Below are 144,179 nucleotides of genomic sequence, written 5' to 3'. Positions count from 1 at the left end.
CATAGACAAGGAGACCGCACATGATGAACAGGAAGAGGCTCATGCAGGCCGAGACGCTGATGAAACATAAACTAGAATAACACTTTGAACCATCAGATTTGGATAAATAGGTTCAATGCTTAGTTATTAGGCAAAATTAAACTACATGTACCATGAACGGTGCAGATACAATAGCTACATATCCGCTAATTAGTGCTAAGCAACAGAGACGTTTTACTGCAAAACAGTACTGATGAGGTGGTGAGGCATTTCTCCAAAGACAGCACTGTCACTGTGAACACGACCTGATGTTAAAAGTGTGTGAAATTTTCACTGCTAGATGTCAGTAATGTAGTTAACTCAGTTCTGTTTTCTTATCCTTCCCAATTAAAGTGTGTGTAATCCTAGCTATGGTGGCTGCTAAGGGACAAATATGTTTCAGTCAACCTGGAGAGATCAAAAACACTAAATTTACCTCATAACGTCATCGTAGCTGGCCAGCGTGTTTGTATTACTGCTCGAGTTTGTTCCTGTCAGTCGAAGGCTCTCGGTGTCAGGTGAGAAGCATCCGTGTCTATTTACTCTGTAAAACCTGGTGAACGGAGCCCAGAACAGGCTGAATCAGAGAAGCTCACTGATGGCAGCCATGCTGAGGTGAGTTGTTGAGGATGAATACGTCAGAACTCGGAAATTTAGTTCCCAGTCAGAAATGTTTTTGTGGGATGCCCCCTCGACTTGGTTTTCCCACTTGGAAAGTCAGCGCAGCCCTGCATACCCAGAGTTCACGATCCAAGATGGCGGCACAGAACGTAAACAGCAGTAAAACTGTAAATGATCTGTATCGCTGCTGTTGTGTGTTTGTGACTCGTTAAATAAGCTATACAGAGAGCTCCGAGCAGGCTGTCCATGAATGTGCTGCAGGAGTGTTTGTATAAAGAAGAATTGCTCAGCTTTGCCAGTGACACCTGAATGACTCTACCTTGCTAAGATCCAAAACAAATCCTGTTTCATTCATTTTCTGTTGATTCCAGGGTCTCTGGAACACAACAGAAAGTGTCGGTAAGCGCTGCTGTATTTGAGCATGAACCTTAAAAAGGCGGTTAATGCTATAAAATCCTCCAGTGTGGCTGAATTACAGCAACTCTGCAGAGACGAATGCGCCAAAATTCCTCCACAGCCAAAGACAAAACGCTTGACTGCAGTTGTTGCTGCTAAGGACGGCCCAACCAGTTATTAGGATTAGAGGGAATCACTTTTTCACACGGGGCCCTGTAGGTTTGAATATTTCCCCCCTCATAATAAACACCTTCATTTAGGAACTGCATTTTGTGTTTACTTGTGTCATCATTATGATCATCTGAAACATTTACGTGTCACAAACATACAAAACAAATAGTAACTCAGGACTTTTTTACCCCACTGTATGTGGTTAGAGAGCGGCCACATACACAGCACGTGATTAGTCTGAAGGGAGATGTCCTTCCACTGTATTAAATATGTTGGAGGGAACGTGGTGGCTTTCACAAACCACAAACTCACTCCTGTATATAATTATTAGATATAATTAGTTTGTTGGAAGATGTAACTACATACTATTTTATGTACAGCATCCTTTTTTCTATTAACTGACCTCAAAAACTACTCAAGTGAACCTTAAAGTTGTTACATTGTATTTATATATATTTGTGATGTCAGATATGAATGGGAGACAGAGTTGTCTTCAGGTCTGATCAAACATTTCCAAGTCTCTGCTTGAGCTCTGCTACAACATAATGAAATCATTAATCAATCCGTTGTGTTTCACCGACATTCGTTTCATTGGTCAGCCGCGTGCACACCTGTGCAGTTGTTACTCTTTGTACCTCATTTGACTCAGACTTTAATCTAACAGCTACTCGTTCAAGACGCATCTAAAGAAGTAGTGCCTGTCTTTTAATCTGTTTGTGTATTAGTCGTGCTCATACTTGAGCTCTCATTGTCTCCTCATCATTTCAAATGTTGTTTTGTCTCCTTTACCATGTAAAAAAAACCTGTTTCTAAAATGTTGACTTTTCACGAGCTAAAAATAGCCTCGCTCGCTTTCAGCTTGACTGCCAGCCTTTTCTTCAAAAGAAATAAAGATGAGGATGTTGGGACTCATGTGTAATTTCAAATTAAACTTGTCACATAAATATGCAGAGATGCCATAATGAGAGCTCTCACTCTGTTCCAGGGCAGCGCAGTTGATATGAATGATAAGCAGAAGAAAAAAATCAATCCCTGTGGTCTGGCTCTGATTGTGTTTCCCACAATCAGTTTGTTTTGTGTAAACTGGGAGTTTGGTGTGAAGGGAAGAGCAGAGAGCTCAGGTCTCCATCTATCTGCAGAGCCCAGCCTTAATTACACACACCAGTACAACTGCCGCTGAGCTGTCTCGTTAACAAAGAATATCTCCTTTCCGGAAAACACCTCAAATGGAGATCTGAGGAGGAGGAGGAGGAGAGGAAGGAAAAAAGGAAAATGAGATGACATAAGAGCATCGCGTCAGAGCTAATCTCTATTTATCTCGCTATCACACATCAGTATGTCTTCCCAGCGCTGGTTTTTGATTGGTCATCAGATGGCATACCAGCCGGCTCTTGCAGTGAAAAACGATCAGGGTCGGGTCGAGTGTTAACTCCAGTCGTGACTCATCACTAATTGCTGCATCTTACAAGTCATCTGTGTGAAATAAGAGCGTGATTAATGAGCATCATTACTCGAGCGGTGTCAAACAAATGTGATATAAAGTCAGTTTTTATGACATAAAACCAGCAGCTTGAGTTTGACTCCACTGTTGCTTCTAATTTCATGAGCGAGTGAGTCATCGGTGTGTCTAACTGCCATTTGTGGGGCTTCAGGTGCAGGAATATGAAGAAGTATCAGATACAACATAAACATTTAAACACCAAAAGAAGTTTTAAGTAACCACAGTACCATTGATCTACCTGCAGACTGATTTAGACTGCATGTCAGTGCATTAAGGGCATATTGTGTATATAAATGAAACACGAGTTCATAATCGACTTCACTTTGAAATATACAGACACCTTTATTTTGTTCTTGGATTCTGAGTCATGTTCATGCATCCAACATGTGGGCTCCAGGTATCGCGGGTGAAAGTCTGTAACATATGTGAAATGAAATATATGTACATGCTTTTGAAAAACATTAACTTCAAAGTTTCTTTGAAGTTTTCTTGATTTGTGTGTGTAACCTCAGTGTGCACTCATACTGTGGGTTTTAAGCACTTTAAAACATCATGTAAAGTGGCTCCAGGATACTTTACAATCAACAATAGTTTGTTTTTTCTGGCAGATTTTCACTGATTTCAGCATTTAGAGTAAAACACAGTGTAGCACAGCTGTGTGGAAACCTTTTTTGTTTTTTGAAGTTAGCTACCATCAGATGAACCCACATTTGATGCTGTGCAAACGCCTGAAGTCGTCACTCATTTAGCTGCAGCAATTTACTGAAAAATGTTCACACACGGAAACATAGCATAGATGACAAAAACACAAGTTTTTTAAGTCAGTATTTGGTGTGACAACCTATATTCTTCTTTTCTCTGGATCTCTGTCTCCAGGCTTCCTGTAGGACACTCAAAGCTCCTCTCTGAAGGCCTTTCATGCTCTGTCACGATGATCCCACACTGCTTCAGTAATGCTGAAGTCTAAGCTGTGGGGAGGCCAGTCCATGACTGATAGTCTTCTCTGATGTGTTTTTCTAATCAGGTATGCACAATGGCAATGTGTTTGGTTGCAGGGTGGAGATCCCCGACACTTTACAGATCTGAGCATACGTGTCTGCTGTCATAATTCATTTTCATCTTCAACAAACCCCCAAATGACAGAGCCTCCGTGTTAACAGGTGGTTGAAGATACTCACTCCTGCTTTGAACTTTGGTTCATCATAGAGACCATTTCTGATACAACTCATCTCATGAGTTAGGTGCACGTCTTATGCTTATAGATCAGCGATCAGATTAAGTGACCACTGTAAATGATCAGTTACAAAGACTGCGCTGAAAATGATTGTAAAATTAGTCAAATAAAAACTTTAAAATACCTGAAGCAAAAATAAAAAGTGCCCAGTCACTCAAGACTTTTGCACAGATCTGGTGATGGTTGGGACCAAAGCACGCACAAAGTTAATAGTGGACTTACACTTACCAGAACACAAATCACTGACAAAGGATTGCTAAGCTTATTTGTTGGATGAGAAAATATCTGAGTGTAGAATTTAAGGGAGGTTCTCAGTTAAGCACTCAGTGAGCCATAAAAATGCTCAGACACATTTAACATGTTCAGTTCAGTGACTTGAATCAGCTGAGGTGAAGCCCAGCAGACAGCTACTCTACGCGGACTGACTCATTTTTAGAATAACCCTCGAATGACCGTTAGAGGAGCCGTTTCTGTTGCTTCCACAGGCTGCTGTGACATAACACTTTAATAAAAGTCTGCAGCTTGTTTTTACTTCTCCAAACATGCTATAAAATCCCATCTTGAAGGTTTTCTTCAACAATCATGTCACCTGGTAAACAACCATCCTAAAGCTGGAATCAGGCTTTAACAAATGCTGCGTAGGTTTGGGTGATGTTAATAGCAACACTTCACTGAGTTCTTTTGATTCCTCAGAGGCATCCGATGGAAGACCAAACACTGCTCAGCAGACCATTTAACACTTTATTACTTCTAGAAGGGAGATGCGCCCTGCATGACACGCTGCGGCGGATCTCAAAATGGTGATGTGCCCCTGATAGTTTTATTACAGAAGCTCTCTCATTCTAGTCTAAACAACAGTGTCTCAGTAACTTTCCACTAGAGATGGTCCCCTCTTATCTACTTTTTCCCAGGCAAGCGTGAGCGAGAGTCTGCAGCTTTCTACTCCCCAAGGACACGTAGTCTCATGCCTTTATTTTTCAGGGCTGTGTCCACTTAATACTACTCTATATGACTTTATAACACTTATTAATAAAAAAGCATAGCATTATTGAAGCACTGGAAATCATTTAATCCCAACCGTGATTAGATCAGAACAAAATAATAAGCCGTCCTTGCTCTGTCGATACAGACACGTCTCGGAGACACTTACAGGTCAACTGGAGCATCCTACAGCTGACTCCAAGAGTCAATCATCTTTGCACCAAGTGTGACAAGAGTGTGTTTAACACAGCAGGAGGCAGCTCTGGTGTTCACACCATGGTCATAATTATCTGACAGATGGTTTTCTGTAGCAGTAACCTTGAACAGTAACAACACCGGCCCAATTAGACATGACTCAAAGAACACGCCACTTTTCCTGTGTCCTGGAGCAAGACGTGCAGGTCAGCCTTAAATAAAATCTTAGAGATTCGAAAGCGAGCGCCAGCAAATGTCCTCGCCTCTTTTTGTTATCATTTGCTATTAAACAGCTTTGACTGCCTCCTGTCACAATGAATCTCCTCACTCGATCTGTCACATTGGTATTTTTGCATTTCACACAATGTCTGTAAAATGTCCTTATTTGACATAATCTGTATCATTAACATAGGGAGTATCTGTTGCAAAGCTGTGTGGGTGGAGGAGATGATTAATGCAAAGCCTGTCAGTTCCCACCATGAAATCATAATGCTTGGTCCCTTAAAGGCTGCCCGGTACACTACAGACACAGGATGTTTCGAGCGTGGGCAGCAGAGTCTGTTTTAAACTGTCTGTCATGTTGCAGAACATTTCAAGCGTGTTAAAGGGATGATGAAGCAGCTTTGATCTTCCCTCACTGGGATTAATATTTCAACTTTTATGAAGTGCAAAAAAATGTTAAAGAGCAAAATATCAAAGGAGAGAGATAATAATGACATTGCATGAATAATAAAGTATTCATAAGGGAAAAGCGTCGTACTCCACCTTTTTCTTTGGAACCGAGAGGACAAAAGGCACAGCTCTGAGTTCACTGGATCAGTAAATAACATATACTTGGACAAGTTCAGTCTGTCAGCCCAGCATCCTTCAGATTCGCTCTCGTGCGTCACTGTGAGGTAATTAAGGGTGTGGGTTCGGGACCTTTCTGCTTCTGTCTGCCTACACGGCGTACATTTGTCCTTAAATAATGCACTATTCTCTCTGCTGTAATTGCAGTGTAGAGAAACAGTGACGGCTTTTTTGTTTGGCTTTTTTGCAGCAATGATTTCCCCTCATCTCTGCAGCTTCTCTGCATGTGTGTGTTTTCACAGACACACGCAGATAGACTCATGCATACAGCTGCAACGCGTCTATAAAATCTCATCATTAACTGCACTTTAAAGCGTTTCTGTCCTTTGGAGTTCACGGCTCGTAACATTTACGCTGTGTCTTGTTACGACTTTTAGAACCTTTTAATCTGAGCTGATTAATTATTAGCCTGTTAATCAATTAGTCCACAATTAACCAGAGTAATTAGAAAATGAGTCAGCAACAAGCCTATTGCTCAAAAGTTTGTGATTACTTTGAAATGTCCTAATTTGTGAACGATTTTTTAAAATAATATTCAACTGACAGAAACATTTATGATTTCTAATGAAATACCTACAGTGCAACTGCAGCAGCACATTATGTTCCATCATTAGAGAAACCCTGTGAGACACACCTGAATACTGCAGTAAATATTAAAGCAGCAATAAAACGGTGTTACTGAGAGTGTGAAGAATCAGCCTTTGTTGGTTTCACAGCACTTTTGCACGTTTGTTAATGAACCAAAGTGTTGAACAATACTGTCACATTTTTGGACTTGATGATGTTATTAGAGGAAAAGTTAAGAAATGTTCAACAGTGTCTTGATTCTGAGAGCTACAAGGATATCTCAGACAGATTTCACTGGACTTCACAAACTTGTGACATATTAAAACCTCAGCTCTCCGTGGGTCTAGACAAAATGTCAGCGGGGCAGCAGAGTCAGACCGTGCTCCTGTACTAAGGTTGCTTATGCAAACAGCTGATTATGAACCATGCTCTGGTGAAAACATCTTCTAGTAGCTCCTTTTAACAATTCCCCTACCATAACCTCAACCCATCGATTAAGTAAAAGATGGACAGTGAAGCCAACGTGGAAGTGACTGAAACCTGCAGTGTTTTTATTCGTCAGCAGAAGCAGCTCCTAGCTGCTGTAGACGTCCACAGGAAACAACCCTCAGCTCCCTCGCTCTGTGACGCTGTTAAACGTTTTCCTGATGTCAGGTCAGGTGGCTTTACTGTCTTTTAAACCATGAGCAGTGGTACAGTGCACACTGAAGTCAGACAGCGTTCCTCCAAGACCACAGCGCTACATGTAACAGACAATCAATGCAGTGCAACACCAGACAGAACAGAGCAGGCACAAGTGCAATAGAAAAGTGCAACAATGACAGCGGGTTGTGCAAAAGGTGTGTTTATGGACTCAATCCATAGTTTCATAACATTAGTAAAACATGCAGTATATATCACGAGTACACTCATTCAAAACACAATGATGGTGACGGCTAAAAAGCTCCAGGCTTCCCAACAGGATTTCACTAACCTGTGGGTGACGTCGTGGCAGCCCATCCTTTAACTACAGTCTATGCCTTGAGACCATATCCTGTTTTTATCCAAATCCGATCTTTTCTCTAAACCTAGCTAAGTTGTTTTTGTGTCTAAACATAGGAAGCATGTCCCATCAGATGGGATTTGTTGGGATCCGCGTTCTGGATACTTATGAAGGTCTCTAAACAATTTTTGTGGATCCAGTCGGGCCAAAAGACTAAAACTAACATTGAGAGACGATTGAGCGACAACATGTAAGCATTTAGACTCACAGTTTCTAAAGAGTTGATGCCATCAGGAAGAAAAAGGTAGAGGATACCAAACAGGTGTAAATTTTCTTTAGTGCCATTCTCAGTTAAACTACTGATGGCAAAAGGTGAATTGTGACATCATATGTGTGTGGGAATTTAGTTTTCAGTTTTAATTTTATCCCATTTGTCCAAAACAAATGTCTCTTTTCAAACTAATCTAATCTGCTAATACAGTTCTGACCACTGTAATATTAACTCTAACTCTTAAAAATATCATATGTGGCCTCTTAAAGTATAAAATTCAGCCACTGAAGATGAGTCAGAGTCAGTCTCTGCCTACATAGATGGTTATTTGTTCAACATTCATCATTAGTGTCATATTATGTAACAAACTGATAAATCATTAAATCTTTGCAGTGTCTTAAATGCACCTGGGCTCCCCGGGGACTTAAATCAATTCCAATCTGAAGTTTCTGTCATTGTGGAAAGTGGATACAAAGTCACTGCTTGCCAGTCAAGATGGGAAAAGAAGAAAAATCGATAAAGTCTGAACTGTTGCAGGCTTTTCACAGCCATAACGTGGCAACTGGAAGTGACAAGGGAGGTCAGATGGAAGAAGAGAGCAGGCTGCACAGTGTTGTACAGACTGACTGTCTGCACCACCATTCATCTTATTAATGTTTAACACAGAGCAGCATGAAGAAGCAGGCTGTGCTTTTCAACAGCTTTCCAAATAAATACCAAACAACGGTCTTCTTTTAAAAGGAATCCTGTTGTGTTGTCCTTCAACACAAACAATATGCTGTCTGATACAGTGGCAGCAAAACCCCCTATAAAATATTTTTGGCAACACTTCCATGACTTCAGTCGGGATCATGTGTTATGAAAAATTTGTTCATCAAATGTTTTAAAAAAGCATTTTGCATAAGAATGTGAAGAATTGCATTTTGTTTTGCTTATTTTTAACTGACATTATCCATAAAAAAACAAGCTAATTATGGCTTTTATGGCTTCTGTGTAACAAACTGGAACAAGAGCATATACGTTTCTTCTGACACATTTTGTGTTTTTCCATCACCATGAGTTCCAGTACTTCTGTCTGCTCACCATACATTTTCTCCTTTGCCTTCCTGAATAATAACGTGAACATTTTCTTCATGATCAGAACAAGCCGCCCAATTTATCCTGTGTAAGCCATTCTGCTTGTAATCTGAATTTCAAATTCTGTGTTCATTTTACGGTTTTTAAGACTCTGTTTGATCTTCAAGAAACACCAATCCAGCCAAACCTCTCAGCAGGAGAGCTGCTGGTGCGTCAGGTCGGACAGAAAAAAGTGGAGTGGTTAACCGCGACCACTGGAAGTTTTTTAAAGATAGATTCAAATTTCTTAGTTGAGAAGACAACGAGGAGTGAGGTCAGAAACAGAATAAATCGGTATTAAAAACATTAGGAGGGGAAATGGCACTCAAAGAAACATTAACTGAAATATATCGCCTGTCCCTAAAAAATCAAACAACACCACCCATCCATCCTCTTCCACTTATCCTTGTCAGGGTCGCAAGGGGGGTGGAGCCCGTCCCAGCAGTCTGGACGAGGGGGGGGGGGGGGGGGGGGGGGGGTACACCCTTGACGGGCCGCCAGTCTGTCGCAGGGCTAACACATGGAGACAGACAACCATTCGCACCTATGGGCAATTCAGAGTTTACCTAACCCCACTGACTGCACGCCTGACTGTGGGAGGAAGCCGGAGTATCCGGGGAGAACATGCCAGACCAGGTGGTGGAACGGCACTCAGGACCTTCTTGCTGTGAGCCAACAGTGCTAACCACCATGCCAAACAATACCAAATCACAGCAACATATCCTTTGTTCAGCATGTGAACCATTGTCCTGAAACCTCTGTGACTCTCTGTGTTTATTGGGTGTATCACTTTCTCGACTGCATTGGTGATTTCAGTTTGTGAGCGGGATGGAAATGCCAACACGCTGTAAGGCACGTTTACGGACATCTGATCTGATTCTGGAAGATTCACGTTAGCAGTCTCCAAACTGGTTTCCTTGGCCTTCATTAGACTGCAGTTAGTGGTGTGTTGTAATGTGGTTGCATAAGTTAGTTGTGTTGCTTTGTGATGCATACACACAAGCTCTTTGGCTTCTGGTTTGCCAGTCTGTTGTTGTGCATGTGTCTGTTAACATAGACTGATTTAAGGAACATCTGATTTGCTTTTGTTGTGTTCTACTGGTGGAGCACATGTTTTAACCGTGTCCATTCAATCCCTGAAAGCTGAGATTGTAATTGAGATTAAAATTTGATTAATTGTAATTTGCTAGAGTTAATGATTGAGCCATCAGCAGTAATGTTGTGCATTGCATAGGTAAGAAATATGTTGGTTAAAAGTTGCTGAACTTTTCAAACTTTTGGAGCATTTGATTGGTCCGTACATGGAAACAGGTTACAAGCTATTTTTAACCATTCATTGTAAGCACTTTATCTGCTTCTCATCTATGGATAATTTGAAATCATCATTTATCCTAACTTTCATGTCTTTGGATTGTGGGAGGAAGCGTACCCACAGGGAGAACATGAAACCTCCACACAGAGAAGGCCCCGGCTGGCCCACACACCTGAAACCAGACCTTCATGCTGTGAGGAAACAGTGTTAACCACTGCACCATGTTTATGTTCCAGTGACGATGGGAATCTCTCCCTATTTATTTAGAATGTAATTTCCAAATAGCCTGAAGGCATTTCACATCTGGTTGTCACGCTGCAAGAAGGGCTTTGACTAAAATCAAAAGATTGTGAGTAACTGAAACACACTCTGGCTCTGTTTTTGAAGGAACAACTTCATCAGCTGTTCCAAAGACCGCCCTGTATTCCCTTCATTTGGCATAAAGATCTTCAAAGACCAAATCTAGCCTTAAAAATTTAGAGCAAATGAGCAACGTGTAGTAAAATAATTACAGTTCTTGTGCTAAGTTTCCGTGGGAAAGGGAACAAAAAGCTCTGAAAACTATTTGGCCTGTGCTCGGGCTTTATAGTATCTACTGGAGGGCAGGTGAAGGTAGGACAAACAGTCTTATCCACTAATTGCTTCCTGTCATATCCTGTGCAGTGTGATGCTTACCTCGTGATGCAGCTGGATTCTCATGAGAGAGAGAGCGTCTTCTAGGATTCACACCAAGTGTTTCTATTCAAACAACAACTCTTCTGTTAGGAGTGATTGGGGTTATATTTCCTCCCTCTCTTTCTTTTCCTCAAATATCGACTGTTTTTTAATGAGAACTGATGTGTGATTAAATGTATTGAGGGTCAGCCGTACCTGAAGTCTCAAACAGACTCTCTGTGAGGTGCATAAGCAGCAGAACTTTAATCAACAGAATCGGTCTCAAGCATGAAAAGCATCACAGCTGAAGGAATTGAAAGTCATCGTAGCGATGTCAGCTGGCTTTAGCATACACAACTTTATACTCAGGAACTTTTAAACAACATCTCTTTTACTTCATTTTTGGAGGGAACTGGACATGCTGGTTAGGGGAGGAAAATTACTGGGACGCACTTTTACTCCTAAGCTTGCTAGCATCCCTGCCAGCAACTTTACACACTATAGGGCAGTTTCCCAACCACTGTGGTGCGGCACATAGGTGTGCTGTGAGAAATGATCAGGTGTGCCGTGGAAGATTATCTGCTTCCACCTGATTAATACTCTAAGCAACCGGCGTGAGTAACAGGCAGAACAATTACATTCTCTTCCACTAGAGGGCAGTACAACTACCTGCTCTAATTCAATGAGTTGCCAACTGCCAGGAAAACAGAAGAAGACAAGAAGCAATTACATAATAGTCATGCTGTAAGATGAGGCAGTGCTAATAGCAATAGATAAATATTTGAAAAGAAAAAGTGTTTGGTCTGAGCTGGTCCTGGCCCTAGCATGAGTAGTGGTCAGAAGAAAGCAACAAAGGTATACAGGGGACAAACCGAGCCAATTCTAAATTATCCAAAACTAGTTCATGCATTTATTACTTCCAGGCTGGACTACTGTAATTCATTATTATCAGGAAGTCCTAAAAACTCCCTGAAAAGCCTTCAGTTAATCCAAAATGCTGCAGCAAGAGTCCTGACAGGGACTAGAAAGAGAGAGCAGATTTCTCCTGTTTTGGCTTCCCTTCATTGGCTTCCTGTTAAATCCAGAATTCAAAATCCTGCTCCTCACATACAAGGTCTTAAATAATCAGGCCCCATCTTATCTTAATGACCTTGTAGTACCATATCACCCTATTAGAGCACTTCGCTCTCGCACTGCAGGCTTACTTGTTGTTTCTAGAGTATTTAAAAGTAGAATGGGAGGCAGAGCCTTCAGTTTTCAGGCCCCTCTTCTGTGGAACCAGCTTCCAGTTTGGATTCAGGAGACAGACACTATCTCTACTTTTAAGATTGGGCTTCAAACTTTCCTTTTTGCTAAAGCATATAGTTAGGGCTGGACCAGGTGACCCTGAATCCTCCCTTAGTTATGCTGCAATAGGTGTAGGCTGCTGGGGGATTCCCATGATGCACTGGGTGTTTCTTCTTCAGTCACTATGTGTTAATAGACCTCTCTGCTGAATCACACGTGTTATTAATCTCTGTCTCTCTTCCACAGCATGTCTTTATCCTGTCTTCCTTCTCTCACCCCAACCAATCACAGCAGATGGCCCCGCCCCTCCCTGAGCCTGGTTCTGCTGGAGGTTTCTTCCTGTTAAAAGGGAGTTTTTCCTTCCCACTGTCGCCAAAGTGCTTGCTCATAGGGGGTCATATGATTGTTGGGTTTTTCTCTGTTTGTATTATTGTAGGGTCGACCTTACAATATAAAGCGCCTTGAGGCGACTGTTGTTGTGATTTGGCGCTTTATAAATAACATTGAATTGAGTTGTGCTATACCTGGTGTTCTTGGGTAAATGATCAATATGCTTTTTGTGACATTTTTGTTTGATGGTGTGCCGTGGGATTTTTCTAGTGTGAAATATGTGCCGTGGCTCCAAGAGGTTGGGAGACACTGCTATAGGTTTATCTACTTAGACTTAACTAGTGTATAACAGGTTTGGATGACTTCTATAAGAAACTGCTTGCAAAAGGACATTTGTGTAGCATGAGTGTGACAACAGATAAAAGGTGATTAAATGAATAATTTAAATATTTTCCAAACAGTGACAGCCCCAGGTGGCTCCAGGTAAACCATGTGATACATCAGAGTCATGTCAATGATTTTCATAGCATTTAGGATAAAGTGAGATTTTAACTGTGGACCAAACTTGCCAAACCAGGCTACAATACCATATCCAAAGATTTTCCTCTACTGCACGGTAAAGCATTTTTGGATTGGACAGAATTGAAGCTGTTGGTTCTGTAGAACCTTGTGTTCAGCATTTCTCAGGTTAACAATCAATGTCCAGTCTGTGGAGAAAGCACAATGCCCGGTGAACCAGAACAGACCGTGCCGACCTGAGAAGTCCACACCATAACTTTTAACAACCAAATTCAGCCATTATGTTTGCCTGAGTGGATGCTTTGGTTTTCTGATGTCCTACTGAACTGAGCAAGCGCCTCTCGGCCTAGTGCAGGTTTAACAGGTGCTGTGCTGTCCTGCATTGATAGACAAGCTGAATACACTCTATAATCTTATCTTCCACCTGTTCACACACAGTATTATCAGTGGTAAATATTGGCAGTGGATGCATGCAGCATGAGGAATCATAATCCATTAGGTTGGGCCCATTTTACAGAAAAAACTACACTAGATAAAGTTGCTTAACGTATGCATTACTATTGCTTGTAGGCAGAGATCTGATCAGATTTATCCCTGACATTTATGCAAATAGTGGGATATTTTTACATTTTCGTGACCACAATCAGTGTGGACAGATAAAGGAAGGCACAGGTGTACCTAATCCTTTGTGTCTAGAATGATGAGCAGCAGATGTTTCCTTGGAAGATATGTCAGATGTTTCCTATATACAGAATCTCATAGTCAGCTGTTTCCCTACAGCTGTGAAAAGGTAAAAGATCTAAAGTCCCCTGAGTATAGAGCTGAAGTTATATTTGAGCAGAGCAGATATACTTTGATTGGACAAAAGTGCTCCTCATTGTTCAGTAATGTCAGGAAACTTGTAAAATGTGCTGACATTCACTTCTGGAGTCACTTAATAAAAACACTTCCTCAGCACAGACTTAGCTAAGCTCAGTTTTCTCCTCATGCTTTCAGCTTGTTCCTCCTCCTGAGTGGTTCAATGGCAGCTGTTTCATTCATCACGTTACGCCAGAGAGGGCAAAGTTGGGCCTGTGCTCACTCAGTCACTGCCATTTAAAGCTGTAACCAACCACACAGTGACATCAATGTGGCAAAGCTCAGTGATTTCTGTCTTTGTGCAGACAATGAAAACATAATTGGTTTAAGGAACTCAGTAATCCTGGAATGGGTCAAAATTAATATATTATCACCTGCTGTGCCCGCCATCAGCTACAGGAGGGATGTGGCATATGTTTCCATGGTTTATGATACTACTTGCAAGAAACATATAACTTTCACTCATGGTCACTTTGCTGACTTGCAAAATATGGTATCTCCCAGATCTGGACAATGACACAATGATTGAGGTGCAGACCTTCAAAAACAAGAACAAAACAAAAGTATTACATTAACTGTTTAAGAAAAGCCATTTTTATACATGGTGCTCATTTTTGAAGCTTAACAGTAACTGGGAAACCGATTGGCCCGGCCTGTTACCTCATTAATCTAGAGTTCATTCGAAATTTGAAACTTGCACTTGGGAGATGTTTAACTCTCAATATGAACTCCAAAGAGATGCTGACGTAACATTAGATTAGATTGAAAACCCAAAAATAAATCACCGGAGAGATGGCACACACTTCTGTTCAGTTTTATTTATACAACAACATTCAGCTCTTTATACTATAAGGTAGACCCTACAATAATACAGCTAGGGGTGGGTTTAAAAAATCTATTTCCCAATTCAAATCGATTTTAGTTTGAGTAAAGTGATATCAATTCATTAATCCTGAATCGATTTGTTTTGCCAGAAACGCCAGAGTATCAGGTAACAGCTCACAAAACTATTTCAACAAGCGTCAAACAGCTAAAACAGCAACAATTAAAGAGCAGGTCAACGGAAAAAGACGTAAACACAAAGCGCAGATACCCCGTTCACCCGGCAGCACCTACACAGACACGCCATCGAGGCCGATTGCCGACAGCTCACAGATCCTGATGCTGCAGGTTTCGTCACTCTCTGACCAAAATTCACTGAACCAGCAGCAAAACAAGATCCAAACTTCACGCTTGATAAACATTGTCATGAATTTACCACTTTACCATCTCAAATCTCTGTATTATTCACTTGTTTATTACGCAGCAGTCTACTGTTGCTTACAGGGCTGTCGGCCACTGGTTTGTTTTCTTCAAAAAAGCCAAGAAAGCCTCATTTCTGCTGTTCAATACAGAAGAAATGTCAATGCAGCATCAGGTAAGGTTCATATGTTGATTCATGGTTTTATTCAGCTTTTTAATTACTGCAGAATGTTTTTAATGTTATCTGCTATACGAAGCCAGGAGAGGAAAATCTGCTTCAAGTTTTTCTGTTTTATATCTTTAGTTACTTTGACACACCTGCTGTGATGCTAAGAGAGAAATGAGAAATCAGTGACGATACCCAGCCCTAAATACAAAAGAGGAAACCTCAACAATCATATGACCCCCTATGAGCAAGCACTTTGGCAACAGTGGGAAGGAAAAACTCCCTTTTAACAGGAAGAAACCTCCGGCAGAACCAGGCTCAGGGAGGGGCGGGGCCATCTGCTGTGATTGGTTGGGGTGAGAGAAGGAAGACAGGATAAAGACATGCTGTGGAAGAGAGACAGAGATTAATAACAGATATGATTCAATGCAGAGAGGTCTGTTAACACATAGTGAGTGAAGAAGAAACACCCAGTGCATCATGGGAATCCCCCAGCAGCCTACACCTATTGCAGCATAACTAAGGGAGGATCCAGGGTCACCTGGTCCAGCCCTAACTATATGCTTTAGCAAAAAGGAAAGTTTGAAGCCCAATCTTAAAAGTAGAGATAGTGTCTGTCGCCTGAATCCAAACTGGAAGCTGGTTCCACAGAAGAGGGGCCTGAAAACTGAAGGCTCTGCCTCCCATTCTACCTTTACTACTGTGAGTACAAGAAAACAATTATTAGAATATAATGTGTTAAATTTGCATAGATGAGAGGGTCCAGCAGTAGATCAGAGGAATAGGGAAGGATTTGTCTGTGTGTTTCAGTTTGGTTTAGCTGTAGGCCTGAGAGTGTGTGTAATTGTGTAGCGGGAGAGGAATTTATGGACACTGGGGGTCTGCCTGTCTAAAAGGAGACAGGAAGCTACAGTTGGGGGATGCTGATGCTGATGCTTGTCCCTGAATGTAATAAAAGCTCATAATTGTCATAACTTAGAAGTAGGTTTGCGGGAGACTCTCCACATGCTTAGCTGTAAGAGTAAGACAACAAGAGGCCAGTGGATGTAGAGTGGGGGTCTCAGTGCTTGCAATCTGTTAACTATGTTTTGTAGAGGAATTTGGTGTAGCTTGGGTGAGGGGAGGTGGACTTTTATGACCAGCAGGAAGTCACATACACAGAGATACACACACACTCACGTGCACACACATACACACAGGTACGCGCACACACAGGCACTCACGTGCTCGCGCATACATACACAAACTCAGAGTTTATAACACACCATGTGGGTTTTACGATGGGGTCGCATCTATAAAACTGGTGGAAACAAACAAAGAGGTGGAGATCTGCAGAGGGACACCGGCCTTCCACGTCTCCCCTTCTAGAAGGTGCATGCGTAACTGAAGATGAATAAAGGTTTTTGTGAAATGACCACTGAGCCCGGTGTTGTCTTTGGAGGCCTGAGGAATAAAAAAGAACCGGGGTGAAACTGCTTTACGTAACACTACTCTCTGAGGATACTCTAGGAGGAGAATATTCTAGGACTTTTGAAAACTTTAGGAGCGGGCAAATCAACAGTCTGTTAAATGCTTAAAGAAAATACACTGACCAGCTCAGAAAGACCCAAAGGCCTGAAAGGTCAGAGACAAAGTGGATAATTACAGAATTCCTTCTGTGCTAAAGCATATAGTTACGCCAGGGAGCCAGGTGTATCGCTGTCTACAACCCAGAGACGCCTTCATGAAGTCCAGTACAGAAGGTTTAAAACAAGGTGCACATCACTGATTATACTGACGAACAAGAAGGAAAGATTAGACTGCACAAAACATCCAAAATAACACACAGTTCTGGAAAAATTCTCTGCACAGATGAAACTAAGATTGACTTGCACCACAATAATAGGAAGAGAAAAGTATATATACCACATATGGTGTTAAATATGGTGGATGCAAAGTTATGGACAAATATGGCTGCCAGTGGAACCAAGTTATCAGTATTTATTAATGATGTGATCAATTCTGCTATATTCTATGTTCAGATTCAGCCAAGTGCTCAGACAGCACGGAGCAAACGGATAACGACCCAAAGTATACTCCCAAAGCAACTAAGAGTCTCAAGGCAAAGAAATGAGATATTCTTCAGGGAAAGTTACCTGATCTCAACCCCAACAGAGCTTCTCAGTTACTGAGAACAAAACTAAATGCAGAGAGACGCATAAGCAGCCCTTACAGATCAGCACTTTCATCTCCCAGAGAGCATTTGGTAATGTCCATGGATCGTAGACTTCAGGCAGCGCAAAGTATTTTCATCCAAGTATTAAAACTAATTCGTATATTTATAATCAGGTCAGTTTGTCTAATTACTTTTGCGCAGGAAGACGGTTTTAATTCCTAAACAGTTAGCGAATATTTTTGTTAAATGTCTTGAATTAAAGCTGAAAGTCTGCACTTTATTCACATATTGATTGCCTAATTCAAAATCCACTGTTGTGGTGCATGAAGCAAATTAGAAAAACTGTCCAAAAACGTTTGGATGTGTGTTTATGCAGTTCTTTACACTCACACTACACCCATTGTACACTTAGTGTTACTTTTCTCATGATGTGCTGTTCCACTGAAGGTGATAATGGTAGCAGTGTTCACTGTGGTGAAAAACAATATAATCACTATACATGACTGTAATGCATTGTACATATAATATATTATATTAAACAAAATTCTACATAAAGGATAGGACTAAGCTAAATGAAAGGGCTGCAGCCTGTAACTGTGAGAGCATGGTCAGGCTCCAAAATGAGACCAAAGTTAGACAAATGGTAAAACAGAGAGTGTAAGATAAACAGGGATGAGTTAATGTTACAATTACAAGGGCAACAAGTTCAACTGTGGCAGGTAAGTGTCATGTAATGAGCGAGTATAGATGTTAATCTAATACAAGTGGGCAGAATTTAAACTGTGCATGCAGCTTAAGTAATGCAAAGCAGAACAGAATGAAAATATTAAAGTGGGATTAAGGTAAATTTAGACTTTGCACAGCCTGTGGTTAAAAAGACAGCAAAGAAAGCTTCTCCTCGTCTCAGTTCTGCCTGCAGAGGCGTTTGCCTGAATGCAGCCAGTAGAAAAGTATATGGCTCGGGTGAAACGTGTCAGCAGTGATCTGTTTCGCCCCAGGCCTGCATCATTGGGTGTAGATGACCTGCAGGTCTGTCTGATGAGCTGTTATATGCAACTCCAACAAGTACAGTAGCATTAAAGAATGTTTACTGTATGGCATTAAAGAGTGAATTTCCTCAGTTGCTGAGGTGGTTGCTTTCTGCAGTGGAGGTGTGAATAGTTCAGGTCAGGGCCTCAAAAATATACACATGAAGATATTTGGAACTGCTGACTCATCCCACAAAAGGCCCGTGGAGCCTGAGTGGGATGGAGTTAGATTCTGGGCTGATTTTGTCTTCTCCACAATAATCTCCTTGGATCCACAGAAATTACACCTTCACTTTTTTCAGGTAGGCATAGTCATCCTCATTAGAGACCAAGGCTACCACCGCTGAGTCATCGGCAAATTTTACACTGGTACTGGAGCTGTGCAGGAGCAGCACTATTAGCGATGCTGCAAGCATCATCACCTGGTGTCCCCACCTGTGGAGTGCAAGTCCATTACACAGTCACACAGGAAGAGGCACAATTTCAGACCCCTCAGCTTGGTGCACAGGCAAAAGGAACTACAGTTCTCTTTAGGTTTTAGACACAGACTGTGAGAGAGTGTTCCAGGGAAGTGAAAAAAAAACACGAGACAAGACAAGGACATAAGCAGCTAAGCAGGGATGATAGGGGAAAGGAGGAGAGGAGAAAAGTGCGACCGCCTTCGCTGAGAGCCAAACGAGAATATTGGGGGCGAAGGACGCTGTCTCAGCTGAACTCTGGACACGCACACACATACACTTACACTGATAAGCACACACTCATCCCCCTCCCTTTCCAAACGCCTTCCATGCTTGTTTCCTGCGGGTCTATGTGCCGCGCTGGAATGGTAGCGCTGTGCAGGGCGGCTGCTGTGTTCGCTTCGGATTACTCCTCACCCCCCACCCAACCCTGTGGCTTGTCATGTCTTCACAATGTTGTGCTGTGGACATTTATGTGCTTTTTGTGCAGAGGAGTTTTTTTGTTTCCTGTTCTCATGCTGTCCTACCATGGAAGCACAGCATGAGTAGAGGTCTCTTTTTTTCCTCTTGTACTTTCCCATTGTAATGTACATTTCAATGTTTTTTTTCTCTAACGCTACCAATCTCCGACCTGTATCCCCATGTAATGTCTGTGTTGTATGTGTAAGGTCGGGGGTGTCCCATTTCACTGCAGGGCAACCTGCATGTGACGAATAAAGCTTTGATTGATTGATTGATTGAGTAGTGAAGACTTTAATGACAGTATAGCTGCAGAAGGAGAGAGTTGCATAAATGTCAGTTAGCTTTCAGTTTCCTTCCATAGCTTTCAGTAAACTACAGGTTTCTTATAGTCCCCAACCTGCTGCAGCAGAGGGCAGCAGAGCTTCCTTCCTGTTAAAAGGGAGTTTTTCCTTCCCACCCTCATCAAGTCCTTGCTTGTGCGGGGCTGTGTAATCGCTGGATTTTCTCTTGATTCTTTGTCTTTGTTCATGTTGTTTAATATTACAGGGTCACCTTGAGGCAACAGTTTATGTGAATTGGTGCTGTAAATAAAAATTGGTGTGACAGGACAGAAAAACCAGTTAATGCAGTAACTCTGCAGTATTTCAAATGCTAGTAGTTTTCTATGCTGGTAATTTTTGCTGCATTGCTAATTTCTTCTATCTTCCTATGATAATCAAATTTCTGCTCTCTCTAAACTGCCTCGGGCACCAGTATCAACGTCCATATAGATTATGGGAATTATTCTTAACCCTGTCATGCATGAATTATGACAAAATCAATCAGGATTTTTTTTATTCCTCTTGAAAAAAAGATTTTTGAACTTCATTTTTTAAACATGTATTTTTCAAATAGTTTTTACATGTCCACTTAGGTGAACAACATCCCCTTTGGAGTGGGTGGCAGGTATGGAGGGACACATCAGTGTCCAATGTAGTGATTTATGTGCAAGTACACCATCAACACTGACACAAATACAAGAACACAGCCTTTGAACAGCTGCCCACTGTAGTGACCACTGTGTGTGAAAGGGTTAAAACACTCAAATTCTTACAAATTATATATATTATGTGTACGAACGCAGACATCTACATATACATGCGTGTTGTTGACATGTAAGCGTACGTCATTGTTTATAAATAAATGTTTTTGGTGCAGTGGCTCTCTGCAGTGGGGTGACTGGAATGTGTGGTCATGCATATCTATAGATATGATAGACAGTGATAGTGCCTGTAACTGATTACTTAGTCTTACACAATAAATGTGTAGCTTGTAAAAAAGAACAACTAGCAATGTTCCCTCTAAGCTGCGCACGTGCGCAATTGCGCACTGCTGGCACGGTCTCTGCGCACAGAAAATCTGTGTTGCGCACAAAAAAAAATCTAACCTGAATTGAAATTAAAATTAATACTTTAACAATTCTGTTTTGCAGTGTTAGTCAGTAAGTGACTGGCTGCTCCCGTATGGGATTAGAACGATGCCACCTTATCCCATAGTCCAGCCAATCACGCGATTCACATTCACGTATATACGCAGCTAATCAACATCGTTGACAGGCTATGACAGCGTCCTTATGTGCCGACACCGGTGTTTTAGCTAGCAAAGCGGCGTGGCTGATGTGGAGTGAAGCCACGTTAATGACAACGTGTACAACCATTGGAGATGTGAGCAGGACAGACGGAACAACTGACGGGAAAAGTGTGGACTTTATACCAGTTTTTAAATTGTGTTGATCGGCCACGTAAAACCAGAGTTATGATAAAAATATCTGCAATGTTTGGTTTTCTTCCTGAATACTATCGTTGTTTATATTTACTGCGGGAAGAAACGGTAAAAACGGCGTTTTATAAGAAAAAAAGCTCGAAAGCGCTCTCCGCCTGTGAGCAAAAACAAACTCCTCCCACCTTTCCTATTTGTCCAAAAAAGTACCATGTCGACCAATCAAAAAATGATATGGCAACGTGACATCTAGTTGTTACGAAACTGGGGGAAGTTTTAGGAGTGACGGCGGTGTTTTGAGATGTGAGAGATTTGCAACGTTTAGCACAAATCTTGTGTAGTTAGTGTGTAGTTAGTGTGTAGTTAGTGTGTAGTTAGTGTGTAGTTAGTGTGTAGTGTAGTCAATAGTTTTGTTGTGTGTGTCAGAACAATGAGGCGACTGCTGAATGTTACAGGTGTTACAGGAGTGATACATCTCCTGTTGTCAGGCCTGCAGGTATCAGGCTGTTGTTCTCCTTTATCTCATAGTGGACACAAATTATTTTTTGGAGTGGCACAAATAATTTGTGTGGCATCAGATTTGATGCAGAACAGCTGATTGTTCTGTAAATAGTTTGAAATGTTTATTTAAAAATGCATTGGCTGCATTTAAAAAAATAGCTGCAAAAAAACTTTGTTTGCCAAACTGAGCTACTTTTTTGAAGAAGTAACTATATAATTAATTGCCCAGCATTGGCCATTATATACTGTATTTTGCAGACAGAGAGCTACAGACTCTCTCCCAGACCACAGACTCATAATGCAAGTCAGAGCTTTTTTTAAAAAGAAAGAAAGTTGTGTTTTCAAAATTGGAGTTCAAGTTATTTTTACTTCCAATAGTGTTAACATACTACACAGGTCATGAACAAGACTTTTTTTTTTTACATTTTCATTGTAAGTGGGCTAAAGCAGTTAATTAAAAGTAGTCTAACAGAAATGTAAATGCTGTAATTTGATTATCTTAATAAACCATGTAACTTGGATGGATTCAATGCTGGCGTGACCACAGTGCACACGTCTGATGTCGCTCACAGTGGTCCAAGGGATCGCTCAGGGAGTTTGTGTGTTCGCTCAGACACGTGAAAAATTAGAGGGAACATTGACAACTAGTATACTAGTTTATGAACAGGTGTTTTTGCCGTCTATATACAGTGACACAGTGAAGATAAAAAGAACAACACGATGAATTTAAAGATGTGTCTTTGTTTTAATTCATGCCCAGAAGTTCAAAGACGACCTGAACTTGCAAAAAAATCTGAGTGCTGATCTACAATAATCATATTTGGTACTGAACTGTCACCACATAAACCCATGTAAGTAACATTACCCATACTGTTGGTTTCATCTTTTTCATTTAACACTTAAGTGCAAACAAAGCTGTTGAATTCACTCTGCAGAGCAGGCACGTGCAGAGGGGGGGGGGGGGGGGGGGCTGGAGGGGCTTGAGCACCCGCCCCTTTCCTGATGGGTGCCCAAAGTGCCCTTTTGTTGAGGCAACTTTTAAAAAGAAATTATTTATTTATTTATTTTTTTATGTGTGTGGGCGTGCGGAGTCCTGTCTGTGCCCCTCAACAATAATATATACTATTAATCACAGTTTTGCTAAATAAAAGGATCTGGCTTGCATCAGTCACATGATCACATTTAACCAATGATCGCCCTTGACGGCAGAACGCGCTGGTTACGAGCCGGGAACGAGCTCACAAAGAGCACGCGCACCGGAGCTGTAGGAGAAACACAAATTAACTCAGAGACACAGACTTACTATATTTCTTCCATACAGACTGATGCGACAGAACCAGTAAGTAGCTGTACAGCGCACACTGTAGTATGTAGCACACAGGAGTGTTAGCTTATTACGTACACGTTGGTAAGCTGTCTTGTTGCAACTGACGAACTGAAACAAATGAGCGTGCTGTGTGTAACAGCGCGACAAACATTACCTGTCCTTTTATTAACTGCACAAGTAGTGCTGGTCACAGCTGCTGGCTAACTGGGTAAGGCTGTCACGGGTCTGTAGCTCTGTCACCGTTTTACGGAACATATTTAGTTTTAAAGCAAGTTACAGGGCTTTTCCTGCCTTTCTGGGGGGATTATTGTTGGGTCTGTTCCCACAAACCCCGCTAGTTCTAGAGACTTATTTATCATGAAAGAAAACAAGGCAACAGCGTTCGATCGATTACTTGCGCAAGGGAGGCCTCATCTGTGTCCAGCACGAAAATGACCCCCTGATGGCCTCCTCTCGCTGGCTTTTATTGAGAGACAGTTCACACAAAACACAGCAAAGCAACGCCCCCCGCATTGTATGTATATGTGTGAACTTCTATATGTAAGTAGGAATGTGTGTGTGTGTGTGTGTGTGTGTGTGTGTTGCTGATCAAAGGGTCATAAACTCAGGAAGCTTAGATCAAAAGAAGTAGATCCTCCAGATAGGATGTATCTGTAATCAAACCTACAGCCCCTCACCCAAAAACTCAAGAATCTGAGGAGGGGGACTGTGGAATTGCTTTCATCCCACAGTTAAAACAATGTAGAAATGGATGGCAAGCATAAAAATGACAAACATTTAACAATCCACTCTAACAATTATATTTCACTAAAAACGATCTAATATGCATGTCCACATAATTATGCATTATTATAATTATAATATTTTAAAAAACACGCTGTATTTTAAAGAACATACATTAAGAATCAGATGGAAATCATAAATACATTATTTCATATTTATTACTTCCCCCTCCTCATTGCTTTATTATTGTAGCTCTAGTAATAAATAATAATGTAGGGATTCTGGATCAGCACCGTGATGCCCGTAGTATATACAGTATTCTGAAGAAGGTCTAAAATGTCACTGTGTGTGCGTGCATGTGTGTGTTTTATGTATATGGATTTCTTTAAATTATTACTCATGATATAACATTGTCCAGACATGCCTGGTAAGGACATGAGGAGGAAACAGTAGGAGCTGTGTGAGGCTACTAAAGGCAGCGCTATAACATTTTTCTGTCATCATTTTATTATAGATTAAGTGCAAGAGTTGTTAGGTGTGGATAATTAAATTATAGTTTATTGCAATAGCAAGTTGTGCCTTGTTCTCAGATAGACAGCAAGTGGAGAGTGATATATGAAATGAGGGGATGGAAGGAAGAAGAGAAGCAAAGAGTGTCTGTGAAGGTTCTCAGTCATCCAGGTCATCGTAGTCAAAGGAGTTTGCAAAGAAAAGCGTCTGGACTTCTTTAAGTTGCTTGAAGACGTTTCACCTCTCATCCGAGAAGCTTCTTCAGTTCTAAGGTCAAATGGCCGAGAGTCCCAGATTTAAACCCAGTGGGAGTATCCCCCCAAAGAGGGACAAAGGACCCCCTGGTGATCCTCTAATCACATGAGCCAAGGTGTGAAAGCGGGTGTGGGACCTAATCAGCCAGGGTTTCGGGTGAGCTCATTGTGAAACCTGGCCCCACCTTGTCATGTGAATTCCTGAGGTCAGATGGCCCAGGATGAAGCAAAGAGTGATTCACAGGCAGAGCCTAATTTATTTCTCACAGTTTTTTGTTGCCTTATGGTTCCAAGCACTGTCACCAATCTTTGCATTTTGTTATTATCTCATGACACGTGTTTAATCAGCTACCATCTCTCCTATGGACTTTTTAATGTCTACAGTCTCAGATCAACACAGCCCTGCCCTCCAGCACTATCAGCAGCAGGAGCAGCAGAAACCCCTCAACAGCAACATTGTACCCATCAGGTAAAACATCGGCTACATTTGCTTTGCCTTGTCGCCACCTCACAACAGTGGTATAGTATGATGCGGTCCCATATTAGATTCTTGATGAATGTGTGTTGCTGTTATTCAGCCTGGTTCTATGTGCCCCTTTTTAACTTTGAGCACCCGCCCCTTTAAACGTCTCTGCACGGCCCTGCTGCAGAGGGAGAGACGATGCACATATCAGACTGATCACCTGCCTCGTTCCTGAGCTGATAGAATGGCAGAGCTGAGGTTTTGGTTCAGAAGAACTAGTTTGACCTTGAGCTACAAAAGGGAAACGAGCAGCCATCCAAAACTGCAGCACGAAGACAGACGGACAAGAGCAAGCACGTCCCTAAAGAGCAAAACCCAAAAATCACTTCTAGTCAAGTCTGGACTGTTTAGAGATTCTTGCCACTTCCAAGTATGGATTTCGAAACCGACTTATACGTGCTTTTCTGTCACAACTTGGTTTAATAAATAAAGCCTGGAAGTCTGACCTCAGAACTAGAGCTGTGGTCTCACCCCATCCTGAACAAATTAATGTTCAAACTGAGGTTTGTTTAGGTTAGAGGTAGTCACAGTGAAGATGTTACGGAAAAGTCTGGCATCCCTTTAAATGAAAGGACACCATTCTTCATATTCATATTTGTGTGTGGACACACCTTCATACCTCAAATCCAAATAAACTTGCTCGGTGTGAAATCGGTGAATGGTTCAAATTAGGTTCAACTCTCAAAAACGTGTCACCTTTTCTGTTTGAATGCACATTCAGTGATGATGCAGAAACAACACAGACACTGCAGTGGGAACGTTTGAACACATTTAGTATTAATAGACATTTCCTGTTCATATTAAATAAATCCAGCTTCACCTGTTATTCAGGCTCCTGGCATCAAAGTCAATGTTCAATAAACCAATCAGTGCAGTGGGTGGTCAGGTTGTATCTGTTACACATCTGTTGTGAGGAAATAGTCACCACTTCTTTATTTACGAGCCAATAAAACATTTCTATTCTCTTCCCATTTCTACACTACTTCATAAAAAAGGAAAAAACTGTCCAACAAGCTCCTAAAACTAATTAGAGTTCCTAAATAATTAATCCTCGAGTGCAAAGCAGCTGTTATTAGAGCTGTTGTAATGACTCACATTAGTCACCCAGGTTTTCTTTGTTTGCTGATGGACCAGTGTAATGTCTTTCTGCTTGACAATCAAACCAGAGTAATGTCCCAGCGGGGAAAATTACTTCAGGCCAAGAGGTCAGAAGTGACCATCTTTAATCTCCTGTTGTCCACTGATAAGGGAGTCGTGCCAGACTCGCTCCCATACATCAAAATGAAACATTTATATGAAGAAACTAAAGCACAGTTATTATTCAGCCTGCTGGAAGTGATGATTAATGCTTCATATGAGGAATTATTACAAAAAACACACCAGCTTCACGTCACTTCTGATATTAGAAATGCTGAGATTGACATTTCGTAATGTCAAAGCAGCGACTTCTTTACTTTTAAAAACATGCCACTTTTCTTTTTAAGTAATTTTCATAACTGCCGGGACCTTCAGTTTGGCACTTCCTTTGGCATATTCACATATATAATTACCGTTCCAGTTACAATTGTGAAAATTGGCCGCATAACTTACGAGATGACTATATGAGGTTTTTCATAGTTCACACTTTGATTCATTCTTACTTTTTGGACAATATTTGCTGTTTGTGTGACACACCAATAAAAATATAAAAAGCATACAGTACTTGGTTGAGACGTAATATTTTAACAACAAAAGTATAGATATCCCCCCCCCAAAAAAATGGTTTGTTCCAGCTCGCCCCTCCCCTACACTACCCCTACTTTCTGGCAGAGCGATGGTGTCAGACGCAGCGGAGCGGAGGTGGAGTGCCTGGCTTAAAACAGGACATGTTAGCTGCATTTAACCTTCAGTTACTCTTATATCGTTAGGTAGGAGTCAGACCATGTTTCTTTTTAGCTGAAAAACATTACACCAGGTAACCTGCAGTGTTGAAAACGTGTTTTCCAACGATGTTTGCTACCCTACAATCCGTCCTACTCTGTAGTAAAATCAACGGCATTTGACCGTCCTGTTGCTCCCATTGAAATTTATACAGCCTATTTAAAATCTAATACTTAAAACTGTCCGTAGCCTGCTGTTGTTACCACTGTAACAATGGAATGAGAGAAGCTGCTTATTTTGTCATATGTGCCGATATTAAACCCAGGAGCCACATTCAGGTAAAAGTGTAAGATCAAATGATCCGTCAATAACGGATAATGTTGGATCAGTGTTTCAATATTTATATCTTTTATTAGATGTACATGCGGTTTGGTTATTTGCCTTTTGGTTAAAAGTACACTGAGAGAGGAGTTTTTTATTAGTGATCTTAATAGTATTTTTTTTTTCACATTAATGTAATTTTTTCATCTAATTGAATATAATCTATTTGTGTATGATTGTCAGTCCAAAGAGGGAGAGAGGAGGAAAGAGGGAACATGAGGAGACAAGGTCAGGAAGAACCAGGTAAGGAAACAGACAGGGACACCTGGCTGAGAAGGACCATGGGTCAAAGCAGACTCCAGCACCTGGCTCCATAGCTGGACTGGCCATTGGGCATACCGGGCATTTGCCCGGTGGGCCGCTGGCGATTTTTTTTTTATGGGCCGATGGATTTTTTTTTTTTTTTTTTTAGGAAGGGTATGTATAATGAAAGGTGTTGGATTGGCCAATTGGTCATGATCGACTCTGGGCTGGACCAATTACAGCCGAGGAGGCCGGATGCACCCTCCCCCTTGTTTAGCAATCTTATAGACGAACTAAAGAAAATGGAGAACAAAAAAAGGAAAGGAGGTGTTTATGAAAATATCACTAAATCTGTCATTTATTAATTTTAATATTAATTAATGATCATGTCTCACCTCTAGTGTTCTTGGTCTTAATTTAAGGTTTCTACCATGTGTTGTAGATAGTTCAGGAGGTTAACTCGACCAAGCAGTCTTTTTGTTTCCGCTATGTACTGTTTAAAATCCAGAATAGGGAGGATGGTGTAGATTTAAGTTTATTAGATTGATACATATATACCAACAAGGCAGTGTACATCAAAGCAGTTGTTTTCATGCAAAGGCTTTATGGTTTTTCCTATAGCGATTGACAGACCACGTGACTTTCGCGCATTGCATGCCGGGAACTCGTGGCAAAGCAATCCAAGTACCGCATCAAATGCAAGCATTTGCAGCACCGCAAAACGTTCATTCTCCGGTTCCAATACCTTCTTGGTTTTTCTTTGCCGCACAAAAAAGGAATGTACAAAACTAAGGAGAACAATGCCGGTCCGTACAAAGACAGACTCGACGAAAAGGCAAAGAAAAGATACGAGGAAAAAAGCAAAGGAGTGAAAGGGTCAGACCCTTAGGAGCACACAGAGTGGACAAAAGACGTTAGCGTGCTGCCCAACTTTCACCACACTCAGATTTATAATTATACGGTTCTTGGAGTGAGTGCATACACTCATGAAGTTTTTAGTAACTTCAGGTCACTGCAACAAGCCCGGGTACAGTTTACCGACGGACGGGTACAGGACCTTGAAATGCACCGTGTAGAATGAAAGACCATCGTACGAACAAAGGTAAGTTTACCAGTCTCACAAATCGTCTTCATAAATACACATTCGTTAACCGTTTATTAATATAACCTTTGAGCTCAACGGTAATTAATTAGTAGTGGAAATAATTTCTGGTACGTATTACAGAAATGTAGCAGTAACAATAATATTGTATGTTGTAATCGCACTGGGCAATTAGTGATACAAAAAACTGTTTTATCCTGTGAATAAAAGTATACGTTTTTGTCAATGTACCATGGTAATAACAGAAGCGAAACGCAATATTCTGTCAGGACAATTCACTATTTATGCACAATAAACAAAGGAGCATAGCGCGACAATTTCTGTTCAGCGCCAGACTTGCTTGTAACCTATATCACCAATTATGTTAAGAAAAATGACGTATTAACTACTACAAAACACTGACCTTTGTGGGAATGCTTGGAGCAGACTAACATGTGAGCTGGAGTGTTCTGAGACGTTATATTTGGTATATCCAGACCATCCGTCGGCTCTTACTTCGGAAACATGGCTTAAAAAATTTCTCTTCAACGACGTAATCCGATAAAAAAAACGATCTCTTTACCCGTTGGCTTCCCGTGGCTGTCATGCGACCGGCTATTGCAGTTAATAATACAACAGCTTCTTGCCATTTTTTGGGTTTCTTTTTATCGCTGTGTAACTGATTTCAATTGAAAGCCTGCGTGCACTAGTACCTCTTGCCTCAAGTTCCCAGAATCCTTTGCGGTTTTACCCCTGAATGACGTCACATTTTCAATCTCTATCCTGGTGGGCCGGTCTCTAGTCAAAATGCCCGGGCCGATTTTTTGTCCCAGTCCAGCCCTGCCTGGCTGTGATGTCAGTTGAGAAAGAGATGCTTGAGAGAGTTGACCACCAAAAGTGACAGAAAGATTTGCCAACTTCAAGATGAGGCGACATAGGTTAAAATAAAAGAAAAAATCTGCAGAGTCATAGTAAGGCAAGGCAAGGCAAGTTTATTTATATAGCACAATTCAACAACAAGGTGATTCAAAGTGCTTTACAGAGACATTAAAAACAAAAACAAATAAAAAGCATGATTTAAAATTGATTAAGACAAGCAAACAAACACAAACAAACAAACAAACAAACAAAACAGTATTTAAAATCAAAAATCAAAACAGTAGATAAAATCAGGACAGTAGATAAAATCAGTAGTTAAAATGTAAGTTTTGAAATTTAAGCTTAAAAGTGTGGATTTGGTGCTTTATTCAAAAGCAGCTGAGAACAGGTGAGTCTTCAACCTGGATTTAAATAAACTGAGTGTTTCAGCTGATCTGAGGCTTTCTGGGAGTTTGTTCCAGATATATGGAGCATAAAAGCTGAATGCAGCTTCTCCGTGTCTGGTTCTGGCTCTGGGAACTGATAAAAGACCAGATCCAGATGACCTGAGGGATCTGGAAGGTTCATACTGGGTCAGGAGGTCACTGATGTATTTTGGTCCTAAACCATTCAGAGCTTTATAGACCAGCATCAGAACTTTAAAGTCTATCCTCTGACGGACAGGCAGCCAGTGTAAAGACCTCAGAGCTGGACTGATGTGGTCCACTTTTTTGGTCTTAGTGAGGACTCTAGCAGCAGAGTTCTGAATGAGCTGTAGTTGTCTGACTGATTTTTTAGGTAGACCTGTAAAGATGCTGTTACAGTAATCAAGCCTGCTAAAGATGAATTTATGGACTAGTTTTTCCAGGTCCTGTTGAGACATCAGATCTTTTATCCTTGAAATATTCTTGAGGTGATAGTAAGCTGATTTTGTTATTGTCTTAATGTGTTTTTCTAAGTTTAGGTCTGCATCCATCACTACACCCAAATTTCGCGCCTGGTTTGTGGTTTTTAGGTGTATAGATTGAAGTTCTCTGGTGACCTGTAATCGTTTTTCTTTGGCACCAAAGACTATTGCTTCAGTTTTGTTTTTGTTTAGCTGGAGAAAATTGTGGCACAACCAGTCATTAATTTCCTCAATGCATTTACCAAGAGCCTGTACAGGGCCTCGGTCTCCTGGTGACATTGTGATATATATTTGTGTGTCATCTGCATAGCTGTGATAGTTTATTTTGTTGTTCTTTATAATCTGTGCCAGTGGGAGCATGTAAATGTTAAACAGAAGGGGTCCCAAGATGGAACCTTGGGGAACTCCACATGTGATACTTGTCTGCTCAGATGTGAAGTTACCTATTGATACAAAGTATTTCCTGTTTTCTAAGTATGTTTTGAACCAGTTTAGTACAGTTCCTGAAAGTAGTAGCATCTGCAGTAAAGATTTTTGCATACATTGTATACATTGTACCATAGGCAACATTGCTTCTATTTTTATACATTTTTTTATTAATATTTATTATTAATATTTTGTACATTTGTATATTTCAAGGACTATTTTTGGAGTGTATTTTTATGCATCTGTATTGTATTATACATACACATTAAAAGTGAATCTCTGTCCAAAAAGTGCACTCAGTTTACTTTTTACTCACTATGAGCATCATTCATTATTCTCCCGCAGTAATTAAGGTTAGGATATGTATTTTTTTTATTCCAATCCATTCTTCGTTTGCAGCATTTAAATAACCTTTATCAGATTTGATGGTTTTGTTACAGACTTTTCAAAAAAGTGTTTTGCTTTTCTTTCACAAATGTGGGGATTAAATTGTGTTAAAATGTACAAAACAGTGATGTCATGTTTTGTGACGAGGACCCAGGCACAGAGAGACTTGATGAATTTAAGAATCTTATGATTTAATTAAGAAATTTGCAGACTTGCACAGAGAGGGTAAAATTATGATGACTGATAACGGAGATGAAGACAACAGACGACGAGGACAGGGAGGTACAGGGGTTTAAATGCACCAAGGAGACACTCAGAGAGAACTCGGGACAACTGGAGACATTTAAGGATGCAGGGACTGACAGAGACGGGGAAGAAGTCTCATTGTGACGAGTAAAGTTTATCTTGCCTGGCTGGGCAGCTCTCTGGGTGCTCAGCACCCCCAAAGCTCTGATCCTAGAATTGCCCCTGCTTTCAGTTATATCACATGCTCTTCATCTGCAGATGACGTCTCTCCAACTATTCTAGGTGTTCACATTTTCAATCCTTTAAGATGGCTGAGACATCCTGTGTTCATTGTGAGACAGTGCACCTACACCACGGGGATAATGACTCTGTACTGTGTGACAAAAGTGACAAATGAATTTTAAAAAGCTGCCCTTTGCTCCATTCTCTGTCAGTGAGCCCACACTGCTTCAGTAATAGTAAGCATGTAAAGTTTATTTATGGCACTGTGAACGTGTATTTGCCCCCTTCCTGATTTCTTTCTTTCTTTTCTTTTCTTTCTTTCTTTCTTTTTTTTTCTTGCAATTTTGTCACACATTTATTTTCAGACCATCAAATTAAAAGATTTTTTTAAAAAAAGTGTGGTTAATCAATGCTAATTTATCATTTCAAAGGGGGTATTTTGCATTTATTCAGGTTATCTTTGTCTAATATTACCATTTGTTTGATGATCTGAAAAATGCAAATGTGAAAAAAAATGTAATCTAACCCTTTCTAAAACAAAGAGCAGTCACAAAGTCCTTTACAAAGGGATCAATAAGAAGCAGCCTATGTCAGAGGCAAAACACAAACACTACAAACACTGTCTGTGTTGAAGCTGCTTTTTAAAAGTGTGAACACATTTTGGAACTAATGTGCAGAAGGCACAATCCACCTTAAGTCCACCGACGGTGAACCTTAAGAAAGCCCCTGTTTGAGGACCTGAAACCCAGAGATGGAGCAGTTCAGTAATGCAGGAGGGGCCCTCACCTCGTAAGGCCGTACAAGTAAGAACCCTGATGTGTCAAGATTTATGAGTGAGTTGAAAGACTTACAGCAGCAGTATGAACAGACTGGAGGTGACTAACATATGCTTTACTCATACAAGAAAACAATAATCAGAGTTAGAGAAGACGAAGGCATCTCCAGTATCTCCAGTTCACTTTTTGAAACAACAGTCTTGTGTTTAGCAATATTTCAAGTGCACAACGGTGTCATTTTATATACACATCTAAAATAAGAAACAGCTTTTCAGAAGAAAATGTTTGCTGACAATGAGACATGATCCCTGATCGACAGGGTGAATGGGAAAACCGACACCCAGTAAAACCAGTGTCTTCTAGCACCAGTAAAACTACTCTTCAGGGCTTTGTTAAATAAATCTGAGAGTTTTTTCATTGTAGTAAAAAGATTCATGTGATGGAGTTGCAGCAGATGGCCCCGCCCCTCCCTGAGCCTGGTTCTGCTGGAGGCCTCTTCCTGTTAAAAGGGAGTTTTTCCTTCCCACGGTCGCCAAAGTACTTGCTCATGGAGGGTAGTCTGATTTGTGGGGTTTCTCACTAGGGCAGTTACTTTAGGATATAAAGCACTTTGATTGCTGTTGTGATTTGATGTAATATAAACCAAATTGAATTCAACTTAATTAAATTCAAGTAAAGTGCCTGGAAACTGAAACACTGAGCCACTACTGTTAACCACTGCAATCCAAATATGCTTCCATCCATACAAAAGCAGGCAGTGAGTGCTGAGCCGATGCAGGATTTCTTCTAAACAAACACAGCAACACCAGATTTAAGTGACTGACACGTGTTCACACAGCAGAGCCTAATTAGTGAAATCACCTGCTGCACTGATGTGACAGTCCTGGAGTGTGGTTTCAAACATTTGTTCAGAGTCCTGCTGGTTCTCTCTCTGCTTTCAGCCGCATGATCCAGTCTGATTAGAGGGGAAATGATGGACATTTGTTAAGAAACAGCACCATCTCCTGGTCTTTGGAAAAGCTTTAAAGGACAATTCCTAGTTGTTGTGGCCGTTTGTAGCAAGCGGTTGCATCCTTCTAGCAGCTGTTTCATTAACAAAATAAAACTGGGGAGATTTTGATCTTTATAGCTCAAACAGGAAGGTGCATCTACTGCTCCGGTAGAGGAAAGCCATTCACTTTAGAAACAGTCTGCTTATGAAACCAACTGCTCCATGATCAAAACTTGACCTTCTTTCTATAAGGTAGTTGTACCAGTATCTTTCTAGTATTGCCATTCCCCATTAAGAGCTTAGGCAAGTTAAATTAGCATCATCACTTTGGATGCTAAAAAGAGAGACTCATTCAAAGTAATGAAATCATATGTCTGAGTGAAATGAAGAACAGTTGGTACCCTGAAAAACATTTTGAGACATGCTGTAGGCTTACTGTGTCCACACATGTGTCCTCACTTCCTGGGTCTGACGCCATCATTTCTCTTTGAGAGTGAAACAGCTGTTTGATCTCACTAACTTCTTCAGTACTTTGGTTATCCTACATCACTTGAAGCCAGTGAATGTACTGGTATGTGTCACCACTCATCGATAGACCTGAAGTTAGTAATAAGGAAAAGCAAGTGACTGTAGTGATGGAGCCAAAACAGACTACAACAGGAGAGAAAGAGATGATCTGTGTTTGTCCTCTACCTCCTTCACCTCCACATTTCAACAGGACCAGTGTTCATCATTCCAGAAAACTCCTCAGTGGTCCTGCTCTTTATCATATCCATTCCATCATCATCATTTCAGTATGATGTGTATCAAAGTAACAAAGTGGTCCTATCACCTCAGGCTTCTTAAATGATTCTTGTTTTTTTTTTCTCATTGTTCACTTTGTGTCAAATTAATCATTGAACTAACTGTTGATGGCCTGCGATCCGTGTTATTTAGATATTATTTAGATAATATTCAGATAATTGCAGTAAAACATTCCAAAAGTCCCCAACAGCTCAAATCCTGTCATGAGGTCCACTTTAGTGGGTCGGATTACCAGAAGCAACGCCTAGCAAAGAGCTCCCAGCTACAGTGGCCTATGCTGCTACACTTGTTAGTCAAAGTAGTCATTCCCTTATCTTAAAGCATTAACAGAAGGGTGAATTATATAAAAGCATCACCCATACACTTGTTATGAAGGCAGAAATTAAACTAGGAGACTAAAAGGGTCTTTTTACAAGGCTGTATACATGTTACGTCCAAGATGGCCTGATACGGAGACCTTTCATTTTTACAGTATTTTGTTATTTTACTTTACTGTGTGTGTGTGTGTGTTCCTGTCTAGCTATCTTTGTGAGAACCGACAGTCACTTGTGAGGACACACTCACCGGTCCTCACAAGTTTGAAGCCTTTTTGAGGCTCAAAATGTGGTTTTAGTGTCAGGGTTACAATTAGGTTATGGTTAGGTTTAGGGTAAGGGGCTAGGGAAACCATTATGTCAATGAAGGTCCTCACTAAGATAGCTGAATGGGCTTGTGTGTGTGTGTGTGTGTGTGTGTGTGTGTGTGTGTGTGTGTGTGTGTGTGTGTGTGTGTGTGTGTGTGTGTGTCAACGTTGTCTGTGGCTATGTACCACAGGCCTTCAAGGTGGCTGTAGTTAAACCTTTACTTAAAAAGCCATCTCTAGACCCAGCTGTCTTAGCTAATTACAGGCCAATCTCCAACCTTCCTTTCATATCAAAAATCCTTGAAAGAGTAGTTGTCAAACAGCTAACAGATCATCTGCAGAGGAATGGCTTATTTGAAGAGTTTCAGTCAGGTTTCAGAGCTCATCACAGCACAGAAACAGCTTTAGTGAAGGTTACAAATGATCTTCTTATGGCCTCTGACAGTGGACTCATCTCCGTGCTTGTCCTGCTAGACCTCAGTGCAGCGTTTGATACTGTCGACCATAATATCCTATTAGAGCGATTAGAACATGCTGTAGGTATTACAGGTACTGCACTGCAGTGGTTTGTATCATATCTATCTAATAGACTCCAATTTGTTCAAGTAAATGGAGAGTCTTCTTCACATGCTGAGGTTAATTATGGAGTTCCACAGGGTTCAGTGCTAGGACCAATTCTATTTACATTATACATGCTTCCCCTAGGTAGCATCATTAGAAGACATAGCATAAATTTTCACTGCTATGCAGATGATACGCAGCTCTATCTATCCATGAAGCCAGGTAACACACACCAATTAGTTAAACTGCAGGAATGTCTTAAAGACATAAAGACCTGGATGGCCGCTAACTTCCTGCTTCTTAATTCAGATAAAACTGAGGTTATTGTACTCGGCCCTGAAAATCTTAGAAATATGGTATCTAAGCAGATCCTTACTCTGGATGGCATTACCTTGGCCTCCAGTAATGCTGTGAGGAACCTTGGAGTCATTTTTGACCAGGACATGTCCTTCAATGCACATATTAAACAAATATGTAAGACTGCTTTCTTCCATTTGCGCAACATCTCTAAAATTAGAAATATCCTGTCTCAGAGTGATGCTGAAAAACTAGTTCATGCCTTCATTACTTCCAGGCTGGACTACTGTAACTCATTATTATCAGGATGTCCTAAAAACTCCCTGAAAAGCCTTCAGTTAATCCAAAATGCTGCAGCAAGAGTACTGACAGGGACTAGAAAGAGAGAGCATATTTCTCCTGTCTTGGCTTCCCTTCATTGGCTTCCTGTTAAATCCAGAATTGAATTCAAAATCCTGCTCCTCACATACAAGGTCTTAAATAATCAGGCCCCATCTTATCTTAATGACCTTGTAGTACCATATCACCCTATTAGAGCACTTCGCTCTCGCTCTGCAGGCTTACTTGTTGTTCCTAGAGTATTTAAAAGTAGAATGGGAGGGAGAGCCTTCAGTTTTCAGGCCCCTCTTCTGTGGAACCAGCTTCCAGTTTGGATTCAGGAGACAGACACTATCTCTACTTTCAAGGTTAGGCTTAAAACTTTCCTTTTTGCTAAAGCATATAGTTAGGGCTGGACCAGGTGACCCTGAATCCTCCCTTAGTTATGCTGCAATAGACGTAGGCTGCCGGGGATTCCCATGATGCATTGAGTTTTTCCTTTCCAGTCACCTTCTCACTCACTATGTGTTAATAGACCTCTCTGCATCGAATCATATCTGTTATTAATCTCTGTCTCTCTTCCACAGCATGTCTTTCATCCTGTTTTCCTTCTTTCACCCCAACCGGTCGCAGCAGATGGCCGCCCCTCCCTGAGCCTGGTTCTGCCGGAGGTTTCTTCCTGTTAAAAGGGAGTTTTTCCTTCCCACTGTCGCCAAAGTGCTTGCTCATAGGGGGTCATATGATATGATTGTTGGGTTTTTCTCTTTTTCTCTGTATTTATTATTGTGCTATCTACTGTACAAAATAAAGCGCCTTGAGGCGACTTTTGTTGTGATTTGGCGCTATATAAATAAAATTGAATTGAATTGAATTGAATTGAATTAAAAGCAGAATTTATTTGAAACCATGCCCAAAGTCAGTTCCTGTTTCTGGGACATGGTCAGCACCTTCTGCATCCTCACTGACAGACACGATCACTGCACAACATAAATTTCCCAAACATGAGGAGCACTGTCGCACCGGTTGCGTGTATACAGAATATTCTCCATTTCAGTGCCATAGATGGAAAACAATCTCAGCATGCAGTAAGGTAGAACCCCACCATGCGCTCTCTTATAAGCTCACTGACCTGACCCTTTAAAGATGAATCGTTGTTTTTATGATCCTTCGGCAAAGAGTCAACACAGCCATTTCTCTTGGGCCTGCGACTTTATTCTCTCAGGTAATCAGGTCCAGAAGAATCTCATTAACATCTGGTCTATGCAGTGATGTTGGTGCCAGACACAGATTGTGTTCCATTTCCCTGCAGGTTATTGGTAATCCAATAAAATTATCTGCAATCAGAGCAGTGCTCCTGGGAACTGGGGAGTAATTGCATTTCCTTTCTTGTTCACGACTCTGATGTTTTATGTGTCCGTCCATAAAACACACTCAAGCAAAAAGATCTAAAATGAAAATGAAGGTTGGACGCCCAGAGGTATAATTGAATTACATCTCATTCTGATGGATTTCCATTTATGCTACTGTGGTAGCACGACTGAACGTATGGTGGTCAGTTTTGGGGTTTTGCCCACAGAGCTGCATGATGGATCATTTTCATAAACCTCACAGCAAAACGAATGTGAATAGAAACAGCTTAATAACAGAAGAAGTCAAAACTGCCGTGTTTCTAATGTTGAGAGTAATTAAACCGTATTTTATAAGCGTGTTTATTAGATTGTTACATAAGTGACATCTTTTATTTCATATTTTTAGACTTAAAATCACACACATCGGTGCCAAATAGCCCACAGCTGTCCTGAGGATGAGATGCTTCCCTTTCGTCTGCACTCAGTGTCGGTCAGGTCACCTTATATTAAACTGGTAAAAATGGGAATAAACTCTGTGGGATTCATTTGGCATTCACACTTATTAGTGTGCACTTTTAACACTAACAGCTGTGCTGCTGCTCTTCTCTTCAGTGCTTGAGTCCATCCTACGTCTTTTGCACCACATTTGCAAATATTTCTCAAAGAAACCACTCGGCATTATTTTTGAGTGACTTTCTATACCAGGTGCAGTCATAAAGTTTGAGAACACCACCCATAAAGAACAAAAAACCCCAAACCCAGTCCTGATTAAACTTCAATTATCCCCTTCAAAGAGGGCATGTCCTTCCATTACTGCTGCCGTTTTCCCTTGAAGACCATGGAGATCCCATCTAACATCTTTCCCTCATGCCTCTCTGCACATTAACCCTCCTCTAAGTGTAGCAAACACTAAGTGTCAGTTTCATTTTTGGGACAAAGACAAAGTCACTGGGCGGCTGTAGCTCAGTAAGCAGAGCAGGCCATCTCCTAGTTGGAAGGTTGATGGTTCAGTCCAGTCTCCAGTCTGCATGCCTAAGTATCTCCGAGCAAGTTACTGCAGCTCGAGTTGCTCTCTGATGTATTTATTGGGGAGTGAATGTTAGCTAGCAAAAAGAAAAAAAGTGCTCGTATGACTGTGTGTGAATGTGTAAAACGCTTTGAGTGCTGAAATAGAATACAAAAGTACTACATAAGAAGCAGTCTATTTATCATAAAATATACGTTTACATGCTGACATGCTAGCAGACACCACCATTCACCTCAGCTGCACCTGATGAGGATGTCCATGTCATCCCCATTAATGCCTCAGCATAGCTTACCTGGGGGAAAGTGATCCTCTGTCTTTGGGTTTGGCATCTGTTCACTCTTCAGCTCAAAACTGTTGTTTGCTCTTCAACTCAAAGCCAGAGACCCAGTTTTCACCAGCGAGAATCATGACCACCAAATTTAGTTCAACCTGTCACTGAAGGTGATGTGCAAGTTTGTAGGTCAAGGTGAAATTGTAGATGTAGAAACAGCAGCCATGCTGGGAGGAATGATGAGGGGAGACTGGCCAAAATGAAATCTGATAAGCTTTTTCCTTCTTATCGACAGAGCTGTGAAACTTTTTGACAGCTCAGCTGCAATAACACAATATCATAGAAACCTAATGTGTACTTTATTCATACACATACACTGCACGTATGTGTTATATTTACACATACCTGTGGGGTGGGCTCTTTGATGGGGTAAGAGATTAGTGGAATCAAAACATCCGTGGACTTAGAGGCTTACCTGAGCTGTGCAAAGCAGCAGTGCAGTACTGCACATAGATGCAAGATGGGACGCATGCAGCTGGCTGAGATAGTGTTCAGGTACCCCTCCATGTGTCATGACTTAGAAAAATAGCATCAGTTAAGGAGTTGTTGAGTAATCAATCGACAAGGAGCAGAACTGTAAAAATCACAGCTGACTCTACACACATACACATCTTACATGTTCATTTCACACTATTAGTCACTGCAGCCTACACAATGGGTGCATATATGACTGATAAAACTGTGGGACAGAGGGAAAGATGGTGGAAAGTTTTCACTCTCTGGAAGATATGCAGTCTTTACTAAACTCTGGACTTTACAAGGTGGCAGCTACTGGAGCTGAAACCAGTAAACATGGAGCTACAAGCCACAGTTCCCTGAGTGGCCAGTGAGTCTGCTTCCAGATGTCAAAAACTTCCTCCGGGATGAAGATTTTTCAGTGACATATTATTGCTTGTAGACTTCTGATTGGCCAGCAGTACTGTTTGCTGAGGGATGTATCACCACCTGTTGCTATGGTGAGCTCTTGACATGATTTTATTTATTTATTTTGCATTTTCATGTGAATTTGGTTATTTATCAAAATAAAAGCAAAAGATCCTTGTGTGTTAAGCACATTATCAAAATACTGTATGTCTCTCCATTATGTGTAAACATGATCATCCATGTGTGTGAATCAGAGTCCAGACTCCCCATCAGTCATCAGGTAATACTGAAGTCTTTTCACTGAACCTCATACTATTCTGTGCTTCTGTGTCTGGATTTGTGCCTCGCCCACTGTGACATCAGAGCACTGGTGCATCACTAATCCTGTCCAAACATTGAGTACAGACAGGACCTTATAGCTCAGTGTAATTAAATCACTCCACTAATTGAAAATGAAAGAAACTCTAAAGAGTCGTGAATCAAGTTTTTCACCTGCTACAGTTCCCTTCAATCCTACAGAGCTACTGTCTTCATAAGAAACTTTGTTTTGATGTAATGACCAAAAACTTTTGTATTTTCTTCACTTTTGCTGCTCATTCACCACATTTCTTTCCACAACAGGTGTCAGAAAAGCTCCCCTAAGCCCAGTGTGCGCTGCCTGCTCAGCATCAGATGGCAGACAAAGTTAGCAGCTAGCTGCTGAAGACAGAGGATTAAAAACACAAAGATATTTCCCCGGGGAGTTTGTGTAGAGTGAAGCAGTATTGGCTTTACATGTGTCACGTAGCCAAATACACAGCTACAAATGAAGGCTGCTATCTGACTGTTGTTGGTAATCACTTTACAAGCTGGTAACAAGTACTTGTCTGGTTCCACTTGTTTCCCTTCTCACATGTGGTCGGAAAAATCCACTATAGCTATGGTAATATATGAAAGTATATCGCCAACGTGCTGGAATTGTCATCCATCATTTATTATTAACTCATCTTCTGTCCCTGATACAGAGACGAAATCAACCTTTTAACCATGAAAAGTTTCCATTTTCAGCATTAACCACAATTTTAATTTAAAAAAAATGTCTACCAAGCTGTATATAAAACAGTAATAATTTTGAATGAGCCTCTACTTTTTCTACATAGAAAAGGACTGAAAAAATGAGAAAATTAGACTTTTTAAAAATGAATAGCTGCAGGTGTTAATTTAATGATAAAACTGACATGTGGTTTTATGTTACTGTAATAAATACTTGCTAAGCATTACAGATTTACCTTCATTCTGTAGAAGGCCTTGACTCGGCTGGTATGCGTGAGTTTGCAGATCATTGTTGGATTTATCAAATGTGTAACCAACTGTGAGTGTGAAGACAGCCTGAAAGGCAAAAAAACAAAAAAGCAAAACCCCAAAAAACAGGGGGATATCAGCCGGTGATTTATCTTATAGAAGGGTTAAAGACTAACAGCTGAGCCCCGTCTGTCCTCAGGACAGTCACTGAATGACACTTAAACTGCTCTCATCTCAGACAGGATCCTGAATTTGAAGCTGTAAACTGAAGGGCTGCTGTTGAATGTTGTGAGTGCACAGGTTGGAGGTTAAAAGAGAAAAACTAATTCTGAAGTAAGGTGGATAAAGTAGTATGGAGTGTCTCCATCAGGGAGAGACTGGTGAATGGAACAGACTTTAATGGGCATTAAAAAAAAATAGGTGAAAAAAAACAAAACATGAGATAATCAAGAAGATGAAGAAAGTAGAAAGTAGGAATGCTGGGAGACATAGGCGTACAGCAGAAAGAGAGGTCACAAAAGCTTAGAGTGAGTCCTGTGTAAGGCTGCACACTAAGGAAGGAGAAAAGCAGGTATCAACAGGCTGGACAAACAGATTGAGCGGGTAAGGATGTGCAATAGGTGAGGGTGGTAAAGGTCAGCGATGGAAGTCAAGAAGACTTAATCGCTGCCAAAGGTACTTTACCTGTCACAGTGACTGTGTGGCTGGCAGAGGTTGGACCCAAACACAGGACTCAGAAACTCAAGGAATAAACTCATTGGTGGTTTTATTAAACTAAAATAAAATACAAAATAACAAAACCAGGAAAATCAAACCTTTGCATCTGCAAGGAAAAGGTACTTTGAGGGAGAACACATGGAATATGTATATATATATATATATATATATATATATATACCTACCACCACCTGTGCACCTTTGACTCAGAGCTCTTTTGTTGTTGTTTTTATATATTTCTGGGAATATTCATGGGAATTGAAAATGAGGAATTAAATCAGTAAAAAAAAGTCTATAAACACACAAACACAAACTGTAATATACAATGACCAAATGGTGAAGATGTTCAGTATTTCCAGCAGAATCAGAACAACACCATCAATCATCTGGAATCATATTTCAATGCAGATGATTAGTTTAAACCCAATATTCACTCTTGTTTTTGCTCTATTAGCATCACCGCCCACTCCAGAGAAATACACTGTATAGATAACTACACATTACACCTACAGGAGTTGTTTGGCAATGGAAACCCTGCTATGACGTTCCAGGCACACACTTTTTGTGTTTGGAAATCTGCAGTTAGTGAGTCGGCAGAGCGTTGGCAACTTGTATGCACTATGCACCTCTGCAACAAAACTCTATAACTTTATATGATCAGTCACTTCTTGGCTAAGCTGCTCCTAAACGACTGTGAAACATCTAAATTTCACAAACTGGTGGCACCGTCTTACAGAAAGGAAGTAAGTAAAGTTTATTTATATAGCACCTTTCACAGACATATGTCACAAAGTGCTTTACAAGGTAAAAACATAATACAGTCATAAAATACATAATAAAAACCCCGGTCTAATTAAAAGCTTTTTGAAATAAAAATGTCTTTAGCTGCTTTTTGAAGGTCTCCACTGAGTCCAAACAGTACCATGCCAGAATTCAAAAACACATTCTTTGAAAAACGTTGGCAACGGCTGCATGGCTACAAGCTGGAGTTAATACCTGTGGCAATGAGACTGAAAAGGTCTGGACTCAGTAAGAGATGTGGCCTGACACAATGTCCACACCGTGTACAACCATTTACCCTTCACTGGCTCCACCTGTGAGCTGCAGTGATTGGGTACAATGATTGCTTTTTTAAGAGTTAAAAGGCTTAAACCCCCCGTAGTGCTGCAGACGCGAGGACAACTTGTGTTCCTGATGAGGGGAAGCCTCTTCCACACAGTCTATCTGGATCATTGTTATTATTATATTGTTAATATACTGCTTGGTAGATATTCATTTATAAAATAAGTCAGAATTTGAAGCAGAATATTTCTGCAGTGTATTAGAGGGTGTGTCACATAACTCCTGCAAGCAGTTGTCTTCAGTTCTTTTTAACCCTCCATGTTAAATCCTCCCCAAAGCCATTAAACAGCTCCTGCACTGGACTCCTGCAGGAATGTGGCTTTAAAGGTTGATGGAGACCCTCTGCTGGCTGATGCTGCTTGGGCTGGAGCCAAGTGCAACATGCTTATTAAGCCCAAAGTGGAATCAGACCAAAGAAAAACAAATCAGCTTGATGGCTCATCATTTATAAATGCTTATTTATAACTGCCCTTTCCTAAACTTTTATTCTTGCTTTTTTCAGAGCCTGTGCACCCTGCTGCACGACACATTTAACCACAGCTTGGAACAAATGTAGTGCGTTCATAATATTTGGCTGTATTTAGTCACAAACTGTGACAAATAAAAGCACACTGTCCAGCTGTGCCAAAGATATATACAGTAATGCTGCAAACATGTGGCCTGCAGCCAACAGATACATGCTTTTCATTCATCCTCCTAATCCGCCATAAAAGACCGAGGAGCTCATTTAAAGTTCTTTGGCTTCCTCTGCTGCTGTTGAAGAGATAGCAGGCAAACAGCACTGTAATGCATCCCCTGTCCAACGGCTGAAGAAATTTAACCTGCATTAAAAAAACAAGTCAATCAACAGTGGATGAAAAGCTTCTGTTTTTAATTAATGCAAACAGTGTGTACCATGTGCCGTTTGTCCCCAATAAGGCAACCTTACCTCTGAATTTTAACATGTAACATGGGAGTGTATGGAGATGCACTGCCTTTTAAAATGAGCCTGAAGTCTCATTAGAGGAACCACATGTTTTGGTACTTCCACACTGACTTAATTTAAGCCACGTAAAAGTTTTCACAGGGGTCTGTGAAAAACCAAGAACATCCCACGATTCAGTAGATTGTAGAACCATGTTTAGCAACAATAAGTTGAAGTGATGATATTCTGTATGACTGTATCATGTCTCTGACATCACTGTGGAGGAGGCCCTTTCTTCTTTATGCACAGCACTCTAAATGACCTGCCACAGCCTGGGCTGTGAGTTTGAGAAAAGCAATGTTTCAGTCCACCAAACCAACAAAACCCCTGCTTTTATATAGATGATCACACTTGCTGTGAATTGAGTGCATTTGATTAGCAGCACTTGGCTGATACTTACCCCCTTAGTTCCTCTGGAAGCAGTAGCAGTGCCCTAGTTTTTCCCACAGTCCTATGACTGTTAGCAGCCTACTGTTACCAGTAGCAGGGCCTAACGTAGCCTCGGAGTAGTAATCTGGCCTGCAGGAGGACTAAAAAGGTCTGGAAAGCTCATTGTTTCACACACTGTTTTACTTTGTAGTTTTCAGACTTCACATCGCTCTCTGTGGTTCCCTTATACTCTTCAGCACCTGGAAACATTGTTAAAGTTCTTATTAAAGCAATATCCTGCCTGATAAGGAATCTATATATCTGTGTCCTATTGCCCAAAATTATTGTGTGCTGGACTGTACTGGGACAGTGGCTGCTGTCGTCACAACCCCAGTGATGTTTCAAGTAAGGTTTTTTTTCCAGCATTAAATCTGTTGCACCACATTCACTCTGTCCTGGTTTCTTCCAGCCTCGTGACTCCCCTGGGTTCTCTAAAAGTGGTGCCAACTTGATGAAAAAGCTCTTTTTTTGTACAGTTGTGAAGCACAATAGAGAGAGCTGTTTTACAGCAGACAGAAAGCTGTTGTTTCCACTCCACACCCAGGTAATGTGATCCGTTCCCGACTAGATGACGCGATTCAAAGATAATAAACTAACTGCTACAGTGACTCACATGAAGCATAAAAACAAATAAAAGTCACTATTATTCTTTGTCTGTGATGTTGAAAGTCTTTAGTCTATAAGAAACACATCATCGCTGCGTGTGCTTTTAGATCTGGGACAAACGAGCAACTGCAAAATGTGATGTAGATGACTTGGCTTGGATTTTCTTTTTTTTAGAAAGTTTTAGTCATGTTATAATTCATACATATACAGCAATGGCAGCCACAGAGCAGAAGAGATGCATCTGCCTGCAAGAAATGAGCAAACGTGTTCATGCTGATTTTAATCTGAATTAGTGAAGATTAGTGATCACTGGCTACATTTGTGTAGATTACATTGTCAGATGAAATACACAACATCCCTGCATTAGCTATAATAATCCAGGGCAGCCTTAAATACCACAGTGCTCACTGAGCCCATCAGGATCAGGATCAGGATCAGGATCAGGATCAGAATCAGGATCAGGATCAGGATCAGAATCAGGATCAGGATCAGAATCAGGATCAGGTCAGTGATCAGAAGCAGGATCAGGATCAGGATCAGAATCAGGATCAGGATCAGAATCAGGATCAGGTCAGTGATCACTGGATCATGTGGAGCAGTGCTCGTGATGATGTAAGTTTTTGACTTACGTAATGTTATCAGTATCTTAGTAACATCAGTAACATTACCTCAGAGTTACCTCAGGCCATTATCAGGCCCACTGTATAACATAATGGGCTTTTGTTAAAGTGGCTGGTGTGTCCCAGTTACACACAAAGTACGCTGATGCATGATGTGCGCGGTATATATGGAGAGTCACGCACATTAACATAAAGTATTTTAAGAATGAATTATTGATTGTGAAAAAATTATTCGCTTTATATTCATTCATAAATTAAGTTTTGATGTCTAATACTTATTTATGCACTAATGAAGCAATTCATTATTTAATCACTGGATTGTGGGCAAAAATTAGGAAGTATAAATGTTTCTAAATGAGCTATTAATCCATTCATAAATAGTTCAAATGGAAAAGGGATTTACAAAAAAAACCCACTCAATAAAAGCTTCATTTAAAAGCTTTTATTGATGGCAGTCTTCTTCTGTTTGTCTACCACCACTATGTCGTGCCTGTTATAAGCTGTGGTTACTTAGAAATGGCAGTGTGTGCTACCAACTTTTTTCTGTTAGTCTTTTAATTGTCTTCTTTGTTACACGTAGTTAAAACATGATGCACCTTTAAACACATCTGACACTAATGTGAGTCGAAGTTGTATTCTGTTTACATTATACATCCTTCATTTAGGCAGCATCATTAGAAGACATAGCATACATTTTCACTGTTATGCTGATGACACCCAGCTCTATCTGTCCATGAAGCCAGATAACACACACCAATTAGTTAAACTGCAGGAATGTCTTAAAGACATAAAGACCTGTATGGCCGCTAACTTTCTGCTTCTTAATTCAGATCAAACTGAGGTTATTGTACTCGGCCCTGAAAATCTTAGAAATATGGTATCTAACCAGATTCTTACTCTGGATGGCATTACCTTGGCCTCCAGTAACACTGTGAGGAACCTTGGAGTCATTTTTGACCAGGACATGTCCTTCAACGCACATATTAAACAAATATGTAAGACTGCTTTCTTCCATTTGTGCAACATCTCTAAAATTAGAAATATCCTGTCTCAGAGTGATGCTGAAAAACTAGTTCATGCATTTATTACTTCCAGGCTGGACTACTGTAATTCATTATTATCAGGAAGTCCTAAAAACTCCCTGAAAAGCCTTCAGTTAATCCAAAATGCTGCAGCAAGAGTCCTGACAGGGACTAGAAAGAGAGAGCAGATTTCTCCTGTATTGACTTCCCTTCATTGGCTCCCTGTTAAATCCAGAATTCAAAATCCTGCTCCTCACATACAAGGTCTTAAATAATCAGGCCCCATCTTATCTTAATGACCTTGTAGTACCATATCACCCTATTAGAGCACTTCGCTCTCACACTGCAGGCTTACTTGTTGTTCCTAGAGTATTTAAAAGTAGAATGGGAGGCAGAGCCTTCAGTTTTCAGGCCCCTCTTCTGTGGAACCAGCTTCCCATGATGCACTGGGTGTTTCTTCTTCAGTCACTATGTGTTAATAGACCTCTCTGCATTGAATCATACCTGTCATTAATCTCTGTCTCTCTTCCACAGCATGTCTTTATCCTGTCTTCCTTCTCTCACCCCAACCAATCACAGCAGATGGCCCCGCCCCTCCCTGAGCCTGGTTCTGCTGGAGGTTTCTTCCTGTTAAAAGGGAGTTTTTCCTTCCCACTGTCGCCAAAGTGCTTGCTCATAGGGGGTCATATGATTGTTGGGTTTTTCTCTGTATGTATTATTATAGGATATACTGTACAATATAAAGCGCCTTGGGGCGACTGTTGTTGTGATTTGGCGCTATATAAATAAAATTGAATTGAATTGAATTGTAGTTTCTACACAAACAAATAAAGCAGTGCGTCAGTACATTATACTTTTAAGGCTGTTCCCAAGTTTGAAACCTCTGTCTTTTCATTTTAAAAGGACTGTTTTTATCCTCACAAAGCACAAAAACTGAGGTTCAGGTATATTTACGTGTGCATTCTCCACTGGCCCGAAAGGCCTCTGAAACCAGAATAAATGTGTATCGTTACTGGACACACTCCAGCTACAATGAAGAGCTTGAATTTGCACAGTGCTGTCCTTCCAGCTGAGTAAACTTCCTGTGTAGTGTAATGGCTGCAGTGCAAATAAAAACAAATCCAAACAAGCTTTATACAACACGATCTCATCTCCAATATAAAAACAGCACAGTAACCTGAATGACAAAGGGCGAGCGACACAGACCAAGAAATAACAAAACAAACAAATTATATGTTGACGTGTTTATTGAAGATGAAACATTTACATTAAACACAACATATTCAGTACTGTCAGCAGTACAAAATCCATGCTTATCCTCAGGCGACAGCTGTTTAACAACAGCTATGACTATAAATGATGACAGGGTTGGGTTGGTTTATGGGAGCTGAGCTGAAGGATGCGTTTGGCCCTGCAGAGGTGACAAACTAAAGGAAAGCCCTGGGCGGTTTAGATGCACTTGAGGAGGTAGGAGTTGCAGTTGGCTCCTCTTCCACAGTCGCAGAGCTTCCCGATGCGAGGCCCGTACTTCATGGCACACCGGTTCCCCAACCCACACTGAGGGGAGCAGGAAGACACAGACTTGTTACTCTGAGCGAGTTTACTTATTTATATTTGAATGTGGAAACAGCTGCAAAAAGAACAATGAGCTTTCACATCTGTCAGGGAGGATATTTATTTTTTATTCTGTTATTTGCGCACAAAAGCTTCATTACTTTGTGAACAGTTATTCAATTTATTTAACAGAAAGAAGAAGATGAATCATTCTTCAGCGCTGTAATTAAATGCCATCCATTACCTCCAGCTGGGCCTGTAGGAAACAGGCTGACTTATTTTGTGTGAGGAGACAGGAGGATTGAAAGCTTTTTGCAGCTTTCCAGTTTCCCTCTCTCAGCTAATTGGAGTTGGGCAGCAGCCTTGATTAGTCTGTAATTGCACTGAATGAAAGAGTGTTGTTGGCATTCCCTTGTTATCTTTTAATTAGTGGCAGGTATATTTTCCAAACGCTTTAATTAAACAGCAGTGGAGTGATGTACGCAGTACATATTAATGACTCGTCTTACAAGTCGAGACTAAATGACGTTCTTAGAGCCACGGTGCATTAATGTTAAAACTGGGGAAAAAAGTGACGTTACCAGTGGGATGCTTCCTCTTTTCTCAGGGGAGGAGACTTGATTATGATTTCTGCCCAGGAGCACGTCCAGTGCCTCTAGCTGCTCGGCACAGAACAACAGAAAAAGTTTGATTTAAATAACATTCATCCACTTTTTGATACTTTTGCACATTTATTCGTGCTCAAACTTTTTAATGAAGCCGGAAGATACACAATAAAAAACAAAAGTGTCAAACTAACTGTGATAGAGTGTTAACGCTACACTTTGAGCTGTGTTACCCTTTCAGTCAGTGTTACTCAGGTTAGAGTTAAATGTTAAACGTGTTAGCATTTTTAACACTGCACTGTCAGCGCTATTCATGTTAATAACACAATTATGTTACAGAGTTACTACTAAGACTACAGTGAGATACTTTTTTGATACTGTAACTTTATTCCAGCAAACTAAAACATGCCCAGGTTCATTTGAATCATATGAATCATGAATTTATGAGTTTATATGTTTGCAGTTGAAAAAAAATTAGACACATGACAAAGGATATAAATGCAATTAAATAGAAAGAACATAATTTACTAAATTTGAACTGAACTCTCTGAAAAGCTGTAGGCTAAAGCTTTTGTTTATTATGCTTAATATGCTTACACACAGGGTATGCTAAATGGCAAAACGTTCATAACTAACCAAAGCAAAAACGTATGATGATAAACAGGCAAAACAGCCAAAAGTGACCCTTATAATCACCTCTCAGTTTGACGTTATTTACAGCATGATTATTAATATAACGAGCCGTTGTGCAGTACATGTGTTGCATAATTTAATGTAACTTTTTTCTTTCTATTAAAAAAAATACTTCATCATTATTCACGGATCAAAGAAAAAATGGTTCTAATTACTGACAACGTGAGACTGCACATCATTTTGGCCACCAGAAACCACCGAGGATCAAGTAAGTCACACTTAAGTTTCACGAAAAAAATAATTAAAAAATGTGATGTGCAGCTGCATCCCCACTGAAACCCAAAGACATACAGCAGACAGAAAAGCAGCTGATATGACAGTTAACAGTTGCTGTCATAGGAAATCCGGATATATTGCATAAGTCTGCAAACTTTTACTTCTGTTTATTCTGATTGTGTTTAAGCAGCGAGGAAGTGAGAGAATCGCATGCAAATGAAATGCGCTTTATTTGGATCCTACGTGTTTATGTTGATCTGAGTATTTGTGCCTCACAAACAGTTTATACCTCACATGTAGTTCACAGCATCCATCCAGAATTCTGAGTTTGTACTCAAAACGAGTTTGTACTTTTTTAGTTATTTGGCGTCTCTCAGCTTTATCATTAAACTGCTCCCTGCCTCACTCTGATCGTAAACTCACAGCTCTGCAGATACTCACCAGGTCTCTGTCTACAGCTGCTTCTTGTTTCTCCTCTCCAAAGTCTTCTGCGGAGACTTCCCGTGATGCCTGGCCGTGGCACAGGACGGACAGCAGGCCGACGAGCAGCAGCCCGCGGAGCATCCCGGAGCTATCCATGGTGCTAGTGGCGGTGAAGCGGGAGGGCGGAGGTCCCAGCGGGAGGCAGCAGATTAGAGGCTGAGGAGCACAGTGTCGCAGCAGGTCCACAGGTGACTCTCCATCCACCCTCCGGACCATGTCCCCTCTTATACCGGTTCACACAGCCCCGCCCGGGAGGCCGCTGCGAGACTACCATACCGGAAAGTACTAAAGGGGGGGGGGGGGGGGGGGGGGGGCAGAAGCACGAGAAGCCCACTCTCCTCCCTCTTTTGGTTAGACCACGAGGAACTCACACATCATGTGTAAACACATACACACACACGTTTAAATGTCTAGAAACCTCATCCCTCCAGCAGTTAGCTCACAGGTGAGATGATTACCTGCTTACTTCATTTCCTGTGTGATAAAGGAAGGAGGGATTTTCATTCTGAACGTCTTTGCCCATCAAAATAACTTTTACTGTTTTGTAGCACCGCTATGTATCACAACGAAGTTATCATTTAGCCACATAAAATTCCACCCTGAATAAAATATTCATATTTTAAATATTTATTTTCATATGAATTGTGTTGTAGGGCAGGTACTTATATATAAATATATATTTTAGATTACATCAGAAAACATCACACACAGTTGAGAGAATTACCTTCAACACCACTGTGTGTAAAACCGCCATTTCTGCATTCTTACTTCAAGTCTAACAAACACATGTAAGAAATTGTTCCTCGGTAAGAAGAGCAGAAGCGTTTTCATGGAGCTGTGGCCTGAAACGGCTCTATGAGGTTAAACAAATAGTTTTTAAGAACTCCCTGGATCAAACTGTTATGGCTGGATTATTTCTCCTTAACTCTTTAGGCAGAGGAGAGCAGTGTTACAGCTTATATCCCTGCTTCCACCCCGCAGAGGCCCTCAGTCTCCTCCCAGTCACCTGTCTGACACACCCACTCCACCTTATCCCAGTTTCTCTACCTGCACCTCACTCATCACTCCTTTGTTTCCTGTAAACTCACCTCTCACTCTCAAACATGTTTAGTTGCCTGTCTACCAACCTGACTGCCACCCACCAAGATCAGTTTTTAAATAACAATTTGCGGAGTGCATCAGAGCAGTAACAATACAAGAAGCAATACAGGCCAAAAGATCCATAACCATCCATGGGATGGTTACCGTTAGAGGCTGAGAAGCCTGTGTGTGTGTGTGTGTGTGTGTGTGTGTGTGTGTGTGTGTGTGTGTGTGTGTGTGTGTGTGTGTGTGTGTGTGTGTGTGTGTGTGTGTGTGTGTGTGGTATGGGGTCAATACTATTGAGTGTTTATTTTACATTACACTGACAAAACAAAGGCTGGCTCTCTGTACTGATGATACAGGCCGGTGAGAATTACAACCCCACAAATAGCTGCAAGTCATCCTGCTGCAGATGTGACAGCCTGTTAACTGTGAATACTGTAAATGAAGCCATTACTCAGGCTGTTGGCCCCACAGGAAAGATGCCCCTGCAGAGTGTAGAACAACACTCATCAGTCCCAAACCTTCAGCCCATTGATTTACATTTCCGCTGAGTGTGTGTGTGAGTAGAGAAACAGCTCATCCAGTGTCAGGGGGGCCTTATAGGAGCTCTGCGTCTTTTAGTAAATAGAGCTCTGTAGGTTACAACCTTAGGGCACGGTGATCCCTTACAGCAACAAGGACCTGGGTTTGAATCCACCATCTGACCCAGCACCACCCGGGATAGGCTCCAGCCTCTTTCCTACACCCTGAATGGGATAAGTGGAAGAGAAGGGAGCAGTTGGAGGAATATTATTTTTTGAGTGCACCATTATTCCGGGTTACTAGTTTAGTCATGCCCCCCCCCCCCCTTGTTTTTTTTGGAAAGCACAATAAAAGCTTGTTGTAACGTTTGACTGCCTTTTTAAAAAGTTGCTTCAACTCTAAACAAATTAGCTTTTTTATCCATGCTTTGATTTTTCCAGGCCCCCTTTTCCAAAGAAACTTGTCATTGCTGTCCGAGCTGATTGTAGAGAACGAAGACAAAATTGACAGTGATTTCCACGTGTGTTTAAATAAGGATCAGGAATATTTAAGTGTTTCTAAAAGGAGGATGAGACAAAAGCTATATTTTTGAAGTGTATTTGGCCACAGTCTTAACAAAAATTGTACCATAATGGTTGTTTTCAAGAGACATTTTGACACGTCACAGCAGGACCTGATAACACTGACAGTGGGTATAATAGTGATATTAATCAGGTGTGGGGAAGCTGTATTTATGAAATTCTTAATTCAGCATGAATATAAATATCTGTTGTTTATTGTTTATTATCATTATTATCGTCCACATATCAGAATCTATTCCTAACGGTGTCGACGACATGCTTCAGTGTATCACAATAATACATTTTAAATACAATTTTATGAAATATTTTAGAAATTTTTTTTAAATGGTTTAATGATAAAGCTTTCATCCTTCTAAAGAAGACTGTGTGTTTGCATCGATTCCTACAAGCTGAGTCCAACTTGTGTCTGCTTTTCACCATCGTTTGATTGGAACTGTAACTCAACAAAAGCTCTGAGCTCCAGCGAGTCGTGTGTGTGCACCATGGGCCTCGTTTTTCAGTGAGTGTATCGGCCACCGAAACTCAGAAGTCTGATGCTGACAGTGGCCTCTCAGGGGACGCTTACTGCACTGCTGGAAAACCCCTTTAAATTTAGTAACAGAGAAAAATGAGTCAGCAGCAGACCTTGTAGTTATGCACAAAAAAGGAATTATAAGAAGGCCTGTTGTTCTGTGGTTTATTAATAAGAGTTATCGCTCCGCACTGCACTAACATAACACTTCTTTCATGTCTGCTCACAATGACATTTAACTAAAATTGCTCACATAAGAAGATCTTTACTTTAAGTGCCAGCTTGCGACCGATAAGTGGACTCGAGTTTCCATAGAAACAGTATAACTGCAAGTTTATTTTAAAAAAAATCTGATAACTGTTTTAGCCAATTAGCCTGTGAGACTTTATACAAACATGTATTTTATCTTATTATATAGATAGGTAGATATGGTGGTTAGCACTGTTGCCTCACAGTAAGAAGATCCTGGTTTCAACCATCCAGAGTCTTTTTACGTCTTTGCACATTTTAAAATACAAACTTATTAAAACGTGACTATTATGGATCAAGCTACCCAGAAGTATTTCAGTCATTAAAATCATCTCCCCCTGCAACATTAAAGTAACACACATATATAAATATATTTTAGAGTGCCTCACAATTACCACATTTTTGCACTCAAACCAAGGGTCCAAATACTTTGTGAAACAATGTGAATTCAAAGGAATGTTTAAACTCTTGTGCAGTGCCACAGACGCACTCCTGCAGCCTGATAATAAAGTATTTATAACATTATACATACATAAAAAGAACAAATACATTTGTCCCAAACCTAATATTTCACTATGGTTTTTCCCTTTTGGTGAAAGACAGAAAAAGATTCTAGTGGTTGTGCACATTCGCCAACCATTTTTAACATTGTCATTGTGATTGTATTTGGTATGTTATTCTAGTTTATCTTATTTTATTCTATTGGGGGGTTTTTTCTTAAGTTTTGCTGCTCTTAACTTTGCACTGTCCACTTTCTGCTGTGAACAAACAAATTTCCCACGTGTGGGACTAATAAAAGGTTTATCTTATCTTATTGTGTCTATTACTCCAGCTTTCTACTGTAAATACATCGTTACCCCAGTAACCATCCCACTGAAAGTCACAGCATCCTTTTTTCCCCGAGTGTTTGTTGCAGATGAACACTTGGGTCAAATCCGCATTAACACATGCTGACTTATATTTACTGCCCATAATTACAGGTTGGACAGGAAGGTTCTTGGAAAATGCAACACTTTGTCATGTCATTGCGATTTCCCAGAGGGTCCCCGGGGGTCCCCGGACCTCCGCTTGGGAACCTCCCTGCACTGTCCCACCTTCGAGTGGACGGCAGGGGGCGCTGCGCCTGCAGCTTGGCCGGCCCCAGGCTGCTAAACCGTGTTTCCTGAAACGCATACTTCAGGATTATGAAGAACACACCCAGTGACATCAGTGAGGTTTGAAGAAGAAGAAGAAAAAAAAGCTCTCAACTCAAACTGTGCAGAGGAGGAACAAGAGGGCCGAAAGGTCCTGTGCGCTTTTCTTTCGGCTCTTTCTCGGCGTGTTGCTCTTTTCAAAGTTCCGGAGAGTTTGGGGACTGAAGTTGCGCTTCAACTTTTCTTCGTGACTGCAGTGGAGCGCAGAGAGTCGCGTTTCTCGACAGAGGAGGATGTCAACTTCAGAGGAGGGAGACGGGCCCCGGCCCAGATATGGCTGTAAGTTATGCGCTTTCCCCCCGTGCTCACCTTGAGATGCCAGGCAGAGGCTTCCTTTAACCGCACACAGCCCCGGACCACAGCGGACACTGTGCTCACGCAAGACTCCTCCAAAAGTCCCGAAACGGACGCTGTATGTTAGTAGAAAGCGCTCACGGCGAGCTTGGCTTTTTATTTCTCACGGCATGGTTACAGCCTAATCATGACTTCCGCGTTTTAATAGCAAGGCATCGTAGAGCGGAGAAGCAGTTTCCCCGACTTTTTCCTTCTTAAATGCCGCTTTACGTGCAAGTTAGTTCGTACGTGGACGTGGGATGGGGACTGGACCTGGTGGAAACGGGACAGACGGCGATAGTCCAAAGTTTTGCGTCCTCGCACAGATGAAGCGAACAGCTACCAATTTAACAACCACCGCCCATAAACTCAGACCTTTTAAGGCAACGTGTGGTGATTGCACTGTGACACTTTATCCACGCAGTGTGGAAAATATGAAGTGGTTTGCTTAGCCGATGGTGTGTCATTTATGAGTAGATATCAAACCTGGTTCCAAACAGGAGGCCGTTTCTGCTGAAAGCTGTTTTACCTGCTGAGGTGATCCCTCCCCTCCTCTCGTCCCCATCCCCCTCCCATCATTATGTGGGAAAAACCCCCACGGCTGTAGGGACTCATGCTCTGTGCCTGCCTCTGTGTAATCTCACGGGGAATCGCCCTGTAGCTTCCTCTGCATTGTGTGGGTTACTGTTTGCCATCTCCACACACATGCACTCCCTAAAGTTACACGCACCTGTGTTCATGTGTGAAGCACAGGTGACTTACAAACACGCTGGCTTTATGGGGGAAGTTAGAGGCCACGCTGCTGGTTGGAAAGATTTCCATAGTTATGCAAGCAAAACAAAAACTGAAGAGGTGAACTTTGTGTAAACGCTGTTTGTGAATAACCACACTGTGAGGCTCTTTGTGCAGCAACACAGCCATAGTTTCTTATTTTCCATGTATTCCTGCTGTTTCAAAAGCATTCCTTGTGTTTCCTGCCTCCAGCTGTACTGGATGGCGTGGAGCGGCTCACAGCCGAGGAGATGGATGAGCGGCGCCAGCAGAACATGGCCTATGAGTACCTGTGCCACCTGGAGGAAGCCAAAAGGTAAGAAAGTCACTTCATCTGCAAGTCAGCTGAGCCTGCAGAGGCAGAGCTGTGAGTCAGCTCGCACTGAGCCCCTGCACTTAGTATCAGATTATATACACAGAGAATTATGTAGAAAACTACCAGTTTCCAAAAAGCTACAGAAAACAGACCAGAGACGACACATAAGAAGGTCAAAGTGATCGGCCTTGTTGCCTTTTTTTCTTTTTAAAGAATGTGTGTCCAGTCTGAACTTGTTGCCAGTAAAGCTGGGCTGAAGCAACAAAAACACCCGGGACAGCACCCCAGCACCCCAGACTGGATTTAAAAACAGCGTGCAGAGTCTTTCAGGACGGGGAGCTCGTCACCTCTCTGGGAAATGCTGTGATGGCAGATAGTGAAGGTCAAATGATCTGAGGATTTATTGATCTGTGACACATGACATCACGGCTGTAAGCATTGCTGCACGGCTGTGATGTTCAGGCCTTCAGACAATTCTGCATGTAAAAAAAAAAAAAAAAAGAAAGAAAGAAAAGGTGTTAATCATTTGTTGGGCTCCAGACCACTTGTGAAAACCACTTTCGTTGAACACAGTTCACCACTGTGTTCAACGAGCTCAAACCATAAAAACCATCCAGAAACAGTCTGTGGGTCCCATTTAAATGGACTGAGGCAGAATATCAGACTGTGCTGTAATCTAACAACAAATATCAGAGTGTGTGTGTCAGTCACAGACGGAGAGGGACGGCCCGGGTTCTTATCAGTTTAAATGCCAGCGTCCATGATAGTATCAGGGTACATTAGTGCATGTGGCACGGGTGAAGTGCTTATCTGTGAAGCCACTGATAATGCATTAGGATACATACGAGGGTTATGTGTGTCTTTTAGGAAAGGCCATGATTGTTTCAGTGACACTGTGCCAACCCACAGTCTGTACATATTAAAGCAGCCCGGCTCTGAAGTGAAAAAGTCTGGGTCGCCCACTGAAAACATTCAGCTCAATTTAAAACGATAAATATTAGAACTAAACTGAGTTTAGTCGCTCTCGGTCCCCAAAAACCCGGAGAATGTGGTTAAAAGATGCAACACAGTGAGAAAAATCCTGCCTGTCCTCCAAATGACTGAAAAGTGTTTCTGGCTTTAAAGAAAGGGAGAAAATGTCTTATCTGCGGCAGAACGAGGCTTGTATGGCGGTGTCATCGTTTTCATTTCTGGCTAATCTGCCATCTGTTAACGCTTTATCGCTCACGACAGGCAGGCTGCACTTATTTAGTAATTTGGGCTCAAAATGTTTGAGGAGTTACGGTAATGTGAAGCACGCATGGGAAACTCTGAATAGCCATAGCAAGTCACTGATTTGGTTCCTAATTCAACTGTATGTCTGACCTCATGTAACCTGTGAGTATGAGATGTAAAATTTGCTAGAAAGAAAGCAGGAGTCTATTTATTGACTGAAGCGTATCACGGCTTGACTGTTGCATGCAGCGGAGACGTGTCATCGTTTAATCTCAACCTGTGCTGAAGTTACAGTCTGGAGAGAACAAGCAGCTCGGAAGTGACGTCTCTGAACGGCGGTGGTTTTGGTGCTGACTGCGTAACATCGCAATTTGCATCCAATGTGATCCTTTCAGTGACTCTTTGATCTGACGGGTAAAACGTTTAGCTTTGGAGAACACTTGCTTTTTCTTAGGTGGATGTCATGTGTGGTGCTCCACTCAGTGACCAGTGTTGAAATGTTGGAAGAAGTACTAATGATCTGCATGCTAACAAGTCCTACTTTCATACATGCAGTGATGCTGGAGGTCTGTGGTTTCACTGGAGTAAAAGCCACAGGCGTGCTCTGTTTACTTCTTTTCTTTGCTGTGTTGTCTGAGCAACACCCTGTGACCTCAACAGAAAGTCTCTATGAGGACCCTCGCAGTATGACTGGATACCTCAGTCGTCAGGGTGAGCGTACTTGAACATTAATTGCTAAATGCAGATCATCACACTTGAAAAGGTTCAAGCAGCCACACCTCGTAACTTTATGTTGAGCACGCAGGCCGACTTCTTGTTTTGGGGGTGATTTGGTTAGCACATTCATGACGAAATAGGTGAGGTCTGTTCTTTCTCTTAGACACACATACGTACGTGTGTGTGTGTGTGTGAGAAAGGTGGCGGTTGCCCGAGCTTGTCAGCAGCCACGTATGTTTGCTTTCAGTGTGTGTGGAGTCAACCCGGGCGCGGGCTCATGGGTTCAAAAGAGGAAGGATTGTGTTAGACAGGAAGTGACTCAGTCCCTGTTGATTTTAATATCTCCCACTGTTGCCACAGAAACCCACAGTTGTCATAGCAACAGGTTCCGGTGTGAGTGGAGCCGGGTTGCTGCGAGGCTGCGTGCGCTCTGATTCTGTGTGATTGTACTTCTGCAGTGAAGGTGTGTGTTGCCCCACGTCCCTCACCGGCTCACGCTGTTCACGGGCGGGCATCAGGAGATCCTTGGAATGATTTCGGAGTATCTGACATTTCTGCTTCAGTTGGGTGGCTTTTTTTTTTTTTACCCCTGAAATGCTTTCTAGGATTTGTAAATTTGGTAAATCAGGACACTTGAGAGGAAAAGAGCACATTTTAGGTGAGCAAAGCACTAAGTATGAAATGTGGGGTCACATGAGTTTCCTGTGTTTTTCACACTGCGTTGCTGGAAGAAAGCATATGTGAGACCATATCGGTAAATTCGATATTTAGCTAAGTTCTTGCCTTAGTTTGGGAACCTAAACTACTTCTATTTGTCGGCATTAATATGCTAATAATATAAGATCACACCATTCAACATGTGACACTTGTTCATTTTTCTCACACATTTGCTGTGAACTACAAGGGCAGACATCACTTTGATGGCACAGCCTGCTGATCGCACACATCGTCACAGAGCTGTCATTACAAAGTTCAGAATGGACCCGATAATATAAATATGAAAATATGCCACAGCGTGCTGCTTTTTGGTTGGGATTGTCAGTCTGCAGGAATCAAGGGACGTTACATCAGTCTTTGAGAGGGGGGGCTTTTGGACGAGGACGAGCCCTAAAAGCCCTGCAGCTGTGTTCTGTGCTTCCATCCATATGCATTTCATCAATGTAGTTGGCTGAAAGAGTTCACAAATGCTGCTGGTGGTAAGTGAAGACTAAAACCAGATGCTGCTACTACAACTTTCTCCCACGAGGACTCAAAACTCCCTCAGGAAAATGAGTGAAAATCACTGTCGGATTGTAAGAGAAGGAAAATATTAGACACTGTTCAGCTGGATGCTAAACGATGTGCTCTGAAAGTTAGACCGATGCTCACCGCCCCGATCCCGGAGGAAGCAGACAGTCTGCATGATCAGGCAGCTCAGCAATTCCCAAGAGCTCAGTGTGATGCAGGCATGTCTGATACAGCCACACAGTGGCCTGGAGAAGCGTTTGTGCCTGTAATTATGGGCCACGTTTCTGTGCGTCGACATGGAACTGACTCTGATATAAAACTGGAGAAGGACTGTATGACGGCGGTCGTTACTAATCTTTGAAATTACCGTTAGTAATAGACTTTTTATCATAAAATGAAAGTTACAAACTGACCTCTACCAGCTGAATGAAAGTGGAGCTTTTAACCAGCACAGCCTCCCAGCTGGCATCGAGGAGCAGGTGCTGCAAAGACACGCCTGCCCGTGTCTGTTTGAATAATGGTTACGTTACGTTGGCTTCGACTCGTTAAAACAGGACTTTTTGTCTCACTGTGAGCTCCAAGATCATTCCAGCTGTTTCACTACCCATCCTGCATTGCAACAATGGCCTATGAGTGTGAAAATATATTTCAATATTTTGAAATCTTTAATATTATTTTGAAATCAGATTTCAATTTCTGATGTTGATGTTACTGTAATAGTGACGTAGCAATCATCAAATGTAAAAGCCTCATCAATCATAGTGATGGTGACCACAGTGATCCTGACTGATGCTCATTTCTGTTGTAAACTTGGTCCTTTAACTTGGGAGCGTTTGGGAATTGACTCGTTTCTAGAACAGCCTCAAGTGGCCATTGCAGGTACTACAGCTTTTAGCACTTGTGTCTTGGCTTCATTTCTCAGGCCTGAAGGTGGCATTGGGCAGGACGCCCTGTTTTCTTAAAATTAACAAACATTTCTCTGGTTTGTGAATATCAGACAAACCTGGAGGAAAGGATTCAGTAACACGTGTGCGTGTGTGTGCATGTGTCTGTGTGTGTGTGCGTGTATCTGTGTGTATCTGTGTGTGTCTGTGTGTGCGTGCGGTCCTGGATAAACCAGTCTGGGTTATTTCCCTTCTTCACATTAGTTTCTACCAGACTTAATCCAACTACCCCACTAGCTGATCACAGATTTGTTTCTAAGGGAAGTCTATGATGTTTGATGAAGACACAATTCCTCTGTTGATTTAAATAGTCTGTTGCCAGTAGCGGCACAGTATTTGCTCTTGACCTCTACAAGAACGACTCCTCTGAGTGACGGCGTCCCGGGCCGTCGGTGGCAGGAATCTGTTACAGTTGTTACATCAGAGTTTCAGGCAGTGAAGCGACTCCATATAGGGAACACCTGCAGAGAAAGGCCGGGGCACAGGAATGCTGGGAGTGTGTGTGGTATGATATGAATGCATGTGACAGATGCACAGCAGGGCGTGAGCCTGTACCTGGCTGTGGGAATGCACCGCCACCGCTCCAACACTACTACTGTCAGATGTGTATTTGAGTGTCATTACGGACACAAGTGCCTGTTTCATAGCTGCCAGCCCGGCAGACGGATGCAAACGACAGCAGGTTTTATCGCTCTTATTTTCATGTTGTCATTAAATGCACAGAAGCAAGCAGTGAGGCTCAGGCAGCCTGCTCTTTATCACACCATATTTGAATGATAAGTGAGCCGCTCAGCTCTGCTAGCACAGAGGTGTCTGCTGAGCTGTGTTCACTGGAGAGGCCATGATTATTATGATTATTATGATTATTTTCATTGTCTAGTAATCCAGCAGCTGCCCCCCCCCCCATGTTTCATGAAAAAGAAAAAGTCTTCCTGTTTGAGAAGTTGAAAGCAGCGTTTTTGGGTAACATTTACATAAGAAGAAACTTATCTTATATCTAATGTTTCTGAAGCTTCGCTTCAATTTTCTTTCACTTTCTGCTCCTTTCGTGCAGCGTGCAGTGGGAATGCAGTCAGACATGTTTTCAGTGTGATACTATTTTTATTGATCCAGGCTCTGGTACCAGCTACACATTCAGACATTTCATACATTGCCACAAGCAGAAAACAATTTCAAGTAGTCTCAGTGCACAGATGGCACACAGTGTCATGTGGGCTACAATTTTTTTTCTCATGATCATTTCCTGTCTGTATGTTCTGCAGTGTAGTGAAGCTGGGTACGAGTCACGCACTCAGCATATGTTTTCTGCAGATCACGATGTTGTGTTTGGGGTGTAGGAGCGGGTCGTGACAGGTTACCCCCCAAAGCTGACGGCACCATGCACAGCATACTGTAAGCAGCAGAGGAGCATGTGTTTGTTTTGGGTGGAGAAAAGGGGCAGAGGTTACCTGTTTGATTTTACAGTATGGGCTGGTAAACAGATGGTATAGCTGGGTTTTTCCAGTTCAAAATTGGCCTTTAGCAGAGTGACTATACAAAAGGCATGTGTTACCTAATTGGACAAAAATGTGTATGTTTCGATGTTATTTCTGTCCATTTGTTACAAAAAAATCAGTAGCTTATATGATATAGTTTATTTGGGCGATCGTGGCTCAAGAGTTGGGAGTTCGCCTTGTAATCGGAAGGTTGCCGGTTCGAGCCCCGGCTTGGACAGTCTCGGTCATTGTGTCCTTGGGCAAGACACTTCACCCGTTGCCTACTGGTGGTGGTCAGAGGGCCCGGTGGCGCCAGTGTCCGGCAGCCTCGCCTCTGTCAGTGCGCCCCAGGGCGGCTGTGGCTACAATGTAGCTGCCATCACCAGTGTGTGAATGAGTGTGTGAATGGGTGGATGACTGGTAGTGTAAAGCGCTTTGGGGTCCTTAGGGACTAGTGAAGTGCTATACAAATACAGGCCATTTACCATTTACCATTTATTCCAGATTTGGAAAATAATCTTGTTACAACAGTAACAAAAAAATTAAAAATGTTTGGGGAAAAAAAGGAATTTGAAAGAAAACATTGAGTGCCAGTTATTTTAGGAAGGAAAAACTTTGTCATCTTCCAACTTGAGTTTCTTCTAATTTGTCCATTAGAAATGAATTCTTGTTTTTTTTGATTAAAACCCACAGCCTGTTCAAAAGAACAAGTGATAAAACGATTGTCCAGGCGTAGGTGGAATGCTGACTGACCTTTATGGTAGTGTCAGGTCAGAGATTGGACTCACCTGTCAGGTTAAAGAAGTAAAACAACAACAAACAATTTGGCTTCTTTTACCTGCAGACACCACTAAGCTGAGAGATAGAAGTGAAACAGATGAATGCGCTGTAAATCTAAATGCTCAGAGTTTATAACTTTAAAACTTTAAAAACCATAAAAGGTTTTTGTTGTCTCCATCGTTTATACTTGTCCATTAATATTACAGCGTCCTGAGTGGATGTCTGGAAGGTTCCAGATTGTAGGTGCCAAAATCACGTGCATCACTCACCATGAAAATGTTATAATTGATAACAGAGGTGTGTTTATGTAGTCAGTTTGTGCTTCGTACCCTCTCAGAAGCACTTCAGTCACCAGGTCAGTGTGTAGCACCGATGTCGTCCAGCTGCCATCTGTGGTATTAGTCCTGCCGCTGACAGCGCGCTGAGGTGGCGAGATGAAGAACAGGAAGGTGTCTGGCTTTTTTTTCCTTTGTGAGAGTGTGGTTCATTTTCAGGTCTATTAACAGCTCACAGAAGTCAGAGAGGATGTCTCGTACGTATTTACATGACGGTTTTCCTGCAAAATGTTAGAAAGGATTTGGATTTGAAAACTGAAAAGAAATGGCAGTGCAGTTATGTAAATGACTGAAACATGTTGCAATGACTCATTGCTGGAACTTTCCGTTATGAAGCTTAGATTAAACCAGTTTTGTGTCCCTCTTGGATTTGGAGCCCAAGAGGCGGTCGCGCTTTGGTTGTTGGACAGACGAACAAATGAAATGTGAGAATTCGTGGCACTGATTAGGTGCTATGCTAACAGTTTCCTCGCTCGTCTCAGTACTAAGCTAACCTCGCAGGCTGCTGGTTATGTTCAGCACACACAAACGAGAGTGGAACTCTGCAAGAAACCCAACATGTGAATCTAGAAAAATACGCCAACGACTTCAGCATTTTGGGAAAGTTACATCGAATCTAACTTAGCGCTATAGCTTACTTTCCATAACAGCCACTCGTCATGTGTAGCCCACATAACTGCTCTAAGATCATTTATTGTATCCATTATGTTTAAGGTCACTGCAAATGATGAACCCAGTCATTGTTCTTTATTGATTCCCCTTCTCTGATCTTTTTCCTCCCACCCACACTTCGCAAACAGAATTTGGGTATGCTTTGCACGAGAGTTGAACCTTTACTCTGAATAAGACAGCACAAAGGTCAAAGGATGCTGTAACTGTGAAGCTCTTAGTGTAATGCTACCAGGTCTCATACACAACGACAAACAAGTTTCCTTCTACTATTCAAGCTCAAAGCCAGCCATACTGCTGTGATGTAACTGTAGATACCTGTGTGCAGGTGTTGTGCTCCAAAATACTGCACAGTTGTAGTTGATTCGTTTGGGATTTTTTCATGGACTTAGGTTTTTTTGTTAATTCACCTTCAAATTTATTACCAAACTTGTTGCCATGACGACAGCAGAGTTTACCTGTGATTTCACCGCAGTGTTGCCAACTTAGCGACTTTTTTTCTAAAAAAGCGACTAGCGACAAATCTGGCGACTTTTTCTGTTGTTATTGGAGACTTATTTATGACGACTTTTTGATGTGAAAGCGCGTATCGCTCTTACTCTCAACAAGCAGCGGTGCTGCGGTGGGCACCTCGCCCGTTCCAAAGCGCTCACAGGCGGAGGATAGTCCTCCCCCAGCTGCTATCAGGGCAGGAGATGTTCACACCTGTGCGTCCAAACTGCAAATGAATCGCGCATGAGCGAAGCCGCTGCTCCCGCACTGACTGTAACGCAGTCAGATCTTATTTTACTCTTATGCTGTTTTGTGGATCACAAGGTTTAAAACTACTTATAAACACACACACACACACACACACACAAAGTAACTCCACCAGAGTGCCTATTTCGGGTCACTTTTGCCGGTCCAAGCCCGGGTAAAGGAGCAGGGTTGGAATTGTGACATTAAAAAAAACAATAATTGCTAAAAGAAATTTAATTTGTAGTTCTAAATAAACTCTAAATGCATTTAGGACGTTTTTTACTCACTTTGTCTCTTCCACGATGTTATTTCTCTCTCCAACAACGTAGGTTACAATTACATTAGCATGACCAATTATGCAAATTAGGCGATGATGTCATTTAGCGACTTCCAGCGACTTTTAGGACAGCCAATAGCGATTTTCCTTACTGAGGAGTTGGCAGCACTGTTTCACCCTGGCCTGGCTGACACTGACTGACATGCTGCACTCAGGCTGTTTTTGCTCAGATGAAATCCATCCTTCAGGTCATAGTAAACGCTGTTTGGCAGCAAAGGTGTGTCACCTCTTAAAATGGGGAAAACATTTCGCCCATCACTTAAGAGCGATGAGAATTTCTTCACAGACGAGGTTGTCGACAGTGGGGAGAGATATCACAAATGGCACAGTGAGGTGGTTGTTGGGTTACATCATTGACAGCTGACGGCGAGGCCACTAAGCTCTTGTTATACGAGTGGAAATCTTTGGGATTTTTGTGTAATCTGTTTAAATCCTTGTACTTTATTCAGCATAAATTCTATAGCAATAACTCTAAATTGAAAATCAAACTGCTCTGCTCCCTTTCAATTAGAGAAGTAACTAGTTCAGTCAACCTCACGGCAGATATGAGCTGACGGTGCAGTAAACGAATGCGACTGCCGCTAACAACATCCACTTTTCCTTCTTTCTTTTTGTGGCTGCTACTACTTCTCTCGCACACTAAGAAACTCTCTTCCCACAACAAATAATCCACTCACACAGGCGCATTAAGCTGTATCTACCTTCATTTGCTTAATGAATTAAAATGCTCTTGGTGCAGATTGTGTGTTTCTCTCTGCTTTTACAATGCTCTAAGCTAACGCTAACGCTAGCCTTTCTGCTAACCAGAGGTGTGGCTGAGTCACTGCAGCAACAAATCACTGACGCATTTCTTCATGAAGGTTTAGCCAAATATGTTTATTATTATTTGCCTTGTTAAAGAAAGCAATAAAAATTAATAATTGTGTTGTCCTGTTAAATTAACACTCACTGCATAGCATTAACAGTAGCCCAATAGCCACATTAGATTTTACAGCTAATTAGCTTTGACAGCTAATGTGGCTATTGGGTAACTGACAATAGCTAAAGGGCTAATATTAATGTGTGCGCTGGATACATTAATATTTATGACAGCCAGAGCTTTACTGACATCTCAAAGTTCCTCAGAATGTTGTTAAGTCTTGTGAACGTCTATTCTTCAAGGGTTCGAGGTGTTGGGTGAAAGTGAAAGAGGCCAAAGATGTATTTAGATATCAATTAACATATATCTTCTTTTTTTCAGGCGAACTTACATAAAAGGTTATAATAAGCTTTATTCTTGGCCATGGCAAGAGACTAGGAATCATTCTTTTATATGTAAGGCAACAACAGACAATTTAAAGACTGTTTCCCTAACTTTATAAAATAAAATTTAAGACATGAATAAATTTACACTCACACTAGTTTCTCTTTTCCCTGCCCTCGGTATCACTGAGTGCACCCCCTCACAGCTGTGCTGAAGAGAAATGACACTAAATTAAGGTTGACACAACACATTATGTTACGTGGAGTTATCACATTATGTGACCTGTAAACTCTTGACCCTTTGCTATTAGCTTGCCTCATGCTGTGTTAGCATAGTGTTGAATATATGATATGAGAGAGACATCTGTGGAGTGCAGAATTTCTCATCACACATTAAACGTTAACCCGTGACGCGATAAAGTTTCTCTTTCTTAATGTATTCTTAATACGTGGGAATAATGCACCACCGTCTTTTAACCTTAGCTCAAGAGAAGCCAGTCGAATAAACCATCCATCATGGTAAACACAAGGATCCTCTGTGTTTTATCTTTTATCTGAGCTTTTACATCATATTGTCGTTCGTCACTTACTCGCCTGTCGTCTGACACTCACAGTACTGAAAAGAAGATTTTAGGAAGTTTATGCTTAAAAAGGAAAACGAACATCGATTGCATGGACGAGGAGAATTGAAGCAACAGCAATGAAAGGCTTTAAACTGTAAATCTGTATTTTGGTGTTGAAGTTAAGATTAGGACTGTCCCCATGCCGAGCGTCATGTTGCAGTGTAAAACAGAAGCTCGGTGTTCTCACCCTTCAAGAGCAGCACAGTTCCCCCTAAAGCTCCGGCCAACTGCCTGCAGTTTCCTGTTTTCAAAAGTTTCCCAACGCTGTTGTGTACAGCTGCTGCTACTGCTGCTGCTGCAATACTTGTTACGTAATGTCACACCCTGGGTAGGAGGTGAAAAATGGCCTCTTCGATGCCATTACAGTCGTCAGGTGACTAAACCTGAAAGCTCAGCTGATGTGCTGATTCCATATAAATGAAAAGTTTCCACGGATGACATTTTTGTTTTATTCATTCTGAGCAAAGTTTTATTTTTGTTGGTGAAATTCCAGTAAAAACACTTGTTTACTAGTTTCTTCTCTTTTTCTTTGCTTGGTTGTTTTAACAGGAAACTCAGCTTTCCTCTGCTCTTTGTGCCTTTTGAGACACGAGTCTTCATCATAGTATTCAGCGTAGTATTTTGGGTATTTGTGTAAATACTACCTGCTGCCTGTTTCCTGGGAGACAGCGAGGCGTCCCAGAAAACAGGCCTGAGTCACTCGGCTGGCAGTAAACAGTTGAGAATGAGGGAATGAGATGGGAATGAAAGGGAGAGGGATTAGTGCTCCATAAAGGCCCTGCGGGAAAGGTCCCGCCCTGCCTCCACAGTGTCTCACCTGTGAAACCTGAGACTACAAGTTACACTCTGGACTTCAGATTGAGCCCGCACAATAGTTTCATCCCTGCTCACCAACCCCCTGCCGTACTGTACATCAGCTGTTATTTGACCTCAGGTGACCTCGTCTGGGACTCGAGTAAAGGCGGGTCGGACGTGCTTGGACTCACATTCTTGGGGCTCTACGAGAGCTGCTTTGCATACTTCGCAGTTCCAAGTCGTCCTTATTTTTCGGATAAGTTAATGTTCATCTTCTGTCTTAAAAAGGCTTTTTGAGTCCTGATAACGATAAGGTTTTAGCAGCAGCTGTGTGCCTCACAGCAGCGGTTTGGGGACCGCTGCCTTAGATAACTGCATTATCTACATCAGCTCTCTCTGACATCATACAGAGTCAAGGACAGGAAAAAGTGTCTGAAACAAAGCAGCTGGTGTAGCCTGAAGCTTGAGCTTTTGTTGCGCAGGAATTACCTGCATATGTGCTGAGCTCACGTTTAACACGAGAATGCAGCAGAATGTCCAAGGTGGCAAATAATAAATCCATCAAAGCCTTCTGTAGCATAAAGGACAGCAGAGGGTTGTGTGGAGCAGGCGTGGGTGAGTGCAGGGTAGCGTGGTTGGCTTTGCTGTCACAGACAGGACAGGCTGTTTGACTGTGAGTGGGGAAAGTGCGAGGTCACTTGGTGCACAGATTCCAGTGTTGCAGCAAAGCATGTAATGGACAACTTGGCTTTCACTCATCTTTCTTTGTATTCCCTCCTGTCGTTTCTCTCCTCGTCTCCCTCCATCACTCACAGCCTCGTTTTCCATGAAACGCAGTCAGATTCCCGCTGGGCTGGATTGGCCTGTGGTGTTAGAGTTGTGGCTGAGCACACACACCTTCCTTTAGGATCACAGAGGTTCACAGAGCAGGACATAGAGGCCATGTGTACCTTGACATTGTGCTGCTGCTAGATAAGGCTCACCACACCATTTGCCTTTCCAGCTATTATGTAAACATCACTTCCTACCCTTCTCTTTTCAGGCACACACAGAAATCCAAATAGGTCTGTAATGCTGGGGAACAATGCGAGACTGAGCGCACGTCGATAAGTGCCGTCACTCAGCCTTTTCCTGCTTTTCTCCACAGCTCGGTCCATCCACGGGCTAAAAGTGGCCCAATGTTGGGCCTGGTGATGCATGTGTTTCTGCTCATCGCACCAATGAATACGTCTGTCGCAGGGACCGTTCTCCACAGGGGCATTCCCATTTTAACCAGGATGGTAATCCTGCAAACTGCCAATGATTTGATGAGGTCCCGGATATTTCTCCTGTTGGATTGGGTGTCACAGTAAAATAGCATAGAAATCAAACCTACTGCACAGCACGGTTATTGCATGTATTACATGATGGAACTAAATGTCCAACCATGCCGGGCTCGTCTGGTTTGGGAGGTTTCAGTCAAATCCTGCATTCATGACACGAAGAAGATTTCAGGTGGAGCGAGCATCGTTGGACAAACAGCGGCTGCTGTGGTTGGGTAAAAACGTGGTCACTTTTTCTGTGATTGTTATTCAACAGCCACTCTTTTCTTGGTTTGGCTTTCATCTCAGAGCCCTCAAACAGAAGCTCTCATCGAGCTGTAGCTATGCAGACTCCTGTCACAGCATTCATCTATACGTTTCCCCTACACTGTGACCACAGCACTGTGCAATCAGTTCAAGTGATTCATGGCTACTCAGTTAATTCAGTTCACTTGCATTAGAACCAAATAAACCGTATCAGCATTCCCAGGTTTAGCCAATCCAGGATTATCCAGTTAATCCTGGATCTTTTAAGCGATGTAAAAAGAACAAGCTCCATAGGTGTGGACGTGAGGCTTTACTGGTGCTTGGCTCACTAAACCAAAACTTATTCTTACAGTTCTGTCACAATATAACATATAAACTACAATTTGATCAAAGGTTTCTTTTGTAATCAGCAGGAAATGTATTTAACATAAATGAACTAGTTAGACTGTCTCTGACCTCAGTTGCTGAATTTTCTAGTGTTACTAGTACTTAGGATTTAGTTGGACTCCCATGTGAAATAATCTGGTTATAAGTGGTAAAAAATGAAAGCATGAAATGAAGAAAGATCATCAACCAGGTGTGAGATCATTCTGTCCGATCATAATAAAACAGCACTGAGTGTGGTTCATGCTATCATAAGCAAACATATAGACTTCTTTTGATCATGTGACTAAAATGCTGAGTTGTCATTTCCCTTGGCAGTGCTTGACTTCCCCTTTTTAGTAGGATTTTCTTCATAAAGGACTTTTTATTTTCCCCTCAAACATCCAATTTCTAAATGCTGGTTTCTTAACTATGGTTCATCAGTGTAATTACCTGCCTCACATTAGACACATGTCTATCATACTAAACCAATATAATTTCACTAATGTGCACACTTGACTCACTGAAGCACATTATCGTTCTTTATAGCCCTGACCTAACTGTTCCAAACAATGAGGCATTGAAACCTATGAGGCCGCTCCCTGAGAGGCATCAGACAGCAGTGACTCAGCTGTACAGTAACCAGGCGTGTGGCCTGCACAGCCTATATTTCTGAGCTGTTATCAAACATTAACGGTGTGTCTGTGTCCAAAAGTGAAACCTGGGGAAAAGGGAAGTATGCAACTGAAGTTAGCTTATGTTATTAACGCTCTGCCTCCATCTCAAACCCACCATCCTAGCAAAGAGAGTGCAGGGCAAGTATAGGCCGTTTGATTTAAGTCATGCAGGAAAACAAGAGGATGCGCCTCGATAGCAGGCAGAGGCGTGGTCGGTGTGTCTTCCTGGAGTAACAGCGGTCAGTAGCAGACCTCTTCCTATGAGACTGACCTCTGAACTCAGCACTGACATCGGCTTCCTGAAAGCGTGCAGGATCTGAGGAGGAATGAGACAATAATTCCTGCAGTTTCCCTCTGTGTCCTGTGCTGTTAGGGTAGAATAGTCTTTGTCATTATGCAAGGACAACAACATAACTCTGCTGTGATCAGCAAAATAACATTAAGTATAAATATTAAAAATGATAAGTAGATTATTAAACCTGAGACAGTGCTTATATAGGGGTACATGAGTGTCCTGACAGTTATCAGTGCACCTCGTTGTATGTGGAGGGGTGGGGCTGATGGAGGCCACAGCTCGAGGAAGAAGCTGCTCTTGGTCTGTTTGTGTGGGATTGTATTAGTCTGTATATGCTGCTGGCCACCCTGTGGTGTGGGCCCTCCAGCCGTACGGCCCTGCCACAGTCCAGCAGCTGTGCAGCTTCTGCACCGCACCGTGATGCAGTCTGTGAGGATGCTCTCTATGGTGGTCCTGGAGAAGTTTAGCAGCAGTTTCTGGGGCTGGAGCTGTGCTTCCTAAGGAAGGACAGCCGTCTGCTTTTTCAAAAGAAAAGGTTCCTTTCAAAACAAAGATCTGTTGATCCAGCAGCAGATGTTCAGCTCGAGGCTGATTATTTGCAGTGTTGGGGAGTAACAGAGTACATGCATCGCCGTTACTATTTAAAATACAAAATATAAGTAACTGTATTCTGTTACAGTTACCGTTTAAAAAGGTGGTATTCAGAATACAGTTACTTTGTTGAAATAAATGGATTACACGGGGGTCTTTTCCTGTTGTTCGGCATATGTTCGGCTATGCCCTCTCTATTTTTGGGGCTCTAGAAGCTCTAATGTCTGTGTCTCAATCTCACGGCCCATGTCACCTCTACTTGCGGCAGCATAATGGTGTGAAGAAATATTTTTAAAATGATTTAATATGAAGGCAATAGGCAGAGTGTTACAGGCATCGCCCTAAAGCATGTAGCCTGATGGGCAGTGTAGTCCGTGCTGCAGGGAGAATGGACTGCCATACCCGTGATGTGTCTGTGAGCGAGGGAGGGAGAAAAAGGAAAAGTCCGAGCTGTCACCGAGCAGAAACGGGAGCTGGAAGCATGTAAATATAATAATAACCACTGCAGCCAAGAAGAGTGCCTGACGAGCCCAGTTGTAAGTAAGCTATTAAGACTCAACTGTACACTGTGTTCGTGTTTTCCTCCGAAACAATAAGTCCCGTTGGAGCAGCCTTTCAACGCCTCTCTCTGTCTCTCGCTAGCAAACTTGACCCAGACAACAAAGTAAAGCTAGTTTTCAGCTACGAGCCCGACACGAACCCGACGTATTAGCCAGAGGTCCCTTTACTACGGTTCGGAGCCGCGGACCTGTTTTATATACGCGCCGAATAGTTTTCTATACGAGATCGCTGCAAAAAGTGCAGCCTTACCTAATGTCCACCTACTGTTACTCATTTATATTAAGATTTAAACACCTAGTTGGTATTGGTATGGAGAGTAACCTTCAGTAATAGTAATAAATCACAGCAATAGGACATTCATGTAGCTGTAAAAAGCATGATAATATATTAAGTAATCCAAAGTATTCAGAATACATTACTGTCATTGAGTAACGTAACGGAATACGTTACAAAATACATTTTGGGGCATGTAATCTGTAATCTGTAGTGGAATACATTTTAAAAGTAACCTTCCCAACACTGATTATTTGGCCGTGTAGTTTATTCTGCATGTTACTGTTACATTCACAAACTTCTACAGCTCCCACAGATGAGACTTATTATCAAAATGTAACAACTTTAGAATTTCTGTCTTTAAAAACTCGTCCATGTCTGAATCACAGCAGTATAACGTTATTGTCATCATTATGAAACCACACTCATGTAGATTGATTTAGTTTGATGTCTTCTTACCATTTTAAAAAAGTAACCTGAGCTTGAGCCTGGTTTTCACGCGCTGCATTACATCATGTTAGCTGTCTGTGCCATTAGCCATTAGCCACTCCTTTGGTTTTACAGAAGTGATTAAACTGAAACTTAAGTAAAAACAGGACGATGAGCCCCAAACATCTGCAGTTCTTTGTGAATAATATATTCAGTGTGAGTGTCAGCACTGAATGTTAGTGCTTTTCAACAGAAATCATTAAACTGGTACTTCCAGTGTAAACTGTTTCTAGCTAGTATACATATTGAAAGCTTCTCCTAAATAAGGGCCTTGTTGGAAAAAGTATTAAAAATAATCTTAATTGTCACTAATTTGCTTTGTCTCATGCTTTTAGTATCGGTCCAATATTATCATTGAAGTGTGACGTGTGAACATTTGATTTGGTTTAGTTTCACAAACATGAATCCTGACTTAATGTCCGTGTGAAAGCGTGCAGCTCTTAAACTGTTTTGTCGAGTGGGACAAAAAACCTTTTGATATCAGAAGTTTTCTAATGATGATCTTTTTGGTATGACATGAATGTAGCATTAGCCTTCAATGAGCTTGTCCCAGAGGACGTTCTTGAACCGTCACGTCTTTGATAAGACTGTTTACAGCCATTCTAGAGACTTCAGATAACATTTTCATATTTGTGATTATTTCTTTAATCGTAAACACGCCTGTAAATGTCACACGGATCATTTTTGGCAGCTCTTTGCCGTAGTTGACGACAAACAATTCAGAGATCCCATTCATGGCCGCCGTCCTTCCCAGTTAAGTGGAGGGTGTGTCTGTGTTTGGGGAAAAAGGGGAATGTGTATAGCCTTGATAAAAGAGCCATTACTGAGCAGCCTTTGTGGAGCCTTTCACTGCTCCCATGTGCAGTGAAAGGGGGGGCTTGTTCCTGCCTGGCAGGCCCGAGCCCTGCGCTATGGGTCGGTCACCTCGGCCTCAATAGCAGGCCTGTCTGGAGACCCTGTGTCACGACTTCCTGAGAGGGAAGTTGTTTCAGCTGGTGGTTCGCTGGCTTCTCACGTTGGAAAATGTTGCTGTGAATGTTTCATCACACAAGTGTTTTAACAAGAGCTTAGACGTGGATATTGCCTAAAAATGAGCCTCTGTACTTTGTATTTGATTGAATAAAGTCAGAGACAGTTTTCACAAGTGTGTGTGTGTGTGTGTGTGTGTGTGTGTGTGTGTGTGTGTGTGTGTGTGTGTGTGTGTGTGTGTGTTAAGGACAGTCTGTCTGTAGGAGGAAAGGAATCTTGTAATCAGGGTATAGTTAACCTTGAGCTGTTTCTGAAGAGTGGGAGTGTTTCCTTAGCGAATGCAAACAGAGGCTGTCTGTTCAAAAGAACACATTTCATTTCACGGTCTGCCTTCACACTGTGACGTTACACTGATAAAACTCAGAGTAGTTTCATAAGCAGTATTAGAGCAGAAAAGTTCACCATGCTGTTACACGACGCCATGATGCTTTGCTGCAGGGATCATTCCTCCTTTAATGAGTATAAACTGACCCGTATTTAAGAGAATGAAAGGAGATGACAGGGTGATTTAAATTACATACCAACATTGGCTGGCTTCATATGTTGTTACTGGTAAGTGACATTTGCTGGTGGAATCTAGTCCACCAGTTGCGTCCCAGTGAGAGAGCTCAGCGTGTCTGCTCTGTGGCCCAGGGCTGACACTGTCGCTCAGCGGGAATGCGACTCCACAGTGTGACCTGGAAGAAATGAAATGTCACGCGTGAGGAATGCTGAGGGGTTAGCAGCACTAGCCAGGTTAGGGGGGTTTGTTGTCTTGGAGCTGCAGAGAATTAATACTGATGTGTGAAACGGATCAACACAGGAAGGAAAGCTGTGCTCTTTCCCCCTGAGGTCAAGTCAAGTCTAGTTGGATCCTTTTTAACTGTGAGGTTGGACCTTTTGGACCTACCGCATTAATATTAAACCCGAGCAGGGCTTACTCCTTATTCATAATAACCAATGAATCAGGCTACGGTAGGAAAATGTTTCTCTGGAAACTTCTGATGGCCGATGTGTTTATATTTTAATGGCATTTATCCTGAAATAAAACTTGCTCTACAAAAAGAACATACAAAAAGTTGTTTGTGCTTTGGGTTAAAAACCCAAACTTCTCAGCTGTACTTCAGAGCAGGTTTCTGAGTATTTGTCAGAAAATGTTCTCGAAACATGACGAGAGCGGCCTTGCTAAGTGTGTTGAATTAGCTCTTAGCTATCGGCTATGGTTAGCTTTGTCGTCTTTAAACCTGTTGGGGGAAGTCTAAACATCAAGACCAAATGTTCTTTGCATGCATCTGTAATATTTGCTGTGAGCAATGACTCACTTTGTTTCATGGCCTTTAAGAGGCACTGCAGTGTTTCCATCTTCACCTGAAGTTGGTGCTTTTTGTTGACTGTGTTACGTGTTTGTGCTGCCCTCCTTGCAGATGGATGGAGGCCTGCCTGGATGAGGAGTTGCCTCCAACAACAGAGCTGGAGGAGGGGCTGAGAAACGGCGTTTATCTGGCCAAACTGGGCAACTTCTTTGCGCCGCAGACAGTTTCCCTCAAGAAGATTTACGACCGTGAGCAGACACGGTACAAGGTGAAAACATGCAGATGTTTATGCAGTTGTCATTTATTTACTGTAATTTGTTACTGCGAGCCTTTGTTCTCCTCTGATGTAATACGTCTCTCTTACAGGCGACTGGTCTCCATTTTAGACACACAGACAATGTCATCCAGTGGCTCAACGCCATGGCAGAGAAGGGACTGCCAAAGGTAAGGCCGGCTCAAAGCCCACAGGGGACACAAATGTGCACAAACTGTCAGTTAAGCATTTACAGCCGAGACTTACTGGATTGTGTTGGTTTTGCATATTGTCAGCCAGTTACGTGATGCCAGTGCTCGCATTCAAAGCACACGCTTTGTTTGACATTTCAATTTCTCACCCTCAAGACATCAAATGGTCCCAGGTAGCCTGAGCTAAGCTTGCAAAGAAGTGTGCCAGAGATGAAGTTACAGTGAATATGTGACAGGGCGTCGGTCCTGCAGCCAGTGACTGTTAAAAGTAGTTCTTTGTCAGACTTAAATAAGCAGCTGAAGTCCTACAGTATTAATGGTGCCGTGTCAGTGTTGGGGGGTGGGGGGGCCATTCCTCCGACCTTGTTGTTTTCACGCGTTGGTAAGTCAGAATGGGAAACCGCTTGGACATTAAAAGTCACACAGTTTTAGTTTATTGCTCAGAACGTTTGAAGACACTTAGTTTACCTGACGACTAGAATTTCAGATCATGATAGCAGCTACAGCTACTATCAGATTACAAATAAGATGCCAGTTTTTTATTTTTACTTTGTTCTTGCATTTGAGTGGGACGTCAGAAACTCAGTAATTTAAATTTTCTCAGGCATTGAGCTGTTTGTCTGACCTGAGTGGGTGTGGGGGTTTTTTTCCTGATAATTCAAACCCAACGAATGAACGATTGGATGGAAAAAGAGCGTGCCTGGAAAAGAGCTCGATGGCCACGGCTGCCAGACGACAGAGGAGGATCCTCAGAGCAGCGCTGAAGTGCAGCTCAGTTTAAAGAGCACTGCCGTCCCTGTGCATGGTGACAGCTTTACCCTCGTGTCAAATGTTTAAAATGAATCACTAAATGTAGCTTTTACAGGAAAAGAATGAGTTTTAGGTTGAGTCCCATTTCCATTTTTGATGAGAGCAGCGTTTTTCAGAGTGACTGATTGCTTCAAACAAGCTTTCCCTTCAGTGGACGTTGACTTTGACACTGTGGTCTGAACTCCTCGGACGCTCGGAGTGCTTTGGAGAAGTTGGCAGGTTTGTCCATTCAGGACCTGAAATGTCAGTAAAGGAGCACTCAGCCGAAAACGAGGAAACACTGGCCTGTGTTAGTAACGAGGCTCCTTTGTGAGAAATTTCCACACGAGCAAACTGGCAGCGTGTCATTTAGTTGGACGTGAATAAAATCGACTATCAGACAGGAATATGACCCGCTGGTAGCTGTGTTAAGTGTTTCATTCCAGTTGTGCCACAGAGGCAGCGCCAGGGCGTGTGAATAGAAGAGCTGCATTGAGTAATCCCACCATTGAGCTAATACACTGAGTCACTCCTGCACACATGCTGCGACATGATGAAGCCGTTGTCTCTGTGTTTCAGATCTTCTACCCTGAGACCACAGACATATATGACCGGAAGAACATGCCACGCTGCATCTACTGCATACATGCGCTCAGGTTTGTGTCTCGCCCTTTGACTTTGATTTGACAGTAAGGACCCAGCTTTGGCTGCCCTGCAGTTCAGACTGCTGCTGAGGCTCTTTTTCTAAAAGCATTAAAGCCTGGAGCGCTCAGCATATGGCGTGACTTTTGAAAAACAATGGGTCTGTGACACTGAGGTATCCAGCGGCACAGAGCATGTGCACATTTGTTTTGATTGCACGCTCAGGTGTAAAGGATGTTGAAGCCTTCAAAGCCAGCAGAGCAGATGGATGATGTTGGGCTCTGTGTCATTGCTCTGAGCTCTGTAATTACCCTCCTAAAGAAAACACACACATGCTGCAGCACTGCCACAGAAATGTGCTCTACTGTAAACACTGAAGTGTGTGGTTTGTCCGACTGGTGCTGTGAGCAGCTGTACAGCAGCTTGTAAACCTTCACGGTTACTGTGGTGGTTGGTGTGTTAAGGCGGCGCTAAAACATCTTCTCAGATTAAGACATGGTGCCTCTGAAAACTGCCATCCCAAATCCTTCTTCTTCATCCTCTTGTGCTGCTGCTCTACTTCACAGCAACCTGTAACCTTTAGAGTTCACTTTTACACGTCGCTGTTGTTCAGTCTAAATATCCTTTTAGCCCCAGATCAGCTGAGATCATTTGTTTGTGTCAGTAGGCACCTGCTGAATAATCACGTCTCCTTGGTTTGAACCTCTTCACAGTGATAATTAAAAGTAGTATTTCCAGCCGTTAGCAAAGGCACATACAGTACTTTTCATATTTCATACATATTGGCTGTTCACTATTTGTCGATTGCGTCACCAAAAATCAAACGAGTAGTAAAATCCTGGAGTTGTTGGAGGTGTCAGCCAAGCGCTGGTGTTTATATCCGTTCCTGTGATGCTCATCTCTTCTTCTGCACATCTTCACTTATGTTTATACTCACTTCTTTTCTCCCCTGTGTTGCAGTCTGTACTTGTTCAAGTTGGGTCTGGCACCTCAGATCCAGGACCTGTATGGAAAAGTCGACTTCACTGGTAAGAGCGCGAGCCTGAACATGCGCATCTGTTTTCCTCGTTTGCTTCTTATTAACCTCCTTATGTCGTCTTAAATCCAGACCACTGCCAAAGTTAGCGTGCCGCTTACAGGTAACCTGTTGTGCTCATTCTGTATTGTTATGGTTAAACATCACTCTGCTGGGTTTCTTCTGATTGGCTGCTTGTAAACAAAAGCTTGGAGCAGCTATGCAGGGAATACTTGTACACTTCCCCTGACCTCATCACATGATGCTAAATGTCATGTCATTGCTATGAGCCTCCAGCACTGTAACAACATGCAGTAATATGTAAATCATGGTGAAACTGCCATCAGCCTGAGAGCAGCACTGGCAGCGCTGCGAGGAAAGAGCGCAGGGGCTCCTGGAAATGTGAAAGTCATTAGTAACTGTCAGAGGGTTTCCTGTCAGTCGAGTGCAGCTCAGCTCTCTGTCCCTGAGCCAGTCTCCAAAATCAGATTATCACACATGAGCCAGGAACAGTCTGTCTCTGCCCCCCCCCTCAACCCTACTCCTTTCTCTCTTTTTCCCTCTCGGATCTGTTCCATCTGCTCTGTCTTCTCTCTCCCAGAGGAGGAGATCAACAACATGAAGAGCGAGCTGGAAAAGTATGGAATCCAGATGCCCGCCTTCAGCAAGATTGGTGGGATCCTGGCCAATGAGCTCTCAGTGGATGAAGCGGCATGTAAGCAGGGGCTCGGGTGTCGCGGGGAGGGGGCGGGCTCTCAGAGCTTCTAATAAATGCTTTAATGAAACGGATGCATTTCTTCCCAGCTGTCTCGGGATTATTCCAACTCAGTAATTTAGGACGTTTGATTGTTGATTAAGTAAGAAACCGTCGGCCTACCTCTGTTTACTTCAGTCCATTACAAAGCCAACCTGACATCACTGCGTCAGACGGCGTCTCTACAGCCACAGAGAATCAAACGCGTCACGTTTGTGCATTCTTCCAATAAATGATTCCTTAAATGGAGACGTGATCAATAAAGATCTGTTGATGAGTGACGTCTTTACTGTGTCGTATATAAAACAGTTGAAAACTGACTTCATTTAGTCAGCTGTGGCTCAAATGTACAATTTTAACAGCCTGGTAAGGCGGCGATGTTACAACCCACGTTTCAAAGTTTTTCCACAAGAACTAACAAAGTAAACGGTGTGACTGCTTCTCCTCCTCAGTGCACGCTGCTGTGATTGCCATAAATGAGGCCATTGACCAGGGCGTACCAGAGGGCACGCTGGCCGCTATGCAAAACCCCAACGCCATGCTGGTCAAACTGGATCCCAGCTGTGCTCAGCAGTACCACGACACGTTGTACCAGGCCAAAGGGAAGAAGGTGGCCAACTCACGCAAGCGGGTAACTGGATTCACCGTCCCCTGCTTTCACAGGGACAGCAGTCACTAGCAGCCTGAGGCGCATTATTTTATAATTAAAGATGAAGGGAGCTCATAGCAGTCACGTCTGCTTTTTGATTAGAAAATAATTGAAGGTTCAGCCTGAAGATGGAAGAAAATGTTGGCATTAGTCTGCGATGTGCTGAGAATGGCTAAAACGAAGCACTGCCATACTGATGCACTTTGAATGCATGGCCCAAACATCCCTTTAAGCGCACAAACATTCTAGTATCATGCAGTGCAAACGTGTAATCCTGCTGCTCTGCTCTCACAGCAAATGGAGAATGCCGAGGCAGAGAGGGACATCTACGATGAGCTTCTTACCCAGGCAGAAATCCAAGGCAATGTCAATAAGGTCAACGGTAAGCTACATCAGCACACACACACACACACTGAGGTATTTACTGGATTCTGTGGTGCACTTGTGGAAATGTCGACCTCTCTCCAACAGTGAACAATGCTTTGAGTGAAGCTGAACAGGCCTTGCTGAGTGGAGATGAGGATAAGTTGTATGAGGCGCTGAAGGCCATGGGCATCCAGAACCTGCAGCCCCAGAACAAAGCCTGGTACCTGAAACAGCTGCAGGGTGACCGAGAGAACAAAGAGCAGGTAGGCTCAACAGTCTAACAGCCACCGCTGTAGCAAACCAGCGTCCCTCTTTCCACATTAACCGGGTTTCTCCTTCTTAGACGTCTCCAGGAGAAGCCCTGACTAAGGACGAGCTGCAGAGCGGCGTGGATGTGGCCAACGGGATAGCAGAGAGCTACCTAAAGAGTACGACTGTAACACCTGTGTTATAACAAAGTTATCTATGTGTTTGTAACTCGGTTCCTGTCTCTGTGCAGTGCTGAAAGCAGTGGAACGGATCAATAATGCAATCAGAGAAGGTGTGCCAGAAAAGACGGTGGAGGAGCTCATGAACCCTGACGCACAGCTGCCTGAGGTCTACCCGAGCGCTGCAGACCTCTACCAGAGAGAGCTAGCCAGCCTGCAGCAGCAGAGCCAAGAGGTACCCGGAACCAAAGCTCAGTGAATAATGTGAACGCTCACTGACACAGTTCTCAGCAGAGAAACATGTTCGTGTGGCTTTTAATGCCAAATTACAGCAGCAGCTGACCGTCTTCCAGTTTATATCACAACAGGCGCTCTATTGTAATCTAGCCTGCTCTGATGATAGCACAGTTTATTTTAGCTTTCACTGAGACGTACACAAAACAGAAAGGACACTAAAGTCTGCACAGACTGAGGAAGGAAGTACTCCTAACCCGAGTTCTCATCTATGTGAGAATATACTTGTTTTTTCCTGAAAAAGTTTTTTCGTGTGTTTTCCACGACAGACATTAGCACAGAATCCGTCTTTTATAGCACAGCATGTGCTCACCGTGATGGCAGCCATTGGGTTGTGAACTTGCCGTTGCCGTGTCTCCTTTGGCGCCAATAGTGACCTCATTGTGTGAGAGCGTCAACCACTAACCTATTAGCTAATGCTAGCGAGCCTGGTTATCATTAGGTGCAGGTGCAGTGTCGTCGTATGTTGGATCAAACTCACTTTACCAGTTTCTGTAACTAAGAAAGATTTTATTTATTTCCACTTGGAATACTTTGGTCCTGTTTTCCATGCTCCATGTTTGAATTCCCATATCCTACCCGAGCACAGAGCCGTGCTTGGTGTTTATTATATCCTGGACTGGAAGCGGTGTGTATTTTATGACCTCCTTCATGATCGAGTAAACAGTGTAGTTGATTATTTTAGTAGCAATAATGGTAGTTTTACATATGAAGCGCTTTATGTTTCTGTCCCGCAGGGTAACCTCACCCACCCCGAGCTGCTCGTTGCCGTGGAGATGCTGTCATCGGTGGTGCTAATGAACGAGGCGCTGGACGTCGGAGACCGAGCGGCTCTCTGGAAACAACTGTCCAGCACCGTAACTGGACTCAGCAATGTTGAGGATGAGTACGCTCAGAGGTGAGCGCCGACGCCCGGCGTCATCGACACGTCCTTTGTCAAGTCTTGAGTGTTTGTGCGTGAACAAAAGCAGACGTGTAAACTCTTTACCCGTGTGCTCCTCAGATACATGGATGAACTGATGCGTCTCAAAGCAGCAGCCAGAGAGGAAGGGTCCGACTATCTGACCTGGAACGACATTCAGGCCTGCATCGACCAGGTCAACCTGGCTGTGCAGGAGGAGCATGAACGTAAGAGGCCACACGATCGCATCCATTCACGTCTTTGTCAGAAACTTCTGGCTGCTCGCTTGTTCACAGGTGTCTCACCTGGTAGATCGGTGTGTTTGATGATCTCGTGTGTCCTCCCAGGATCAAACCACTACACCATGGAGCCGCGATATTTCAGCCAAGTTTGAGATGATGTTCCTGATGCCATCCAAAAAATGCTGAACATCCTTCTTTTTTAAGGAGTTTCTGTCATTGATGACAGTCTTCCTAATTAAAAGTGTGATTTAGTGCCACAGTCTCAGACGTGCTCGTGCAGCAAACGTAAACGCGTGGCGCTGCTAGATCATCGATTTGACACTTTGATATAAAGTTTTACACTTTTATCACCCTGGATGGCTCCACTGAACTGCCAATTATTGTACTTCCTCAAATGGCAGTCTAACAAACCCAGCCACTCCCCATAAACTCGCTGGTTAAAGTGCTGCAGACATAAACATGAAAAGCTTTGTTCCAATTTCCCCGTCCAGAGCCAGGTCAGGTAGAGCCAGCTGGAAATTTGGCGCTCGTGTCCCCCTATTTATAAAAAAATAGATGGCTGTGGGCTCGTGGACACCAGTCCACAAACAAATGAACAGAGTTTCTGGGTAAAACACAAACATACCCATGAATAGAACAGTATGATCTAAGCTCTGTGATCCATAAAATGTTTTCTTACTTGTTGTATGCAGATTCACATGTTTAAGAACATATCAGCACCTTTATTAGTCATAGTCCTTAGCTTTATTTAGTTATAGTGCACCTTTTTGTTAAATACTGCCATATCTTGAATGATATCAAAGAGCTTTTCCGTTGTCTCCTATGAGAATCAGGCGTTTACAGACAGCCCAACACTTTCTGTGTGTGTCTGCTTCTGTATTTGTAGGAATTGCTGCCATTGGGTTGATCAATGAAGCCCTGGATGAGGGAGATCCTACGAAGACGCTGTCCATGCTGCAGAGCCCATCAGCCAAGCTCACAGACGTGGACCCGTCGATCGCTCAGCACTACCATGACAAACTGCTGGAGGCCCGCAGAGAGAAGGCTCATGTAAGGACCTCATGTTCCTGATTTCTGCTGTGCAAAACTGAATCACGTGTTAGGCTGCATCTGCTAAGTATGGGCTGTGGATGTCAATTACTGCGTCACTGAGCCTTTATTTGCTTTTTGTGTGTATCGTGTATTCCTGTGAACATTATGCAAACAGGCTACAGTTACATTTTTTAACTGCAGACAGTTAAAGCTTGGTTTTGGTTTTATTTGACGTGACATGTGACGCATGTAGAAGACTTTAATCAACTTACTGACTTGTTTATATGAACTTATAAGTGCAATATTGAGTCTTATTCAGATGGGATGGACTTGCTACTCTTGGCTCGACTAATGATCCTGAGCTATACGAGGAGTGTTTGATCATTCAAACATCGTACTGTGTCACTAAAACACAGCTGTTGCAAATATTGCATGATTTAGTGTGTGTGTGTGGGTGTGTGTGTGATGGTGTGTGTGTGTGGGGGGGGGGTGCACAAGAAGCTCACCAGGTGTCGTTCATGTGACTCTGTCCTCGGTGCTTGATTCGAGTGGACGCTGATGTCATGGTGTACCATCCCCCCTTACTTCCTGTCACACGTCTGTGTGGGACGCTTGTCTCCTTGCTCTCACTCTTTCCTGAGGCCTGACACGTCGTTTCTGTTGCTCCTCTTTGGTTGATCATTGATGGAGAGGCACCCGTGCTCTCTTTGACTCATTTGCCTGTGTTATCGTTACTCAATGGATGATGAGTCTGAGGAGGTTCTTGTGTGTTTGCGCGCGCTTGCGGTGAGGCAGTCAGTTTGCATATGATGTCACAAGCAGAACACTTGTGCTGTTTTCCTGTTGAAGCTGAAGCTCAGCTGCAGGTAAGAGTGCAGGGGCTGGTTATAGCTTTGCTGCCGCACACAAAGGAAGTCCGCACTGACTAAAGGTCCCCTCCAGATTTCTCGAGCGTGGACTCGGTGCATTGCTTTTAGAAAAAAGTCTATTTTTGCTCCAGCATAAACGCTGATAAGGGAAATGTTCTTATCAAGTCACTGCCCACATTGTTTTCAAAGTCAACATCATCAGGTTCATCTAAAATCTGTAAAAACATCATATGGGAACTCACTTTGAGTACAGTCACCAAAAAAAGAGGCTGGGGAGGAGAAAAACCTGGATAGGAAAAGCAGCCAGCTATTTTCCTGCTGATTTCACAGGCATAGGAAATAACAAGCCAGTCTCAGTCGTTTGCTTCCATAAAAGGGCAGAAAGTTGACCGCTGTATTACAGACCCGCGGGCACTCTGACCGTGCTCGTCGTGTCAGCGGGCGAGTGCGGCTGATTGAAGTAACGAGCTGAAGACAGGAAGTGGTTAAAGCTTCCTGTTGGGTTTCAAAGGGTCGAAGTCAATGAGGTATTTCCCCGCCGCTGATGTCCCCAAGGGGCAGGGAATAGCGGGAATGTAAGGTGGCTGTTTCCAAGTAACGTGAGGTCAGGGCTTTGTTTTTGCTGGATGTTCAGTTTGCGAGCAGCTTCTTAGTGTCGCTCCTTTAACTCTGCAGAACAGTTAGTGAGAAGATATTTGGGCAGAAGCTGGCGTCTGTTGTGGGCACAGGGCTGTGCCTAGATAAACAGCAGGAAGTCCTGCCCAGACTCCACTGACTAACAAGCTAAATATTCTCTCCTCATCCTCTTCATGTGATTATGGCCTCACTTTGTAGCTGCAGTGTTTACAGTGTGCAGACTGTACTGTAGTTCTGCATGTGTGTTTCTCACGCTAAGAGATTCATGTTTTCTAAGGAAGTACAGAAGAAAAGTCTAGATGGATGAATTATGACCTCCCCCCCACCACCACCACCCAGCTTTCACTTCCTCCCTTTCCACAGTGTGCTTGTATTGTGTGACGAACTTCATAAAGCTTTCACCCAAGTCCTCCTCCTCCTCCACCCGCTGCCCACTCTGCCACCACACCCTGTCTAGCGCCTCCTGCTAACTGCAGTGACTCATCGCCTGCAAATACCAGTTACAGCGCCAAAATGCAAACACAAACAGTCATCGGCACCATCGCAGCTACAACTTTATTTACTATAACGACGGGGCTGGTTCGACTCCACACATGTGCGTGCTGCACAAGATGCGGGATCAGATTTTATCCGCCCTCTTCTTTCACACCTCCTTTTAATGCGTGGCACTAAATGTGAAGAGGCGGGGCGCACCAAGGAGGTGGGGGTGTTGTTGCCAAATGAGCTGCCTGCTTTCACCGGGCTCTGAAAAGCAGCGGGAACAAGCAGCAGCCAGCTCCTGCACTCTTTATACAGAGGCAGAGAGCGCCATCTGCATGCTGCTGTTTGCCACTGCATCTCATAACATTGTAGAAGTCGAGGTCTTGGAGTGGTTTGTATGGTGAACAAATGGCATGCTGGGCTACAGCTGTGAATGAGTGCACTATGTAAATGTTCCATAAAGTAAAAATAAGCACGGCAGGAGTTACATAAGATAAAAATATCACAGATAAACAACAGCGGCTTTCTGGGATTAACTCTCTACAAAATCTGCTGTTCACCTGTTGTGAAAATGTTTTTCTGAAAATGTATCTTTTAAATGCAATATTTAACCATTTTTGTGTCTCAGTTAACTCTGAACATGCTGATATATGAAGCCAATTCTTTTATGGTTGAGCAAAACAAAGGGGCCATAGTGTACTTTATTTTTTGTCATGTATGCTGGATTACAATATTTCATATAATCAGGTCAGCATATGTAGAATAAATCCCTGTGAGCCAAAAGCTCAGGCTTTTTTGTATTCTTGGCTCTTTGTGATGTCATAGATCGGAGATGTCCCTAATATGGTCATCATCTCAGATCCAAGCATGCACTTCCTGCTGTTAGCACTCTTCATCCTTATGTTGTGAGCAGCTCAGAGAGAGGTGACGGGAGCTCAGAGTGGCGTGTTTATGATTTGATTTGCTGTGTTTGTCTCAAAACATATTTTCCTGTGTTCATCCAGGAGACACAGGATCCTTCTGCTGTGCTGTGGCTGGATGAGATCCAGGATGCCATTCTGAAAGCCAACCAGGACACAAAAGAGGCTTTGCAGTGTAAGAATACGTACATTTATGCCACACTTGTCTTCAGTAGTCTAGAGAGAGCTAAAGCCTGGCATTTGTATCTGCAGTCTCTCAGGCCATCCAGGCTGTTAACGAGGCGGTGGACAGCGGAGATGCAGCTCAGACGCTGGCCGCTCTGCGTAGTCCCGGAGCAGGACTGTATGGCGTCACGTCCGAGTGTGCGCAGACCTATCAGGATGACCTGGCCAAGATCAAACAGGAGAAAAAGAAAGAAGGTGAGGAGCCTGAGACAGATTAGTGATGTGGCGTTTTGATGAAACTCGCAACACTTGAAATAAGTAACACAGACTGTATATAAATGATGGAGACACCGTGTTGTGCATAGTGAGGTTTTAGTGTTAGGAGGGTGGAGTACAAAGTCATCAGCTGCACAGGTGCACAGACTTACCTGCTGATTATTTATAGGACACAAATATAGTGATAGAATTACTGATGGGGAGGTAGGTATCACTTTATCAGTGCCCTTAATATCTATTAAATATCTATTAAAAGGGGAACATCGAGTTCGGGCTCAGGTGACTGTTAGAGGACCTGCAGCTTTCTGCACGAGCATTTCGTGTGGCTTTTCATGACCTCGCGACTCTTTCTGTCTGTGTCAGGATGTATTTAGAAACCAAAAGAAATGACTTTAGTGTCTGCTTTATGTTCGCAAATAACACAAACCTGTTGGCCTTCATGCAAAATGCATACAGTTGAAGGCTCAGGCTGCCATAAGAACTGTGTTAGGGCTAATAAATAAAGTGCTAGCACATTACTACACTTCACAGCACAACTACGAGAGGAAACTTGCTTTCATCTTGCTTCCGTCCATCCTGTGTCTAGGTGATAATGGCAGTGAGTGGGTGAAACACTGGGTTAAGGGAGGACACAACTACTACTACAACCTGCAAACCAAGGAGGGCACCTGGGTGGAGCCAGAGAACTTCATTCAGAACAACACTCAGCTCAACAAGGAGGACATCCAGGTCGGCGTCTCTCCCAGGGAAGCTCTGCGGGTTCCCAGCTGTTTAACACACCTTTGAACTCTTTGTTTTCTTCTGCTTGTCAGGGCGTGGTCTCTGGGGTAACCACGGCCTACAATCGAGAGCAGCTGTGGCTGGCCAATGAAACTCTAATAACCAAGTTACAAGCCCGCTGCCGTGGCTATCTGGTCCGAAAAGGCCACAAGGAGAGGATGGAGTTCCTGAAATCCCAAGACCCTGCTGTTACCTGTATACAGGTGATATAGCCATGTTTACTGCCATCACGTTTGTGTGTAGATGGAAACATGATCCTGATGGAAGAAGTCATCATTTTTGGTCTCACTCCTTCTCAGGCTCACTTCAAAGGCTACAAACAGAGGAAGGCATTCAATGACCGTAAGGAGTACCTGAAAGACCACACTGCTGAGGCCGTCAAGGTGAACTTAGTGTGCGGCTCCATTCGTCTGCGTGTGATTAAATACGTGTGAAACTAACGCGTTCCTTTTGTCTCTCTCAGATCCAGTCCATGGTTCGGATGCATCAAGCTCGTAAGAAGTATAAGGATCGTCTGAAGTACTTTGAAGATCACGTTAGTATTATTTGTTTCAGCCTCTGTCGTGTCAAATGAGCTGCCGTGGGACGCTCGAGAGAAGTCATTGTTCATCCTCTGCCACAATTTACATTGACGTAAACAAATTACTTGTTATTTAATGAAAGCTTTTTTACCGGGACATAAATCTCCGCTGACATTTCCTCTGGCGTTCCAGGGGGTGGCTCATTTAACACTTTGACACATGCGACCCTCTGCGGGTCCCTTTGGAGCTGTTTGTAATGAGCACCTTTGATCAAGCGAGCGATTGCGGTTGTCACTTACAGATCGATGATGTGGTGAAGATTCAGGCTTTCATCAGAGCCAACAAGGCCAGGGACGACTACAAGACTTTGAGTAAGCAGGACCTGGGCTGTCAAACCAACTTTTCATGATTTAGGGGGTCACTTGACATGTTCCTTATTTGTCTCCAGTTAGCGCTGACAATCCTCCAATGGGGGTGGTGAGGAAGTTCGTCCACCTGCTGGACCACAGCGACCAGGACTTCCAGGAGGAGTTGGAACTGATGCGGCTGCGTGAGGAGGTGGTCACCAACATCCGTTCCAACCAGCAGCTGGAGAACGACCTGAACCTGATGGACATCAAGATCGGCCTGCTGGTGAAGAACAAGATCACGTTGCAGGAGGTGGTGTCCCACAGTAAAAAGCTGACCAAGAAGAACAAGGGCCAGCTGTCGGACATGATGATGATGACCAAGCAGAAGGGAGGCCTGAAGGCTCTAAGCAAGGAAAAGCGGCTCAAACTGGAAGCCTACCAGTACCTCTTCTACCTGTTACAGGTAAGAACCCAGGACATCGCTGCACTTTGATGTCTTTGCTACAGGACACTGATGCACAGAGGGAGGAGAAGTTTCCACCAGTTTGACTTCTCAGAGTCGCTTCTTTACATGAATGAGAGTAATGTGAACAGATCTGACATGCATATGGAAGTCTTGCTTTTTCCTGTAATGATACAAAGCACTGAGCATCACAGTATCCTCGCAGCGTGTTACCGTGGATACATACTGTAAGGTTGTTGAATTTTCTGCGTCCTTTCAGACCAACCCCACGTATCTCGCCAAGCTGATCTTCCAGATGCCACAGAATAAATCCACCAAGTTCATGGACTCTGTAATCTTCACTCTGTATAACTATGCATCAAACCAGAGAGAGGAGTACCTGCTACTCAAGCTCTTCAAGACCGCCCTGCAGGAGGAGATCAAGTGAGAAGCCCGATGACCTTTCGAATTCACAAAGAAATGTCTTAAATTCAATAAAAGACTTGTCATCAACAACTGTGTGCAGGTCAAAAGTGGACCAGATGAAGGAGATCGTCACTGGAAATCCTACCGTAATCAAGATGGTAGTGAGCTTCCACAGAGGTGCACGGGGGCAGAATGCACTGCGGCAGATCCTGGCGCCAGTTGTCAAGGAGATCATGGATGACAAAACGCTAAACATCAAGACCGACCCAGTGGACATCTACAAGGGCTGGGTGAACCAGATGGAGTCTCAGACTGGAGAGGCCAGGTGAGGTGGAGGTGTCCTCCAGCATCTTGTTCTCTGAAAACTCAGAGACACCACCTGCAGTAGCACAATAACAAGATTTTAAAGAACACTATCTTGCACATATAGCTGCATTAACCTTATTCTATGTATCCTCCCTCATACTGTTGTTTACAGTAAGCTGCCTTATGACGTCACTCCGGAGCAGGCCATGAGCCACGAGGAGGTGAGGACCAGACTGGAAGCCTCCATCAAGAACATGAAGACAATCACTGACAAATTCCTGTCTGCCATAATCGTCTCTGTGGAAAAGATTCCGTACGTTGCTCCCAACATCGCTGTTTGGATCGCATTTTTTTTCAGTGCCCACCTCTAGCTTGTGTCACAGCATCTGTGTGTTTTATTTCAGATACGGGATGCGGTTCATCTCCAAAGTGCTGAAGGACACTCTGCATGAAAAGTTCCCAGATGCTACGGAGGACGAGCTGCTCAAGGTTTGCATCAGTCATTTGCAAGCTCAGTGCTCTTGTTTATCCATGAGGGGCAGCCAATCAGGAGAAGGTTATCTCACACGGTGGGAGGAGCAGCTTAAATGTTGTGTTTCAGACAGGACGAAGCATGTTAGCATTATGCTAACACCCAGCAGGTGTTATTTTGAAGCGTGAATCATGCAGACTACTTTAGTCGAGTTCAAGAACATCTGCATGTTTGTGCCTGTGCCGCCTGTGCCGCCTGTGCCTGTGCCGCCTGTGCCGTCTGTGCCTGTGCCGCCTGTGCCTGTGCCGCCTGTGCCGTCTGTGCCTGTGCTGCCTGTGCCTGTGCCGCCTGTGCCGCCTGTGCCGTCTGTGCCTGTGCCGCCTGTGCCTGTGCCGCCTGTGCCGTCTGTGCCTGTGCCGCCTGTGCCTGTGCCGCCTGTGCCGTCTGTGCCTGTGCTGCCTGTGCCGTCTGTGCCTGTGAGTCAGTGTAAAACTGACAGTGCTACTGACACAGAGATGTGTGGCCCTAAGAGCATTACATGTTCAACCATGCTACACAGAAAGCACTCTGCATACCTCTTCACACTCTGACCTTTGACCTGGATCTTTCATAAGCTTCTCTTCTCCAGCCTTCTTCATCAATCATTTGCTTCGCTCTACTTTCACTGTTTGTTTCACACTCTTTCCTTTTTTTTCCTCCGTACTCTGCTGTTGCTCTTCTCTCCCCGCCTCACCAACCAGCTCCATCCTTCCTTTCCATGTTACGGCCGACTGCTGACACAAAGGTGAGCCGTGCCACTCTTCTGGCTCTCCTTCTCTTACTGCTCCACTTGTTCCTTACACTTTTGAGCGCTCTTCTGCATGACACACTAGCACTTATCCTGGGAATCTGTTCATTACCCTCATGACTAATGATCTTAAAGTAGAGGGGTTCCAACCACAACAGCATATACAGTCTTGGGTTAATGCCTCCTTTCTATATAATTAACAATAAATCCGATGAAGTCATACCTGTTGATACCTGTTGTTGCTCAGTTAGTGTTTTCCAGTCTGAGGTTTTAGATCCCAAACTTTCTTTGTCTAATAGTTTTCTTCATAATAGAGACAAAGCTTTGAAATGCTGCTGATTTTTCTGGTGGTGATCATTAAGTTTACTTTAAAACTTTCAGATTGTGGGCAACCTTTTGTATTACCGCTACATGAACCCGGCCATCGTGGCTCCCGATGCCTTTGACATCATTGAGATGTCTGCTGGTGGTCAGCTGACCACTGAGCAGCGACGGAACCTGGGCTCTGTGGCCAAGATGCTGCAGCACGCTGCCTCCAACAAGATGTTCCTGGGAGATAACGCCCACCTCAATCCCATTAACGAATACCTTAGCACCTCCTACCAGAAGTTCAGGTCTGATACGATTATGAATGTGTGCACGTAGAACAGCTAAATAACAACCAAAACTGTTACTTTGTTACTGTTTCTGTTCCCCGTGACATTCTCCTCCTGTCTCCTGTCACAGGCGCTTCTTTCTGGCAGCGTGCGACGTCCCCTCGCTCGAAGACAAGTTCAACGTGGATCAGTACTCAGACTTGGTCACAGTCACCAAACCTGTCATCTACATCTCCATCGGAGAGATTATTAACACTCACACAGTGAGTTTGAGTCACCTCATTCATCCATTTATCTCTCACTGACTGAGACTGAGGTGCCAAAGCGCTCGCTTTAAGGTGGTTTTGAAAAGTTTTGGCTGTACAGTACGAACACTGATCGGGTACTTGTACTTGAACTTGTATCCTTAGCTGCTGCTGGACCATCAGGATGCCATCGCCCCGGAGCACAATGACCCCATCCATGAGCTGCTTGAGGACCTAGGCGAGGTTCCCACTGTGGAGTCCCTCATTGGTGAGCTTTGTCGTTTTTTTGTAATATTTAGGAATTAACAGTAATAAGACAAAACAAAATGAACAAAACCACTGGAAGTGGCAAACTGCTATATATGTATATATAATATAATATAATATAATATAATATAATATAATATATATAACTGGTGAATAGCAAATATTTAAAAGAACAACAAAAAACTTGTTTTTACAGACTAAGGTTCATTAATGTTTGCTCATTCTTATCGTGGGCTGTAAGCTTGATGCCAAACACACCACATGCCTCTGTACAATAGGTACACCTATGGTATGTTTTTATTATTTAACATGAATTGCATATGCTCACATTAACTAGCTATAGTGTGTTAGTGTGAGGTGTGTATTCACACTCTGGGTGGCAAAGCAGACAGGCTGATTGATCTTCAAAGGACGATCACAGGGAGGATGCAATCACAAGAAGGAGTATGTGAGGTTGGCTATAAGGTTAGGTTTAGAGAGTGCTTCATGGAAAGAAATTTAAAGACATTTGTAGAAATATAAAACATCCAAGAAACGGCTGAAAACTTCCAAATCATTTCAAATCTACAAGAAACCCCTGGGTTGCAAAACCCTGTGAAACATATTTGTGACTAAGACCGAGTCAGGAAGCAAGCGTCTGTCTGGGTCAAGCTTTCAAGGCCAACTAAATGTTTCAGTTTACGGGACCTTAAATGTTGGTAGAGTGGAATCGACCCATAAATGACTTCAAATGTGCCGCTGAGCGTGGCTCCACCTTAAAACGTAACCATAGAACATTTTCCTCCAACGTGGCTCTTTGGTTTTCATATCCCGGCTTTTGGACAGGGAACGTTTGTGTGAAAACAACAGTTCAGTCTGAAACGGTGGCTGTCTAAACCCTGCCTCCACTCTGCAGGTCACGGGTCAGGAACTCGTCGGTAGTTTACGATGCCTTGCTTTTTGTTGCACTCAGGTGAAAATCCTCTCCCCGCTGACGACCCCAACAAAGAGCTGATGGGCAAGACCGAAGTGTCGCTCACTCTCACGAATAAATTCGATGTCCCCGGTGAGGCCAACGCTGAGATGGACGCAAAGACGCTCCTGCTAAAGTGAGTTCAGACCGCAGAGTCCAAGTCAGCAGCTTGCTGTTTGTCGGATCTCTTTGATTTCTCACATCTCCGTCTTTGTGTTTCTCTCTCCAGCACCAAGAGGCTCATTGTGGATGTGATCCGGTTCCAGCCTGGCGAGACTCTGACCGAGATCCTGGACTCCACAGCCAGCCCAGAGCAGGTGGGGAGTGCATGACGTTGTGTGTTTCTGCACCAGGTCTCAGTAATCTGGATGAGTGATGACTGTAACCAAGTCAACATCTCAGCAGATGGTCCTGAGTAGTGCTGGGCGATATGGAAAAAATATTTATCACGATATGAATTATTTTATATCATGATAATGATATATATCACGATATACCACCTGACCTGTGGTCATCTGGAAAGTATGCAGTCTGTAAACAGCGAGTGGAGAGGGTGCAGTCTTTGTTTTGAGTTACCGTAAAGCATGTCGCAAATCCGGGTGCACTTAAAGCAGCACCATGTCGCAAAACCACAAGACGGAGTTTCTTTGCAAAAAATATCTTTTTTTTTTTATACTTTATTTTCTCTTGCATAAAGTTAAGAGTATGTATAGTGAGAAGACAACACTAATATATTTGCACAGGCTATTTAACCCTTTAAGACCAACCATAGAACCAAGTCCACCAGAGCTTATCTTTATGTTTATTTATGTTGAGTGTCTTCATAGTTTTCTTTTTGAGATACACAAATTTTTATATACTACAGGAAAAATGAAAATAAATAAATGCAAATTTGCAAAAACACAGCATGTGCATCAAAATAAAGTATTTCCAACAGTGTAATTTGACTTCTAAGCATCCCAGAAACGATACAGAAGAACATAAAGTCAAACATGATTTTTAAAAACACCAACACCAACACCATAGACTTTGAAGCTTAAAAAACTACATTTTCCGCGAAAATGACGTCACTTCCGGTTTCGGACAGGTAATGGCGGACATGCGATAGTTCGCGCTGACTTATATTCCAACGTAGGAAGTGTTATGAACAGCTGATCGGATCGGCAAAGCGTGTTTCTGGAATATTATGTTTTTGTTGCTGGAAGTGCTTTTTATGCAATTTTTGCAAAGCTATATGTGGAAGGAAACCGTGACCGAGGACAAGCTAATGGCATAAGATGTAAGTACAACTCCTACGGTTTCATATGCAAAAAAAAAAAAAACATTATTGCGCTACCTTACGTGGTTCCAGTTCTACAGGGATTTAAAAATAGTTAGGGAAAACGGAGTGTGCCTGCTCCGACAAGGGTTAATGATATATTTTATGTAATAATTTGTAAAATTCGGGTTAGAAACGATAGAAGACAAATGACACAATAGACACTTTTCTATCGTCCACACGATATATATCGTCATATCGCCCAGCACTAGTCCTGAGACATGTCTGCTCAGCATGTTTTATCTGAGCGGAAAACTACTGAGCTGCCTTACGACCCAAAACAGGAAATGACTTTTACACATGACTCTTTGTCCTGTAGTTGGTGAATTACTAACACAAAACTGCAATAGCCACATATTTGGTAACATCCTCTTTCAATCAAAAGGAGTGAAGTTTATGGGAAATTAAAAACTCACTACAACTAGTGTAACAGTATTACTGCTGCCACTTTTGTTAATCATAGTTTTAAAGACTCTGAACATAATGTGCAGGAGGCAGAGTACCAGCGGGCCATGCAGAGGAGAGCAATCAGAGATGCCAACACGCCTGAGAAGATGAAGCAGGTCAAACCGGTGGTGGACGACAGCCTGACGCTGCAGGGCAAGAAGGACAAGATCAAGAGTAACCTGCAGAGGCTGGCAGAGCTGGGGAAGGTCCACCCGGAGAACCGCTATCAGGACCTCATCAATGACATCGCCAAGGTAAAATAAACCGCTCGTCCCTTCAATGGACAAATAAGAGAGAGGCTGCCTCACGGGCTGTCGTTTCAATGTCTGCAGGACATCAGGAATCAGAGACGGTATCGGCAGCGGAGGAAAGCCGAGCTGGTGAAGCTTCAGCAGACCAACGCCGCCCTGAATTCAAAGAGCAACTTTTACAACGTGCAGATCGACTCCTACAATCAGTACATCAAGACCTGCATGGACAACCTGGCCAGCAAGGGCAAGTGAGTGACCTCCACTGTCTGCTGGTTGTTACTGCTGTCATGAGCTGCACTGCTGCTGGGGATACGGCGCAGCTCAAGTTTGTCACATACGTGTTGGTAAAGTTGTGCGTTTGTCAGTGCAAACCTCAGTACCACGTCTGAAACATCCTGTCAGCTGCACTCAAACGTCCAGTGTAAATGAGCTTCAGACGTGACCTGAAAATGTCACATCCTGTACCCTTTCCCTCCGCAGACGAGCTCACAGCTCACGTCTGATTTGTGTCAAAACCAAAAGTATCTCACACTGGTCCTTGGACTCCTTGTTTTTGGTTTTTAATCTCTAATCACAGAGTGTTTTATAGCTGCCAGATTTTTTTTTAACGGACCATCGTTGCCTCTGAAGGTTCAAGGCAGGATGAGCTTCATAATCTTTTCCTGGGGGATCAAAGATGAGTTCTTGGCCTGCCCGGCATCTTCTCTCACTGTTGGTGTGGCAGAAAGACCTCTTGATTGTGCCACATGTCTTCCCTCGGCAGACCTGGGGGGGGACAAAGAAACAGAAACTGAACATGCTCTTGACCTGATGTGCAACCTTCAGGCTTGTTCTCATCCTCAGCTCAGTGTGAGCGTTCGTTAACACAAGCTGATGTTTGAGGCTCATGGTTAAAATCTATCCGCCCATAACAGAAACACAGGCAGTGGCGTGGGCTGCTCGGTCAAATTTAAATCAAGACGCTGTCTTTTTGTTCGTCTTTTGGCCGTTTGAACTCTGTGAATGTGATGAAATCGCTGTTGTTACATATAGCATAAATCTTTGTTCTTTTCCTCCATTTAAATGCACGTAGGCGCCTTGCGATGCGTCGTCTGCTGCATGGTGACTGTGCAGCATTGGCTTCAGTGTTTTTAAAGTCTGCATGTCACAGCCTAGAATACAAGAGTGAGCCTTGAAGTCTGGGCTCAGAGCTGCTTTTATTGTACACTTGTGTGTCTTTCTTCTCAGGTTGTCAAAGAAACCAGGCGACAACAAGGCTAAGAAGAGCAAACAGGTTTCTCAGAAATACACAGCCGCCCGCCTGCACGAAAAGGGCGTGCTGATCTCCATAGAGGACCTGCAGCCCAACCAGTGAGTTGTGCAGCTGGTCACTTATACAGTTAGCTTAATGAACACCCCAAGGTTAGAAGTCTTCACGTCTGCCGTTCCTCTGCTGTAAACAGCCGTCTTCTGCTCTTTTCTCATCGCAGGTTCAAGAATGCCATTTTTGAGATTTCCCCATCGGAGACGGTCGGAGTGTTTGACGTGAAGGCCAAGTTCATGGGCGTCCACTTGGAGACGTTACAGTTAGAATATCAGGTAGCGTTGCCTTTCTCAGCTTCGTTGGCTCTTCTCGCAGTAGCTTGACCAGCGACGTGTTTTGGTTGAGCTCTTTGGGTTTTTGTTTCACAGGATCTGCTCCAGCTGCAGTATGAAGGCGTGGCGGTGATGAAGCTCTTCGACCGGGCCACCATTAACGTCAACCTGCTCATTTTCCTGCTCAACAAGAAATTTTATGGGAAATAGAAGAAAAAAGAGGAGAAAAAAGGGCTAGAGACACTGAAACCACAACCCCCCCTCCGAGGGTTGCTTTAAAGCCCTGACCGGAACCATGCTGTCTTACCTACACATTTCCTCCAGCACGTCTCCACTGTGCCTATACAAGTTTATGCATTATGTTTTATTACATGGATATGTAATGTCCTTTATTCTTAATGGAAAACCTCCGTTAGCCAAGTTTTTTCCTAGTGCCTCATCTCTCATCGAGGCTCGGTCAGAGGTTTAAGATTTGTAATTTCTGTTTTTGCTCTAAATATTCTGAATATGTTGTGCATGGGCTTAGATTTATTCTAAAAAGAAAAAGTGTATTTTTTTTATGTAAAGAGAGTTTTACGTCTTTTTCAGCTGTTAGTTCATCCGCTCACCTGACTGAGAAAAGCCCGATGAACATCATGGATGTGCATGCGTACTTTTCAGCAGGGTTGTAGTACACGGCACTTTGTCGCTCCTTATCTTTGATCGTGTGTTTTATCGTGAAAGCCGTCTCTCTCTCTCTGATCATCTTCTCCTGGCTTTACTGTGACATCTGACATCAGTCACCAAAATGTCCAATTCTAACATTGAGCTGCAGGAGTGTGACGTTACCTCTGAAGTCCAGGCTGCACTGGTGCTGATCTGGCTCTGAGGCCTTTCCTGTCTACAGACGGGTCAGTGGTTTTGAGTGGACTGAGCTGGCCGTGACTGCAGCCCTGCTGCTTCTCAGAACTGACCCGCCGTGCATTTGTGCTTCTGGCTCCCGCAAGAGAAGCAAGCGAAACGTGGAATCACACGAAACTGGGCAGACGTGCCGCTTTGCTGGCTTTCTCAGATAACTTACTGGAAATCATTCTTTTCCTCTTTTTCTTTTTATCTTGTAGAACGATTTATTGTTACGTTATAAAATGGGTAAGCACAACATGATGCCTGATGAATTGTAAAACACAAGATGGGATTTGGACTTGTAAGCTGAGCAGATGTTAAATACTGAGAATTTTTCTAGCGTTGAAAATACCTGGTCGCCATTATTTATATTTTATGTTTTCAGTCTGCTGGAGCTGATGGCTGCACCATCACCCAACGAGCTCCAGTGTGCGTGCAGTGTTACAGCACCTTGTGGCCCACTAGATGTCACTCTGCGCTGTCACGCCGTGGCGTTTGAGTGGTCCTCGAAGCGATTGTTTCAGCCAGGCTGAAAATCTGTGCAGACTTGGTGAAATCGATTTTGCTTCTCACGCAGACTCACTTTGATCGGAGGTGGCCACCTTGTGCTCTCTTCATTATTTGTTCTTCATTTGATGACATGTGCTTGTTTCAGAATAAAGCTCTACCAATGCACTGCCTTTTTCCTAATCTTACAGTTTTCGTGCAGGAAGAGAAGGTGTTTTCCCAAATGAGCATTTCCATTTTATGTTACAACCACCTGTAAACCCACCTCCACTACACACACAACCAGAAGGAATGTGTAGTGAAATTACAACCCGCTTCCCATAAAGTTTGGATGTAAAATGTTAATAAAATGGTGATTTTCAAATCTCTGAAAGCTAGATTTGATTGACAATTAAAAAGAAAACCTCAAACAGAAAATGTAACACTTTCAGAAAACGATCAGTCCATTCTGACTACGGCAGCAGCGACATGCCTCAAAGCCCTGGAAAAGTAACAGACTGAGTATAAAAGGAGCATCTTAGAGAGGCAGAGGTTCACCACTGCAGATCGCTCTTCCTCACTTTGCAAAGACTTTGATGATCTCATCATCTGTGCTATGTAATAATATCGACATATTCTAGGAAGCTGAAGAATTCTCTGTGCAAGGAACAGGGATGAAAGTCATTGTTGGGCGTCTGTGATCTCTGAGCCCTCAGGCGGCACTTCAGTAAAAACCGATATGATTCTGTCAGGGACACTTCCAGACATCACCGTGTTGTCCTCTAATGCAGGTTCAAGCCCTGCGATGCGCAGACAGAGCCATACGTGAACCGGAAACACTGCTGTCTGAACATGGACCGAGGAAAAGTGGAAAACTGTTCTGTGGCCAGACCAATAGAAAATGTGAAATTTGTTTTGGAATACAAGGATGCTGCATCCTCTGGGATCAAGAGGAGAGGGACCTTCTGCTTCTCTGCACTACATTAGTGTTTCCACATGAGTGCTGAAAGGTAAAGGCAGGATTTGGAGCTCACATACTGCATCTATTACAACAGCATGGCGTCGCAATAGCAAAGTCCAGGTGCTAAACTTGCTCGCCTGCATTCCAAAGCTTCCATCAGCTGAAAACATTTGACACATCGTGAAACGAAAAGGCATGACAAAGACGAACCAGGACCGCTGTATCCTTTCCCAACATTTCAGCAGCTGGTCTCTCTGCCCAGAAGTCTACGGAGTAATTCTATTGTGCACAAGATATGCACAACATGCATTCTGTTTTTATTTACCTGTTATACACAATATTCCAACTTTTTTGGAAATGGATTTGTAAATGTGTCATACTACTGTGTTATACCTGCATTTTTCAGTAATTTGATGTACTGTAAATAAATGCTGAGTATTCTCAGTGTCTGCAGGCTCCGACAGCAGTGGAGTTTTCCTGCACAGATGTTTCTGTGTGTTTGAAAACTGGGTGCCCTGGATAAACCTGAGACACACACCAAACTTTGTTTCCTGTTTGACTGATTGTTCACATATCATTAAGATTCTGATTTGTTCCAACAGAACAGTCCAGAGCCTGATTTCTTTTACTTTCCATCATAATATGTGCAAAATGTGGACTTCTAGTAGGTGAATTGTAGAGCACAGTGCACTCATCATGTTTATGGTGCATTCATGCACGATGCACATTTTAAGGGTGTTTTTCATGTGTATTTCAGAGCATGATTTGTACATAGTTTATTCCAAGAAACACAGCGTTTTATTATTCTATTTCATAGAAACATGAAAATTAATTTGATAAATGCAATATTTGCATATCTAAATAGCGCATTTAAGAAAATCTTGTAAGCACGGAAGTAGTTTTCTTGATCTATAGCTATAGCCAGTGATGTTCCATGTTTTGTTTTTACTTTTTCTTGCGGCTGCGTAAGGTAAGGTAAGGGCGTGGTGACTTTGTCGCCCCCCTGTGGATACCACAGGTACACACCGCCTTTGACGAGGTAATGTTTTTCCCGCAGTAGTATGAGGATAACAAGCCAGCCGATCTGAGTTGCTGTTTCTCGCTCCCTCAACCGAGGACGAATAAGCTAAAAACATTTTTTCCGAGGAGACTTCTGGTTTATCGGCGACGGGGAAACCACCGTTTTTTTCTTTCCTGTCGGCGCTGTTTGTTTATCTTCACGGAGTCGCTCGGCTGGAGTTTGTCTGCGGTCTCTATGCTGTCCATGGATTAACACTAGAGTCGACTCCGAAGCGCTGTCATATCAGCTAAAGTGTCAAACTGTGGATTGTGATCCTTACGTCACTTGTCAATATTCAGCAGCTGCTTTTCCCCGGTTTGGTTGGAAACAAAGTGGAACTACAGCTAAGTCTATGCAAAACGAGCGGAAACTTGTTGAAATACAATTCGGCGAGTAAACCTTTGGCCAACTGCGGGTCAGCTTTACTAGCGGTAGTGGAGAGATTTAGCTAACGAGGCTATCAACTTTCTCTGACCGCAGCTGTAAATATTTAGGTGGAAGTTTCCTTTAAAAGATACCGACAGCGGGTAGATGTCGACAAGCAGATAAAGTGCATTTGTCGGAATTAAAATGGCACTGACAGTAGCTTAGCCGACTAGCTGTCGCTGTTGCTCTCCGTTCACTTCCAACGCTATGTTAGCAGTGACAGCTAACGCCATGTTAACGTTAGATTCAAACAAGTGGTTCGCTGGAAGAGTGTCAGCGTGAAGTTACAGCTTAACTTTAAGCTGCTATCGCCTCGCAGTTTGCCTAGAAAGTCAGAGTAAATATATACTTTGCAAAGTCTTTATTTAGTCCGCTTTTTAGTCACACTTAAACAACTTTTATTAAAGGGAGCTTTGAGTGTTAGCCTAGCCGCGTTAGCTTGCCTGTTGCCTTGTAAAAGCATTGAGACAGTGCAGCCAGCCGAGCTGCCTCTGGAGTGACTTTGGTTTAAGCGATAACGCGAGGTGTGCTTTTAAAATTCTCATGGGTTTGCTACAACGCTTGCTGAGAGACTTTGCAAAATAAGACCCCACCAGCACAGTCTTCCACTCCTCCCCCCCAAAACAAGTAGCTGAAGTTGTTGAACTGCGGCCCGCACCATGTCCAGCTCCCCGGGCACAGGTGGCTCGAACCCCAGGAAGTTCAGCGAAAAGATAGCGCTGCACAACCAGAAGCAAGCAGAGGAGACGCGGGCCTTTGAACAGCTGATGACGGACCTCAATGTCTCAAGGGTAAATGCGCTTCACTTTCAGCTTGTTGACATTTATTGCTCTCTTGTCTTCTACACGGATGTGGTCATGTACCTCATTCACACGGGAGCTGTCAGGCTTCATCTGCCGGCGGAGATTTCTGGTATTCAACCAGTACTTCTCGTTTCTCTTGAGCAGCCGTAAATCACACCCGTCGATACTCGGCTTATGTAATTCTACTCAAGAGCCAAATAGTAAGCAACTTGCGACTTGGGGTGCAGCGACTGACGTACAGCCTTTTTAAACTGCAGTCGGCGGTGAGACAGGAATATTTGCACCAACCGCTTAAACCCGTCCTGTTTGTCATGGGCGTGTACAGGATTTTTCTTGAATGGGGTGGCACGGGGGGGCACGGGGTGGGGGGGGCACAGGAAGTTTTTGCTTTTTGTTTTTTTAGCACAAATAAATAAAGTGTACACATTAGGCACAGAAAACATGGGAACAGTTTTCCAGCTTCTGTGTAACCCCGTGATGCCGTTATATGAAACGTTTTTCTTTTTAGACTTACTTTTTACTAAAGTCATAAACCTACTTTATTTTCTTATATATTGTTAATTTTAATATAATTTTTTATTAAAAAAACATATCTAACACAACCGTATAAAAGCTTGAGCATCAGAATAAAGTACCTAAAGTAAAAGCACTCATTATGCAGAATCATATACATAATGATTTTGTCTCATAAGTATTTATGCATTTGTGTATCAGATGAGTTTGACTCCTTACTTAATGACTTTTATCTTTATTTATATAGCATCAGTCATTAGAGTTATATTTTTAAACATGCAAAATAAGACATAACTAAGCGTTACAATATAAGTACAATATATTAATCTATATTATAGTGGAGTAGAAGTAGAGACATAGAAGTACTTAAAGTACCAGTGAAGTAAAAGTACACGAGTGCTTTTTTCCCCCAGACTGTGCGCTCGCCCGTTGGTGCTGGCGTTGTAAGAGTAACACTACCATATGCTGATGGCGTTGGCAGCCGGCCTTCCAGGCCCCCTTCTGGACATGCTCCGGCTTCATAAACACTGAAGGAGTTTCCTGTTCAGAAATGCAGAGTTTACACGTTGTCAGTGTATTTCTTGAAAATGCTTTCACAGGTTCAACCTGATGCTTACTGTCTCATGTAATACGAATTTGAAAAGAGAAGTCCGACTAGAGCGAACTAAAGAGGCTCGTGATGTCGGCCATTAGCTACATAGTCTCAGTCTTGAGTCAGTCAGTGCTTCGCTTCACTTTCTTCATTTGTCACATTTGTATACTTGTAAACATGTGATGACCAGTGTTGGGTTACAATGTAACAATTAGAGTAACGCATTGCTGTAGTCGCATTACATTTTTCAGTAACTCGGTAACACATTACTGTACTTAGTTCAGTAATTACATGGCTGTAACCATTATGTTGTTACTTGCATTACAGTGTTTTTTCAGTGTGCCGCCTTTTCCAGTGAACTGTCACTGATGACAGTACCTAATTCAACGTGTGACTCTAGTTTAACAAGTTGCGAGCCGCAGCAGGTTTGTAGTGCAATAGTAGTGACAAAGCAAAGTATCCAAAACATCCAGTGACATGGCACAAGTCAAAATATAAGCAGTCTGGGTCGTGTTTTCTCAGGAAATTTAAAGTAAAAGTGTCAAATAACTGTGTAACACGTTAGTATAACAATAACTAAAGTAACCTTGTAACTCTTCAGCAGCCTGCACAATATTTGCCACATAGTAACATTGAAAGTGAAACAATTTTCTGCCTGGCACGCTGAACGTTTGAGTGTTTTAACCTGTTGCTTACAGCTCCACTATGCAACTACGTCGGTAATTTCCATCTGTCGTTGGCGCTTCCTGTCATATGGACTGCAACCATAGCTCCATATGACAACCGATGCTCCAGCCATGCTCGGTTGAATCATTTGTTTACATTTGGGTTGCACATTCCCTGCTGGTAGCATCTTTTCCTCCTTCGTAGTCTGGTGGGGGTTTTTTGTTTTGTTTTTGCTGCAAGTGGTGAAACATGGTTGTTATTTTGGCCTTTATTTTCCAAAGTGCTGTGCTTTGTTGGAGGTTGCTAAGTAGTGCTCTTTTAAGTTGTTGTCAGAGTCTGGCAAGCAGCTCTTGCTCTCAGACATTCCAGGGCTTGCCTTGTTATGCACACTAGGGAAGTCATGGTGTTGCTATAACAATGATGTTCTGATATTACACTATTTCAATGTCACAACATTTGTCTTTAGGCCAACAGAAGTCAGTAAGGCTGCTGTTGGCAGATGTTGTTGCACGTCCCTGACATAACCACCTCATGTACTCTAGGAACTGTGCTTGATGACTGAAAAGATGATCAGAACGTAATTCTGAGTTGTAACTCAAACAAAGACAGATCGATTCTCATGCGATGCTACAAAAAAAAAAAAAGATTAAAAAACAGATGAAAACGTTTCTGTTATTTCTGGACGGATGCCAAACCTTAACATTAGGAGCTGGTAATGGCTCCTGTTGTAGCTGCTCTGTCTGAGAAAAGACACACTTGTTGTTTAGTGGTTAAACAGCTCTCCACACCAACACTAAAGCCTCATCCCAGCTGTGAAGCATTAGGGTTTGGAGGTGCTTTGCTACCTTAGACCTGCATGCATTGCAGGTGCAGTTACGTCAGAATTGAGATGGGAAGTTTTCTTAGTTACTGAAGACATTAAATGTACAGTGTTTGTGTATTATTTGCTAGATTGTCTAGATTTGTGACTAGGATGATATCAGACCAAACATAAACCTGGAAAGTTCATTTTCCTGTGACTGTAGACCTTATGCATTCCAAATCATAAAAACTGTCTCCTTGGATGATATAAAGGCCTTTTCACATTATTCTCATTCCATCCACTGACAACGGGCTCTTTCTGTGCGAGCGAGAGTCCTGAATGGCCAGTCAAAGAGGATGTGGTTTTGAGGCGACACTGAGTTAAGTTTGCCATAAGATGTGAACTGTAAGTGACCTCTGAGACAGAAAAGCCCAGTCAGTCAGGCTGAAGGTGGCCAGGCCACAGGGCACACTTGAAGCAAACAGCTGAAATTAGAAATGGCTGCTTCAGCATTCACACCGACCATAAAGTCTTACTATCAACCCTCGAGAAGCTCTGCAGAACTCTGCATTGTAGCGAGTACACCAAGTCTTAAGTCTGCATCCTTCACATCCATAAATATATGAAGATGTTACATAAAGGCTGACACAGACACTCTAAGAGAGGGAATATTTTTTTCATGTGTCCTACATTAATAATCAATGTTACTGAAATTTGAGGCTAGAAACCCTCTGACATTAAATACCAGTTGTTGGCAGTAAATATTTCTGAGTTGGCTTGAGGAAGCACGTCTTTACCAACTTTTCAGTCGTGTATATCACAGACCCATTGGTTACTGACCACCAGCACCTCTAAACATCGTACCACTGTCTGCTGTGCTGCGTGTGCTGAATCAGAACAGTCTTTCGCCCACACTGCACAGAAACTGATACATTTTGTGCCAAAAGATAAGGTTTTTAGTCCAGTGGTCCTAGCTCGCCCCGAATTTCTTGCCAACTTCACAGTCTCTTTGTAAACTCTTATACAACACGATACAATCAAACAAGGCCAGTCTTTGAAATTTAAATTTTGTCCTTTCGGCGCTCTAAGGGAAGTTGCCCCTCTGATTTGCCTATCCCCAATCACAGCTAAGGGCTGGCCCTGTTTACCTTGGCAGAACAAGCTGCCTTCTGTTTTCTGCGAGGTAATCATTGTGGCATCTTTGCAGTAGGCTGCTAATGTGGAAGCCAAGCTGCCCATTTCCTAGAATGTGTCCCCAGTGTCCAGTGGATATGGCTGCTTTTTAATCAGACAGACAGTTTTTAATGCATTTATACATTACGCCTGTCTCTCTGTTCACTTCCAAAATGCAGATGGTAAAATCAGATTGAATAATAAGAGCACAGCTGTGCTAAAGCATCTGGAGTGGCTGCTTGCACTACGATATTGCTTCAAAGTGATCGAAAACTATAAATCCATTTGATGTGACATGCAAAGAAAAAAAATGCAATTTGAGGAGCAGTGACAGTATAACAGGAGTGGGCCCCAAGTGACATTTTAGACGTCTGCAGGATATTGCAGAATTTGAAGTACAGTATAAGGTCGGGTTGCTCAAATTCATTTCTCATTCAGAACTTGTTCTCTGGACTTGTGAAGGCTACGTGCCCAGACGATCAACACGTGACTTTGTTTTTGTCGCAGGTCCAGTTTCAGAAGATCCAGCAGCTTCGCTTGTCTCAGTCAAGGGCGCAGTACTACGGAGGCTCTCTGCCCAACGTCAATCAAATCGGCAACACCAGCACTGAATTTCAGGTGGGAACTCGTCACCATCAAAATATACAGCACCCACACAGACTGCATTCAAAATGTAATAACACCTCTCTAAGACTTTAAGCAGAATGAAATATCATGGACTTGATAAGGTCGGTATCAAATCTGTGTGGAAAAAAAGCCCAGAGATTTAACAGAAATACTCATTGTGCACTTGGGCCAATCTTGTGCAGTTATGCTGCAGTGAAGTTATGCTGCAGTGAAGTTATGCTGCAGTGAAGTTGAGCCAAATTCAACTCTTTCACTAGACGAGCCTTATTTCTTTCTGTCTTTCTTTATATATGTATGTTTGGTCTTGGTGGAGCTCTGCATTAGCGCTGCAGCCGCATCAGTGCAGCATTGTTGTTCAAACCTATTGAGGAGGCCTCACAGGGCTAATGTCAGTTTGAACATGGCCTCAGGACATACTTGTGCAGAAACACGGGAGGTTTTAGTCGGTTTGAAGTTAAAGAAGATTTCTTATTAAAAGAAAAGAAAATGATGTGTGCTTTCCTTGAAATTGCAGTCCATCATGTGTAAGATCTCCTTTTCATTGAGGGGTTGTTCAAGGCCAGCTGTGTTTGATGCCCACTTTTGATGTGCGGCTCAACTGCAAAAGCAGCAAAACTGTGTGCTGGATCTTTAGAAGTGCAAACAAGCTGCTCTCAAGAGCATTAAATAATTCACTCGAGTTTCTGCAGACTGGAAGAAAAACCAGGATAAAACATCAATGCTGCAGTTCTAACAGAGCTTTTCTGTCACACTGGGACGTGTATCAGTTCTCTGAGGAGTATCTGTCCTAAGATACACAAAGTCCAGGTAAAGATGTCCCTGTTAGCTGAAAGAATGGCCTTTTGAGGTGGAGCTTTCCCCTCACTGACGATAAAGCCTCCCTCACTGATCGAGTGCATTTGTCTCTACTGGGAACAAAATGCCACAAACTAAATGGCTTCTAGCGCTCACTCGATTGTAGTCATTTGTTAGCCCTAATTCAATTAAATGAGTGCAGAGTGCTTAATGTAATACTTGCCAAGGCTTTCTTAATCAGACAGAATTAACCCATTTAATCCCAACTTTCCCCAAACACCACAATACTACGATCACGTGTTAAGCCTTAATGAGAGGTGGAAACGTCCTCTGCTTGATCTCAGCTCACTGGGGTGATAATCTGTATACTGAACTGATTTATTTCTCCACTAAAGTGCGACCTCTTAAACTCCAAAATTCCTTTTATAAGACCTGAATACTGCAAGCATACAAAACCTAACCAATGCAATAATGCAACACTACTATCGGTAGTGTGGAGAGGATGTCACACAGGCTTAGTACAGCCAAACATATAGCGAAGGTCCGTTGGGAGCATCTGGCTGAGGCCTCGGGCAGTGAGGTCTTTAAATCCCACCCTCAGTCAGAATCTCAACAATATTCCAAGGAGATCCTGGGTGCAGTAAGGTCTATGTCAGGGTGCTGGAGAGGGGAGTCTATCCGTTAGTCGAAGCTTGGATTCTGGAAGAACGATTTGGTTTTCGTTCAGCTCTCAAGGATATTCAAGCATTTGTGGGAGTTTTCCCAACTAATCTCCATATGTACACACAAAACACAACTAGTAAACTTGGAGAAGGGATCCAGTTGCATTTCGGGATGTTTTGGGAAGTTGGGGTATCTGGTATACCTATCATGTCCCTGTACAGTGGGAGCTTGGTTCACATTGCTAGCTACAAGTCAGACTTGTTCTCGGCAGGTTTGAATTTGCCAGGACCTTCATCACTGACTCTGATGTCATTTTATAGACTCTCTAGGTGCTCTTTCTAGTGCAGGCATGGGATGGAAGGTGTTGAGTTCAGCTGTTTCAGGATCTCATCTCTGCTTTGGGTAAATAATGTGGTCTTGTTGACTTCATCGAGCAATGACTGCTAATTTGCACTGAGGCGGTTTGCAGCCAAGTGTGAAGCAGCTGGGATGAGAACCTCCGAGTCTGAGGCCCTGGTTCTCAGCCAGAGAAGGGTGGAGTGCCCAGTCTGAGCTGGGAAGAAGTGTAGGAGTTTAGTCAAACACTGGGAACACCTGCAGCTTTTGGGTTTTTCCTTTTTATTATTAGCAGCGACGAAGGAGTGACGAGGGGGGCATCATCATCATCATCATCACTGATATTGTTGTATCTTGTTGCATTGTTTCAGCTTGTTTAAAAGCCTGGATGGGAAACAAGCAGTTTTCCCTTTATGCTCTATATCTGACCCATTGCTCTCACAAATCACTGAGGACGGTGGCTGTGCTTCTCTAGGTGCTCTATGTTACCTGCCGCTCAGTGTTAATGCCTGTAAGATGTTTAGTCATTCTATGACCACATACCTGTGGTCAGAGCTGCATATGTAGACATAACTACCAGACACTTTAAAGATGACTTGTATGAAAACAGATGGTTCGATCTTTATGTTAACATAGTTGAGTAACATGTGTGGGTTTCAGCCAGGGAATAAACAGCTCTAAACTGTTAAAGATGTGACATTACATGTATTTCACTGTGGCACTTTATGTGATGAAAATGCATGGGTACTTATTGGTCTCTGACAGTGTTTGTAGACTTTTAAAGGGGACCTGTTGTGTGTATCTGTCACATTTTTCAATGTTGGCTTTTAAATGACACACATGGCTAAAGTTTCAGATAATCAGGCTGCAGACTGCTCCATATGCTTCCTGTCAGGTAGTTGTTTTTCTATGCACAGCAGCATGAGATGTCATAGAGAAGGGATATCTCTACGTTGGTCATCTAAGGCCCACAAGCCCCATCGACCTGCTGTTTAAACCGCTGGTTTGCGAGGGGCTTCCAATCAGAAGAAAGTCATCTTAACCGGAGGGGAAAGGGGAGGAGCTACTACTGGGGGCCAGTGACTGTGGCATAACTGCTCTAATAGTGTACAAGAGTGAAAATATGGAGCACAGTGAGGTGTAAAAGGTGTTAGTGATCACATTAAGTCTGTTCTGTTTAGGTGTACAACCTTAATTAACATGATTACTAAATGGCTCATTTCAGTTGTGCAGCACCTTTCACCAAGTGTCAGCAGCTCTAACTACATTTCAGGAAACGGCTTTTTGATGTGTGTGATGTGAACAGTTCCTTTGCTGTGTCCTTTACAGGGTGGCTTCCCTTCAGGTTTGGACTCGGTGAGAGGGACTCGCCACCACGGGCTGGTCGAGAGGGTCCACAGGGACCGCAACCGTATCAACTCTCCCCATCGCCGACCCCTCGACAAGCACGGCCGGCAGATATCCTTTAAAGCCTGAACGAACGATAGTTTCTGTGCAATACGGATGTTGTCATCATCATGAAAGGTTAATCGACAATGAGAAAGTGGGTGCTGTGGCTTCCAGGTGGTTTTTGTTTTGCTTTTTAATGGTTTGTGTTCATAGTGTGCTTTAATGTGACGACACTTACTGGTGTAGGCAGATGTTTTGTAGCCTCAGGAGCAGAATTAGTCATTATGCTAATTTAAAGTGTGACGCAGAGACAATGTGCTTGCTTTTTCCTAATAGACACTGACAGCAGGAGATTCTCAGCATAGTCTGAGAGCACACTGAAGGTGTGGGTACATATGTGTGTTTTGCATGCATGTGTCGCAGTAAATGAGACTTTTTTGGTGAAGATGCAGGAGCAGGTGATTGTTTGACTCGTAGCTGCGCCCTTCATCATGGAGTCTCATCACAGCTGAAATGAGCAAGAGAAGAGAAATCCTTTAGTTTTATACGTCCTTGCAGATTTCACGGTCGGCAGTGAAATAATTCAGGATTTGTAAGATTTTACGATGCACAGTTAATTACTGTGATTGTTTTTAGCAGTCAGCAATTACATGCGCGGTGTTTGTCAGGATGCATAACAGCTGCGTAGGCAGTTCACGTATAATAATTTAACTCATGAATAATGAGCAACCATTATAAGAGATGAGAGCTGTAACTTGGACAGACTGTCCTAAAAATGAATTTGCAGTGCAGGAGAGACTTTTTAGACTGAGCCTGTCGTGTGCTGTTATGATTATCCAAGATGCAATCGCACAGAAACAGTAGCTGCTTCTAACCGATGACTGAAACATCAGTTTCTTGATGTGGATTCATTCACACCCAGTTTTTTATATTTAAATTAAACGTTTGTTCACACTTCTAGCAGCACGCCCTACTTGTTTCTTCTTTCCCTGCCTCTGCACAGATGTTGAAGAGAAGCTCTTTATATATAAAAGAGATATATAAAAGTTTATATATCTATACTAACTGACTTTAGTAAGATTGCCAAGATGAAATCAATACTCTGGTTTGAATCAATACCAAAGTTGTTTTGGGATGCATCCGTTACACTATGATGAAACAAGTGTAACTTGTGGGGCGGCTGCATGCCAAATATCCTTGGGCAAGATACCAACCCAGAGGTGCTCTGTGATGTCTCCACTGGAGTGTGAATGCTGGATAGAAAAGCACCTGCGTAGAAAACAAACCTAGAAAAACGTGCTCGTACAGATGGGTGTGAAAAGGTAAATGAGCCAAGTGTAGAAAAGTGCGATATAAGGACCAGTCCATTTACTTAGTTTGTTAAGTTTTAACTTGGCCCTGTGACAGACTGGTGATGTATGGATGGACACGTAGATGTGTCCACTGTTTCCCAGGCATCATTTTGACTTGGACCCATTTGTATCAACAGCAGCTCAAGCATATTTGGTGATTTCTTTGTATCTGAGCTAACAATGCTGTCCGTAATCGATTTGCTAGTAGATGCCCTCATTCTTCTTTGAACCTTTTAGTCACTGCTAACCAGCTAGCTGCAGTCCTTCACACCCTGTGCTTCTCTATTGGCTGACCAAGTTGCTGTTGTGGTGGTGCTTGACATCATTTAGTGGCTTTTTCTAGAAGCTCCACAGTTATCTTCCTGCTGCTCTGGAGCGAGCTGGGCCCTCTAACCACAACCTGCAGGTGGACTGGTTCCTGTGGGCCCAGTGAGCTCACTCAGGGCTAGCACTGCCAAAAGCAGTCCAAGAAGTTGTACTAAGACTCTGTCCACTAACTGGAGACACAGTAAGTTTATTGTTATATTTATTGTCACTAAGTAAATATAACTCCACCTAATAACTCATTCAAGAAGGCATCCATGCCCTTCCTTTCACTCCCCCCCCACATACAAGCTTGTAGCCCTTCCTACTGTCACAAAGAGAATCTAATTCTGTGAGAAACACTGTGTGGTGTTACGTTACCCACACTGTGGGTTGCATCCACTCAACCCGATACGTTCCATTTTTCCCAAACCTTGCAGTAGTTGCTCACAAGTTCTGCACCATGAAGGGAAAGCCAGCTGAGGCATGGCTGTCTGTCTCTGTCTCCGACACACAGCTGCGACAGCGCAGCTCTTTCTGCTGCTGCTCTTATTGCTTTATGAGACCAGTGAGTGGCAAAAACATGTCATAAACAGGTGTTGCTAAAGACTGAAACACACCAGACCTCTTCCAAAGCTTACGACAGCTTCATTAACTGCTGTATGAACACTGCCTTCAAAATGTATACATTACATATACTCTCTATTTCAGTTAAGTTTTGCAGCTATATATTTCCAGATAGGAGCATAAGCTACACTTCCTTTTGATCACTTTTGTTTGACATAAAACAATAAAGTTGAGCCCAGTTTGTAGACCTTTGTTCTGCTTAACAGTTAAAGAGCTGTGATTGTGGTTCACATCAGCCAGCAGTAGAACAGGATGAGAGATTAGGATGGATAGCTTTGTTTGTTTGTTTATTTGTTTTCTAATTTTAATGAAAGTTGAGCTTTACAGTTTAATTTCATGCAGATCATATGTATAATGTAATGTAACATGTAACCCGTGTTGATGTTTGATCTCATAGTATCAAAACAAAAGCGGTGGTGTCAGTTCTGTGCATTGGTGTCTGCACAGGTCTAACAGTGCAAAGGTCAATAATGAGGTGTTTGTTGCTCAGAGTGGGCCCTGTGGGACAGGAGGCCATCTAAGCACATGTGCTTCATGGTCACATGGTGTCATGGCCTTCCTGTTTAATATCTGATTATTTCATTAGTAAGAATGTACATCGCAGTAGCGGAAATGAAACTTTAGTCAACAACACTGGTTAGAACTGCTGAGAGCCAAATCTACCACTGTGCAGATAAAATAAAAGCTGGGGGGAGGAGACATGTCATCGTTGCCCTATTAGGATCGAACAGTAATCTTTCTGTCAGCTAGGCTACTGATGATTGGTTGAACTTGAGCTGGAAACTCGACCTTCTGCTTACTCTTTACTTGTTACGTGGTGATTACAGGGGGCAGCACAGCACCTTCAAAATAAAAATGACAAATTTGATGTCAGTCTGATCCTGACTATGAAAGTTGGAGATGCTGTTAACGTGACAATGGGACAAACTATGAGCCTGATCTGTTTGATTCAGTCATCAGCAGCGTAGCTCAGGTTGAAGGTATTCCAGTTGCTTTTGTCTTAGGCGCAGTCAGGTCGTGTGTGTTGATGCTGCTGGAAAGATCCAAGGACGACCTGTGCTGCACGCTCTGTCTTATTCTGTTTGTTACGTTAAGCAGCTTTCTCACCTTCATCGATACGCACATATATACACTTCACCTTTCATGTCAGCTCTACTGTTCACATTGCATGCATGTGTTTGAGGAGGTGCACTCACACTGAGACTTGGAGCAGGGAAAGGAGAAACTAGCGTGACTGTAAATGACAGCTTAATGAATGCAGACTCACCCTGAGACTGGACCATTAGTTAAAAATGACAGAAACATGTAATAAAGTGTGTCTGTATCAAAGGACACCTGAAGCCGAGACACTTGTATTGGATTGTTCTTCTGTTTTTAACAGTGGCAAATCTTTAAAATGTGATGGTGGCTCCAATAGGCCAGAGACATACAGGGTGGGCTGATTTTGAATGATTTTCCCATTTCAGGCTCACTGCTCTTATAGAAGAAGGTTGTTCATTCATTTTTCCTCTTTGTGCGCTCCAGGCTCGACTCCTCCATTGTAGTTGTTGAAAGGTGTTAATCCAGTTTGACTGGATCATGGCCTCTCTTCTCTGTATCTGGGCCTGTCCGATGTTTTGTGTGAGAACTGATGAATGACACAAAGTATGTAGTTTGTAAATCTGCCCCATGTCAATAATAATCCGTGTGATACAGATTCTCCTGGAACAGCCGTCAGTCTCGCGTGGCTTTGCTTGAATTAAGCAGCTACCCCGTATTTCCAAAACAAAAGACCTCAACTCGCTGAAAGAGTAACTGTTGGCAAGACGAAGCGCCACCCTGCCCTCTCGCAGACAAAGCCAGGAACTCTGCATCAGCATTCAGGAGTAAATCAAATAATGCTGCCATTGTTTCATGTTGTCCAGCAGTCAGGTTGTTAGACAGCATATTAGAGCGGGAGTCTCAGCTTTAAAACATCCAGGATGGCATGCCCTCCCTACTTTGCACCACAGTGTTTGTATAAAGGCAAACATGTCTTTCTTAAATGTTGTTTCACTGAGTGTTTTGGGACGGTCGGTTCTGTTGTTCACACCTTTTCTCTGTTGTACATCACTTCAGCTTCTTATAGACAGAACACATCTGCATATCTTTTATAATGAGGTTTCATTCTGACTGTTGTGTTATGGTGTTGATGTGTCACTTGTTTCCTTGACCAAAGCCTACATGGAGAGCTCTCCGTATGGAGCGGTGTACCTGTCGCCACCTCCGGACAACAACTGGAGAAGGTGAGTAGAGCCTCCGAGCTGCTGACAGAATGCTTCTCGTCTTTTCTTCTTCCTCTAACTAGATCATTTTACAACAGGAACCATTTCCTCCTGCCAGTGTATTTCCCATATCACGTCTGTCTGTGTGCTTGCTGTTATTTTCTTTTAAAGTCCAGACCCCAGCTATCTCGATTGAACACACATCAGTGAGTAATGGCTGAGGGAGGCGCTGGAGCAGGCTGTTGGGCGGAGTTGTTGGCCTCGACTGTTTCTGCACAAATGTTTCAAGTGTGAAAATGCTGCGTTGGCCCTGAGAAGCCTGCGCCTCACTGAAGGTGTCTGACAGATAGCCTTTTGTTTTAAAGGTCATGCCCAGCAGCAGTCGTCCTACTGCTAAGGGATTTGTGTTGTCACTGCCCCGTGGTGCAGAATCACCAACTTAGCTGAAACTCGGTCTCGGCATCTGCTGGAAGACTGTGCTGGGCTGGACGCCTGAGCTCTGATCGTGGCTGCGTAGAGCAGTCAGTGCTGGTAGACAGCTTTTCCTCTGTGTTTACAAGGCAGTGAATTATGGGCCTGTGATAAAAGAGCTGAGCCAAGCTCCTCCCTTCTCACTCTTTCAGTCTTGCTGTGTTTCCACACTTTGTGTTTTGTATGCCGTCTTGGCCGGCTGCCGATCAGCCTGCCTCGTTTTCTTCCACAGCAGCGACGCAGACATTGGCTCTGCGTTGCAGTGTACTATAACAGCTTGCGCCGAAGAACTGAATAAGGCCCACGCCCTTGCGTCATTGTTGATAGCACAAAACAGGTTGGCTGACAAACGTCCTCGCGGAGCAGCCAGACGTCAGCGCACTCGGAGTGGGCGTGTTTCTTACTGAGCCATGTGGCACGAAGAACTAAAAGCAGATTCGTGCATATAATTTGGGCACCGCTGCTTTTGTCTCAGACCTGTTCTTGGTGAATGGTTGAGCCTGTGAATTTAGAGTATGAGCAAACGTGACGATCATTTTGACGTGATTCAGTCACTGGACCTTCTGGCATGAAGGCGCACACACGTCTATGAACGATAATGTGAACTCGTCAATCGATTGAATGAGTCTTCAATGGGTTGTGACTCGATTGTGCTAGAGGATTTTTGTCATAGTTTCTCTGTTTATAGGTGCAAAGTACTCAATCTAAAATCCAAATACTCTTATGTAAACTGCCAAAAAACCCTTCGTTATGCTTGTGGTCATTTTTCCTTTCGTTTTCTTTTCCTGTTCCCTCTTCATGCCCCTCTGCAGCTCCATCAAGTCTCTGCAGGCCAAATTGAGCCTCCTGCTCCAACCTGCAGCAGATTGCTGTCACAGTGTGTAACAGGGATAAGCTTCCCCCTCAGCAGTGGATTTTGGCCTACTTTACTGTCGCAGGCAGAGGAACTACAAGTACCATAATGCTGGTTATAAGGCGTACCATAAGTGGAAGCACATTGGGAAAACTCTGCTGCCCAGTTTGTCTGAGCAGAGCTTGAAAGCTCAGAGAGCATCCCAGTCCCCCTGCTTAATGTTCGCATGTCCACCTGACATCCGAGGGCTTTACATGTGTTTTCATTTGCTTTTTAGTTCTAATGATGTAGTTCATTATTCTGAGATTTGTATATCTGGCTGGCTGAGCCAAGACAAACAACAACAACAAAATGCTAAGTAGCCTTCCTGAATTTTACTTATCACAGTTTCCAGATTGTGGGTTTTGAAAAGCTGATAAGAAGTCTAAACGTTGACTTAATCCATCATTGTCCACTGTGGAGTTTTACCTGAGGTACTAGCAGACGTAAGCGCACTTCGAGCCCCGGCTTGGACAGTCTCGGTCGTTGTGTCCTTGGGCAAGACACTTCACCTACCGCCTACTGGTGTTGGCCAGAGGGGCCGATGGCGTGATATGGCAGCCTTGCTTCTGTCAGTCTGCCCCAGGACAGCTGTGGCTACAACTGTAGTTTGCCTCCACCAGTGTGTGAATGTAAAGCGCTTTGAGGGTCTCGAAAAGTGCTATATAAATGCAATCCAATCCATTATTATCCCAATTTGAAAACAAAAGGTTCAGAATATTGAATCTGGCGTCGTAATAATACTCAGAAGATGCTCATAACCGTCCATGAATGAGGTTAATACAAGAGCGTTTAAGATTTAAGCTACAAAGATCCAATTTCAAATCCCTTTGAGGATCAGGGGCACGATCGCTGCGGTCTCATGCTAGTGCCACTGCTGAAAATGAAAAACTGTCATGTAATCAGATATTTGCAATCAGAATAAGTTGCTCTCAATGTTTCATATGATTTAAGACTGAAATAGATGAAGTAAAGCTGTTTCTGCTGCTCCTCTCTTTGATGAATATATGATGTTAGATCAGAGTAAAATGCTTGGGAGCCATAAATAAGGACCCTAGGTGCATATTTCTCATATTTGCCCGTCCCCTCTTAGTTTTCTTTTTTCTTAAACATATGCATATTTGTACTTGGAGAAGTACTTCTCTCTTTTGACTCTGCACACAACCACGTTTTCATAGTCATTTGTTGTCATTTGCACGTGTCTGCGTTTGAGACGCCTCGAGAAGCGACAGCGGTCATCTGTTGATGATAATGCAGCCATAGCTATTTTACAAATCAGGTCACGGTGCTTGGACCGGCTGCGTTTGGCAAGTGTCCTCGTTCTGTAAGCTGTCTGTGTGGACCAAATAAATGAACACAACACAAGCTCCCCTCTGCACTGTCACTGTTATGCTTTTCCTCTCAGCCTGCTGACGGATATGTAGCTTGGATAAAGACATAACACATGATTGGAGGGGAAACAGGAAGTGTGTTTGGCCTGAACTTGTGTCACATTTGGGAAGCTCTTCTTCAACTGGTTGGCCAGGAAGTCCCATTGAAGAAATTTGGTGTGTTGCAATCCTTTGCAAGAGGCTAATGTTAATTTATTTTCCATATTTAAACCCACTCAGTCTCATCCAAAGACCCCATCTGTGGCTAAGGTTAATAACCATTCATGGAAATAGTCTCAGGCCCTTGTGTTGTTACAGTCAGAAGCAGATCCTCCAGCTAGACTGTCTCAGGGGAGAGTGGGGTGGTAAGTGTTTACAGCGCCAGCTACATCTGCACTACATTACTGTTAGTCAGTTGTGGAGAAGAGCCACAAAACACTTTAACTGTTTCGTTGCATTACCTCAGCAGTGTGTTCGCTTTCACTGCTTAAAATCAGCCGCTCAGAAAGGACACACAGCAGTAGGGCTGTGCGATATGACCAAAATCTCATATCCTGATATAAGACATCTATCGTCCCGATAACGATATAAATCACAAAAATGTAACATTTTTTGTAAATTCTGTGAATCTCGGGCAGCTCGACTTGCGTGAAGTGTTTCCAGCTGGGCGTCGTGTACCTGGAGTCGAGTGTTTAACCGATGAATGAAACGATACATTTTTAGACATAAAACAGCCGCCGTTTTCTTTGTGAGTATTTATTACACGGCGTGCTGCGGGGAAAAGCCTGTTCTAACGTTTGAGTCCAAGGTTTATTTTTTAGCACCTGACGGCTCTTTTTTTGCTTCTCATCCGTAAACACTCTGCATACTCGTTCAGTTTATTTTGAAAAGTCTCAACAGGATCTTGAGCTTTATTGTGAAAGGTTTATGTGGAAAATAATCAAGCGGACACGCGATGGTTTTTCCGTCGTTGTTGCTAACGACAACGCATAAAAAGAGGCGCTTGTCTGTCCGTAGTGTGGTTTAAATTATATTAAATATAAGAGAAAGAGAGAACTTTAAGAAACTAATATAGCCGCTACAGTGACCATCAAAACGGTGAACAAATATTGCCGTAAACAGTTTATTTTGTGACACCACGAAACAAATAATAGCGTAAAATGAAACGATGGATGTTTTTATATCGTCATCAACCGTTATATCGAACAGCCCTACACAGCAACCATCTCTATATTTACTCGGGTCATTTCAGGAGAAATCTCATCATATTTTGCTGGGTTTTTGGTTTGATGTCATATGCTGCACTGAGTAAAAATTTGTCAACAAGCCCAAACATGTTGGCAGAGTAATAAAGAGCAATGGTGAGGGCCAAGAAGAGCAAAATGATTCAGTCCTGAGCATGTGATGGTAGAACACGGTCTACATATAATGTATCTGCATACAACCTTGAGTTGGTATACGCTGTGGAGACACCTGTGTTCGATTGTAACCCAGCTTCTATAAACGTTCGAACCAAAAAGCAAAGCAACAATAAGAGGTGAGGTGCTATTACAGGGAAAAGATCCTCAGAATGATCACTGTAAGTCAAATATCCACATGTCAGTTTTGGGCCACTGTGTTTTTGTGATGGTATAAAACTAACAGCTATAAAGCTGCGAATACGTTAATGTTTGAAAGTGTCAGAGCTAGCTACAGTAGCTTTCTGACAGCTAACATATAGGGCGCTAAAATAATCCTTAAGGTGTTTCAGAGCTTAGTTGCAAAGAATGGATCCAAATTAGGGAAACTTGATTTCCTGGGAATTGTGTGTGCGGCACTGTCGGCCTCCGCAGAGCCCGATCTTAGAGTACTTGAAGAGACTGAAGACGTCGTAAAATCTGCAGATGAACTGTGGCAGGTCTGGATAAAGTGTGTACACAGCACAGAGTACACACTTTACCAGCTGCTCTTATAAATAAGATGGTGTTTTAATAAAAGCTGCTTTTCATGAAGATGATTGAAAAATATATATTTGCATTCATTAGCACATCTGTCCTCTTGTAAACAGATGACTGATGTTGAGGTTTACAGACTCTGTTACATAAGCTGAGGGATTGCCAGGCATGAGAGAAATGCAGGGGAACAGAGCTGTTCACATAGCCTTTAACCGCCCAGTGACCAGCGGTCTGGCCAAAGGAATATTTTATCATCTCTCTGGATTTTCTTTTTCTCTGAGGGGAAAAAGCAGTTGTATCCTAATGCATCCATCTGTAGTGAGTCGAGCCAGGGTTTTTGATATCCACCATCTGTCCTTCCTACACACCGACACCTTTCTGAACAGTCCAGTGTTAAAAAGGTGCGTTGTTTTTTTTGTGTGTGGGAAGACTGCTCTTAAAGGGGGTTAGTTCCTAAAGATGCTTGAGGCATAAAACCTGAGTACAGCGCTGGATCCCTTTGGAGACCATCTGCTTCAGGGTCAGAGCATCAATGCAGTCCCACGCTCTGCTTCTCTTCCATGCACCCATCTTTGGCCTGCTGTTCCTGTACCAGCCTCTCTCGGGATGAAATCTCAGCCGAGGCTCCCAGGAGACTGCAGTGCAGAGAAGAGGACTTAAATTCCACCGCAGTCTCTGTTGGAGATGTTTTGTGATGATTGCTAAGGGATTGTGCCCTCGGTCTGATGGCCCTGGTTGCTGCTGCTTTTTCTATGCATTTATTGAATGAGCTGTGGGTTTCTCACCTGTCTCACCTGAAAACTGCGTCATGAATTTGATGCACCTGCTCTCCGGGCTGCTGCTGCTTAACACAAACGCTGGTTGGCATTCACATGTACAACACGGCATAAACATAACCAGTCTTGGATAAATTTAGACCGGTCTGCCCTTTTTAACAATCACACGTATTTGTGCAAGTTAAATATTTGTTGTGGGATGGGTGGGATGCCACAGCTCATCTGCATTCCTTTGCCTACGTCATATCTAAATATAGCTACAGGTTGTACACCCTGCAGTAACGAGCACTTCCAGCCAGGTAATGTTGCACACGTAGTGTTGTAGCTTTTTGTTGTTGTTTTTACAGTTGCATGAATGCAGTAAGTTTTCAGATAAGTCTGGAGGTTTGCAGACCTTTAGACTCACAAAGCTTAATAGTAAGACTAATCGTGTTTCCAGCACGGCACGCTGGGTGTTGGTTTCCTGAGACGCTTCTGTCACAGACTGTTGGAGGTCAGAGGTTTGTCTTAAACTGTCAGCGCTGCTAACATGAGTAACTGTAGGGTGGACATTTGTGCTGATTTGAGAAAACATGATTCCAGCCTACATCATTGTAGAGACATCCTACGATACGATATTGTCACAATGCGATATTATTGCGATTTTTTTAATGTTTTGCAATATACCAAGAATTGCAGTAACCACAAAATTATGGAGTCAGTCTGCTGTAAGTCTATTAGATGGGGTCAAGTTGGCAATTACATGCAATCTATGTGTGATACATGATTGACAATCACACGTGTGTTGCTGTCTACATAGACAGAAATTCTCATTTTACTGTTAAATTTGTGCTCAGTTACCTTCCTGCTCAACGGCAGCCCGTTGAAACTCATTCAGCCTGATGGCAACATGCTGGCAATCTGTGTGCGTTTATAAATGAGAAGTTATTTGCATCAACAAGCTCTGAGTGAGCGTAGTCAGTCAGACTGCAACTGTTTGCCTCGTGTCAGGCGTGATGAGCCTCTTGTTTGTGGTGTTCCCAAAGTATTTTCATGTATTTGATAAAATCGATATTTGATGTCCCTGCATTGACATAGTGTTGCCACCAAAAAGTCTCACTGAACATATTGTAATGTTCACTTTGAAGTTATTGCCCACATTAAAGTTGGAAAGAGGATGGGCAGCTTGCTAGCCTTGGAGCATGCAGTGTACTCCACTGGTTTCCAGTCAGATCCACCCTGGATTTTTTTTTAATGTCCACTTTTAAAACACCAAGACAGTCAGCTTGAGACGTCACGTAGGGAACCCAGTCAGTGTTGTCACAGGTCTGCACTGGTGCCCTTTGAGAACCAGCCCACATTTTGTCAGTTCTGAGAACTGATTATTATGTAGCCACACTAGCAGAGGTCGGGGGGTCCTCCGAGAATAAAGTCACAGCGGCCTCTCAGCTATATCTGCCCGCCATTGTTGGAACGTCTTGTGGTAATCCCTACCCTAGTAACTGATGACTTTCCAACTTTGGTCCTAAAGGTGTCGGCTCTGGGTTGGTCACTGGCACTGCGCAGTGGGAAAAAGACTAGTAGAGAGCCGGACACGCTCACACGATTTAAAGTCGTCAGGAACCCTAACTTGGACAGTGAGAGGAAACGTTAGCCTTCAGAGAAAACCCAAAGTTAGAACATACAAAGTCCACTCAGAGATTCGCTGCCCAGCAGGTTCGAACTCACACGTCGGGCAGTTAAATTCTGTCTCCCTGTACTGAAAGTGAAGATGTGGCTAAACAGCTTGTTAACAAAGTGCCTGACGTCATTGTGTTTCTGGTTGCTTTGATTTTTGGTTTTCCAACTATTTCTTTGATGGCAGCTGAAAAACAGGAGCATGTTGTTAATATATAACGCTAAGAAAGCATTCCACAAACATCCCAGCCGGCATGACTGGAGAGAGGGTGGTCTAGTTTATTATTTATTTTTAGTTTTTAGTTCACAGTTTAGTATTTTTAGAAGAGTCACTGTGCCAGTTGGAGAAAAACAAACTGTTACTACGTCCTTTTACGTAGAAGTCAGGACCCTTTTTGATGAGCGCTTTAGAACAAAATCCACTCAGTCAGCGTTCCCACTCCATCGTTTCAGGCTTTGACGACTGTTTCTCGTCGTTTCCTCAGAGTGCTGGTTGCACGTGTGAGAGGAGAGCTTCATAAATCAGCTGCGGGTTTATAAATCTAGCTTGCTTCTTGTTAACGCTCTTTTTGTCTTCATTTTTTCCTTCCCATCAGTCTTAAGCCTGTTTTGAATTTATCCCCTCTTTCCATTTTCCTCTGAAATAAAACACTATTGTGCTGGGTCTTGAGTATTTTCCGAGGTCTTTCTTCTTTCCACATGTATGCCAATGCAAATATGTCATATTTCTTACAGGGATAATTTCTCCTCTTGCAGAACTTTAAGGCTGGAGCCAGGGGTCTCTGCTTTTACCCATTAAATGTGTCTGTCATGCTTTTCCTCTGTCTGTCTTCGAAGGGAACAGCAGCCATGGACTGAGGAAAAACGGCCGGGGTTTAGATTAATATCACAACTCAACAGGTGACCCCTTGACCCCATCCCTCTCTTTCTCAGTCTTTTTTCCCTCTTTCGCTCGGCCTGCCTTATCCCTCGCTTACAGTGGCAAACAATTCTGTTCTTTGTCTTTTTGCAATCTCTCTTGGCTACATCGCGTCCTGGTTTCTATCTGTTGTAAATCTCTGCCTGATTTGTAACATCTCAATAATCCCCTTCTTCTTTCTTCCTTTGAAGCACTGGAACAGAGGACCCGAGTCTCAGCTCCAGAGTCTTATCACTCATTTCTTTGTAGCTTTCCACTCCTGTTTTCAGTCTGTAACATTAATCGGTACTTACTAACCCAGCTTTAGGACTCGTGGCCTCTTTGCAGTCTAACATTAAGGTCCCTTACTCACATTTTCTGACTCTCAGCCTTTTTACATCATCTCTGAAATGTTGTATTGTCTTTGGGTTCTCTGATTTTTCTGGAGTCAGTTTGTGTTGGCGGCAGTTGCAGGAAAAGGTTGAGAACATGTTGGAATTAAAGCGAGTTCTGCATTGATTACTCATAAAATGTGGTCTGATCTTAATCTCTTTCACAGCTCTGGACCAACACAATGTGACCAAAGTAATAACAAACCAACAGCTGCACTGTACTCGATTGTTACGGGGAGCAGCCGTTTCCTTAGCACCATTCTTCTTTACTGTTTGTCTGATTGGATTTCTTATTATAAGAGAACAGGATTAAAAACCACACGAGTGGAATATGTAGAAAAGAATAAAATGGCACACATTGCAAAGTGCTTGAGTGCTTTCTACAAGTATTACCTCGCTGTGACCGTCGGCTTCTGTGAAACACCGAGTTGCAGCTCTCGAGGTACAGACTGGATGGGATGTATGAAATATCTGCGCACATACACTCATAAAATGGCACCAGATCAATTTCATACCAACTCCAACTGTGGCGTTCTCATCTTCATTCAGCTTGATTTTTTTTCCATAACCAACTTTGAGTATCAGCCTCCAGGTCATCACCACGGAGAATAGTTTGTGTCTAAAATACACATTTTTAAGTTTGCACCAGCGGATTATCAGAAAACAGTGTTTCTGTTACTATGACAACAACATTAATTTGGATCAATCAGTCAATCAACTTGTTTTTCTTTGGGTTTTTTGGCAGATTGATCACAACCTGTTGGCAATCCGTCTGCATTTGTAAATGAGATGGCAGGTTTTTTTGCACACCTTCACCAGTCTGAGAATAACTGTAACCAGCTGAAGCTGGATCACGATTGTTTGGAGACAGGTTGCCTCCCATTATGAGATTTGTGCGATTGCCTTGTGAATAAAAATGGTTGTCCAGACTGTGACGCACTCTCAGTCTATGAATGAACACTTGGTTGCTGTAACTTAATGCAGTCGGCCGCCAAATGTGGAAAAAAATTGCAAGTATCACAACCGCAGTAGCAAGCAGGTTGCCGTTTGTTTTTTAATGTATAAAAATAAGGACACTTACTCAACACTTTGATTTTATTTTAGTTTTGTAAGTAAAAGGCAGCTTCAATGAGTCAGTTAACTGTAATAACGTCAGCTGTGAAAGGGTTTAAATCTGACTTAAAGACTGAACACACGACCACATTTGATGAGTACTGAGTGCAGAAGTCTGGATCTCCTGCAACAGGGGAAAAATGAAAATGACACGTCTGAATTTTAAATGCTTTGAAGATAATTCAATGTTTTATATTTTTTTTCTAAATGTGCAATCAAAATGTTTGTAAATGCACCTGTTTGCTATCCCAGGTGTGTGAATGGGGGCAGATCACAGAGTCGCCACGCTGCTCTTGTTTAACTGTTGTTTAAAGGCTATTTCCTAATTTAGAATGTATTACTGTGTGTAATGTGAAATAATATTAAAAGTCAGTGATCATGAGGACTGGGCCATATGACCCAAAGTTCATATCTCGATCTTTAGCTGGATGGTGATATACGATATATCTCTCTCCATATTTTTTTAAAGCCATAAAGTAAGAACAAAGAGAGAGCTCTTAGTCAAAGCTGTGTCCCAGATGTCACACAGCCACTTTTATTAACATACAGCGTAGATGTACAAGAAAAAATTACTCAGAAATAAATTATCAGCATTTAATAATAATGCTCTATAAATAAAATAAACCAATGCTGTTTTTGTGCATAACAAAAAGCTCATAATTGTGCAGTCAAAATGTAAACTAACAGACGCTGAGCATAATAACAAAGACAGATTTCACAGCTGCTCTGTTCTTAAGTTGTACTGCGTGACTGACAGCCTGGAGTTTGAAGTCCTCTTTGTAACCACGTCGCTGAACAGGTGCCATGTATGGTCCTTATACACACACAGTACGGTAACATTACGTTGAAGCACAGTACGCATCACTCCGCGAGGCTCCAGCCTACGGTAGCCGTAATGCTCAAACAATCCATCAAGCGGTGCGGCCTTGTAGCTTAGCAAAGTCGTACTAAAACATTTTTGACAGATTGCTGGGCGCCGTGTACCACAGAATTTTCGATTTTTGAGAAAATTAAAGGATTTTAGGGCGTGCAGCCCCCGTGCGTGGGGCTGCATGGCATTAGCGCGGTTAGCTCGTTAACGCGTTGACGCCATGCAGCCCCACGCACGGGGCGATCCGCGGTAACTCGTTAACGGAGATTTGCGGCGTTAATGCAGTTATGGCGTTAACGTCATTTTAATGAGATTAACGCTGCCAGGACTAAAGTAGTAATTTCCAAATGTTTTGTTTTTACCAACCAGCTCCTCTTTGATAGCTGCCGTGTCCATCTAGTCGTTGCCTGCAGGTGAAGCGATGGGGGAGGCAGAGCAACGCAGCGTAGAGACAAAAGTGGACAAGAGGCAAACTTGTGGCTCCACAAGTATAATTATAACGTTACATAGACTATATCGATATAAACGATATTCTCACATCTCTTATCTCGTATAAAAATATATCGATATATTTAAAAACTCGATGTATCGCCCAGTCCTAGTCATCATTATAATTGGCACAGTGAAGAAAATGGTCATTTGGGTGTCTGTGTTATTTCATTTCAAACCACAGCACAGATTTATATTTACAGCCAAAGTGTGCAGATGCATTAGCTTCATTTCGATGCGCTCAATAATCAAACGTACTTCCCCCTCGCCTGCCTCAGCCTACAGTAATGGATGGTACAAAGCAGACTTGGAATAAAATCTGGCAGCTTTGATTACAACACTTTTCTACATTGTGATGCACAAAAGTAGCTATTCAGGCTTAATGGAGCACACTAAAGAAAGCTCTTAGCTGAAGCGCTGCAAGACGAAGATGCTGTGTGTGGGCTGGCTCATGTGTGTATATTCTGAGAGCCTGCTTCAAGTGAAAGGTGAACATGTGTGTGAAATGTTGGATTGGGCATCTACCGCCAAGAAAAGCGCAGCTTCAATTCAAATAATCAGATGAAATTGGATTGTTATAACATTCATATTAATCTTAACCATTGCATGGAGTTCCCTGTGTCTCGTGTTCAGGGTTTAAGGTGATTATGTTACGATGTCCTGCTAAAGATTGAGCTGAGTGCTGTGAGGGTGTTCATGTGTAAGGTCAGCGGGAGCCTGCAGATGAATGTGGCCCATGTGCAGCCAGAGCAGGAATGATTCACTGACCTTACAGCCCTCAGAAACCTTCTGCCTCTGTCCAGGGTGCTGGAATACACACCATAATTTCTTCCTCCTCCTCTTCCTCCTACACAGAACCAACTCAGACTCTGCTCTTCATACAAGTGCTATGAACCCAAACCCTCAGGACCCATTTGGCATGAACCAGCAGATGGGCAGAGGACCCCCACAGCGCAATGGTGAGAGTATCATACGCACACTCATTCAGAGAGCACTTTCTATGCGTCCCTTTTCACAGTGTTTAGTGTTGTAAGTTAGAGTTTGACTTAAGAAGACCTGCAATTCATCTCCATCATTAAGACATGCCTTTAAAGTTGCAAAATTAAAAAAAACATTTGGAGTTTAAAGTAGTCTTATTCCTGTAAATATTACCTATGTTCACAGCAGTTTCAGTTACTTTGCTCTTATTGGCCATCAAAGAACCTGACATCATCAGGCCTCAGTTTGCCTGAAGAGAGACGCAAACAAACCAGAAAATGTCTCCTCTTCACTCCGTGAGTTTGTAACTTCTGTGCAGAGTGAGTCACCCGATTCACTTTAAACTACAAGCAAACAAGATGGTGTTGCATTTGGTTGCACAGGTGTGATATGGAAGTACAGTGCTGAGACCGTCTGTTGTAAAAATAGGAAAACACACTTTTGGAAAATATGTTTAAAACAAAATAATTTACTTAACTCAATACACGTGTTTAACAACATTATATTCTAGTATTACAAATATCATTTTGATTAAAGAACTTGCACATGCAGATGGATTAACCATGACACAAACATAAAAATGGTTTTGTTGATTAGCAGTACTGTTATGTTACGGTAGCTGTGGTGTAAACCTTCCACTGGGTGCTGGACTAATACATTTGTTAAACTCTCTGTTTGAACATCTTTAAACTTCCCAGCTTTGTGTCTTAAAACACATATTCAGGCTCATTTGAAGCCACGGTCTGCCCCACCAGCTCATTTTAGTTCAAGCAGAATTTGTGAATGAACATCTAACACAGCGCTGCTAAGAAGGCCAGATTAGCATAATCCCACAACAGCTGAAAAGTGCCACAGGAAGTGGAAGGTTTTGCAGGTGATCTAAGAGCAAATCACCAATTTATGAGAAAAGACGTGACCGAGTCATTTCAGTAATGATCAACACGAGCTACCCCGAGCTGTGCATAACAGGGGGACAAAAGCAAATGACCAAGGAGAGGGGGCAGAAGGAGAATCGCTGTGTTTTGGGGTAAAATCTTCTGTCAGCCACTGAGAAATCCTGTTCTCCAAATCCTGACAGCTGAGATGGAGTGCAGGATTCATCCAGAGTGAGGCTGCTTTATATTCCCAACCAGAGGGCGGGATGTAAACCTGGAATCTGTCTTTAACAGCTGACCTGTCGGATGTGTAGAAAAACACAGAGCATTAGTCGGATTCTGACCGACTGTGTTTAAATGACTTGAGGAGAAGTACACACCGTTGACTAAACACACAAACGGAGGCTTTGGTGTGGTCTGCAGACTTACTCTGTGCAGAAATATGGTTCAAACATGCAGCACTGAAAGCCACTCTAAAAGGCAGCTTTGCCTGCCTGTATGCGTCCCCTCTCTCTGACCTTTCAAATCAGCTCGGATGCATTAAAACAGCAGTGTTGAGGAGCAGAAATATGCAGGGCTTGGTTCAGACTGAAGGAATGGATCTTACAGCCTTGTGCTTGTTCTAACAATGATTGCTGCAATGACGGACACGGGGCTAAATGATGCCACAAACAGCAGCAGTGACCTCGTCCTCCTGCAAATCTGAGCAAGTCAGAAAGTCCAAGCTGAATTAATCAGCAGGTTCCATCGCTAACCTGTTTGTGTGCCTGCTTTTTGGTGCCAACAGAGCTTTTTATTCTGCCTGGAGCCACTTAATCAGGTCCTAAATCTTACAGGAACCATCACATGAAAGAATCTGAGGAATAACAGTGTGAAACACCCCAGCAACAGGCCAGGAAACAGGCCAGCGAGACTCGTGTATTTAGCCTCAAAAACTTAGCCAGTGTGTTACACTTGAGAGTAGAAAGCTGGATCACTGCAATACAGAGCTGATGTGTTTTAGTCATATAGAGTAAGCAGACCGCTCCTATACTGGGCTCATTTCATTGTAATCATGCTAGTTTATGATGTTTGTGTTTCTGTTCCCCTGGTCATTTATTAACAGAGAACACAGTCCAGCCAGCCAGCTGCATTTCAGGCCAGTAAGCTACTCTAGGCTCAGTTACACAACTCACCATCAGCCCTTTGTGGTTTAAAACGGTCTGTTTATACGTCTGTAGCTGAGCCAAAGAGAGAGATTCGACTCAGAGTCAAAGAGCTGATCGTCCTCCCTCTCTGCACTCGTTATTCCTTCACTTTGTGCTTCTTTGTTATCTCAGTGCTGATGAAGTGTGGAGCAGAAGTGCTCCTGCACTGGATTCCTACTCCTTCTGTTTAGACAACACATTCAAACAGGATATTGCCTCAAGATCTAACCCAAGAAAGAGCTTCATTTATGCACACACGGTTGCTTTTGCCTGTATGTTAATTACGGCTCACATGCACTGATGGGAGTGGCTACCCGTGGATGGATGTAGCCACTGTGACCCATTAGTTTTTGTGTTTATAGCATATTGGCCATTGATCAGTGGGTGGAGTACTGAGTTACCAACTGTTGTTAGTAAACTGCATCCATGAAGTGGACACACAGCACACTGAGTAAAATATTACTGCCTTACGCACCAAACCTGAAGCACAGACTTCTTGGATGGTCTGTGCTGCATCTAAGCTGTGACGTTTGCTCGTCTGTTAACATGCCCCAAAATGCACAAACAGCACCCAAGAGGTCCAGTTCAGTGACTCCAGTTAATGGAGGTGAGGCCCAGCATGCAGCTATGGGACTACAGCTGTCAGCACACCTGACAGAGCAGTCACACCTCGTACTTTAACAAAATCCAAACAGGTGTGCTATGAAGGGAGAAATTACCCAAGAAGACCAAAATAACTAAGCGGTAAACTTTTTTTTTTAATAATGAAAAAAAAGTGGTATTTTAAAATGAAACCTTAACATTAAAGCCTCGTTTGGCCATTAGAGGAGCTGCAGCTTCCATCAGTCAGAATCCATAAGGTTTCTTTAGTCTCCCATCATTGGAATTGTTAAGAGGCTCAAACCATTGAAGGATTTATGTCTATAACTGAATGTGTAATTATGATAATGTCGTGTCCGTTAACAATAGTTTAAGTAGTTAAACTTTATTCGGTGCATTTATGTCAAACTGATAAATCATTAACTGTATATGCAAAGAGCTAATTCTGTTTCTCCAACATGAACTAAGAAGTCTGTGGGGGAGTATGCACAGTGCAGTCTGCGCTCACAGCCTGTTGTAAATGTAAAATACATGCTGCACATGACCCCACAGGCTCTGTGTCGTTTCCTCTGAAAGAGGCCTTGAGATGGAGCGGCCTGGTGTCACGGCCTCGTGCACGAGCGCACAGAGCTGTGAGGCTCCAGGGCCTCGTTGACACCTCGCAAGGCTTCGGCCGACTTTGAGTGGTGTTAAGCCCTGGCTGATTAAAGAAGCATCTAACTAGAAATTACAGCTATGAGTCACACTGGAGGAATAGGTGGAAACACTTTGGACAGCTCAGTTCAGCTGCAGTCTCTAATCGTCAGATTTCGTTTCTGTTATTGTCAGTAGAAAAGGAGCAGCCTGTGCAGCTGACAGGGCTCTGATTGCTGCTATGCTGTGGCAGTAGACAGTAGTGTTTTTTCTTAATCCTGAGCATTTACAACACCCATACTGAGAGCATTGCACGGCCTGATCCGAGCCAGGGACACCAGCCCAACCATTTTCCATGCCAGTTGTCCCGTTTCCGTCCTAGTTGCAGCACTGAGCTACGGGGACTCGACATCCTTTAAAGGGGAAATGTAACGATGCCAGACGGTTGTCTTGTCCCATTGCTCCATCTGAATGCTGTCTGCTGTCTCTCAATTTGAATGGGCCTCAGAGAGAATGAGAGCATGGAGCTGCATCTGTGGAGATCCTGAAAAGTCTTTGAAAACATCTGTCCTCAAAGCAAATTACAATTATAAGGTTTTATTGGATTTATGCTTCACACTACATGCACTGATATGGTCTAAATCCAATGAAACCAAAACACTTCTGACTTGTCCCAAAGGTTGATTCTGGACGTTTTCAGTGAGAGAAACGTTTCGTCATCATCAGGTGACTTCTTCAGTCTCAGCTGACTGCAGGTTTCCCCAACATGATAAACACTACATTTGCACAATGACTGAAACTAGCACCACTGAGGGAACAATGGAGGTCAGTTCCTTGATCATTAATATGCAGATTATCATGGCCATTGATCAACAACCACTGATCAATGGCCATGAGTACCATTCACAGAGAGCTGGGCTGCAATCACAGCATTGTAAGACGGTGACACTTCTCCCACTCCCACTATGTCCAGATGAACAGAATCAACCTTTAGAGATTTACTTACCTGGATGATTGAGCACTTCTAACCTGTGGTCACAGGTTTGTGGAGCCTTTGTGTTCTGTGGATTTCAGATGCTGCCTCCATGTATTAGACCAGTGCATCCCATTGGAACCTGGTGCAGTTTGGAGGCAAAGTCAGTTCCTTGGGCTCTTGATTGTGATGCTTGAGCTCTTCCTGAGCAGTTGCTCTGGTGTAGTGGGGGGCATAAGCCTGCCGGGGTGAGTCGGCTTCAATTTGGGAAGTGTCTGTGCCAAAGTAGCATTGACACACATTCCAGATTTTCAGGTACAGACGTTTTAGTCCTTAAATGTCTGTACCTAGCCCTTAAACTTTATAATAGCAGTCGTAAAAAAATGACCTAAACTCAAGTTTGATCCATGATGAGCTCTGAAGGAGAAAACGAGAGAAACAAAAACTATTTTCCTAATAAGCAACAGAAGTGTTTGACAGGAAGTGGTGTTGCCCACACGACGACTTGGGCAGAGAAAAGAGAAACGCTGGGTGGAAGAGACACAGGCATGTGGATCTGCTGTTAAGTCTGCACGATGGAGGAGTGGAAAGCATCTTTGAGGCATGAGAAAACAGCAGTCCTCTCCCAACTTTTCTTCGCCCTCTCTGATTAATAACACGATGCCAGATGCCCAGCTGTTGTTGTTGAAACTGCACTGTAATTGCAGAATGCCAGAGGGCCTGTTACTGTCAGAGAGGCTAATGAGTGCATCAGGCGTGCTGGGATTGTTCAAACAGCTGGTTAATATAGAATATCCTCTAACGTTCCTCCGCCTTTGTTTTCTGTGTCTTTCTTCGTCGATCACGCCACTCGCACTCTGCTTCCTGTTTGTTTGCTTCTGATGGAGGCTGGCGTGCAGCGAGTGTAAATGAGGCCGAGGTGGACGGCTCAGGAGACGGTGAGTTGCACCACATTGCACCATATTATACTTGACATTAGGAAACATGTCTGAATGAACGTGCGCCTTTCTCTCTGCAGTCTTCTCCTTCCCCACCATCCCTAACGAGGAGAACCTCATAGGTGTCAGTAAGCCTCTACCCAAGCAGCTGTGGCAGGCCAAGAAGGTGAGAAGTTTGCTCTCTTTTTACATCATTGACCACAGGCTGGCTTCATCTCTGCACGTCTGGTTGCATTCTTTCTATGCTGATAAAAACAAACTTGAAAATGGGACCAACAGCATTTGGCAGCGTAGGTGATCGTGACACCGTGGATTCCTGCCGTGGCTCAGGAGAGACTGCAGGTCAAACCAGTCCTTCCTGTCTGATCGTTAGCAGCCAGAAATGTGAGAGGCAAATATATGGAAACGGGAATGTTGAAATTCACAAAGGAACAAGAAAAGATTTAAATACACAGAGAGTATGGTGGTCTTTCTAGGCCCTCGAGACACCAGCTGCACATTTGCACATAAGTTGCATGCGTGACATTTACTTATATGCACTGTGTGTGTTTTAAACGTGGACCTTCAGTCAGAACACTGTCTGTCTGATCACAGCATTCTCAAATGTTATGACCACCCATTGCTCAGTGATTAATGTCCCCGTTCTTTTTGCTCAATTCTTGGTATTCAGGGGGATTTCTGCTCATTACTGGATGAATACGCTGTGCTGATGCAAAGAGCCGCCCTCAGCACAGATGCTCACCATGCTCTGGTTTTGATGCCTGAGCGATCCTTATTTTACTGCTTTTATTCTCTAAGTGTTTGTTGAAATCATTTCTCTGGAATAGTAACATGTGCACGAGCAATAAGCGGTAGTAGAAAAGTGAAATAATGGTGAGCTTTTTCTGCTGCCTGGCGGTAGTGTTCATGTTTTTAACTTGTGCACATGGATGCGTGTTTAAGTGTTCATCGTTTCCAAGATGCAGTTTCTAAACAAAGTTCTTCATCGCTGCTCGTCATGTGCAGCCTATAAATGGTTTGATGCTCCCTTTGGTTGTGCATAGCCCACAGACTGGCTGGGAAGTAAAGAAGCCACAGTTTAGCACATCTTGACACCGCTGCAGGACTTTTTCTCCTCTTCCTCTCTGTCATGGCAGTTCTGTTTCAACCTCTAATTGAAGCTGTAAATGCTGTGAACATGCTCTGACATGAACGGGAGGCTCCAACATCTCCATGTTGTTAACATTTTAAATGTTGCCTAATTGCTGATCTTTCATGCTCAGTCAAACGCAGCGCGTGGCCGAGCCCTGACTACGGTCACTGGCTGCTGTTGCGTTGCCTTTTTTAGCACACTAGGTTGTCTTTGATGCAACCTTGAAATAATTGTAGCATAAAATCAAAATGCAGAATTGTTGTTTCAAGAAGTGTAAATGCATGTTCAGGGTTTTCGTTGCTTTGTCTGAGTTATGTTTTGCGTGTATCATAGTTTTCCTGTTTCTGTTTCAGGTCCAGTCTCTGGCCTCAAGGCCTAAATCCTGTGAAGTGCCTGGAATCAAGTGAGTCTGAGCAGGGTCACTGTGTGTGTGCTTTCTGCTGTGGTCATAACTGACCTGCCCGTGTCATATCATCGCCCCGGTCCATCATTTAAAATAAGCTGTGGGTGTTTTCCATGGGCAGTAACAACTGCAGCTGATCTAAGGAAACAAAGGAATGCTAGAAATGAAATGCCACGCATTCCCACTGCTTCAAACAGGACGTCCTTTACACCTTTAACCTTTAGAAATAAGAGGAAGAGTGTTGTTACGACAATCACATGCCATTGGCATTGTTTAACCGTGTTTTGTTGACACTATTTTCCTTCCACCACGAACCACCTCCGGTGTCGTGAATGGACATCTCCATTTTTGCCAGGAATGTATTAGCAGCAGCCTTGTGGTACCATGTGAGACAGCTCAGACCTATAGCTTCTATTTTCATGATACAGAATGCAGTAACAGCTTCTGCAGAGCGTTCATAGACTTGCCCCAGTTGAACATGGAAGTAAGAAAGGTGCCGAGCTGCTCTGTTTATGGAGGCGAGCATTTGCTTTATAGTCTGGGGACGGACGAGGCACAGTTGCTGCCCATATGCTATTATTTGGAAATAATTGAGGAAGCAGAGAGTGGGTGGGGAACAGAAGAGATGGGAACGTGTAGTGAGTCAAACTGGAATGGCAGTGCTTTTCAATTAGTCGCGTTCGTTACTTTAATCCGACTGGTTTGTGGTCAGCGGCGCGGTGTTGAGTCAGTGTTCTGTCTGCCTTTCCTGCAGCATATTCCCGTCTCCAGAGCAGAACCCCGGGCTGTCCCACTACCAGGGCTCCTTGAGTACCGGGGGCTCCCTGCCAGACCTCAGCAACCTGCAGTTTCCCTCCCCGCTCTCCACGCCGCTGGACCCTGACGACAACAGCGGGTACCCCAACATCAGCGGGGGCAGCAGCACCGGAAACCTGCCAGCTGCAATGATGCACCTGGGCATCGGCAACTCACAAGGTTGTGTGTGTGTGTGTGTGTGTATTCATATCTTTGTGGGGTCCAAAATCCAGGTCCCCACATGTTTGAAGGCATTTTTGAGACTCAAAATGTGTTTTTAGTGTCAGGGTTACAAGGTCAAGGTTAGGCTTTTATTTTTCATGGTTAGGGTGAAGGGAATGGGCATTATGTCAATGAGATGTCCCTACAAGATATGTGTACTGACTGTGTGTGTGTGTGTGTGTGTGTTTGAATTTTATTCCTGTTGATAATTGTTGCTGATAAAATCGAGTTTGTGTTGAATAAGGATTGTATGTTTTTAGCAAAGGACCGGAGCTGAACTCGACTCGTTTACTTTTGTCGTCTTCTTTAAAGCCAATTATCTGTCATTTACAGAATCGCTACATACAAATCAAATATCACAATAAACTGCACTATTTCTATTAGGCCTAAAGAATTTTTAGACATAAATCTTCAAACTCACATATTTTACCTGGTGACTGCACTCAACACGCACCACATACAGATCGTACAATGTATCTCGTACCAAAAGGGTTACACCTACAGCCCATTCCCTCCATAGGGGGGTAATGTTAATTAAAAAAAACCCAAAGTTTTTTTTAATATGCAAGTCATTATGGGAGTTTTTTAAAAAAAAAAATACAAAGCTTTATTTCTGTAAAAAAACCAAAAAAAACCAATCACAAATGAACAGCTGTTTGTGCAGTTGTGGTCACTGTGGAGCAGCCGTGCCTCTCTTGCACCCGTCGTAGCCATGGTGCTGAATCAACAGTCCACATGTGATAAAGACTCATTTTGACCACGTGGAAATGAGTAAATTACAAACAGATACTTGTTTACACACAAACACAGGACACACACATCAGTGGAAACCTCACAGATACCTGGGTGCCTGCCTCCCCTTCTGTTGCTCCTCTTGCCTGATAGCACAAACTCAAAGTGCCCCCCCCTTTCATCACATGACATCACCGCGGACAATCTCTGGCCCACACACCTCGAACATGTCTGGGAAGTTCCAATAATATTGAGCTGTGACCGATCCAAGACCAAAGATGTGAGTCTGACTGAATTATTCATAAAACTCATGATAGCAGTGATTCTGTGGCAGCTCAGTTTAACACAGCACTGCTGCTTCCACTTGTCCTTGCAACATTTCATTGTGGCATACTTGGAGTGAGTAACACGTGCTTTTGATAGATTTGTCTTTGACTTTTAGGACTTTACGCTGAAACAGTCTGGATAGGTGAATAACAGTGCTGATGGGGAAAATACATGAATTTGGGGCTCGAACTGTCCCTTTAACTTAGGAAGCCCAGCTCCGGCACTTTGAGCGAGCTCCAGCTCGATGTCTCTGCCAGCCATACGTTGTTAGTAACTCATTAAAGGCTCTCTCTGTCTCAGAGCTCCCACTGTGAACTCTGCTGCCTGGTCACGCCCATAATTGTCTGTGTATGTTGCGTGTGCGCATGTGGGTTTGGGCTCCCACGTCGGATACAGTTCAGCTTGGCAGAACACCAAAGTGACAGAGAAACTTTGACCCTCTTTCGGTTCGCTACAATCAGCCCTTTTCTTTCCCCTCAGTTTCCCTCTGTCCTCTCATTTTCCTTTCCTCTGCTCGCCATCTTTCTCTCCCTTCCCAGTCACACAATAAAGTCTAGTGTTGTGAGTCGGGGCCTGGAGAGTATTCTGGAAAAAAGTACATCAGCAGTAGCACATACTCTCCTCGTTTACACCGTGCTGGGTCTGAAGCTCGTGTGATTGAGTCCCTGTGTTGCTGTGTTTTCTCTGCCTGCAGGTCTCTCCTCCTCTTTGAGTAATCCTTCAATCCAGGCTTCCCTCAACAACTGTCAGCTGCAGTCTTCGCTCAGCAATCCCTCCATCAACTCGTCCCTGCGCCTGTCCAGCAGCTCCCCCCGGCGAAGGCCAGCTCCCATCAGCCCCCTCACCCTGTCTCCTGGGGCCGAGCAGCGCAGGGGTCTGGCCAAGCAGCTGTCTCCGACCATGTCGCCCTCGCTGTCCCCCATCACGCAGGTACACTCACCTCACACACAGGTTTCCCCTGACGAGAGGGAAACACCAGAAAAACGAGTTATTTCACTGTGTGAACGACTGCTGTCACAAAGAAGCATCCAAAATTCAACGTACGCATAACAAAGCATTTCCTCCAAGTTACTCATTTACATCGCAGGAAACACGCTGGTGTCGATGTTCTTCTCCTTGTTAAGAGTAATGAAGTAATGACACTACAGTCAGACTGAATGAGCTTCGGGTCTTTATTGGACTTTAGTGACTCCTGCTGGGTTTCTCTGTTGTGGATAGGGAGTTGCTTTGGATACCAGCAATATGCCAAGGGAGCCTCCTCCGCCCTATCCGCTCTACCAACAACCCCAGCATGTAGTGGACCAGGGCCGCCAACGGCAGCAGCAGCAGCAGCCCGTCTCTCCGCTTCAGAGCATTCCACTGGACTTCAACACGAGCCAAGTGAGTGAAGAGCGTCTTTGTCTGTGTGTGTGTGTCTGTGTGTGTGTGTGCAGAATGGTTAGCATGCACACGCGGGGACACACACAGTCATGTCACTAAACAACAGTGTTTGCAGCGTATTATTGATTTTCATACATTTTTGCTTCAGCATTTGAGCTGTAACAGACGAGGCTGAGCCTTTATATCTTATTATGGAGTTTGAACAACAGACAAGCCAGTGCAACACTGAGGCTGCAGTTGGATTTGTCAACACTTCATATGCGATCATTTTTTATGCAGATGTGTTCAGGAGCAGACACACAAAGCCTCATTTAGTTTCATTCCTGTGGTTATGGTTAAAGTGACTATAGCAACATTATATATAATAATAATAATAAAGTCTGATATGTTTTGGCAGCACACGTCATCATGAATGAAATGAACTGATTTCCTTCTCATTGTAATGTTTTCTCCCTGATAGCCCAACAATCTGGCAGCTCTCTTCAGCGACCCGTTCATGGAGCCGCAGTTCTCTAATCGCCAGAACAAGATGGTCCCCTATCAGGTGACCACTGTTACACCTGTAGATGTGCTATGAGAACCTCGAGTGTTTGGTTATTGGCACACAGATTCCAGTGTCTGTAATTGTTAAAAGATTGAAATATCTTCTGGGAACATTTTTCCTAAACAAAATCCTGCAGACTGTGAAATCTCAAACAAAGATCAAACCAACAGTAAAGTGAGTGCAGTGTTGACAGGACAGATCAGGAGGATGTGACGTTTTTCTTGTGCTGAGAAAACGTGGTACATGAAACAGTCTGCCAGGGTGAACGTGACACCATCTCAGCTCCTTGATTCTTTCTGTTTTTCTCTCAATTTCCTTTTTTCTCTCCACCATCTGCCGGCTAGTTGGATCAGTTCGGTCTGTTGGAAAACACAATGAGCTCCACAGCAGGGGGGTCGTGCTTCGATCCGTCGTCCGCCTCCCTCTATTACTCGCAGGCTGCTCAGTCGGGGATGGGTGGCGGCCACGGCAGCCTGCAGGACCAGATGCACATGAGGTCCAATATGTTGTACTCAAACTGCAGCGGAGGACTGCCCAACATCATACTGACTGGTGAGTCTGACGGGGAGAGAGCCGCTGTCATGTCTGGATTAAAAAAATAAACACATGCGAGTATGTAAAACAAAGCGAACAGTCAGTGTTTTCCTGACACGCTGGACTGTTTGGATATCCTGGTGCAGGAATCTGAACCAAAATTAAAGCTGATGACCGAGCCAGTCACACAGCCCTGTTTTTGTCACCCTTACTGTTTGCTGTGACCAATATGTCACATTGTTATTAGTCCTACTTTTGTGGCTGTTGCTGTTAGTTTGAGTTAACAGCAGTCAGTGAGTTTGGCACAGGGAGTCCTCACCAGGCTGCCTGCTGTTCGATTGGATGCAGTGCCGCATTTTGGTGCTACTGTTTTCGAACAAAGTCAACATCTGGCTCATTCACGTTAGCAGAGCTAGCTTCGTCTGTCAGGACGGTCCAGCACATCGTGACCAGAACTGAGAGCTCTTCTGTTGGTCACAAGTTGTTTTACTGCACCTCCCGTTTTCCATCTGTCTTTACTGCTTTCGGTGGATCACGGAGCCCCTCCCATCTGTTAACCTGAGCTAATACAGCGCAGCCTCAGAAAGCTGCAGTGATTGTGCTGAACTGCAGTGACATTAGTAAATGTCACGCAGCTGCGACCTTGAATTTTCAGTGTTCATTGAAAGCAAAGAATAGGAGAGCGCCATGCTGACGTTTCTCACTGAAGGGAGATGAACTCACTTTCATGTACGTGACTTTTACCTGTGCTGCTCTTGTGCTTTTTTATTTCTTTTGGTCTAAGAAGCAAAGAGATCATTGGGCGTTATCTGCTTCTCTCTCTCAGACGACTCCAACCCCAGTCTGTCCAAGGACATCAGCAGTGCGCTCTCCACGGTGCCCGAATGTTTTGACTCAGAGGTAGGCTTCCCGTTGGAGGACGAGCTGCGCATCGAGCCCCTCAGCCTGGACGGACTGAGCATGCTCAGTGATCCCGACATGGTGCTGCCGGACCCGTCTGTGGAGGATACTTTCCGCAGTGACAGACTCTGAATGTGAAGAGCACCACATGTCTAAAGAAAACACACACTCTCACACACACACACACACACACACACAGATTTGCAGTGTATAGTGTACAAATCTGAATCTGCATGCAAACAATCCATGTAGGGCCACTGTGCATGCATCCACTGCCACTAAGATTCATGAAATGTGAAACGCCCACACGGCCATGCCCACTTTGGAAGAAGGAGACTTGTGAACAGACACTGTTTACGCCTGCTCTGAGCAACGTTCCCCTCATGCACGCTTGAGCCCCCCCGCCCCAACACACACACACACACACACAGAGCCCCTCCCGGCCCCGTCTCCACACTCAAAACCTCGAGGAAGTCCGACAGGAGCTCGAGTGCTCCCGCTCTTTTCACTCATCACCAGCTCACAACACCCTACCCCCACCCACCCACTCTGAGCCATGGCAACGCCATCACCATGGTTACGCACCATAGCAACTCCGCCGCTGCTCCAAAAGGCGACGCGAACGCCAGCACGCAATTTACGTTTCTTCAAACGTACGAGTGGAGCTGCGATGAAGTCAAACACCTGCACGACTTTGTTCTGCAGGGAAAGTCAAATCCAGCTGTGGCTGCGTGAACAATCACAGACGTGCAGCTCACAGGGTTTTGAGCTTTGCAAATGTGTTTTGCATTTGGCGTCAGATGATTTTTGAGATGTTTGCCACAGATTTGTGAATACACGCTTACACACTCGTATACAAGCCTCAGCATCAGTGTGACTAGAATGTATTTACCCACTCGACAAAAAGGGCAAACTGTTTACAAAGAGGACATTTTGATATTGCTACTAAAAAGTTTAGATTTGTGAATTTTCTAACGGAGAAGTCAGATTCTGAGACGTTTTGTTTATTTGCATTTTTGATGGATCTCCACTTTCCTGCGTGACGCGTGAGCGGGCTGGGACTCCTGTCTGGCACAGCTCGCACAGCTCTGAGCCGAATCTGCTTCAAAGACAGATTCGACACATTTTTGGTCATGTGTACGTTCACTGCGTATGATTTTATTTTACATTTTGTACCGACTTGTAACGGCGCTTTTTAAAAAAAAAAAAAAAGACAAGAAAAAAGGGGGCGGGGCATGCACTGTGCTACTGGGTTAATTATGTGTTTGTCTTCTGTAGCAGTACATAGCTCCCCTCCCTCCACCAGCACTCTGTGGCTGAAGCTGCTGAGTCGTTCAGGGGGCACTCGATCACGTGGACTCCGGACATCGTGTAACGTTGCATTTAACCTCTTTTGCACTAATTGATTCTCATTGTGTAGATTCTTTGTTTAAACCTGCAAACCCAAAGAAACAGAATGAAGCCATCACTGAAGACTTTCTATAGCACACATGCAGTTGTTGCAGAAAAGCAACACGAGTTTAATTTTGATGCGAGATGAGTTTTTGTTTCGTGGGTGAAAAGTCTTTCAGATTTGCAGAGGATTATGTAATGAATAAAAGTCATTCGGTGCCCTCTAGTGTTTGTTTTAGTCAAATCGAAGGCTGTCGTTTGCTGCCTGCTCGTTTACCTATGCAACTTTTCAAAGAGTTTCAGAAACCTGTAGAACAGGTGCAACTTGTACTTTATGCAGTGTAACAAGGCTCGCCGGTCGACTCGATGGGCGGGCTCGAGTTCCCTACAAATTGCGGTATTACATCCGTCCGGCGTCCACGGTGCGTGCCGACTCGCGTGAGAGTTTGCAGTGATTGATGCAAAGGAAGCTGGAGGTGTCCTGCACTGTGTGGACTGTGGCTTCTGTCTGTGTGTCAAAGAGATTCAGTGTCATTATATTTGTTAAAATGAAAATGAAGGGGGGTGCTGGGGTTACACTGAGGTTGTTTTCTAAAGAGTTTATATTCAGTTACTTGCTCTCTCTTGTTAACTCTGTAAAGACGGCGAGTGAAGGAACCACACAGCAGTTTCTCCTCTCTTCGCTCTGATCCTCCCTGCGTCCTAGCCTGTTTCCTGCTGCCTTACTTCCTTCCTTTCTTGCATCTCATATTCCAGCAGTAGCCCGCGTCAGCTGATTTTAGCTTTAGCTCTGTTTGGTACTGACTGCCTGTGGTTCTTTTCCATCACTTAGTCTCACTATTTAATTTGTTTCTTTTTGGTGTCTTACTTTTTTCTGTTTTGTTTTTTTTTAGTTGCGTATGAAAATGTACAGTTCTGTTATTTAAAGAATGTTTTTTGTCCACTAGTGTTACTACTATTTTTTTTGTAATGTCATTTGAGTTTTTGTTTTTCCCTAAGATATAAAATTTTATTGGTTTGTATCATACGTTATAGTGCTTATCTTTCTGATTTAATATAAACAATAAAACTCTATACTGTGCATTAAGTTTAAATGTTGTCCTGGCGTTTCTGCTCCTGCCACCAGATGGCAGCAGTGTGGTGTACTTCACACTTACAGTCAAACACACACGCTGGCTTGAAACCAATATAACTGTACTCTGTAAAGAGACAAATCCCTTAAAGGGCCGTCTGATTTGATTGGTTCCCTTTGTTTGTACAGAGGTGCTCTGTAAGCGCTGCACAAACTAACACACCATCACTGCAGGAAGCCTCATTAAGCCACAGCTAGTTCAGCTGATGAGCTCAACACGTGCAGTTTCCTTTCCCCTCATGTTTTCTGTAAGTGGTCTACAAACAACATTTGTTAGTGTCTGTCAGGATTCAAATGCAGATTATTTATTTACAAGTTTCCTCTATGCATTAATGTACACATCCCCACACACCATGATGTCAGAGGTCAGTGGAAAACCGTTTCACACGGATGGAAAGGGTTACTTGGTAGCTCTGAATGCACAACATGTCAGCCCTTAGAGCAGATGTGCTATGTTAGAAACCGTCCCCGGTGTGGTTGTTTCCTATCAGAACAGGGAGCTGAGGCTGCAATTTACACGGGACCGCCAAACATCGGAAGATAAATGGTTGGAAAAATGATCATCCACCTGATGTGTCTCAATTTGTGCTGCAACATCTGGATGATGAGGTCAGAATTTGATGTAAACAAATGAAAACATGACTCCTTGCCCTGTATCAGTGGATCGGGTGCTGTAACTGTGTGGAGGACATTGTCTTTACACACTTTGGGCTCCTAAACACCACAGCCTATCACATCCATCCCTTCTGATAGCTGCTTCCTGCCATGCCACAAAAATCGAAATGCATCAAACTAGTTTCTTGTCCTTTTAGTTACATTTTAATCCAGTCGAACACACATCATGGATGTGCAAAAATCTGCAGCAACTGTGTGATGCTGTCATGTCAGTAGTGATCCAAGTCTCTGATGAATGTTTCCAGCAACTTGCTGAAACTATGCCACAAAGACTTGAGGCAGTTCTGAATGCAAAAGGGGATCCAACCTAGTACTAGTGAGGTGTAACTAATGATGTGGATGCTGGCATCAAATAAAACATGACCAAAGTTGCATATAAGGAGATCGGTCATCTATGTTTCTGAGGGTTTTTTTCTTTTAGCTCCACATGACATCAAGGATATCCTCACATTGAAAACTCGCTCAGTGCACGCTCAGTTGTCTTTATGTTATGAAGGTCAGCCACTGGAAAGAGCTTTAGATTAAAGGAAGGAGGACTGCTTGTTTCAAATGATGGTGAACTGCACGACTGCACAAAGTCCTGGTGTAAGATTTAAAAAAAGGATGATTTTGAACCGCGAGTCATGCAAAGCTCCTCTAGCAGAGTCCAAGAATAAAAACATGAAGCTGTGAATGAGCACAATAGCGTCACGTTACTCTCGAGTGTCTGATGACTGCAGTGCTCGATCGAGTGCCGGCAGATAGACCTGTTCACGTGTATCTAATAGCACTGCTGCTCTGTGTTTATACGTCCAAGCTGAAGTCAGATGGTAACAATTTGATAATGGTTTGTTCCTCTGTACCTGCCAGCAAAGGCAATAAACTGTGGGATTAAGTCAAAATCTAGTCTCCTCTCTGTCTAAGAACTCTAAATTTCAGCTGAAGCTATGAGAGAAAAAGCGTTTCCCAGAGTTTTAGTCATCTCAGTGTGTTCGCCTGCTTTGTGCTCATCCTCACAGCTGCTGTAAGAAGATGGTAATACTAATTGTTGACTCTGCAGTAAACACTATTTCAGATAAAATGTGACATTTGTTGCCCCGCGGGGGATAATTACAGTCCACACACACAAACAGTATACACTTTACATAGCAGTGTGTGAGGACAGTGTGGGCCATCAGCCAGGCTTCATATATCAAATGCAGTCTGGGAGTGAGTTCCCAAAACAACCACACACACACACACACACACACACACACACACACACACACACACACACACACACACACACACACACACACACACACACACACACACAGTAAGGGAGCTGAACAGATAATCAGTCAGAGAGCTGGAGTAGCTCCACAGAGTGAGTCTGGGCAGGTCAGGATGCCAGCCTGAAATTCCTCCTATGATGATGTTAGTGTGTGTGTGTGTGTGTGTGTGTGTGTGTGTGTACTGTCCAGCTGGTGGGAACCTGGAGGAGTACTGAACTGAGCCGCTGCCGAAAAGTAATTAATGAACTGGTTTAAGCTGCTGGCAGTCCAGCAGTGTACCAGCTGATTTCTGTTTAAACCAGTTAAGAACAAAGTTGACCTGGAGTCGTTAGCTGGTCACAAAAAGCCATATATTTATTATTTAATGCTACTTTGATATTTTTATCTCACACCAAAACTCGATCAGGGCTTTCTGGGTCTTTGTGTAAGGACGAGGTTTGTTGTGCACACAGAGAATAATCCTTAAAGGATTCATGTTCTCAGATGCAGCAGTTTGTTTTATATAACTTTGTGTCTGCAGTGAGTTTGGGTGAGATTTTTAAAGGCAAGCTAAAAAGAGGAGACAGGGGACCCATGGCCTACATCAGGATGTCATTACTCTGAAATGGATAGAGTCACAACTAAAAGGTGATCTTAGTATAGGATGCAATCGTGGAAGTCAGGGCTCTCCATTTCCAGTTTGTGTCACACAGTTGTACCTCCTCATGGCGAGGAGGTACAACTGGTGTTTGGCAATCAGCTGCATCCAGGAACCACTAAATGTTTGGGGGATACACACCTTCCCCTCATTGCTGGTGGCTGACCAGTCTGTGTGTGGCTGCAGTGTAAGCTGATTTACTATCAGGTAATATTCTAGTTTGACTCTCACGATGCTCGTCATTCATCTCAAACATTTGCTGAACTATTTAAGTCCTTTTTTTGCTTTGAGGTTCTGATGAGGTCAGACAGATTTATTGCTGCTGTAGGTTTGTCTTTTCTAGGTTTGTGCAATCGATGATGTTAATTTGCATGATGATTGTCGACAACAATGATCTCTGTCCCCCGTCTACGGCTCTGGTGTCACCTGCTTTTTCTCAGAAACACACAAAAGCAGCTGTGCTTCTGCTCCATTATTCATTTCCACCCAGAGCATGATGGGAAATTCATTCAAATCAATCTAGTTCTATCTTTCCCCCGTCTTTGAAAAATTACACATTGACTTTGACCTTCTTCGGTGCATGTTCAGATTCATGTTTGCAGTGGATTATTATTCTCTCCATTATTGTGCTGTTTGGTTTTATGTTCCATATTATGACCCAGAGGAAACCAGAGGTGCTGCACTTAAAGTTAACTCGATCACTGAACCACGAAGCGTCCTGTGATATATAAAGAAGCTCCACTCTGTTCTGTGTCTCCTGCATTTAAATTCACTCCGGCTGTTTGTTTTCAGCATTCTTGTTTTCCCCCTCTGGCTTCAATCTAACAGTTGCTCCTTTTACTGCTAACAGTAAGAAAGCATTCGTGACTTCCACCGGCCTGACTTTGTGCTGCGACCACATGTTAGGCCATGTTTGCGTGGCTCAGTGAGCCCGGCTCGTCCCCAGCATTCATTCCAACACAGAGAAATTGATGAGATGTCCCTAAAATGTCTCTGGAATGAATTTCTTCAGGTGATTGTAATCCTGATAAAAAGAGGAGACAGAAATGTGATTCGATGTCCTGATTAAACTGGGACCAATTCTCATGTTTTCTGAGCCTTCGTGTCTTCTTGAGTTCATGAAAATCTCACGTTTAGACTGTAAAAGCTGAAATGGGCATGAAATACATTTGGTGATAGTTTTTAAAAGAGCTCAAAATCTGTAAGATACAAAGTACACCAAGATTTTCTGTATCAGGACATCATAAAAATCTCTGGCAGGTCTTAATTGGAGATAATATATAAGACTGGAGATTACCTGTGAATCTCAGGATTGGGACACCTTCATACATGTTATTGTCTATTAGAGTTGGATGTCTCGAGACCACTTTTACGTGGTCTTGGTCTCGTCTCAACTTTGTCTTGGTCTCGATACCCTCTGGTCTTGGTCTTGTCTTGGTCTTGGTTTAGGCGGTCTTGACTACAAGTCTATTGTCTATGTCTTGTCCATATATGTGACCTCTCCTCTGAGGCCTTCAGCAAACAGCAGCCTGGATGACTCATATCTGCTGCTATGTGTCAGAGACGTGGTCAAACCCACGGCACATGAAAAATAAGGCAAATACAACCTGAGATTAGCTGCATGTGACACACTCCACTCTCTGTTTAACAAAACTGCAGCAGCAGTGTTTGTTCTCAGTCCCTCATCACAGTGTAGCTTCAGTATATTTGCTTCTATGTTTGGCTCTGTTTCACCACTCAGTGTGGGCCAAGCTTTAGCTGTCAGGCAGACGTCCTCACATCTGACCAATATTTTGGTTCATGGTTCACCGACTGCACGATGCAAAGGAGCCCGGGCCATCGTAGCTTCTGCTGTTCGGTGTGTTTGGTTTTCTCGTGGCTGATTCTCTCCTTCCTAATTCCTGTGGAGACAGTAAGGGTGAACTTCATTCTTCAGACACTTCTTCTGTATTTTGAAAAAATAATGGCACAATTTGTCACGTGTTTAGTTTATTCGAGACTGTTTTTACTTTATTTTAGGACCTAATAAAGACCAGGAGATTTTTATGTATTCTTAGAATGTAAAGCTTCTTTTTTAACCCTCAGAGTCCTAACCTGGCCATTTGTGGCCACTTCACTTTTCTTTTTTCAACCATTTTTGTTCTGTTAATGCAAATGGAATGAAACTTCCCAAAGGTGTGTATTTTTTTCAGATTTTTTAATTTTCAACATCAGCTCCTTAATAATGTCAATAATATTCACTATACACTAAATTGTTCCTCTTGGCTCTATCGTGGCCATTTGTGGCCAATTGAAACCCATTATAACCACCTTTTTTGATTCCTTGTTATTGACAGTACTATATCATGCGATTTAGGTAAAATTGCTTTCATTCTAAACTCAACACATGAAAATTGTAGTTTTTAATGTTTTTTACCAAATTACATCATTTACCCATTTTTGGCCAAGCAAGCAATTTCATGTAATATTCTGAGTTTCTAGTAGCGGCCTTTGATGGCCTACCACACTCCAGTGGACCAAAATAATGAAACAATTTTGACATAGGTTTGATCTTAAGGATCTAATAGTTTGTGTTTGTGCATGACATTGCAGTACAAACATGTATTTGCAAGATAGACTGGAATAAATTCAAACATTACATAGGCTGCAGTGAATTTCTGTGGATGCAGGATATTGAGCTTTGAGGTTCCCAGTCAAACTTAGCTTTGAAGCACATGTTAAAAGCACTTTTACTCTTGTATTTTTCATCAAAAGATACCATACCCAAAATATCAACTCTAGAAACAAAAACAAAAACAAAAAAAACCCAATCACAGGACATTTTGCAGAGTTCAAACCTGCAGCTGCAGCTGGAGCGTAAACAACAACAAACACTATTTGTAAACGTGTCCTGGAGTTTATGCAGGTGCAGACAGAGCTACTGCTGTAAGTAAGCCTAACAGCTTCCAGATCATTTATTCTGGCAATATGGCAATTAGATCATCACTGCTTCAATAACTGCCTATATGATCTGGTCAGAGAGCAAGGACAGCAAGCAGTCCTCTGCCCTGGAAGAAAATACATCTGCCCAAGATGAAGAAACCTCCTCTCCAGAAGATGAGGGGACAATCTTCAAAGAGGCTGACTGCATCACCACTAATGTTGAGTTCTAGCCAGTGCCCGAATCCTCTTCTTTGGGGGAGGATTGGGGTTGGGGGGCATGGAGGTGGGGCATGGAGGTGGAGCCCCCCCCCCCCAAAGAACATAGGAGCATTTTCTGAGACCGAGGAGCCGGCGACTCAGTGGATCGACCATGAAAGGAAAACCATGTGGGTCCCACTACTGAAGAGAGACTGCACCACAATCCAGTACCAACTGGTATCAAACCAGGGCTCACCCTGTATGCAGTTTCCTGCATTAGCAGCCTGAGATCTACTTTTGACTTTTTTATAACAAAGGAGATCTTTTAGCTGCTGTGCACCCTTACAAACCTGCACGGGAGGCCAAGGTGTGAGGATTGGAGGATTATAGATGAAGTGGAGATAAAGCCTACACCAGAATAAAGCAATACATAGCATGTTGGATGAAAACACTGGAAGTTCTCAGGAAGTAAAAAAGGCATGGGGTTCAGACTCCAACTGACGGAGGAGCTCCGAGGACAACGTCTTTCCTTCAGTCACATTGGCAGAGGAACTCCTCAGATGAAAACCGGCAGAGGGGAAACAACCCAGAGCTTCCTCCTCAGCTCCTCCAGTTGCAACAGAGGAAGATTTTGTTGTCTGTCTTTGGCTTCACCAAAACTACCACAGCAATATCCCACATGCCAAAGCAACGGAGGAATATGCTTCTTTTGACAGCAACACACAAGGAACCAGCAGTCGGTGATGGGGAACAAAGGATGCGTGAAAGGAACCGAACAGCAGCCCCTTGAACCAGGTGTAGAAAGTGTGCCTACAAAAACCACTCTAATGTAGTTAGTACATCTTGCTGCTAATGAGGATGCACACAGAAGCACACAGATACTGGAATATAAATTTTGATCATTTTATTGGTGATTGCAGGGATTATTTGGTCATTAAATTGCCTTTCTGGCCACTAACACACCATGTGTGA

General features: G+C 43.0%; 3 protein-coding genes across 4 annotated transcripts; 2 read left to right on the top strand and 1 right to left on the bottom strand.

Moving 5' to 3' along the window:
- Nucleotides 1-47,648: 47,648 nt before the first annotated feature.
- Nucleotides 47,649-49,937, bottom strand: cartl (cocaine- and amphetamine-regulated transcript-like). The gene is made up of 3 exons (XM_063474794.1): nt 49,791-49,937; nt 48,417-48,494; nt 47,649-47,838 (listed from the first exon to the last, which is right to left on the bottom strand). The coding sequence occupies exons 1-3, from the start codon at nt 49,926-49,928 to the stop codon at nt 47,731-47,733; spliced, it is 324 nt and encodes a 107-aa protein (XP_063330864.1). The 5' UTR covers nt 49,929-49,937; the 3' UTR covers nt 47,649-47,730.
- Nucleotides 49,938-53,422: 3,485 nt separating this feature from the next.
- iqgap1 (IQ motif containing GTPase activating protein 1) lies at nt 53,423-95,842 on the top strand. The gene is made up of 37 exons (XM_063469585.1): nt 53,423-54,250; nt 55,289-55,391; nt 73,738-73,894; nt 73,993-74,070; nt 75,460-75,536; nt 76,483-76,550; nt 77,139-77,252; nt 77,744-77,922; nt 78,235-78,322; nt 78,412-78,569; nt 78,650-78,734; nt 78,806-78,969; nt 79,766-79,926; nt 80,032-80,156; nt 81,058-81,221; nt 84,193-84,283; nt 84,361-84,528; nt 85,136-85,278; nt 85,362-85,532; nt 85,629-85,712; nt 85,793-85,864; nt 86,152-86,221; nt 86,299-86,663; nt 86,923-87,086; nt 87,169-87,393; nt 87,547-87,687; nt 87,779-87,863; nt 89,015-89,247; nt 89,360-89,492; nt 89,640-89,742; nt 90,694-90,829; nt 90,923-91,010; nt 92,503-92,712; nt 92,791-92,957; nt 93,937-94,059; nt 94,179-94,287; nt 94,381-95,842. The coding sequence occupies exons 1-37, from the start codon at nt 54,205-54,207 to the stop codon at nt 94,492-94,494; spliced, it is 4,962 nt and encodes a 1,653-aa protein (XP_063325655.1). The 5' UTR covers nt 53,423-54,204; the 3' UTR covers nt 94,495-95,842.
- Nucleotides 95,843-97,653: 1,811 nt separating this feature from the next.
- crtc3 (CREB regulated transcription coactivator 3) lies at nt 97,654-135,428 on the top strand. 2 transcript variants are annotated; one of them, XM_063469571.1, is made up of 15 exons: nt 97,654-98,890; nt 103,156-103,266; nt 106,399-106,529; nt 110,945-111,004; nt 118,920-118,982; nt 122,701-122,804; nt 127,991-128,029; nt 128,110-128,195; nt 129,515-129,564; nt 130,319-130,539; nt 132,335-132,570; nt 132,859-133,020; nt 133,481-133,564; nt 133,909-134,116; nt 134,925-135,428. In XM_063469571.1, the coding sequence occupies exons 1-15, from the start codon at nt 98,759-98,761 to the stop codon at nt 135,128-135,130; spliced, it is 1,893 nt and encodes a 630-aa protein (XP_063325641.1). In that variant the 5' UTR covers nt 97,654-98,758; the 3' UTR covers nt 135,131-135,428. The 2 variants fall into 2 exon arrangements, with proteins under 2 accessions (XP_063325641.1, XP_063325650.1); XM_063469580.1 differs by lacking the exon at nt 118,920-118,982.
- Nucleotides 135,429-144,179: the final 8,751 nt, after the last annotated feature.

This window comes from Pelmatolapia mariae, linkage group LG1 (assembly GCF_036321145.2).
Source record: "Pelmatolapia mariae isolate MD_Pm_ZW linkage group LG1, Pm_UMD_F_2, whole genome shotgun sequence".
Taxonomy (NCBI): Eukaryota; Metazoa; Chordata; class Actinopteri; order Cichliformes; family Cichlidae; genus Pelmatolapia; species Pelmatolapia mariae.
Note: the sequence above shows the minus strand (reverse complement) of the source record. Positions and strands in the feature narration are given on the sequence as shown.

Coding starts and splice junctions, on each gene's coding strand:
- cartl (XM_063474794.1), bottom strand. CDS start 49,928: ATGGATAGCTCCGGGATGCTCCGCGGGCTGCTGCTCGTCGGCCTGCTG. Junction 48,495..49,790: donor CAGCTGTAGACAGAGACCTG/GTGAGTATCTGC, acceptor TGTGCCGAGCAG/CTAGAGGCACTGGACGTGCT. Junction 47,839..48,416: donor AAAGAGGAAGCATCCCACTG/GTAACGTCACTT, acceptor TGCTCCCCTCAG/TGTGGGTTGGGGAACCGGTG.
- crtc3 (XM_063469571.1), top strand. CDS start 98,759: ATGTCCAGCTCCCCGGGCACAGGTGGCTCGAACCCCAGGAAGTTCAGC. Junction 98,891..103,155: donor CGGACCTCAATGTCTCAAGG/GTAAATGCGCTT, acceptor TTTTTGTCGCAG/GTCCAGTTTCAGAAGATCCA. Junction 106,530..110,944: donor GACAAGCACGGCCGGCAGAT/ATCCTTTAAAGC, acceptor CAAAGCCTACAT/GGAGAGCTCTCCGTATGGAG.
- iqgap1 (XM_063469585.1), top strand. CDS start 54,205: ATGTCAACTTCAGAGGAGGGAGACGGGCCCCGGCCCAGATATGGCT. Junction 86,664..86,922: donor ACCTCTTCTACCTGTTACAG/GTAAGAACCCAG, acceptor GCGTCCTTTCAG/ACCAACCCCACGTATCTCGC. Junction 92,958..93,936: donor AACCTGGCCAGCAAGGGCAA/GTGAGTGACCTC, acceptor CTTTCTTCTCAG/GTTGTCAAAGAAACCAGGCG.